Raw genomic sequence first — 114,324 nt, forward strand, 5'->3', positions numbered from 1 at the left:
TGTTTTGTTTTTATTGTAATATTTATTAAATATTGAATGAAGTTTTTGATATGCTACAATTATTGCCTTGGAATGAGATGACTATTGATGTCCATTTTCCGGTTTTGATAACAGCCATCACGGTGGTGATGTCGTGGTAGATTGGCTCCATCTTATCATGCCTCTCTATAATACAAAATGTATTTATTTAGATAGGTAACCAAAATAACTGAAATACTCTAAATGCACCAATTATCATAATTTATCGCATTCCGAAATTATAACCTAACTATTTTACAAACGACCGTGTATTACCGATTCACAATTCATCAATGCACGTATATCTTTGGCTGGATAAGGTAAGATTGATGAAAGGCAGAATTCAAGGTTATGTCTTTTATTTTATCGCCTTCGTCTTCGATGTTTGCTCTCTCTAAGACCTTGAAATTTGTTCAGAACGTCTCATGTCTGGGTGGTATGGTGTTCAGTGATGTTTGCTCTCTCTAAGACCTTGAAATTTGTTCAGAACGTCTCATGTCTGGGTGGTATGGTGTTCAGTGATGTTTGCTCTCTCTAAGACCTTGAAATTTGTTCAGAACGCCTCATGTCTGGATGGTATGGTTTGCAAACTAAATGAAGGCACAAAGCGAATTCATGTTTTCTAAATGAAGGACAAGTTTTCTCTTTCATACCAGTATGAAACTAAATCAGAAATTCCTATCAAAGCTCAGTTTTCGTTACATACCAATCACCCAAACATGCTCGGCTCTAGCACCATGAATAGATTGTCTATTCTAAATACTCAGTTTTTCGTTTCTTAAATAGGATTCAAAAATAAAATTAGCACATAAATACCACATAAATGTATAAATTTGATATATAGAGGTTCTACAACGAGTGGAAGTTGATTATCATCGTTATCTAACTCGAGTTAGTTAATTTTAAAATTTAGAAAAGACACGAGGCTTTGCCGAGTGACTTTTCCAAATTTGAAAATTAACCAACGAGAGTTTGATAACGATGATAATCAACTTCCACTCGTTGTAGAACCTCTTTCTACCATAACCTTTTAACGTAAAAATAGATATATTGTACAACATTGTTTCGCCCCCATTGACACTTTCGCGTAAGAATACATCGTAGGTTGTCTGTTTGGCTCATTTGGCTCATTAATATGCAAAAAGTGACAAAATCGCTATTTTTGAAGCAAAACACTTATTTATTCAGTAATCTTGTTTGGAAACATCTCTTAACATTAGTTCAATGAAACACGTTACAAAATTACACAAATTGTTAATCTTTTAAATAAAAATAATTTGGAACTAGATTTTATTGTGGATAAGAGTAGTGCTTCTTCGCGGGAAAATGTGAATGCAGACACGATTAAGATGGCGTGAAATTTCGAGAACTTCTAATCATTTTCATCAGAACTGTACATCACCATTGGCCGTTTTCGAGAGAAAGATTTATTATTGTGAATGTTGATTTTTATAGTGCCTCCATACACTGGACCACCGATGACAGAATGAAATGGCTGCCCTGTCACATTCGCCGTTGACCTCATGTGGCTGGTTGCATATAGGCCTATACCCGTTTCAGACGTCTCCAACCTAATATAAAAGGTTGGGAAACCAAAATTACAGCATTTACCAATTATTATAGCCTTTCACCCTCCACAGAGTATTACCGCATCGCCGATCTTGACCATCGACAAGAGTGACAGATCGTCACTGTCAGCCATGTTGATGATGGACAGCAGACTATGACAACAATCGCACGTGGCGAAAGTAGTTCGGGGTAACAGATCATGGTTGGGTCAAATGTCAATGCCTCGTCCAATAGATTTGGCTGTCACCAATAATACACGTGTGTATTATGCGTATGAATAAACAATGGATATGGCGTTTAATGAATAGTCTGGGCGTGAGATAACAAACGCAGGTTATGGTAGAAAAGGATTTATTTTATAACATATAGCTACGCATAACAGCTGGCGTGACATGACATGACGTCATTGACAGCCTATTCGCGCCATTTTCGGTCATTTAAAATTCCTTCATGAAGTACCCGTCACATTCCAAACGGCAATGTGTAAAAGTATCAGATAACCGATTTCCCCCCTTATAAAACCATTGTTTATTTGTTGTTTATTGTTTGTATACAAAGAAAGATTTTGGATATTTCATGATGTTGTAGTCCCGTGTTGTGTTTACATCATTGAATCGTGATATATACGTCTCTGATTGAATGACAGCGGTTCACACACCAAGTGAACAGAACTGATATTCCGTTCATACAAAAAAGAAGTTCCAACAGACCCGCCGCAAGGTGGCGTGTCGCTGTTGGCTCCTCCAATCATTATCATTATTGAAAGTTGCATTATGTTTGCCCATGTGTGAGTCGATCGATGACGATGATGAAGTGCGAGTGTGATTGAATTGAATGAATTGAGTGTATGACTTTGCGACTGTAAACTGTCACTGGTGATGTCCATACTCTTTGCATCATGATGGTTTGGTGTTTCTGCTGTTTAAGGTCATGAAGTCTGTTTGGAGTATCTCATATTTGTATACATTTGCTTGTTTCCTTTTAGACCAGACGATCTGTTCGGAGTACCTCATGTCTGGACTTTACGGTATAGATGACTCAGCTATTACCGCCTCGTCTGTATGGAGTACACCTGACCACAAACCCCAAAACGCCAGGCTACATTTTAATGGAAACTTAGGAGGAATTGCCTCGGCTTGGTGTGCGGGCAAGAATGATAATCAGCCGTACATACAGGTATGAAAAAGCTACTTAAGACAGTAACACACCTCGCTTAATGACAAATCTAAAATTAAAAGGTATATGTGTTAATCTTGAAATTTATCAGGTATACTTTATCACTTCACAACCCGGTATACACTAAAGTACTTTGTGTGAGACGAAACAAAACAGTGACGTGAAAAGAGATACATTTCTACATCTCAAAGTTGTTACAAAGATAAGAATGATTTTAAGTTAAGTTCTGGAAATCTTAACCAAGTCATGCAAGCATTAATTTGTTTCGATGAATTACCTACCAACCACGTACCTTCTGGTTCTGGGGGATATGTTTTTACAGAGCGCCGCCATAATGGCAGCACGTGGATGATACAAGGTACAAACGCTTTTATTTTATGTCGTGTGTATAGAAACAGGAGATCTTGTCATTATAACGACAAGAGATGTTCACAGAAAATCCACGTAGAAGTAATGTAAACGAACATTTTTGTATAGCACAAATTCATTTTTTGATGTTGAAATGTGTTAAGTATACGATGTTGGTTTTCCCTAGATTTCCCGGTATTGTTTCGCTATTAAGCGAAAGCAGTTTAAATTTAGTCTGTTGTATTTTCAGACGTGGTTTCCTTGACGGTAATTTCTATTTGCTCATGCTGGTACCAATAGTATCAGAAATTAACAATATTTGGCCAAATGCAGGCGACTTTTCTTAGAATGGTGAAATTTTCTCTGGTATTTCGTAATATTATTATTATATATATTATTGTATACCAGTCTTCATCCTTCAGAAAAAAACGTTACAGGCCCTGTGTGTTTCAAAGGGGACAGTACTTGATGCCGTGATAATACACTATAGGTGTGTGTTTCAGGTCCGATTTCCGAGAGACACAGTAGTTGATGCCGTGATGATACAGTATAAATGTGTGTTTCAGGTCCGATTTCTGAGAGAGACAGTAGTTGATGCCGTGATGATACAGTATAGGTGTGTGTTTCGGGTCCGATTCCCGAGAGAGACAATAGTTGATGCCGTGATGATATAGTATAGATGTGTGTTTCAGGTTCGATTCCCGAGATAGACAGTAGTTGATGCCGTGATGATACAGTATATGTCTGTGTTTCTGGTCCGATTCCCGAGAGAGATAGCAGTTGATGCCGTGATGATATAGTATAGATGTGTGTTTCAGGTCCGATTCCCGAGAGAGATAGCAGTTGATGCCGTGATGATACAGTATAGATGTGTGTTTCAGGTCTGATTCCCGAGAGAGATAGCAGTTGATGCCGTGATGATACAGTATAGATGTGTGTTTCGGGTCCGATTCCCGAGAGAGATAGCAGTTGATGCCGTGATGTTACAGTATAGATGTGTGTTTCAGGTCCGATTCCCGAGAGAGATAGCAGTTGATGCCGTGATGATACAGTATAGATGTGTGTTTCGGGTCCGATTACCGAGAGAGATAGCAGTTGATGCCGTGATGATACAGTATAGATGTGTGTTTCGGGTCTGATTCCCGAGAGAGACAGTAGTTGATGCCGTGATGTTACAGTATAGATGTGTGTTTCGGGTCCGATTACCGAGAGAGATAGCAGTTGATGCCGTGATGATATAGTATAGATGTGTGTTTCAGGTCCGATTCCCGAGAGAGATAGCAGTTGATGCCATGATGATACAGTATAGATGTGTGTTTCAGGTCCGATTCCCGAGAGAGACAATAGTTGATGCCGTAATGATACAGTATAGGTGTGTGTTTCAGGTCCGATTCCCGAGAGAGACAGCAGTTGAGGCCGTGATGATATAGTATAGATGTGTGTTTCAGGTCCGATTCCCGAGAGAGATAGCAGTTGATGCCGTGATGATACAGTATAGATGTGTGTTTCAGGTCCGATTCCCGAGAGAGACAATAGTTGATGCCGTGATGATACAGTATAGGTGTGTGTTTCAGGTCCGATTCCCGAGAGAGACAGCAGTTGAGGCCGTGATGATATAGTATACGGCGGGCGGCCATCTTGGATTTTGGATGTGAAAGTTTGATGTGTGTTTCGGGTCCGATTCCCGAGAGAGATAGCAGTTGATGCCGTGATGATATAGTATAGATGTGTGTTTCGGGTCCGATTCCCGAGAGAGATAGCAGTTGATGCCGTGATGTTACAGTATAGATGTGTGTTTCGGGTCCGATTCCCGAGAGAGACAGCAGTTGATGCCGTGATGTTACAGTATAGATGTTTGTTTCGGGTCCGATTCCCGAGAGAGATAGCAGTTGATGCCGTGATGTTACAGTATAGATGTGTGTTTCGGGTCCGATTCCCGAGAGAGACAGTAGTTGATGCCGTGATGTTACAGTATAGATGTGTGTTTCGGGTCCGATTCCCGAGAGAGATAGCAGTTGATGCCGTGATGATATAGCATAGATGTGTTTTTCGGGTCCGATTCCCGAGAGAGATAGCAGTTGATGCCGTGATGATATAGTATAGATGTGTGTTTCAGGTCCGATTCCCGAGAGAGATAGCAGTTGATGCCATGATGATACAGTATAGATGTGTGTTTCAGGTCCGATTCCCGAGAGAGATAGCAGTTGATGCCGTGATGTTACAGGGACGAGGAGACGTTTCATATCAATTTGTCAAGACATATTATCTCCTATACAGCATGGATGGCATCATGTGGGTCAACGTGACGTCACCAAACCAGTGTGTCGTGCTGGCACGGAATGGTCTCACCAGTGCGAACTGTTCTGAGAGACTTTTTTCTGTTTGTGGATTATTGTAGTGGAAGCAACTTTAAGCACCAATATGCCTTGTTACATGGATTGACCAAGATTTACGTGGTGGATGTTGTCGAGGAAGCAAACATTTTCCATATATTTTTTTGATGGTCTCTGTTTTAATTGACCATGTTCTGACTTTGTGTAAGTTAAGATGTTGTTGACTTGTTGGTATTTCTTGTTGTTGTTGAAAACAATATCAACTATTTACTTTTAGCAAGAGATGTTAAGTTCAGAACAGCATAATGTCATGATTTTATAAAAAAAAATGATAACCATTGCTTGTCACTAATATTGACGATTTCAACAGGGGAGACAACTTGTGTGTGTGTGTAAAGCACATTGGAGATGTGCCTGGTAAATTTAAAGTGAAAACATTGCCACCGTCCATATAGCAGTATATATGATAGAGCGTCTCCGGTTTTTTGGAACCGTTGAGGACCAGTTCCTTACGTAAACAAGATTGTTTTCTTTCGTTTTGATAAATATCATAGGGCGATGAGCATATGAAATGTACCGCTTAAAAGTGGATGTGATGGGAGTGTCTCTCTCAGAATTAAAATAAGCATAATCTTGCTTAAATATTTCGATACGAGCAAAATCTCACGGAGAATTCCAACACGATGCCCAATTCAGCAGTTCTTTCGACTTTGCAAGGGGCTCAAAAGTGTCTTTGAACTGGACAGTAACAAAAATATCGTTATATTAATTTTTAAGGAATCCTGATTTTGGCATGGTACTTTTTTCGGTCAAATCAAATTTATAAGCCAGTAATTTTACAGCTCACATTGAGAACATTTCTTATAATGGGTATATGGCATTGGAATTGTGGCACAAGACTTACTTATTGATATCTAGAAATTACGATATCTATTAAAGCATGGTTCTAGTGTACGGTGCACATTCACATCAAGATTTTCATATTTTAATTCATCTAAATTTTGTTCTCCCTCAGTCGCCTCCTAGACTTCAAAATTTAGGCCCGTAGCATCACAGACGAATCCTAAAAGGGCGAAACAGCTCTGTTGTGAAGTTCTTTGGCTCTACTGTATTTAGCCATGAAATGTGTGTGTCTTGTGGTCAGTCTTCTTCCCGAATTCTTGACAGACATATAACTACTCGTTGTTTGTTTTCTCAATCACGTTACTGTTGAGCGGTGAAAAGTTGTACTAGGCATGTGATTCAGTGTATGGTTCACGGATTTACACCGGGAAACTTCACATAATTCTATTCCATTCTATTCAATTTTATATCAACATAGAGCAGAGTATTCAAAACGTCAGGTTGACGGACATATCAATCCTTAAAATCGTTTGTTAAACATTTATAATTTATTCTCTATATTTTTTCTGAATAAAGTTTGAAATTCCAAAGGTCAACATCTCCAGCTAACTGCTTACGTCACAACTCATTACTGTTCGGTACTTACCGGTCGATATTCGATGATTTCCGCCATTAAGCAATAGACCTTCGGTCTCAGGCAACAGTTAAGTCCTCTGGTTTAACATTACACGTGATGACCTCAAACCCAGTCAACAAATGTATAATATTTTTACAAACATGTGTACATTGTTTACACTGAAAACTGGCAATATTAGTTCTGTTGGCAAATTTGCGTATGGCTTACAATGCATGACAAGATAAGGCAAAGTATGACATTATTTCTGACACCCCGCTGTTTAATGAAAAGACACAATCATATATGTGAATATTACAGTAACATGTATCAACTCTGTTACGTATATCATAATGTTAATCATCTTTTACTATTGTTGTTGTTTTGAGAATGGTTTGTAAAGAAAATGAAAACATGATCAACAATAAAATCATATATTTTGCAAGACTGTGTTATCTGACACACAAAGGAGTGAACGTGTTTTACCAAAGGAAGGTCGATAACAGACGCATTCGGAAGGTTATTTTGCCGGATTCCAAACCATCGCATTTATTTCCAGATGAGCATGTCTTTTGTAGACCGGATACAGGCAATTTTAAAGACACTTCAAAACTAAGAGATGAGTATATCACTTACAACGAGGCTTGAAAACAAATTACTTCTTTACCGTCGATTTTCTGAAATCATATGGGTGATGAGCGAACTACGATAAAATTGATATGAAATAACATGTACTGCCTAAAGGCAGCATGTGACACAAATTGGTCCTAAAACCAGCGTTTTATATCAATATTTATATCTAAATCTATCTTATTTAAATCTACATTTTTTCTTTCTTGTGTGCGTGTTATTTCTGTTTTCTTTCTTTTTAAGATTTAAAGTTTGATTTAAATTTACAATGTGTGTTTTTTATACTTCCAATGGAATTGCAAAGTGATCTTTTTACGTTAGTCCGATCGCTAAGCTTCGAACCCGCTCGGTTAACTTCAAAATGGATTACACCCCTTGAACTGTTCGTGATAAATTACGAAACCAACAACAATAAGACTCGAGAGAACAAATGTTTGTTAGATATAGTCTAACAAAGAGATTTGTAATATTTATAATGTCGTAACACAACATGTAAAAGATCTTGTCACTCGGTTCACATGGCCGTACACAACTATAGAAAACATAACTCAAAACTTTTATAAATGGTTAAAAAAAAGTTGCGTTTCTTACCGTGTAAATATAAAAACAAATTGTCTTCAGTTCATTTTGCTTGCCAACACTGCAGTCATTCAGTTTAAGCGAATTCCGAGAGGTAAAGATGAGACAACAAACTCGGGTATCGGACTTCATCTTTCACGGTTGTTTAAACTGTCAAGTAGAAATGAATCTATGTTATATACACAGGGAAATGGTTTTGTTATAAATAGAAATTCGCCGTTACTGAAGAAAACATATTCTCGTACTGAAAATTCCTTCAAAAAACCTATCTATCAAAAGAACTGCTCTATATTAATGAAGAGGCTTTCGAGGTTTCAAATGCCAAGAAAGCAAGTGTCACGTTTCATCATACCGCCTCAAACTTGTTTGCTTGCATGGTGTGGTGGAACAGTAGTAAAGAGATGTTTCAGTGTTTGTGCTGTTGAAGAGAAAATATTTTAAAATGTACATTGATTTTATCTAAGTGTAGCGTATGATTTAAAAACCCGTAATATGTTGGGCAAACTTTGAACAAATGTTTCTTTTTCTTATTTATTTTCTCTGGAAAAGGCATATATTTTCTTGATAAGTCAATCCGAAATTCGGTGAAATAGTAAAATGCATTATCCTTTCACAAGGATTGCATACTGCAGTGCTACGAAATCCTAATTATCAGAAAATGTCATTGTGTGTACCCTGGTAAAATTAAATCACATGACTTAGAATGAAATATGTTTAATTGCAATATGTTCACAATCAAACCAGTTAATTTTCGTGATGTTATGAAACCAATCAGGAAGTCCCGTTCTTGGCCACAAAACAGTTCCGGCAGGTGTGTAATTACGAGTTATGTCCCTTGGATCAATAACAGTGTACTGATATCTTAGATCCGGTTAATTGCAGTACTTCCTTGTTTGGTAAGATCGAATTATTAAAAATTATTCCAAGTAATTCACTGCTGTATTTCTTGGAAATAAAATGACTTTGTATAATCAGGGTTTTTATTATATATATATACATATGCATTATCATTAAAATTGGATGAAATCATGTATAGTCAGGCAGTTTACTGACTAAGGCAACAGACGGGAGAAGATTATGGTGAGGAGCGGCCAGGAGCATGAACACCATAAAAAGCACGGATACAACACTTAATGTGTCCAGGAGCACGGACGCCCCAATTAATGTGGCCAGGAGCACGGACGCCCCACTTAATATGTCAAGGAGCACGGACGCACAACTCAGTGTGTCCAATATCACGGACGCCCCACTTAATGTGTCCAGGAGCACGGACGCCCCAATTAATTTGGCAAGGAGCACGGACAACCCACTCAATGTGGCCAGGAAAACGGACGCCCCACTTAATGTGTCCAGTAGCACGGACGCCCCACTTAATGTGTCCAGGAGCACGGACGCCCCAATTAATTTGGCAAGGAGCACGGACAACCCACTCAATGTGGCCAGGAAAACGGACGCCCCACTTAATGTGTCCAGTAGCACGGACGCCCCACTTAATGTGGCCAGGAGCACGGACGCCCCACTTAATATGTCAAGGAGCACGGACGCACAACTCAATGTGTTCAGTAGCACGGACGCCCCACTTAATGTGTCCAGGAGCACGGACGCCCCACTTAATGTGGCCAGGAGCACGGACGCCCCACTTAATGTGGCTAGGAGCACGGACGCACAACTCAATGTGGCTAGGAACACGGACGCCCCACTCAATGTGGCCAGGAACACGGACGCCCCACTCAATGTGGCCAGGAGCACGGACGCCCCACTCAATGTGGCCAGGAGCACGGACAACCCACTCAATGTGGCCAGGAGCACGGACGCACAACTCAATGTGTCCAGTAGCACGGACGCCCCACTTAATGTGTCCAGGAGCACGGACGCCCCACTCAATGTGGCCAGTAGTACGGACGCCCCACTTTATGTGTCCAGGAGCACAGACAACCCACTTAATGTAGCTAGGAGCACGGACACCACACTTAATGTGGCCAGTAGGACGGACGCCCCAATAAATGTTTCCAGGAGCACGGACGCCCCACTCAATGTGGCCAGTAGTACGGACGCCCCACTTTATGTGTCCAGGAGCACAGACAACCCACTTAATGTAGCTAGGAGCACGGACACCACACTTAATGTGGCTAGGAGCACGGACGCACCAGCTGACATGGTTAGGAGTACGGACACACCAGCTGACATGGTTAGGAGCACGGACACACCAGCTGACATGGTTAGGAGCACGGACACACTAGCTGACATGGTTAGGAGCACGGACACAGCAGCTGACGTGGTTAAGAGCACAGACACGCCTGGGTATCAGCTGATGTGGTAAGGAGTACAGACACACTAGCGTGGTGTTTGTGTAACCAACTGTTAACTTGTTCCTACGTCCATTTAACCTCGTCACTCCTTCCACCACATCCGCGTTTCACTACAAACACGTCCCAGACATTCCCATAACTCGCAATCACTTACATTGCAATGGAATCGCATACGTCATCTATTTCACATGTTCTATATCCTCATCACCCGCCCTTCTTCGCATTATAACCATAACCATTTTACTTAAAACCCCAACCACAAGCTGTCGGCGAGCTGACTCCCTATAACCACCCAACTTACATCCCAACTCATCCTGTAACCAACACTCCATCTCATACCCAATCACTCACTCGGATCCACCACCTACCTTACACCACGTTCTACCAACACCATGCCCCCCTCCAATATCGTAAACCGTCTCCTTCCACTTAACACCTCGTCTAACAGTCCGACCTATAACTTCACACCCTATTCTAACCTCATTTCACACCCTGTCTCACCCAGGCTTCGCATCTCATCCCCTCCCTCCCCCCCCCCCCTACCTCACATCCCATCCCATCCCATCCCCTCTCCCTCCCCCCGACCTCACACCCCGCCCCATTCCCAACCTCGTATCCCATCCATCACCCACTTTACATCCCGTCCCATCCCTTCCCCAACCTCGCATACCATCCATTCCCCTCTTTATATCCCGTTACATTACCGACCTCAGCTACTATACCATCCCATAACCGACCTCACATCCCGTCCCATCATACCCCAGTTTATTTCTTGATACCATTTTCTTGTCTGACGAAAAGAGCCTAACCATCTTAATCGTGAACTCGTCATCCCCTGGTCCCCGAGCCTTCCAAACCAATCTCTCTGTCATCCCCTGGTCCCCGGGCCTTCCAAACCCATCTCTCTGTCATCCTCTGAGCCCCGCTCCTTCCAAACCCATCTCTCTGTTATCCCGTATGTCCCGGGCCTTCCAAACACATCTTTCTGTTATCCCGTATGTCCCGGGCCGTCCAAACCCATCTCTCTGTCATCCCGTATGTCCCAGGCCTTCCAAATCCATCTTTCTGTCATCTCCTGTGCACCGGGTCTTTTAAACCAATCTCTCTGTTATCCCGTATGTCCCGAGTCTTTTAAACCCATCTCTCTGTTATCACATATGTCCCGCGCCTTCCAAACCCATCTCTCTGTCATCCTCTGAGCCCCGATCCTTCCAAACCCATCTCTCTGTTATCACATATGTCCCGAGCCTTCCAAACACATCCCGTATGTCCCTGGTCATTTAAACCCATCTCTCTGTCATCCCGTATGTCCCAGGCCTTCCAATCCCATCTCGTTGTTATCCCGTTTGACCCTGGGCCTTTTAAACCCATCTCTGTTATCCCCTGAGCCCCGCGCCTCCCAAACCTGTCCCGCTCTCATTCTCTAGGCCTCACGCCTTCCAACCCGTCCCGCTACTTCAGCTTGCAAGACATCTCCCCGCTCTGTCATTACGTTCATTACAGGTCAGTCGCTTGGTCAATTTTAGATGACTAAAGCCAGATTAAAATAATCCCACCAACTTCTAAACAGTCCGGACCTGTTAAGCCAGTGGTCAGTTGTTACAGAGGATTAGAGATACGGTACAAGTTTTCCTTAGGGATTAGCTTCAGTGGCAAAACCGGGTGGATGAGAAATGTACTGTACCCGGTAAATAAAACCGTGGGATGTATGTAAACGAATTTTTACACACAGGTCACCCGTCGATACAAATCTAATGTTCACGAAATGATACAGTTCTTCATAATGTTATGTGACCACCTACCTATAACCGGCCAATGTCCTTTATAGACAGGTTTGACTAAATATATACCCCAGGGATAACCAAGGACTTTTCTTATCAGAAGGGAAAACGTCGGTGAAAAGAGGAAGATAGAAAGATAAAGAAAGGATGAGAAAGAGAATTAAAGAACAGCAACAATCCAGATCATTAGAGAAGACACATATAAGCTTTACATCAGTCTTTGTAAGTAAATAGGAAGCTATGGATAGAAGAGGTTATAGACACGGGGAGGGGGTTGTAAACAGGGGAGGTTATAGACAAGGGGAGGGGGTTGTAAACAGGGGAGGTTATAGACAAGGGAGGTTATATATAGGGGAGCTTATATACAGGGGAGGTTATATACAAGGAAGGGAGGTTGTCAACAGGGGAGGTTATAGACAAGGGAGGTTATATATAGGGGAGCTCATATACAAGGGAGGTTTTATACAGGGGAGGTTATATACAGGAGAGGTTATATACAGGTGAGGTTATATACAGGGGAGGTTATATACAAGGAAGGGGGGTTGTAAACAGGGGAGGTTATAGACAAGGGAGGTTATATATAGGGGAGCTTATATACAAGGGAGGTTTTATACAGGGGAGTTTATATACAGGAGAGGTTATATACAGGGGAGGTTATAGACACGGGGAGGGGGTTGTAAACAGGGGAGGTTATAGACAAGGGAGGTTATATGTAGGAGAGCTTATATACAAGGGAGGTTTTATACAGGGGAGGTTATATACAGGAGAGGTTATATACAGGTGAGGTTATATACAGGGGAGGTTATATACAAGGAAGGGGGGTTGTCAACAGGGGAGGTTATAGACAAGGGAGGTTATATATAGGAGAGCTTATATACAATGGAGGTTTTATACTGGGGAGGTTATATACAGGAGAGGTTATATACAGGTGAGGTTATATACAGGGGAGGTTATATACAAGGAAGGGGGTTGTCAACAGGGGAGGTTATAGACAAGGGAGGTTATATATAGGGGAGGTTTTATACATGGGAAATCATATACAGGAGAGGTTATATACAGGGGAGGTTATATACAAGGAAGGGGGTTGAAAACAGGGGAGGTTATAGACAAGGGAGGTTATATATAGGGGAGCTTATATACAAGGGAGGTTTTATACAGGGGAAGTTATATACAAGTGAGGTTATATACAGGGGAGGTTATATACAAGGAAGGGGGGTTGTCAACAGGGGAGGTTATAGACAATGGAGGTTATATACAGGAGAGGTTATATAAATGGAAGGGGGTTGTAAACAGGGGAGGATATAGACAAGGGATGTTATATATAGGGGAGGTTTTATACAGGGGAAGTTATATACAGGAGAGGTTATATACAGGTGAGGTTATATACAGGAGAGGTTATATACAAGGGAGGTTATATACAGGAGTAGTGGAATACAGGGGATGTTATATACAATAAAGGTTATATAAAGGAGTGTTTATATACAGGGGAGGTGATATACAAGGGAGGTTATATACAGGGGATGTTATATACATGGGTGGTTACATACAGGGGATATTACATACATAAGAGGTTACATACAGGAGAGGTTATATAACGGAGAGGTTATATACAGGTGAGGTTATAAACAGGTGAGGTTATATATATACAAGGGAGGTTATATACAAGGGAGGTTACATACAGGGGTGGTTATTATGATAATGGAGGTTATATACAGGTGAGGTAATATACATGGGAGATTATATACAGAAGAGGTTATATACAGGGGAAGTTATATACAAGAGAAGTTATATACAACGAGGTTATATACAAGGAAGGTTATATACAAGGAAGGTTGTATAGAGGTGAGGTTATATACAGGGGAGGTTTTATACAGTGGAGGTTATTACAATGGAGGTTATATACAGGAGAGGTTATATACAGGTGGGGTTATTTACAGAAGAGAGGTTATATACAGAGGAAGTTATAGACAGGGAAGGTTATATACAGGGGAGGTTTTATACAGGAGAGGTTATATACAGGACAGGGTATATACAGGACAGGGTATATACAGGGGAGGTTTTATACAGGAGAGGTTATATACAGGACAGGGTATATACAGGACAGGGTATATACAGGGGAGGTTTTATACAGGAGAGGTTATTGTTACAAGGAAGGTTATATACAGGTGAGATTATTTACAGAAGAGAGGTTATATACAGGGGAAGCTATAGACAGGGGAGGTTATATACAGGAGAGGTTATATACAGGTGAGGTTATATACAGGTGAGGTTATATACAAGGGAGGTTTTATACAGTAGAGGTTATATACAGGTGAGGTTATATACAGCGGAGGCTATATACAGGTGAGGTTTTATACAGGAGAGGTTATATACAAGGGAGGTTTTATACAGTAGAGGTTATATACAGGTGAGGTTATATACAAGGGAGGTTTTATACAGGTGAGGTTATATACAAGGGAGGTTTTATACAGTAGAGGTTATATACAGGTGAGGTTATATACAAGGGAGGTTTTATACAGGCGAGGTTATATACAGGGGATGTTATATACAGGGGATGTTATATACAGGGGAGGATATATACAGGAGAGGTTATATACAGGGGAGGTTATATACAGGTGAGGTTATATACAGGGGAGGTTATATACAGGGGATGTTATCTACAGGGGAGGATATATACAGGAGAGGTTATATACACGGGAGGTTATATACAGGTGAGGTTATATACAGCGGAGGTTATATACAGGGGAGGTTATATACAAGGGAGGTTATATACAGGGGATGTTATGTACAGGTGAGGTTATATACAGGAGAGGTTATATACAGGGGAGGTTATTACAGAGGAGGATATATACAGGAGAGGTTATATACAGGGGAAGTTATATACAGGGGAAGTTATATACAGGGGAGGATATATACAGGAGAGATTATATACAGGTGAGGTTATATACAGGGGAGGTTATATACAGGGGATGTTATCTACAGGGGAGGATATATACAGGAGAGGTTATATACAGGGGAGGTTATATACAGGGGAGGTTATATACAGGTGAGGTTATATACAGGGGAAGTTATATACAGGGGAGGTTATATACAAGGGAGGTTATATACAGGGGATGTTATGTACAGGTGAGGTTATATACAGGAGAGGTTATATACAGGGGAGGTTATTACAGAGGAGGATATATACAGGAGAGATTATATACAGGGGAAGTTATATACAGGGGAGGTTATATACAGGTGAGGTTATATACAGCGGAGGTTATATACAGGGGAGGTTATATACAGGTGAGGTTATATACAAGGGAGGTTATATACAGGGGATGTTATATACAGGGGAGGATATATACAGGAGAGGTTATATACAGGGGAGGATATATACAGGAGAGGTTATATACAGGAGAGGTTATATACAGGGGAAGTTATATACAGGGGAGGATATATACAGGGGAGGATATATACAGGAGAGATTATATACAGGGGAAGTTATATACAGGGGAAGTTATATACAGGGGAGGATATATACAGGGGAAGTTATATACAGGGGAAGTTATATACAGCGGAGGATATATACAGGGGAGGATATATACAGGGGAGGATATATACAGGAGAGATTATATACAGGAGAGGTTATATACAGCGGAGGCTATATACAGGGGAAGTTATATACATGAGATGTTATGTACAGGTGAGGTTATATACAAGGGATGTTATATACAGGGGAGGATATATACAGGGGAGGTTATATACAGGGGAGGTTATTACAGAGGAGGATATATACAGGGGAGGTTATATACAGGGGAGGTTATATACATGAGATGTTATGTACAGGTGAGGTTATATACAGGGGAGGATATATACAGGTGAGGTTATATACAAGGGAGGTTATATACAGGGGATGTTATATACAGGGGAAGTTGTATACAGGGGAGGATATATACAGGGGATGTTATATATATACAGGGGAGGTTATATACAGGGGAGGTTATATACAGGGGATGTTATATATATACAGGGGAGGTTATATACAGGGTAGGTTATATATAGGGGAGGTTATATACATGAGATGTTATGTACAGGTGAGGTTATGCACAGGGGAGATTATATACAGGGGAGGTTATACTCGGTGAGAACTATTTGGAGAATGGTCCTTCCAATACCAGTAATGATTCGTTTTGGTTTGACATCAGACAATAAAGACTAGAACACATGAAAAAGTGTTGATGACATCCAAGATGGCCCAGCTTCCTCCGCTTTATATCACTGTTGTCCAATGTCATAGTTACTGTTACTCAGACTTAAATCTTGGAGACACAGACTGGAAGGAATACACATCTTGTTGTGATGTTGTGATTCTTACATATGTCGGAATTCAATGGAGCGTATCTTCTGGTATTTTCAATAGCTTACTCTATCTCACAAGAGCGTGTGAGATTGGTTTTACGGCTCATTAAAGCGATGATGAGATCTTGAATGCAATTAATGATATGGGGTAATTAATATTCTTTCATTTGGCTTGTACAAATATTTTGGTTTTCATCCGAAATCGGAATGAAAGCCGGCTTTTTTTCCTGCATGAGTGAAATATACATCATTTCTTCGTCAAGTGGCTTTAATGTTTGGAGCGATATCTAAAGAAAAACACATCACTATTTCGATGTAGAGATGGGTTGATTGATCCTGGGACGACAATTCATCTCTTGGGTCTTTCATGTTAAATATTCCGAGTACGTTTCAGTACCCGTTCACAGGCTCTTTGACACAGGATATCGACACTGATTTAAACATATATATCATCCATGGACACGTACAAAAAGAACAAGACTTTTAATTGGACCCAAGCTCTTAACTATAAGCATCTACCCAGGCGTAAAGACGAATAGTCCACTATCTCGACTGGGTATCTCCTGAAACGGGTAGATCGTCTACTGAGGCCGAATTTTTCCCCGGGGCCGACTCACCTTTCCATCAAAGAGAGATATGGCACCTAACGGTATTTCTGTCCGTAATAGTGACGTTCCGTTTTGAATGAAACCTTTGTTTATCGTCCTTGGGGGAACGAGAACGACTGAAGTTTTTCCACTTGATACGAAGAAAATTGGGCAATTACTCGCATTCAGACCGTACAATAAGGTTTTAGGTATATTATCCGTTATTTAAATAGCGATGTGCTTTCAAACCTCTATATACCCCGGAATTTGAATGACATCCTTATTTGGTGGTGATAGACGAGGTGTGGAGAGTATATAACTGTACCCAAGATACCACAACTTCTTCCTTATACAAACTGGGTACAATTCTCGTGTCCCAACACGACTTCAAACTAAATGTACATAATTTTTTTTCAAATACATCCTAGCCATAAATTAAACATGGACAGTTATCGACATGTGTGCCTGCCAATAACATGTTTATATATACACACAACTGCCATCTACCCGTTCTACACGGGATCAATAACCAACTTTTTAACATCCTAATTTAAACTTCTTCAACACTGATGGTCGGGTACAGTGGGCTTTCCATGCTTTCAGTGCTGATGTTTGTTCGGTGTGCTAAGTAAACGACTGGCGAACAATACCCTGTGTATAATTACTTTGTCCGGCATCACGACGCTCCCTGGTCGATCCCAGTGAGATGGCGTATATTGCAATACCTTCAAGATATACATCAATGATACATCTATGTTATTCTAATTGTGTTGTGATTTTATCAAATATACTTTACTTCATTGATGACGAAATGAATGTACTCGTTCCAGGACACGTCACACAAGCTATTGTTTCAGGTGTCATGTCCAAATGTGCAGTAGATACAGGTGTGAAGTAGATATACAGGTAGACTTCAAAGAGTTTACCTGCAGAGCCAGGTAAAATTAGTCAGCTATTGTCAGTGGACATTGCCAGAGTGGAGTGAAAGCCGAATTCTACTCAGTCATTGAACAGGATGGGACAAGTTTTGGTTGGAGATCTGAGGCTGCGAGGCATGACGATACGGGGTTCCACACGGGGGCGCCAATTAAAATAAAGATAATAAGGTCATAATTAAGCTAGTTTCTGTGGCACCTGAGTTGTTCTCACGATAGAAGTTTACAAAAAATTAGTCTTAATATTGATTATGGTTGTCAACAACTGTATGTTATAAATTTCATCTCAAGTCGACAGGTTACTTAACCGGATCATTGATATGAATGTTGGCCAGAAAATTAATTGAGTGATAAACACAAAGGAATTTATCAATTAGAAGATTCTCCTCCCCCCCACCCAAAAAAAAAGTTAGTTTGCCAAGTTATTAATTGTTAAAATTTATCTTATAACCAAGGTTATTGGTCGGCAATTAAGAATAATATTTTACGACAAATTTGATATAATAATGAAACCACTTTATTGATATTTAATATTGCTTTTTCTCAATGCCGTCTGACATCTGTTTTTTTTCATAATTTTAGAAACTGCTTTAAAATTAGATAAGTTATTGCAAATAAGCAGTATAAAAAGTATATAAACGTTGTCGTAATTGGAAACCAAAGATGGCAAATTAATTCACCAAAGTCAGCGAATAATTAATATATTAATAAATAACAAAGCTTATTTCAATAGGTATCTAACTGATATGTTGGCAGTGCGTACATGTAAACTCAAATATTACTAAACAGCACCGTGCATTGTTAATTTTAATATTATTTTTAAGAAGCAAGTTTTTTTCCTAATTAGTAACTGAGGAGTATTGGAACATTCATACATTAAAGATACTCCATTATTATTTAATTTTTCAAATACTTTATGTTAATTTTTCGATTTACATAACAATTATCATCAACTTTAAATATCTTCCCCTTCCAATAAAAAAAGAAATAAAAAAATATAATTATCTTAAATTTTCCAATCAAATTTATTTATTAGTAACAGGATAAAAAGATGAATTTCATTTCTAGTTAACAGAACAAAATTATATTATGATCTACGTCACAATACATCTAGAAAATCCAATTACTGCAGAGATCTCCTATCTCCATTCTATGGCATCTTAATAGTCAACCATCTTAAAATATTGACTATTATTTGGGGTAGACAAACACAGACATTTCAGCGGTTTGTGTCTATCGTTATTAATAATCCTATACCCGGTAACAGGTAGATCGTTTGGTATTGGGCTACAGTGGGAGTAAGGACCATTTTATCGTCTGTTAACAGATCGATAAAGTCCTACCCGTTACACAATACATATACACAAACATAACATCTTCTTACATTTTTAGATTGTTTGTAACATTTTTTACCTGTAAACAACTAATCACAGGTAATCCCACTCTAACAGGTACGTACATGGTTACCTGTTCTAATGCGTTTCAGCCTCATTGGCTAATTATTCATAGCCTGTTCAACAGGTATTGTGTAAAGTGGATCCCTTCGTGTGCCCCGACAGTGAGGCAGCACGCATGCTCCAAGAATCATCTTGGTCATTTTCACATCCGAGCGGATGAACAGCAGTCCGTAGTATCGCATCATGTCCAGGAGAAAACAGGCCAACCCTAGGCCTCTGAAAGGTAAGTCCACTATTTATAATTAATTATTCAGCTAAACCGAAAGCTACTCGAAGACAGTTATGTCATGTCATCTCCCGTACATAACTTTTGTTGAAGTTTCTACCTGGTTGTATAGTATGTACTTATATGGACCAACGCCAGGTACATGTAAATTAACGATTCAGGTGTGTTTACCTGTCGGCTAAGATACCTGAACTATAGGGAAGCTGAAATGGATCTAAAGGAATGTTTGACGAATTAAGCTTTTGTTGTGTGAAGATTAATCACACCGTGACCTCAATCCCTGAATCTTGAATTTTTGGGATGAAGGGGGTTGAGACAGGTACGCGTCATGTTATATATATATATATATAGTATTGTGTACATGCGTGTCAAATTTAAATGAGACACGGGATGAAGATGAGAGTGGGTAATTTGAAATATGGAAGTTGTTTATTGTGTGTGATTGTGTTTGACACGGTGTCGTGTTTGGGTAGCTGGTTTACATGTTGCTGTGGGACGGATGCAGTGTATATACCAAGGTACCTGTCCTCTCGAGCACCGAACCTCTCCCACATGTCTCGCGGTATCGCTGTATCTTTTCTCCCGCTAAAGTTCCCAGTGCGTGACTTTGTGTGTCTGACTCACGTTATCCTCATCACCTGTGACGATATCGACAGGTACGCACTCCCACAAAGTACCACCTGTGTTTCGACAGGTACCAGGCGATCTCTCCTTACTTATTAAATTAGATGATTTATCTTGAATGTGTCTAGTTTTCATATATTTTTAACGTAATTTTGAAATTTGTGTATTATGTGTAGGTATTTTTGTTCTGTTACAAACAATAGATTGTTTGTTGATGTGATTGTTTGTGTGGGGTGGTCATACATGTTGATTGTGTAACCCCCCCTCCGGACAGTCCGCTACCTCCTAACAACCCTAGCTCCCGAGACTAGCACATGTTGTTATAGTGTCTTGGACTGACACAGGTAAATGGCGTGTCACCTTTAATTAGTTAAAGGGTGTGAAAAGCCGGTGATTAGAAGTAGGGTAGACTGGCCGATTAGGATTCATCGTGTCGAACCATGTCATTTATATACCTACCGTTATATACCTGTCGGACCTGTTCCCAGATACAACAGGTGTATCTTCATCCCTAATCTATACAGCCTCACCTGCCGACTATATTTAATATATTTGATACTAGATACATGCGTGGGCACACTTTAGCAGTACATGTGTAGAAAAGGAAGATGTTTGTTGACAATAGATGTCTGATGGTTTGCTTATTTTTCAAATGTTTATACCTGTCAGAGCCAGCTGAAGCTCATATTTACAATTTTTATAAAAAAATTTTTAAAAAGTTTGAATTGGAAGGGCCTTCAATTGTGAACCTGTAATTTCACTCCACCGACACCAGATGGTACACGCAATTATCAAATTACTAGTGTGTCGGTATAAATAACCTCCTTCATCCTCATCCTCACAGATACGTCCAGACTGTTCGGAGATACAGGTAAAGGCTACCTGACATCTCCGGTATGACACTAAATTAACCGTCCATCACGGCGGGCTATGAAATATTCACGACCTGACTAGATGATGCTGGGCTTGTATACAGGCCAGCTATATGGACTAGCCTTTGTCCTCGAGTTTCCCGCTGGAGCCGTTATCGCCAAATATACCTGTAGTGTGTCGTAAACCAGCCCCATCATACCTGTGTCATCATACACTTGCGATAAACCTCGCGCAGCATGCCGACACTCTCCTCTCGGATGATGCAGGTGTTCCGCCGCCGAGATAGGAGCTCGTGTTAGGATAGGGCCCAGAATTACCCCTAGATAATAAGTGGTTGCTAGGCGCTAGACCAGCATCACTACCCCGGATGTTTGATTAGGGTATTTGTACGGCCCTGGCCAGGTTTTATGGGGTTGACAGATGAAGTGTACAGTGCAAACACCAGGTTTGATTAGAATCAGGTTTTAGAGTACCTGGAAGGCCCAATAAACGCGACTGCACACCCTTCCTGGTGAATTACCAATTGAATACATCGACAGCGTTCAGTCTCGTGTTGTGGAACGTCAAGCAGAAGAATTCACCCAGTCGGTCGTCACGCCTGGCTGATCAGATGCGGCAAAATATAGTGATGAGGATGAAGACTAACCACATCTTCCCATAAGTTATTCAGAGAAACACAATATAAAGCATTGACTCCCGCACTGAAAAGGCTCCACACCTGTGCTATAACGTGCCTCAGTGCATCCTTTTAATATCCGCCATCAACCACCCATCGTCCATCTTTGTTCGAGGGATCACGTGACGTCAGCATCACCACTTCCAGTTGTTGTTAACAAGAGGGTGGATTTTTTAGGAGAGAGCAAGGGTGGGTGAAATCACCAACAAATTATTTTCTTTCAAATTATTGCATTTCGCGAGTCTTTTCACTTTTGCCCGAGTCTGCGACGAATCGCATTTCCATGCTAAAGCCTTACATGGGACGTGTTGTACGTCCCTGGTCATACCTGAAGTATTTTTTTGTAAAATAAGGGTTTCCTCAAAATTACCCAACCGATATATTTTTTTTATCGGAACGCCTTGGTCGAACCCTTTTAATTGATATTAGGCTTGGTGACTGGGCGTTATTGCATATCTGGCTTCGATTAACTTAACTTAAAATAAACAAATAGATATTGAGTTGGAACTCTCATATGTGACATTGTCAGCAAACCAAGGTCATTGATCAAAAGGCGATAAGATAGAGGCGATAAGGCGGTTCACGATTCTCCAGTGCAGCAAGCATCACATGGCACATTTCTCAGCCCCAGCCGAACTCTTCATTCGCTTTTGACTTCGTGGTGACCGAAATGTTGACCTTCTGTTTATCAGCATTTCAACATCTCGTCACTCCCTCTTTTGTCCTCGTCATCCTTATCGCTCTTCAAGGCAGTGGGTCACACGTCGCGTGATACCGTTGCGTGCATAAGATTGCATTACACAGACGCAAGGATAGACTGCAGCAGATGTTGTCTGCTTCCGGTGTTGGAATAGCACACCGGTCGTGCACGCTCTGTGGCGGGAAATGTCTGGTGCTGCAGTGGCTGGGATGTAGCTCGTGACAAAAAACAATAAAATCAACATCTCGACTGTGTTTTAATGGCCGAATGATTGCGGGTTAATAGAAATACCACCGTATCAATCAATTTTCTAAACAATTATGTAAATAAAGCCTTTGTTATCTGTAGAAGAATGATTAATTATTTATAACAAGTAAGAAAGGTAATTTTGATATTTGGTCCGTTTTGGAGGGAATAGAACATTCTTTTTATATAAAAACTGTACTGTCACGCAAATATAAAACTGTAATGGTACAAATCCATGTCCCTATTATATATATGTTTGTTAAAATATCTTTGATGTTCGTACAACATCATTTTTATAACTGTATATATTGTAGGTACTTGATAGTCAAACTGTTATAACCTGTTGGTCGTCTGTAACGAGCCTGCACCAGTGATAATCCAGGTCTGTTTATCCGCTAATATATCAAAATTGAACACAATTTGGCTGTGGTATACCTTGATTTTCAGATTAATTTCTTTAAATACATCTATTAAGATCCGGCGAACAAAAGTAGGGTATGAGGGATTAGATCTAGCGGTCTTGTCCACAATAGGAGCTGGTCAGTAAGCATCTTGACCTCCACCTTACAGGTCCAAGATGTTAATCCCCCGTTTTAAGGGATGGTAGAGAGGCTTGCTGTTTTGAACCTAATCAGTTAAAGCGATTACTAATATGTTTCTGATCTGTTACCGACAAAGTCCTTGCAACTTTGTCGATACTCGGATGACAGAAATAGGCGATGCTTTATTGCTTTATAATGACCAACAAAGGAGGGAAACCAACAATTAGGAAAAAACAAACATGAAAATTTAAATGAAACTACCAATTTTATTTTTCATTTTCACCAATTCTTTTAATAGTCACCATTTCCAGTTGCGTTTCTCCGTTAGTATTTGTGTAATGATGTTAATTACATACGATTTTGAAATAACACAATTTTTATTGTATTCTTTTGATGTATTATTGATTCATCCCGAGTAATATACTAAGTCAATCGTTTCACGACAACAATATGCTATAAATGGAGTTCTTTCACCACGGGATTAAACACACGGACATTGCTAAGCCGCCTTCATCCCTTATAAGGAAGCAGAAGTTGCCGGTGGACTTGTTCGTCCAGTTGTGACAGGTCCTTGGCCGGTGTTCTGGTCAGTGTAATGGGCAGTCTGATGCCTGAACAAACAAGTTAGCGGGCTTAATTCAGACATTTAATACCCCTCACTGTCCACTGCCAGTTAAGTGTTAAACAAAAATAGAAACGGTTCTGTGGTGAAAAAGCCATGTTATTGTTTCGAATTGAAGCCTTTTCTTTGTATCAAAGGATGATTATCAGGCGCAATCTATTCAGTATTTTCAATTAGCTCAATTCTGAAAAATATCTTAAATTTTCTGGAAAATGGTGTTCGTTTACCAAATATTCTATAACGCCCCAGTCCTTTGTAAAAAATGTTTTTTTTCTTCATATTTATCTGTATGAATTAATATAAAGTCAGGACGAGACATTCATGGTGTAGTTGTGAAAGAACAAAGGGTTGATGGAGCCACTGTTTCAGGACAAACCATCTGTACCAGGAGGTCTACAAAGAGTGGACAGGGTCCGAATGTCGCTTGGCCAGGTCCATTTTACATGTCGAGCCGACAGCAGCCATGACACTGCAAACATAACTAGGATATATTTCATTACATGGTAATGATTTAGTTTGAATTTAAAAAATGTTTCCATAGACAATATCCGCAAATGAAAATCATCAGAGTTTAATATTTATCGAGTCACATGACCCCTGTTTAACGATGTACATGTTATATGCGTTTAAGTAACGCGGATGTAACGTGACATCACGTTGTCAACCTACACGAATTTTCCATAAATACATACATAATTCGATTTAAAGTGTACCCTCTTTGTGTAGTTAAACTCACCGGGGTTGAAAATGCTAATTAACGTAATTACGGATGCTGCAACTCAGTAGCGTCAATTCTACACACTTTATAACGAGTGACACTTGTAAACGTTAGAAGTCATGGAAAATTAAGTCAAATTATTCTTCTGTCGAAAAAGCTGTGGGAAAAAACAAATACAAAAGGGTATTTAATAACATTAAAATTCGTGTACAATATATACAACACATTTCCAGTATCTGAAGTCCAAATGTTTTCATTTCACATTATTTACTATTTGTATGATGTCAGTTTTCTATCTCGACTTTTTATCCCGAGTAGCATTAGTATTAAAGCCTATAAGTGTCATCGATTTCTTATACCATAAGGTGCTGCACGCGGTCCCCAGATAAAGGTGCGTTCTACTTAAATAAATATTGGTAAACCCGCTGATGTCAAACCTTCTACCTCTCTCTGTTCGTAGTCTAAGTCGGTTTTCATCCAAGTGGGATGTTTGACTGTGTTTGTCAGTCGGTGAATTGGGACTTGTTTTCTGTTGTCCCGGGGAACAGCTCGCCCTGAGGGGGATGCCTTGCCTAGCTTTTAATTGTTGAGAGCTGCCAGAGTCAATATTACCCTTCAATAGTGTGTTCAATACTTAACACATAGCTGGGTAGGTGAAGATGGTTATTGCTCTTAGCAGTGTTTTCTCTAAAGCAAGTTTGGACAGCTTCCCCGCTCATCCATTATCATAACTTATATACGTTATTAGTGATACAAGTGATGGTGGCCCGTACCCCGGGGCTCGTGACACGTGATGTAGTATGACGTGCTATCTCGCATTCAAATGCAACTTTTAGATAGATATTAAGATATCTCGAGGAAATCAAATTTGTCTCATCCATCCAATTTAGATTCAGGTTATCGCCGACATTACGGAAAAAATTCACCAGCTTAACAAAAAGTAATAGTATGTTAATCCGATATATATATATTCACGGAGAATTTACCATATTTTTACTATATATATATATTTATTTGATGTTAACTCGAAACAACACAAACCTCTGGAATTCATAGAGGAATTCAATTTATTGTTTCTTAATTTATTCAATAAAAAACAATTTGAAAATTTCGCTTTAAGTATATACAAAAGCTTATGATACATGCTTCAGCTGGAGTTTGGAATGAAATCAGCTGTTGATAAATGGTCGACTGAGCATGTCGTGTGTGTAGGTAACACAAACTCCGTATTGCGCCTCTTTAATGCATTTTTACTTGTTTATTGGATTTTAATGATATTTCAAATATTGGAAATGGATTATGACGTAAAAAAAACTTGGATGAGTCATGTAGCTAAAATGTTTTCATCATTTAAATGTTGCGTGCAAATATTTAAGATTGATTTAAAATCGTAACTGAAATCTGGTGGAAAGATGGGCACCCGTTATTGCCAGCCCGAGGACTCAAAAGAACAGCTTTTCTGCTCCGCAGCAACAAATAATTAGCAACTGTGAATTTTATTAAATATCTTATCTCCTTTTTGTGTATGTATCCGTCTAGTACGGATTCGACAACACCAGGGTTTTAAATATACCAGTAAATCTCCCCAGCATCCAACCGTATCTAAATTTCAAAGATGCACAAGATTTGACGTGTGTATTGAAATACTTAAAACTATTTCAGGAAGCCTTCGTCTTTGTTCAAACTCCGTTTTTCGATTAACCATTAGCATTTTGTCGCCTCAAATCACTGCAACTTTTATAAATGAGAAATTTAAATGAATTCTGAATATATTTATCAACCCTGTATGCCAAGCGAGCATCAAAGCCAAGTGCATGTTGTATCTCGCTCGAGATGCTTGGAGATCCCGCGCTCTTCTGCCAACAGAGCACGGGCGCGTTCGAACTGTTGATGCGGGGATTTGTGACAAAGCAAGTTACTGTTTTTACTCGAGCAACGATTCTGGGTGAAAGAATTTTACCTGATCGCTTCACATTTGTTTCTAGGTGGCATTTTAGACATGCAAACACACAAATATCGATTTGAACACATTTACTGAATCAATCATGTTGTCTCCTCGACACGAATTGGAGAGCTGAGCATGGGTACGACGGCATGCCGGCTGACTGACTGGGGTGCACGGCTTTCTTGTGGGATGCTTCTGATTTTGTCAAATGTTTGGTACACGTAGATATTTGATGTTTATAAAACTATTTTGATAAAGACTTGCAATCATATGCTGTCAATAAATTGTTCATCAGATAAATTGTTGATATATTTTGAATGGATTTAAAACTATCGACAACAAAACCCGGCCTTTTAATTGATCAGTAAAAGCAAGATGAACACGTGATGGCGATTGAAAAGCAGACCTAAAGGAAGCTGTTGACTGATGTGATAAAAGTGGATAAGTCTCTTTATACATTTGAATAATTCTTCACAATGGTAGTTGCTGCACTTGTCAAGGGCGTTCTAACTTATCGAGTCTAGAGATTCTGTGCACAAACAAAGCAGAGATATAAGATGCCAGCTTCCTATTTGAAGCTCTGAATTAAGTATACTGGTGTATTCACCGTACCTGGTCGATGGACGCCACAATTGACTGTCCGACGCCAGTGTTGCTGAAACCTCGAGGTTCGTGTTGGCAGACATTCAAAGTGGCAGCGATAATGAGAGGGGAGGGGGCTGGAGTACACGACCTCGCCATTGATGGGTACCCGTATATATGCCAAACACGGCTTCTCACAAGATGTTTGTTGTCGTGGCGACAATAGCGGCTTGACAATTCTTGCACGAACCTCACAACCAAACAGACAAACACATGATACCCCACTCGCTTCCAGCAGCACATAACGCCATATTACCTACAACATGTATAGGCAATTACCTGTCACGTGTACTGGTAAACCCGGGGTGGCAAATCTGTGTGTCCTCGCTCATAGGACACGAAGAGCTTTAGTTACGTAATTGGTGATTCCTTCAATGGCATCAAGGTAAAATCACGGGAAACCGTTGCATGTCGTCCATCTGATAGGGTGCTTACTGAAAAAAACCCACTTAATAAAGACATAATTTGAGCAGAGAATGAAGGCATACATAAGTATGAGTGATGGGGATTGTAAGTGGTTTGTGGTTTGTACTCGGACATTCTCTTGTGCGATCAGACGAGGAATGGTCTGATGCCTGGTTAATACAAGTTTGCTCGAAGCCATTGTGTCATCTTGCAAGTTTCCGGATTAAGAAAAAAAATCATAACCCGTTGTCGTTATGATTAGTTATTTACAAATAATTGATTTACAGGGAATCATCTAAACATTGTTCACTTACTAGTCATTGATTCGCTGTCTCTACCGTACGTTATTTGTGGTAAAATGAAGTGCTCTATTAATGGCCCATCACAGTCACACGTTAAAAAGTATTCGGATTTCCCCGGACTGTTAACGAGCTGTAGTCGGCTATTCATTGGGTCACTTGAGGTCAGAGACCTAACATATCATACAGGACAATTACACAGTTCAAAATACAACACGTTAAAATCGGTATTTGCCGACTTACACTCCCTACGCAATTTCAATCTAAAACTTTTTACCCCAAAACGTTCAAATTATTAAAATATGTTTTAATTCACGTTAAAAATCCATTAATAATTTGAAAGGATTTTATTTTGTCTTGTCAAAATTTCCCTGCTCATTGCGCAAATAGTGGCGGGATGCGCGACAAAGTTCTGAAAAGGCCGTTACGTTTAGTTGGTTCAGTTTTCAACGAAGGTAAAGAAAACGGGAATAGTCATTTATCGTTGGCCATTCATAGCTTGGCTGGGGAGTCAATACTTTGAGAAATTGACATATTGATAAGGAAAGGGATGCTCTATTCATACTGACGTTTACAAAGCTCCTGGTGTGAAAGGAGGCTAAATTCTGTAGGTAAATTCATGGACGTTCTCAGTCGATAGCGGGCTGTTTGATCAAGACGCGGATGCTATACAAAAGGAGAGGGGACTGTGGAAGTTATGTAAATATTTCCTCGCTTATCGATGTTGAACCTTCGTGGATAAAAACCTGGACAGAATTCAAAACGTTTAACTCACGCAGGGAAATGTATTTGAAGCTGACTTTAACACAAGAAGTGCGATATCACGGCACATCGGGCTGTTTCAATTCTCATTTACGTTTTGATGCATTCGAACGGCTTCTTTTCTTCGTTTGCTAGGTTTCATTATGAAAAGAATTTGATCATTATTGGGGAAGTTTGTTTAAATAAAGCCTACCATATGTTTGTTTAACCAGTAAAAACTTGGGCCTGTTTTATCGCGGATGTGACTAAAAATAATTGAAAGATTTTCCATGATGCAGGTGTTTTTTGGGATTTGAAAACTTTCTAAATGGAATGTATTTGATGAGTAACTTGAAGTAAATATATTTTAAGTCATTGTAACGTGTCATGTGATTTTTTTTATACTTTTAGTCTGTATAATTGACCAGATAATTAGAATTTCTCAATCTTTCTGGTACTCTGGATGTCAATTACAAGATGTTCATACGAATAATTTCAGCACGGACAGTCATCAAAGCGTGGTGTTAACTCTTTTATACAAGAGAATGTTAACAACCGTCTTATTACTCATCTTCTTCAGAACTTATGTAAAACTACACGACTCTATTCGGTGATGATTGCCGACCAATTTTCCTCTGTTACAACCAAATGAAGCAATATTGTAGGAGACTAACGCATGCATTATCTTTGTGATTAGGGCTTCACAATTTACGTAGGCAGCCTTCATATTTAAATGTTTTCTATGGGGTTCAACCTTGGAAGTAGAATTGAGACGATCATTACAGCCCAAAAAAATGTTGAAATACTAATATAAAAGATGGCAGATTTCCAAACCATTCAAAAACTCAGTCATACATTTTGTCCGCGTCAACTTGTTCTTCGTGTATCTTTTAAGAAAGATTCGAGGCATCCTTGTGTGGCAGGGATCCGTGTAACAGTATCCGCGAAGTCATGTCTAAACCGGCAAAGCTAAACGCTATCTCAAGAATCTACCGTTATTGTATATCTCAGTAATGGAATGTATATTTGGACGTCCGTTGAGCGATTTTATTGATGAGGATGTGATCAGGTTTATACACAGCTTGTCTCGTTTATATTAAAAGGCAGACGTGCAATTTATACAGACAAACATTAAACATACCCGTGACTTTAATTGCATATGATTCTTACAAGTGATTCAGTTACCGAGAATACTAAGGATTCGCCATATCGGGTACCCTGGCACGCTGCCAAATTATCACGGGATGTCCGACATGATCAAGTCTTATATATCTATTTGGTCTTTCTTTGATTTGAAAGAAAAAAAATCACTAAGCGAAATCTACAATAATTATAGTACTTTCATCTCAATTGAGTCTCGTTTTGTATTATTTGCAAGACCTTAAAAGGAAGATTTCTTCTGTGTTACCATGACTACCAAAAACTTCACTCCCCCATCACCGGGGCTCCAATGGGTATGAAAATATGTATATATTTTTATATGAAATCAGTCTTCATTGGAGAGGTTGTGTGATGAATTTTATGATGGAACATATTTTTGTCAAACAGGATGATTAATGAAGACTTGAATTACATTGAGAGGCAACATAAGTTTCCCCCTTGAGGGCCTCAAGTATAACACGGTAGTACACGGTCAGGTATCCCATTATAGAAACTGATAAAGCCCCACAAATCGATTTTTACCATCAAAAGGAATTTGTTAAGTGGAATAAATGTAATGATATTGAAGAGGAGGAATCTTTTGTCAGACCACACTGACATACCCATACAGAAACACTTCTGTATAACTGTTTATTTCTTAATAAAAGGAAAGTTTGAAAGAGTTGGATGTTGGCCTGTACCATGTAGAGTATATTGTATGTTGCTGAGTGGAGAGGCAAGGGGGGGGGGGGGGGAGTGCTGTCTGTTTAAATAAGTTAAGAGTAGTAGATTTTGTCAGCATGAGATTTTGTGTGAACTGTCATCTTTAAATCATAGTCATAATTAATCTTTTTAAATTAGTTATAAAGGTCTAGTTTTAATTCCAAATACCTACTCCACTGCATATCTCAGGGACAGTTTTTATGAAATAAAAAAATCATTTGTAATAATTTCCGAAAATAAATATTTTGATTTCATAAAGTAAATTATCTGAAGAATAGAAATCAGCCAAGTGGAAGATGAACTTGAGAATTTAACCTGTTTATTTCCAAATTAAAAGCAACATTTTAAATAAAATATTAAGTAAAAAAGAATGAAAAATTAAAAAAAACCTTAAGATGATAACTTTCATCTGCAAAGTATTTAGGTTATATTGATACAATAATTTCAGATGTTTTTAAGTCCCATTTAGAAAACAGTTTAGGTTCCGACTGGTTTGTAGGGAATCTGTTGGGTCATGCCAGCCGTCATCATAGTAAAAGTACCTCCAAACACAAAAGATGTGTAACACAACCCAGACAATGGACTTTACCAGGCTGCAGAAAGCATTATAAGTACCAAGAGCCAATAATTTCTACTTCAGTCCATTGTTTTGTTTGGATTATTTTTCTAAGTAGCCTTTGGCTTATAACTTCCCTTTGAATTACCTGTACAGTGTTTGGTTTGAAACACTTTGGAACCTGTTACAAAGTTCACATCCAAGTATGTGGTTTAAACAATAGAGCAACGCCATCCATTGTTGTTATAATCATATCCCCAGGCTATTCAGACATTTAAACAATTTATCAACTTTCTCCTTTCTTGTTTTCTGTTTCGATGATTGAATAATTACTTCTATTTCTTTTAAAGACTTGTCAGAAAAAATCCTTGTGTTTGGGAATAATTACTTATGTTTCATTTGAGATGTTTTTGAAAAATGCCTTGTTAAATTTTAGTGGAGGTTAATGTCTGAAGCTATCCCTGTGTCCATTGTAATCAGTGGGGCAGGAATCTTTGTCCCGAGATGGCTAAAGGTATGGTTGTAGATCGAGAAGGGATACATTTATTGCATGCAGCTAAAAGATTAAAGGATAGCGTTTCACTTTTGTATATAATATGTGTGTAATCATGGGTATTATTCTTGCTTCAATTACAGTACAATTGTATAGACATGTAACTGCTTCCTTTTGAACCAGCTAAAAAAAGACTAGCTATAATTATTTTATGAATAAAACACAATTATCCAGACATTGTTTTAAAATAAAACATTAATTTTATAATTTTATTATTGTTATTACTTTCAGCTATTTTTGTACCTTCATGTCATTTATTTTTCCTTTCATGTATTCTGAGCAAAAATCTGAATATCTATGTTTCAATCTAGATATCTTGTTGTCCCCATCCTTGAAAACTGATATAGTACAGTTGATATTGCTGGGTACAGAAACCAGTATTTGGTGACAAGTTGAGTCATCAGTGCATTCTTTTCATATTCGTTTGGCTGGTGTGATAATATAAGAGAAAACAAAATTATCCTGAAAGGCATTCCTTCCTAATTACACACAGTACCTGTCACACAGGTAAAATTACCTGTCAGCCATTTGCATGAGATTCCAATCACCAGTATATACTCTCCAAACCACTGTTTATCCACCCGAACAAACTTACCCACTTCACAGTAGTCATAAACATTATGGATAAAACGATGAGCTTGATTTACATTCTTAACGATGCAGTTTTTTGAAAGGATGTTTTTGGTACAGATAATTAGATATATGTTCTTGTCATCTCTGCGCTTCTAAAGTTACCAAGATGATGAGACAGACATTTTGACAACGTAGTGTAAAATGCAATATTTAATGAATTCTAAGGATAAAAACCATTTATGTTAGATAAATGTGAAAATTTTAAAACAAGATTAGATTAAAGAAATGTTGACAAAATGGAATATAATTAAAGTGAATCACCAATCAGAGGAATTTTCTTTTGAAATTGAGGATGTTTGTATTAGCCTTAAAGGTTTGGCGTCCTATAAACAGACCTTATGTAGGATGTTGGTTGTAGCCTTAAAGGTTTGGCGTCCTATAAACAGACCTTATGTAGGATGTTGGTTGTAGCCTTAAAGGTTTGGCGTCCTATAAACAGACCTTATGTAGGATGTTGGTTGTAGCCTTAAAGGCTTGGCGTCCTATAAACAGACCTTATGTAGGATGTTTGTTGTAGCCTTAAAGGTTTGGCGTCCTATAAACAGACCTTATGTAGGATGTTGGTTGTAGCCTTAAAGGTTTGGCGTCCTATAAACAACCCTTATGTAGGATGTTGGTTGTAGCCTTAAAGGTTTGGTGTCCTATAAACAGACCTTATGTAGGATGTTTGTTGTAGCCTTAAAGGTTTGGCGTCCTATAAATAACCCTTATGTAGGATGTTGGTTGTAGCCTTAAAGGTTTGGTGTCCTATAAACAGACCTTATGTAGGATGTTTGGTATTGTTATCACATAAAAAGATGTGAAGTGGCAGTATATTCGTGTGACACAGGTGAAATGTCTGTAGTTTTAAGATGAAACACTTTCCTTGTCTAAAGGTTCAATACTTTCCAGATAGTAATCCCCAGTCCTGTATCGATCCCATGGTAAACACTGCCGCGTCATCTCACAGCAATTTATTGTGGGGCACATAGGATGCTTGAGAGGCCCTAGGAGGAACATGGTTACCCTTTCTTCCCTGTCAACAAGCTTGAGATTTATAAGAGTTCCTACGGATTTTCTCTACATCAATTTATTTTGTACCATAAATCTTCATGAATTAACAAATCACACTATAAAATATCCCTTTTGATGGTCTTCCCACTCGATAAATACTATACTTGTATGTAGATTTTATTTTTGTTTAAACCTTTAAGACTAAATTTTTCAAAAAAATTTTTCATTTTGCAGATCATCAAATATCATGCACTGTAAAACTTTAAATTTATAACCCCTTGTTACTGGCTTTTGACTTGCTACCAATATTCTGGGAAAAATCTTTTGAACCATACTTCAGTATATTGCCTTCTTAAACTGCCAAGAAGATTTCTTATAATGCCAAAAAGATTTCTTATACTGCCAGAACACATTAGTTGTTGCAAGTATATTACCCATTGTCTAGCAAACACTGTAAAGCACATTTGTTGTAGAAGTGTGTTTTGATGGAGGTAAATTTTGTCTAGCAAAAAGGGAACACTAACCTTGGTATATGATCATTGTTGGAAGGAGATCAATAATGTTTTTTTCTCTGTCTGTCCCCCCTCTGTACCACTAAACAACACCTGTGGCCTATAGCTGTGTCTCAATCCACAACATCCTGGAGAGAATGATATTTGAAAATTGGACGAGTGATGTTGTATTGTCAAACCAGCTCTCCTATCACTTCAGCCAACAATCTGTTATCGGGTACATTTTGATTTTCTGTTCCGAGGGATTTACAAGCAGCTCTGTACATATCAAAATGATCGAGTTCACACAGCGAGGATTAGGAACATTTTTCAATTTCAAACAGAATTTCTTTCTGATAAGGGAGCAAAATCTGAAAATCGTATCACATCTCATTACTCTGTATATACCAAATCAATATACATGGCTACCATTAATTCTGTCTCTAAGGACGTTATAATTGGGAAATCTTAGATTTGTAAAACAGGTCTTTTTAAATATTCTAGTATTTTTATGCTTTTGAAAGATAACAGATGGTCATTGGAAAGTTTCATTTTTAAAAACATTTTCCCCATATTTGGGAAGTTTTTAGTTACTGATACTTTTTGAAGTCTTATACAGGACAGAAACTTTAGTTTGATTCACAGAATTTTATTATTTATCTGCTTTTGTCAAATGTTAAGGGCATTTTGTAATTTATCAAAATTTCTGTTAGACTAGAGGAAGTCTTTATCACGAATGTGTTAAATCAGGGAAGCACATGAGTTGGTACAATACAGGAAACTGGAGAGTTACAGTAAAGAAAAGATCAATATAAAAGATAGAATTCTGAAGGTCAAAAACAAAAAGACCAGGAAAATTTTACCGTCAGCGTAGATTCTGTTTTGATACAGACTGTTAAATACGTATAAGCATCCTTCAGATGACAGAATGTGATAGCAAAGTTGGCATTTGGCTTTGTATAGAAGTGAATTGTACTTGCAATTTCTGGGTGGGCATAAGGAGGAAGGGAGGGGGTGATATAGAGGATGAAGTGGATTTTGACAGAGTAGAAGCGTGGCTGAGACACAGTCACCATGTCTACCCGACCATTATCTCACCCGTGCCAGTCAATGCCTCTCAATGCCACAGTCTTTTCATCGTTCCTCGACATGAAGCAACCTGATATTTTCTATACACGGCTTACTTGACCTTCAACAATTTTCAGTCGTTATTTTTGATGATGGTGTGGCTGATTTTGGTTTCTAGTTTGCTACAATGATGCTGATAGTTTTGCACTGAAAAACCCTGGACACTGTGCTTTAGGACTTTCCAAACATTTTTTTTTTAAAAACACATCACTGTCATTATAATGGTAAAATTAATAACTAAAATATTAAACAAACTGTAAACATTTGTTTAGATTTGACTGCTTTATAGAGTAAAATATATCATTTTCTAGTATTTCAACACTGAAACTTAGGACCAGTTTCAGAGGGGGAAGCTTTAATACATACCATGAATTAAAACCTTACTCGGGAACTAGATTGGTGTCAGGTTACAATAGGCTATATCAGATCGTTAATATTGGATGTTTAATTCCCGAAGCCGGAGGCACGTATCATTGTATTGATGTTATATTGAATGCTTCTCAAAAAACTTGTTGGTGTATGTGGATTTAAAATTTGATTGTACGTTGTCTTTTGACGGCATCGGGGTAATTTTTTATCAAGAATCTGGGATAAGAGCCAAACAGGGCGACGCACATCACCGTTAGATAATTGTTTTGTCCTCAAGCAGAGGGTGTCATTGTCTAACTGTCCTTTGTCGGCTGTATTTACGAAGCGATGTATTCCATTACCAATCTCTGTACTAAACCTATCACTCTGTTCCTTGTTTCAAATTCCCTCAGGTTCTATAAAGGTCGTTAACACAATCTGATAAAATTATTAATTATATCATTCATTATGTTGATCAATTAGTCAGGTTAATCACATATCACTGTTTGAAACACAGGCTTCATGAGACATTTGTACTAAAGCTCTTCAGACTCAGGAGGTATATAAAGTCTTAAGTCATCCACTGGTCCTATTGTCATATAGTAATTGAATTCTGACACCCTCTTTACCTCCAAATATGGCAGATAGGTGCTAAATTGACCCTGATGGAACCTGGATGGGAGTTTTGCTGGCTGTTAGAGCTTGCCTTTGAAATGTGTACAATAGGTCTAGTTATCCTGTCCAAATATTGAGTCAGCCCAAGTCAGAACAAGACCATGTATAATATGATGGCAGCTTTGTAGACCTTTTGTCAGGAACTGTTGCAATAAAAGATAAAAAGAGCTTGAACTGTGTCAATAAGTACGGGGACAAAGACACTGCTAATCGGGATGGGAATGTTACAGAAACAACACATTCAGGTGCCGCCATGCCTGTGGGTAGGACCTGGGGCACAGCTTTTGTCACGGTCAGCATCTCGCATTGTAAGGGGCTACAGGTATTTCTCAGGTGGATGTAGGTGTTATGACACAGGCAGATTTAGATAATCGATACAGCTGTCCAGGTTCTCAGGGCATTCGGTGATAAACATTTCGGCCATAGTTCCTAAATCCAGGTGGTCCTTGCGATGTCCTTGCTGCCTGTCGCCATTGACAACCATATATATATACCTTATCTTTCTACCAACTTACCTATCTTCTGTGGTGAATTCTATTTAATAATCCAGAAGCCCCCCTCCCCTTGTACGTGGGATGAATTTGATTCTATAGCTACCACAGGATGACTAACCAAGACTGGAGGCTTAAGATGTGTTTTTATTAGGGATAGACTAGGAAAATATTGAATGAAAAGACAAATAAATAGCAGACTTAACACTTTCTGCCCGAGGACATACTTATAAGCTTTTAAGGGTGTTTGTTGGAGAGTTTAGCTGAAGCACTTAAAGAGTGGGAAGCATTTTTTTACCCAGAATCCCACTTACTGGAAACATCTTTAGAACAACACTGATCACCATCCTCTCTCTAATTAAACTCTTGTATCAGTTAAGTATCAGAATTGTTCAAAAAAAAAGGAAGTTGGAAATCTGTGTCTTTTTGTTGATCAAGAACTGAAAATGGAGAGGTATGTTACAATTTTAAAAAAAGAAATAAAATTGATGCATTTTATCATGTGGAAATTTTCACAATATCAAATGCAGACTTTTTCTGTTCAAAAGTTCATTTGAAGATTTGATTACAGGTAACTGTATGCAGGAGGACCAATTTTGTCTGGATTCTGATGATTCCTTAGAGGTTGTAAAGTTAAAATCCTTCAGTCAGCCACTTGCTGAGATCACAATGTTTGTTTTAAGGCTTTATACTACAATATACTCTGACATTTCCATCATACAGAGTTTCAAGGTGACATTGAAATCATTGTTGATCAATGGCTCAGATGTTTAGTATTTACTCTGCTGATTTAAAGGGGACAAATAAAAGCAAAGTTGTTTATTTATTGATGACAAATAATGAAAGTATTTCATGAATTAATTGCTTTTAAAACAAAGTGATAAAATTCATTATTAATGTACAACTACAAATGCATTCAGAAGGGAAATCTGACACGAACAAAGACACGAACATACAACCTTAAGTCATTTTTTGTAATTGTTATTTTGTTTATTTTTTTTCTCAGAAAATCTTTATACAAAACTTTTCATTATTTTCATGAAGAAATTTGTTTTTATTTATCAATTTTCACCTTTTTTTATTTACATTTATATAAAAGCCTTGCTTTATGAGGTTGAGGTGTCTATATAGAGACATTCCTGGCGATAGAATTTCCAGTTTTGTTATCCAAATCATTCATAGTGGTGTTAATTGTTGATAATGGTCACTTAATTTCTTTACTACAAATAAAATGAAAGCCTGCTGATGTCCAGTTTCTACAATGACCAGGATGAATGGCTAGTGTTACAGGTAATTGTATGATGTAGCTTTGATGTGTGTTGCTAGGGGCAAATCCTATATAATCTTGATGATAACTAAATGGCTTTTCATGTCTCAACATAATGGTCAAGGTACCCACTTAGTGAGTGACCACTTGATGAGATTGACTGTCCCCAGGGGGCCTGGTCAACAGCTGACCATTACCTGTATCAAGAGAGATGCAATCGGTTGTATTTTCAAACCTCTACAACAGAAACGGCTTACTTTGTATCAATACCTATATTTCAAAGTATGAAGTAGAATTTTGGACTATTCTTTATTTATGATGTGTAATTTAAGAACGTGATTTTTCTGCTTCATTTACTTAAAGGAGTTTGGTTTAGATTGAAAAAAAACTGAAAAATCAATTACCTAAACTACCAAAATTAAAAAAAGAATTTCAAATTGAAGATTTTACAGTGAAGTCTAAATGATATATTTGGGATCATAAAGAATGTTGACACACTCATCTTATGTTTAAAGAAAATCTTGTCACAAACTGATAAAAACATCAGGGTTAAATCTTGTGTACAATATGATGATAAGATCATGAGGAAGGAGCTTGGTGAATTGTAATCAGTCTGTATAGTCATTCTCCTTTTGTGTGTGAGGATAGTTTCTGAGCTTGTCCACCATTTACCACCCAAAGCCTTATGACCCTTGACATGTTCAATGAGGCATGGTTGGATCTCCGCCTCCCAGCCAACACAAAACAAAGACCGTCAGTCTTTTTGGGAGGCAGATCAAGGATGCGTGCAACTGCTCCCTTCGTCCGACAAGGGTTGATACAGTAACAGGCGTCCTTTGTTTCCAAGCAAAATAGATGTTTGGGAACTGTGAGTTTTTCTCTGATTTCAAAGCTAGTCTTTTAATGAGAATAAAGTCTTTTCATCTTTTTCTTGGATGTGTTGGTTGTTGTCCCTATTGATGGCGAGAACAGAGTAGATGGTTATCGTGAAGGTCATCATATTATGTACTGACAAACACTACAATATAAATAAGGAGGGGGGGGGTGCTTTAGTCTTACACATCATCTGAGGAAGTTTTAAAAGTCCAACACAAAACTAAACACCAGTTCATTGTTTATTCCTTGTTAGTTTTTAGACATTTTGGCCACATCAATTTTAAAACGGCCCTTTATTGGTTCGAAGCAAAAAGATAAGATAATTAGTAATACAAATTCTGTCGACTGTAAGGTAGATTTGAATATTTTAAACTCGAGGTAAATGGGTTGATTAAATCAATATTCTTGCCAGGAGTACAATGCATGCTGTGCACCTGTATCTACCTGTATAATGGTGCTCATTTACAGGCAGGTTTAAGGATGTATTCAGGACAGCTAATGGCTGCTTCCATATTGTACTACACTGTCTTCATTACAAATATACATTTAAAAATGGGGCTGAGTATTTTGCAAATGGCTGTCAACATCTTTTGATACCAATGTATAGGCGTTAGATTCAGAATGACATGTCTTGGGACATTTTATTTTAATGACTAAATCCATTGTGTACTTAGTTCAATCTTTTATCAGTTATGGACCGAAACACTCGACAACCTTGAGGAGTATTGGTTAAATGACTGGAGAAATATCATTCAATGACTTGGACTGTATCCATTTTGTATACTCTAAGCTGATGTAAGAAAGTGATGATAATTACACAAGGATATCGGAAATCCTTGACAATTGTTTATCTCAGGCATTTTCTACATGATGATAAATCTACTTCGAATCCTTCCTTTCGGTGAAGATGGAAAGTTTGTCTAATGAAACACACCAGTAAATTTGTGTTTTGTCAAATCTTCAATTTTTTTTAAGTTTCTAAATTTTTGAATCGAGAAATATTAATCCGACTTGTTAATTAGTTTACCAGTTAGAGTTGTTTGGTTTCTACTTTATTAGAAATATTGAGAATATAAAGATTCTGTCAAATAACCCATATACATATTGATTGTGATTTATGTGCTGAAGGGTCATAAATCTCGTTAACGTGGAACACAGGAGTGCTGATTACCAGATAAAACTGATGCAGGTAGAAATTTCACAGGTAAATCAGACGATAAATTGATTTGATTGGATTTGTTATGGATAACCAACCTGAACAAATTCCCAAAGGTGGACCTGCGCGATGATAATACGTTTAAACAGAAAACCACGACACATAATAGATTATTATCACCGCGGATAATAGCATCTCAATATGCATTTAACACGGCTAATCAATGGGAGCCAATTAAACAACTGAGCTATCAGAAACAATACAAGTGGATGTGGTTCAATTTTCTGGACGTTGTTCAATGCTGACGATTCGGTTTGGACAGGAGAACAATGCTTTGGTCCTTATCATCGTGCTTAATCTGTGTGATAGCTGCTAGCTACACCACTGTGAATATAAACCCGAATGTTCTGAGATGAGGCTCAATACAACATTCTATATAAAAACGATTGAAACGGTAGGTTTATTGTTGGCAATGATTGGGTGCGATTGGGCAGGATGATAAGGGATTTCAGGTATAGAGGCATCCACGTCTCTCGGGTGGGAATCTCCCGTTCGGCCCCCACACAGATCCGACAGATAATGTTGCTTAGCACTGAACCCACATCAATAAATCAATACTTTAGATCAAACCTCTGGTTTGTACCTGCAGTTGATGTGGAGCGGGCTTATGGTGCCCTTTACCTGGATTACCTGGGTACAGGTGTGTCGTAGCCCCACAGTCAGCATACCTGTAACTCGACAGAGTAGCTGATTCAGGGCCATTTGAAAATCTGCCAAAAATGATGAAAACATTTAGACTGAAAATAGATAGCTGATGGTACTATGTTACAGATGAACCCCTCATATTCTGACAGGAAACGTAACACCAATTTACAAACACAACAAAAAAATTAAAGTTAATATTATTGTGAAAATAATTTTACAAACCTGAAAACACATATTTGGAGAGATCATAAGAAAAGCACTTCAATGCTATGGTACTTCTAATCTGTTTGTAGAATGTGAGTTGAAATTTTTATAAAATATTGATTAAGGGATTGAAAAAAATGAAGATTTTTTGATGTATGTTGTATATTTAAAGAGGTAAACTGGTGTTGAAGATATAATGTTTGAAGTTGGAAAATATTTGTCAAATGTATGTTTTAAAATTGATAGTGCTAAAATTTTGATGAACAAAAATGAAGAAAACGTATGAAATTTTCAATTATTCAAAAACTATCTTTAGAACTGTTAGTATAATTTTTCATAGCATTAATTTGAATAGTGGATGAATTTATAAAAATGGGATGTTACAATACTGAATTAAGGATCCATATTAAGACGACAGGATATTGATACTTAAAGCTACTCATAAAAATGTTACCGAGACAGCTTTGCTTCACGCAATCATAATTCCCTGTTCAAAAGGTCATATTGGTAATATACATGTCCAGTGCATGTCTGTCTGACCCAAGACTGACCACTGCATCGACAGTGGTCAGTGACTGTCACATCAATCAGATCCTGTCCATTTGGTGCTAGACTCTGATTCTTGTAATAACTACCTTAGCTTGTGCCCATCAATCATATTTAGTGTTTCTTTCCACAGTGGAAACTATTGAGTTATCTCCCCTGATTCAGAAGTCTTTCCTGTTTAGTTTCTTTTCATTTAAGCAAATTAACATCAGTCCGACTCTTCAGAAATATAAAAGTAAACATATCACAAATAATATTCTCTGAAATCTATTTTAGTATGAAACAAATTACTGAAAGTCTGGCTCTATTTTAATAGAAAATTGATATTAACAATTTAAAACAGTAACTTTAAAGTGTTTAGTGCAAATTCTTATATTTTAAATTTGTATTAATTTTTTAATACTTTTGGACTTTGTATCTTAGAAATGATTTGTGGAGCAGTACAGTCATGTAGCTGGTGTAATTTGCATGAATTAATTGTCACAAGCCACTGCTAATGATACACATGATGAGTAGATGAATTTCCTGTCATAAATTACAACAAGATTCTTGATGCAAATGAAACTTGGTGCTGCATATGAGATGACTGGGTCTAAAGTCTTGATAATGCAGGTACCGTACAGGTGAGAATCTTTCAGGTGTACTCGGCAGATACATCTTTGTTTTTTGTATCTCTTTTATGATGTATGTGTCCACTATATCGTCTTCATTAGCATATACAGCCATGAAAACGATGTTAGCTCATCAATCATCAGCTGCAGTGCGAGTGATGAATCATGCCATCCATGTCGCAGCTAAAAAGGCTGTCATCAGCATCTCGGGAACAACATATAGGGTCAAAGGTCAACTATAGTCTGCTCCGGAAAATGATGGGTTGAGGAGGAAGTCTGTGGTTCTGATAGAAAAATGGCCTGTGTTTTCCGACAGGACAGTTTCTCCAGCCGTAAATACGTCACGTTTTATGCAGGTGTGAAAGATGGCGTTCCTTCACATCACAGTTTTCTTACCGTGTAAAAAGTTCCCAGACTCCATCTTGTATGACCAGTTGACTTGAGGGAAAAAATGCTGATGTTTTTAATAAACTAATAGCATGAAGTTCTATACTTTTTAATTTTGCTTTAAAGATTACAAACATTGATACCAGGTCACTTTGTAACACCATGTGTATGCTTTGTGAAGAATATATGTGGAATTTTTGATTGTTTCTATAACCTGTTGGCATCTTTAATAAATGTTGACTTTAAAACATGTATGGTAAATGATGAAATTTGAGGAAGTTTTCAAGAATTAGGCTAAGTGGGGAAAATAAAAAGAGGTGGAGGAGTCGAACGTCCTGTGAGTGGTAGAGGAATCCTAGGCAGATCCGAAGGATTCTATCAGAGCTCCATAGAAGAATTAGACTATTGCAACAAGAATACATTTCTCTGAATGATTAAATTCAAGGGAATTAACTCCCTTGAATAAGGCATCATATACCCTTAATAAATCACCGACGATCACATTTGAATAAATTGAGAAATATTAAAATCAAATTTTTAGATAAAATTGTATTTAAGCTATTCCTAATCATCTTTTTAGTAAAATCATTCGATGAATCAGTTTCAGAAACTGTCATTATTTAAACTAGAATTATGTACTAGTTGTCTGCTCCCTGTGATGATACTTTGTAGGATTTATCAAACAACGCCTGTGAAGAACTCCATTTTATCATTGTTTAAACATTTTCTCTCTCGCCCTGCAGCTTCAAAATACATCTGTTATACTGCATTTTTTTATGACACAATGTACTTTGTATTGAGACGAGAACTACAATCACAGCAAATTCTCCAACACTGTTGTTGCTCATTGGCCTGTAAACCATCCTCATCGGATGGAGTGGGTTCACTGATTAACTTTTGAGATGCAGAGGAGATTGTCGTGTTCAAGTGTAGGGTATGTTTCCGAGGTTGTAACCATATATCAAACTGCCCATCCATAATGGAGAAATTGTTATGTATTTCAACACGGGGAGAATTTACCTTCAGTAAAATGAATCACCCTGCATTGTTCTTTATGAAATTTAACACCAAACTTTTTTCTTCGAATGTTGGCGGATAACTGCATGAAAGGAAAAATTGACAAGAGGACATGTGTTGATACCTGAATCAGTCTCTTTATTTGGTTATATTTCTTTACACAAATCAGGAGAATAGCTGTTGACACATTGGATGGGCTGAACAGTACCCAGTGCTTGGTGTACGGTTCAGCATAGTGATATGGTCCTGGTCTACTCCACGCCATTGTAGGGGGTAGAAATTGAAGTATTTTCAAGTGGTTTTCAATGCGATGACATAGGATGCCGATCACGGTTTAGATAAGCATACTCCATTTTGACAGTTGTAAAAGATTGGCCTTGAGAAGGAGTCACCAAAGAGACAAGATACTGGTTATTGTCAAACACCCATACAATTAAAGATGGAAATGATAAAGGGAAGTAATTTTTTAAAAAAAGTTTTATTAGGGATAACTTAATTCATAATTGATGTCATAGAACGGTATCTGACAGTATAACTGAAAATTTAATTTATGGGTTGTCCCAACAATGGCTGCCTCTCTTTGATTGTACCAGTCGTACCACGTGTAGGAGCTGTATACATAACACAATACCACAAAGGAATCCTCGGCAAACTCTTCTGAATGATGTATTTAAACAATATAAATGTTGGGGTTTTTTTTTTTTGAAAAATATATAGATGTTGATTTTGACCTTGTTATGAGAGGCTGTGAAAGGCAGACTTAGTCGGTGAGTGGTTCCAGTTGATAGGTTATATTATAATGTACCATCCCATCTCGCAGGTGTCTGACGATGCGGATGCTACATGACTAGGCTATAAATAGACTTATTCGTACCACTCACCGCTGTCCCATACCTGTGTACAGGTAGAGGATTCTATTCGCTCGTTAAAGATGAATTAGGAAAATACCTGTGTAGGTTACGTGTTACTGATGAAGATGTAAATACCTAACAGTGAAAAACTGATGTTCACTTGTGGCTTCTGGGGAAAGTTACAGAAGGTGGAAGGAAATATGAAGGAGTGGAATAAAGGGAAAGAAAAATTAATTATATATTTCAATAAATTTTCATAAACTACAGGATTTTTTAAGGAATAAAGAAAGATAAAAATATAGAGATTACAATAAGGGAAAGATGGGGGTGTAGAGGAGGGGTTTAGATTTAAGGGAAAGGAATCCATGAAAAGGAAAAACCAAAGCTCAAGTTTTGAAATGTCTGGAAATGAGGAAGAAAAGAGTGGGTTAGTCTTCATGGATATGAGAATAAGAAGGAGAGGAGGAGGAAGGAAGGGGGTGGAGAAATTTTGCTAAAACTGAAAAAGAAAATAGAAATTTTGATTATTTCTTAAAGCTGTGAATTAGTTAAATGAAAATTAAAAAAATTAGGATTTGAATGAGATGGGAGAGGAGTTAGGGGGTTGGGGAAGATTTTAGGAAATGGTTACAGGCCTATTAGACAAGAACAAAGCCCACACCTGTATTGATTCCACACTAGAATATTCAGGTGAATATTTCACACCTGTATCAGTTAATTCCAGTACAGGAAGGTTCTATGTTCCTGCTACACTGAAGATTACATGGCTATCTCAGCTAATCATCTGCCATCTTTCTCATCATCCCTGTGTCACTAACGGTCAAGTCACACGGTACAGATTTTCACCACGATAGTGTCCTGGGGTTATCAACCAAGCTCCTCGGTGGCTCATTGTTCAATTGTTCCTGTTCTGCCTGTATTCTGTCTTGTCATGCAATGTGCCCCTCAATCAGGTTCGCCATCTCTCATGAGCATCACTCAATTTTTCCGCCTCTTTTCATTAGGAAATAAGTCGCGGTCATTGATATCCATGTGATCTTAATTTACCATGTTTTTTTAAAACATTACTGAAGTCATGGTGGAAGAATTTATCATTTAGGGTTTTTTTTTTTGAAAGACGAGATGATTCATCACCAAGGTAACAAACAATATCTCAGTAAAGATGATTCATTAATACCTTGTATATAGTAAACATGTGCAAAAAAACTATAAATAAACAATTTGTAATAAAAGTTATGACAGTTTTTTATGTAATACTGATTCAGATTTCGGAGTTTTACTTCATTTGGGTAAAATATGTCACAAGATTTAAGTTACGTATGTATCAAGTACATTCACTAGACATGGTAGAATCATGATTGGATGTGATTACAAATGGTACAGATGTCTAATTCACTGGCTAAATCTAAATACATTTTAGAAATTAGATTGAATTTCACATTATTTAAAAATTCCAATTTTTTTTTTAATATAAAATCAGTTTGTTTTGATTTTAACTGATTTTTAAACACAGTGTAAGTGAATTTTTGTTGACTTTTTGAAATCTTCTATATACTAATCTTTTGGAAAAATAAATATAAAAAGAATATGACTAATTATGATAAATAAAATTATAATGTTAAAAAAGTTAAGGTTTGAATTTATATCAGTTTGTTATACTGAATGTGTTGTTGAGATCAGGTTACAGAAAATAACGGGTTTTATCACCTTTCACCTGTTGACAATACTTACCTGTGTCAGGTTTAACGAGTTCAATTTGTACAACACCTATAGGTATACCTGGCTGCCATGCCTCTGGCATATGACACACTGACTAGTCATAAGCTTGTGTTAGATAGAAGGAGATGCCAGCATTGTTACAGCCATTTTTACTGTCTTTCTTCAATTACTTGAAAATGCAGAGGGCTGGTTAGAGGACAAATGATAAATGCAAGGAACAAAGGATGAATGCCAGGAGAATTGCTGACAGCCTCTGAGAGATGACCCAGAAAAACGATTTCATCTATCATAAAGCCGTAAAAGCTAATCGCTGCTTTTGGTCATAGGACTGATCTTATGATACCAGGTAGACTGGGGCTATACCTATCAGGAAACAGGTGTATCGCTTTCTCATTCACGAGACAAAACAAAAATTATCAGCACCAGCAATTTGTAGAATTCTGACACCCAAATAATTCTTACTCTAGAAATTATGAAAAATACTGCATTTTGATGGTTTACTGGCAAAGATGAGGAAAATAAATTTCAAGTAATAGTTTCGTAATTAACTAAATCTAATTATTGATAACTACCGGTATGTACTTGCTTGTAAAAACTGCTGATACAGATTTCAAAGATTGGAACTCTCAGTAAAGACATGTCACTTTATTCACGATAATGGTAGATATGCTACAATGCTGATTGTACCATTAATATCATTTACACTTAAGGTGGTATGCTACCTTCCTCATCATCTAGGTGTCTTAGGTTAAGGGTTTGTGCTACATACCTTACATGGTTTACAAAAATATGTTGAATTGTTAGACATGAGGATATATTACCAACTTGATATAATAAATGTGGTTTTTGTCCATGAAAAAAAAACAAATTTTGGATGGCAGATACCCTTTTTTAATTTGACTGGGGGATTTTAGATAAAATTTTGGTGACAGCAGTCTGAAAGGGGTCGACCCTGGTGGTCAGATGTGGGACTGTCAAAGTTGCAAGGGCTTGACTCCAGTGTTAAAATTTGGGCCAGTGGTCAGGTGTGGGACTTTCACAGTCTGGAAGGACTGGACCCCAGTGGTCAGATGTGGGACTGCCAAAGTTTTGAAGGGCTGGACCCCAGTGTTCAGATATGGGACAGACCAGCCCGGAAGGACTGAACTCCAGTGGTCAGATATGGGACGGACCACAGTGGTCAGATGTTGGACGGACCCCAGTGGTCAGATGTGGGACGGACCCCAGTGGTCAGGTGTTGGATGGACCCCAGTGGTCAGATTATGGACGGACCATAGTGGTCAGATGTTGGACAGACCCCAGTGGTCAGATGTTGGACGGAACCCAGTGGTCAGATGTTGGACGGAACCCAGTGGTCAGATGTTGGACGGAACCAAGTGGTCAGATGTTGGACAGACCCCAGTGGTCAGATGTTGGACGGAACCCAGTGGTCAGATGTTGGACGGAACCAAGTGGTCAGATGTGGGACCGACCCCAGTAGTCAGACTCTCCCTGAGATTTCTGTGTATTGGTTACATACTAATACATTATGACAAGTATAGACATATACAGGCACTTCAAGTATTACCATCACAAATATTTAGTATTCACAGACAGAAAAAATGTAAACTAACTACTTCATCTTCTTGCTGATAATATTTGGCAATCATGGTGACGACTGCATGCCTGCCACTGACACGTGCTGTAACAGGTTGCTGTGGCGATGCCTTCACCATGCCCGGACCACATACCTCTGTACCCAGTTTGCCTGTATTAACGGTATAAACCCCTCGTAGTCGTGGGCACGTTTCTCGCTATGAATACTTCAGCAGCGATATATATATATACTATCAGTTAACTTTTAAATTTATAATACTCTCCAAGTTTTAAAAATATTTTCTCCTCATCAAACATTGAAACATGGTTATATGCCTGTACATACTTTTCTCAATGAAATGAAAATGGACTTTAGTTAGCATAACAGCCGGAGAGAGTTAAGTGTGTGGAATACTTCACTGCTAAATATTTGTCTTGTCCTTATGTGTAATGACTAGGGTGGAGAGTATCTGCTTCTGTGGTAGATTAGGAGAAACCTTTAATCATCAGATCTATACAGACAGTTCTAACAAAACTACACACATATACAGTAGAACTGATCAAAGACAAGATCCCTTCTAACTCTGATCAAATTGTGCAAGGTTCCCTCTAACCCTGATTGAATGTTAAAGCTATATACATACATCAGTAAAAAGCTTTAATTATTAAAAAGTTCTTTATATGATATCCTAGTATTGAAATAATTTAAATATACATTTCTGTCAAAGAGATATGGTGCACTCGAGAGATAATTGATAAACCCAGGTCCAATGCAATACCTCCATTATAGATAATAGATGTTTCTGTATTTTTATTCAATGTTTTGAGGTTTGTTCTTCTGTCTAGACTTCAAAAAAGTGTTTGGTTACAATCTAGCCACCTTCCTTCTAATTCCTATTTTTATCCATATTTAGATTAAAAAAAAAGATTGAACATCTTAACTTTTTTATTACCTTTCTCAGCAAGTGTAAAATAAAATTTATTACTAAATGGTCGATTTGTTTTCGTATTTTACAGCTTTGGATGATAATGTTGAGGCAGAACGTGATGAGAGCTTGTCCAATATTTCCTACAAAATGGTGGCTATTACAGACCACATACAGCTCAACGGGGAAATGCCACAGGACTCGGTAAATATATATCTCACTACACTACGATCCTTTTACTTATTTATATGAGTGGCTATGCGATATTGAAATTATTTTTTTACGAGTTTCAATAAACGATACATGACATGAGCCTCTAGGTTAGTCTCTGATCAAATTATTTGGCGAGTTATAAAAATCAATTCCATATGACTTTGTCAACACAATTGTAAGATTCTATTTATGACTAATAACTTATATTTATTGGAAAAAGAAAATCAGAGAAAAGTTTCATAGAATTTCTCTTGATGCACAGATTTTGACAAAGAGCTGGGTACGCTTTTGAAAACAATATTTGTTTTTGATGTCGTAATTGTGTGTGAAACCATGTATATAATATTGCTGTATTTTGTGACCAAATGGATTATAAAGGAATGCGATGATAGAATTCATATTTAAGAATTATGTAAACATAAAACCAACAATGCACATTGAAAAAAAACTATTTTAGAATATCTTTGAAACTTTGAAAGAACTTGAAATATGCATCTCTGAAACCACAGCACATATGTGAGAATACAAAACCAAAACTACTTTAGTCACGAAAATTATGTTTAATTTTTTTTGTTATGATACCAAATCATACAAGGTTTTGTTTCCAACCCATCTATTCATTTGATCATTAAATGTTTCTGTGATGCTGTCATATGCCGGATGGTCTCTCGAACTCTGCCAGATTTTCAGAACAATGAGACATTTAAAATCCATTGTGTGGTATTTGGACGGGATTCTTCGTATTGTTAAAATGCAGTGACCCTTCTTAAGATTGCTGAGACAAGCTAAGAGCTTGTGTACATGTAACTGTCTCGTCCATCACAAGATCAACCTGAGTTTGAAGTTTAATTAAATCCCAGCATACTTACTCGTTTACTGGTATATTGACAGACAGAGATAAATTATACATGTTTGTAGCCACAATCATTTCAGAATCATTGCCAAAGATTGGCTTCCACGATAACCAGCGGGTGCACAGAAACAAAACCATCCGCTAGCTATCCTGTACGTTTTAGGCAATATTTGATCGCTGACCGACCCATCATTTAATACGCGAGTGATAAGCACCATTCTTCTTAACATGCAGGGTGCAAATGCTTCGAATTTATGACATGGTGCATGACATAGATTCTGGAGATATGCATTTCAACAAGATTTGTCTGTACATGATAGGGTACATATATTTTATCATCATTTATTTAGAGATCTTTGAACATTTTGTTTATCTTGATTAAGTGTTTATTTATTTGATTATCAAACTGAAGAGTTTGTTTAGAAATTGTCCCATGCAGCCAAAATGACTTCCATGCTTCTTCTCGAGACCTAAATTCCATCTTCAGAATTCCATTTTAAGATCTTGTGGCATAATAACTGTCGTGACACTTGTACTATCATCGTGTGACCACTGTTAAAGAGAATCCCTGAATGTATGATGGGCCCATTATATATAATGATGGTGGGTTAGTCGTTCCTAAGTAAATAATTCTAAACAAATTGAAGCCCAGATGATTTTCAGTAACGGTAGTTTTTTACATCCACTTGTATTATACCTTGCACAAAAACATCACCGATGCATTGAACAAGCTGATACCTGACAGAGTAATTACAAAACTCAAGGTCCGCCACTCTTAGCCGAGTAATTTGCCTAGGATAAATACAAAACTCTGTACAGACCTTGGTATTATATTCAGCTGTCCTTTACAGAGAGTGGACTATCGGTTTGAATGGCTTTTTTTATACTGGAAATAATAACCCAGAAATGTCTGTTGTACTTACTGGTATATACAAGACCAGACAGATGAGATGGAGGTCTCCACACTGATCACTTACCACCTTTTGTTAACAATCTGTTAGGACAAGAAAATAGGATAATTTGTTGATGAAGTCATTTAGTCAGATATGCTGTCTGTTTTTCATCACTATGGATACTGTAATCTGCCATCTACTTGATGACAAAAATTTTGATTATTGTCTCAGGTGTGTAAACATTCAAGATAATTAGAAATTAACAATTTGTTTAATTAAGTGTCAGCGAATGTCACAACCTTTTACTTACCTTAATTTAAAATGTTGAAATTAGGACTATAAAAGAAATACGTAGAATTTTACTAATACTATAGCTACTGCTTCTGCATGCGATTCTGATGATCTGAAATTTAAAATTGCTGGTTTATTTGTATTAGGAGACGGGTTTATGTCAAGTCTTCATTAACTTTTAACTTATACTAAATTTCTTAATCTAGAATACAACCTGCAAGTCAAAAGTGGATTAAAATTAGAGAATAAAAATATTTTGTCAAAAATATGGAAATTCAAAACTATAGTTACATAAGTGAAAGGATTAAAGGTACATTTCTGAATCATGATAGGTAAGAGGTTTTCTTTGGAACTCTTTTAGAACAAAGGTAATATTTCACTAAGGAACATGTAGTCTTAAGTGTTAATATTTTTTACAAGTTATGATTCATTTACTATTACCTAAATGTGTACTTGAAGTTAAATAACCCCAAAGTTTGACAAATCACCCAACACCACCAAACTTTTAACATTATAACAGTGCAGGATTTGTGACATAAGAAACAAATTATGAGAACATAAAAATCTGTGTGATATACTGTGAATTCTTAATATGTAAATTACAATATGCAAATTTTGTGTTGAAGTTGCTGAGGTGCTGCATCACATTTGCTCACCTGTGTAATATTTTGCATATATATCATGTTTACCGTTACTTGTCCAATACCTGTGGTTTACCTGAGTTTTACCTGTGAGTGTAGATTCTGAAGACGAGCTTTCTCCCTAGGAGAGCCTGAAGCTGTCATTATGTGCATATTTGTATAGATAAAATAAGACAGTGTGTGTAGGTTTGTAGCCAAGGGCTACTCTTTATCCTGCATGTTAACAGTGGTCGGAAGAATATTGTCTGTCACTGGCAGATTCATCTTGCGTTAGTAATGTTATGCATATGATGACAATAGACAAACTATGAAACAGACTATAATTCTCTGTCTCAATCATACAGCAATGATTACAGCACTCCATCATAACTGTTTCAGGACCCCGATGACTTTGATGAATATGGTCCCTTAGTTGTCGATACCTCGAGGCAGCCATTGGATGACGATGATGAGAAAGATAACATACACCAGCCAAGCTCAGTAAGTGGTCTCCATCTCTCAGAAATACAGGCTCCTGGTCTAGGACCTCACCTGGACGCCTCCTCAGTCGTCGAGACTGTAACGGGTCAGGAAGACGCACCCTCTAGTCAGCCTATAACAGATCTCCATCGTCAGTCAATAGGAAACCATCTTCCCCTTGTCAACGACGATTCAAATCTTTCAGCATCTAGAACTCCGTCCGTCACCTCTTCGGATCAACTTAGCCCGGGAGGTTTTAGTTCTAGTATTTCCTCCTCGAAGACACATCGACGCGGTATCAGAGTAAGTCAGTTTTTCATACGTTGTAATATACTAGCTCTTAACTATCGAGACCATGAAATTAGGAAACATTACGTTTCCGTCCTGTTATAGGTATGATTTGGTCTCCCCATATGTTGAACTACTAAACGATTTGTGTGATTTTCCCTTAAAATTGTTTCCATATGGCACTTATATTCCAAAAACAAAACCACTTTAGTATACTCTGCGTGATTTGATGTGAAAAGAAGATCTTTCCTTTCCTCGTAATTCTTATTTCTGTGGTAACCAACTTCCGTTCTGATCTTTATTTTAATATATAACTTGATGGTTCATATCGATCTTAGTCTGTAAATTGACAAGTGTATTTTGTCAATAAATTACTTAATTATTTTGATCTGTCCATTCTTCATATATGCTGTTGAACAAGTCTGAAATTGACTATAATATACTAATAAATTGATGCATGTATTGTATATATCAATTTTCAAAGGAAAAGAATTGAGAAAAAAAATATATATAAGAAATATTAATAACTTTCTGTTAATTAAGAAACATTTATATTTATTATGTCTACTTATCTATAGATGTAAACAAAAACTTCAATACTATTATATTTGATAACAGTTTCAGAATTTTCTGAGGATAATTTTATCACCATCAAGTTGAAAAAACTTAGCTTCTCTCTTCTCATCTTGAACACTGCTGTATATACGTATGTATATATAATACTTAATTGTTTCTTTAATAGGTAATTAGTTTTTCAAAATTAATGTGACATGAATGATAACTATTGAAAAAATATGCCAATTTATGAAGAAAGAAAAAAAAAAGAAGGCAGAATATCTTGTGCTTTTCCATTTCATGTGTACTTCAATAATTTGATATAAAATTTCTAAGTGAAAACAGAAGCAGAAACATGTAAGATTTATATATATACGTATATGCAGCAGTGACTCATTAAATGCATCTACTGACTGTCAATCAAGGTGTCGAAGGGCGAGAGACAGACCGTAGATGTTGTGTGTTTCTTTTTGAGTGGCTGTACATAGTCTTACCATTACTAGTAGTACAAAGTGGCTAAAATTAATTTCAGAACCACTGTTTAAGTAGCGAGAAGGATTTAACCCTGAAGGAAGATGATCAAACTGAAAACAAGGTACTGTTTAACAAATTGTTATTGTCCATCTCAGAGAAATGGGTAATAGCTTTTTCTTCTAGCAGGTATATACTGACACCCTTTTGTAATCATTCCATCGAACCCTGGGGCAAATGATGAACACACGCTGAGCATGAATGGCTATCATTAACGCTTACATCCATACCTATAGTACAGGTAACGGAAAGGTGGAGACTAACAAATTGCACTGCTTAACACCTTCTCACCACATACATTAACTTTCATATTCCATCTTATGTCACATACTGCTTGTGTAACTGTTTTATCCCAAAATGTAAATAAATGCAAATTGATCAATCCTTTATCTATTTACCCTTTTCTTTATTTACAGAAAATAGTTTTAATAACTTGAAAAAAAATAAAGAAAAGGGAAAACAATCAGAATAATATCTTAGTTTATTTAACATAATTTTTTGCTAATTTATTAATTAGCCTTGAAATGTTGTAAGAGTTACCCCCCTTCCCCTACTCAGTCTGCCTGAGGCTGAATCATTTGAGATGCAGACATCACACAGCATGTTGATTGTAGACTAGTGGAATTTGTCACCTGATTATGGTGTAAGTAGATTAGAAATTTGTCTCTGGTGTAGATAGATAGACATTTTAAGGTATTTATTTGTATAATTCTTGTAGTGTTGATAGAGAGTTTGATTCCATGAATGATGCATGCCTCAGATCATTGTAGTGTCACAGCATGATGACAGGAAAGGGGACATGTTTAATTTCCTATTACACTAGCTTCAGCTGCTGGTTACTGACAGGGCACTTATAATGTATACACAACAGGCCAGTTGATAAGTACAATCATGTTCAATGGACTGTGTATGTGAATAATATTCCAGCCTAGCTGAAGTAAGCCCACATGATTTTGTTTTACTGTAAGCCTCTAGGTAATTATGTGGTGGTGCATGCTGTTGACCTGTGTTCAGTAAAAGAGTCCTGTTTCTTTCTCAATTCTCTGTAAATGTATATATATATCTGTAACATTATTGATTTTTCACAGCATTTTTACTACATTAAAAACTAATTAAAATTATAATTTATGCACAAAATATGTATATTAATGTTTTTTGGTCTTATCACAGTTTAACATTGATATTATCATTTGTTTATGAAATGTTCTGAAATTTGTTTTTGTTTTGTCTGGATTTTTTTTGTTTTTTTGTAATAAATTAGAACAGATAATTGATTAAGTTGAGATGATTTGTAAATTGGTTTGAGATGTAGATTGTGTTGATATATAAATTTCACTGTGTAGAGATAAACCTTATCTTATGTCTGTATATCACAAACTCAGTCGAACAATCAGCATTCATCTATCTTTCACCTACTCATATCTTGTGTTGTGGATTACATTGTTTATATGTACAACATTGCCGCATGAACCACAACTTGAGGTAAATAATGCCATGATTTTTCATGTAAACCCCACTCCCCTAACCACGTCCTTAAATATTAAATTATTATGGCTTATCAAAATACGATATTTCCAACAGCTCAGATATAAAAAAAGGAGGATTTTTAATCTCAAACATTAAATAAGATGCCTTTCTGTTAGTACTCAAAGTGCATAATAAAAATAAATCACATGAGTAATTTGGACATGACATAGTTTGTTGAGTAAATAAATAACATGGTTCTTTATTTGATAAAAGTCATATAACATCATCAGAACAATGAATGAGGACGTGGATTTTACAACAGGAAGTCTATTTATCACAGAAGCAAAAGTCAGCATGACCATCAGGTAGTCATGATTCTGGTATGTTGTGGAGAAAAAAAAGTGTCAAAAAAAAAAAAAAAATCTTGACTCTTTAGACAAATTGTAGGATAGTTATATACATGATGATGATAATGAAGAGAAATGCTGAAAACACATTGCCAGGTAATGGCTATTATGCTTGAGTTCATTGGCTGACAAGATGATGAATCAGATTTTATTGCCAGAGAGTCAGTTGGGAAAGCTATTGCTGTCGTAAGGTGGCAAAAGAGCTCCAAGCCAGAGAGCTGTGATGGGAGAATATTGACAGCTCTTAATACCTGTATAGGACGCTGGTGCCTCAGGTCATTCTTGGACGTGGTTCAGTGAACCTCGTCCTACCATGAACACAGGCGACCCTCAAGTAATACTTAGGCTTCATCAGGCCCTGTCATTCAGTGTCTCTACATCTCACCATATAGGTACACAGACTGTGTGTATCTTACCTGGTCATGTTTTATCTCGTTTGGACAGGTGATCTGAGCAGGATGTTTTCTAGTGCACATTGATGTGTACTGAGAGAAGTGCCTTTCCTTGTAGTAGTGTCCATCTCCTCTGGTTAGTTATGTGTTGAACACTTGTTTCATGGGATGATAGATCAGACCTGTAGCTATTTATGAGTCTGACCTGTTCACATCGTTTTACAATGTATTCTGAGATCTACCTCCGTGTGACCGATGGAAGATGAAAAGTCTTCTTGCAGCCATTAATGTTTTGTGGAGACAGGTTTACGAGTTAGTTACATTGGTTGTGTCTCTTTCAGATTCTACCTGTAGCCAGCGAGACTGGAGAGAGCCGATACGTCTGTCCTATCTGTAACCAGACGCTGTCCTCATCCCACGAATTAACTGTCCACATCCGAACCCACAACACTCACACGGGTTCAGCCTCACAGGCCAACTCATGCACAATCTGTGGAAAAAGTCTTAGTTCCCAGAGCTCACTAGACAGACACATGTTGGTGCATTCCGGTAAGTCACAGCTACTTTCCTGAAATTCCTGGGCAATAATGTAATGTCCTAGATTTTGTTGTAATTAATAGTTACAAACTTAAAGTCAATTATTTTGTTTTGGTCTTGTAATCATTAAAGATCAACTTCTATTTTAAATGAAATTAAAAAAACAGTTTACCTTTAAAAAAGTAAATGAAGAAGTTGTTTTTTGTTTGTTTTAAATTGAAGTAATTATTTATTACCAAAAATGAAATTGAAACATATATTGTTTAAAATTTGCACATACTGTATTTCCAGGTGAGTTAACATTGTAGATTTTACACTGATTGATGTGAAATGTACATTCTAGCATGACAAAAGTTCAATGATGTTTGTGTCTACAGCAGTTTTATTTATTTTAGGAAACGTCGTTTTGAAAACAGCTTTGGGTTAAAAACCATTCACCAGTTAAATAAATAGTCACTAATACCAGAGAACTTTTTGGGAAAACAAATAAAATTGTGTACATTGTCACTGTTTATAGTATTTACCTACATTGATTGGTTACAAATTTTGAGAATTTTAAACTTCCACTCTGTGAAAGTTTTCCTGGTTGAAATAAATTTTGACAACTAACCTTTTATCAAAGATAATGTTGTCATTTTCATCCTGTTCTGGAAATTGGTTTTAAATGTTTACTTGGACAAAGTCATTTCATTATGTAATATAATTAGATTATGCTCCCCAAGTCCACTCAGGTAAATTTTCACCTGTTCCCACAGGTGTAATTTGTTTTGAACACCTCTCTGTGAGGCCCAGGACTTGAGCAATTTGTAGGTGGTTACATCATATTATGCCTGTGACTGCTGCTGGGGGGTTAACAGGTTCTTGTCATAATGTATACTGTCGAATACTGGCGGTTATGATGAAACACATCTGAAACATTCCCAAGGGCAACTGTCAGATTTTATCGGGTGCTATATATATAAGAATTCAATAAAACTGTAGTGTTTCTACAATGAGACCCATGGTAGTGTAGATGTCAGGGCTGTAGTGTTTTTACAATGAGACCCATGGTAGTGTAGATGTCAGGGCTGTAGTGTTTTTACAATGAGACCCATGGTAGTGTAGATGTCAGGGCTGTAGTGTTTTTACAATGATTATTCTAGATGATTTGATGGATCAAACATTTCAGGAATGTCTTGATATAATTTAAGTAATTATATTCTCAGGTAATAACTGGAAAGGCTCAGGTAATATCTGGAAAGGATAAGAATTCTTGTTTGTGAAAAGGAAGCTGCTACATTTGTTTACTTAAGTCTTTCTTTATCTAAGAATGAATTTCATTTTTTTCAAATATTTCACAGTTTTAAGGCGAATTAATTGAACTTTTTTCAGGTGAACGACCTTTTAGGTGCAAATATTGTAACATGTCATTTACAACGAATGGAAACATGCATCGACACATGCGTATCCATACCAAAGAAACTGAAATGAACGCTGGTGGTGTCAAAGTTCAGAGAAAACGTGCACAGTCTTGGAAGCCCAAACTGAATAGTTTCATCCAGATAGAACCAACCTCATCATCTAAACATGTTGGCGGTTTAACAGGGTCACCACGGTTACTCGGAAATGATCTCATCCAGGGGTCACCTCAGCTCGCAAAAGAACTCACATCCGACTCTAACACAAGGTTTCAGTATTCTAAAACCTCCACCCCAAAGACACCTGTCACTCCTGGTGCCAAAAGGTCGTTTAATTTCATCAATGTCTCACCAGGAGATTGGTCAGTGCCATCGCTCAAACGAAACAAAATGATGGAAGAGGGAGTGAAAACAGAAAAAGAAACGGCTAAATCAATTCATCAAGCTCTTCTAACAAATGTTTCACCTTCTGAAGAAAAACCTGAGGATATGGAGGTAAGTTTTAAAGCATTATCTGTCTTAGATAATTTTAGCTATGAAGTGCTACAGAAAAGACAATTTTAATCAATTGTAATGAAAAATAATTGCTGGCTTTACAATCTTTTTGAGAGTCAATAGAGAAAGTCCAAGCAATGATTATGTTTGGTTGAATGACCTCAGTGCTTTTCAGCTGAATACCTATCAGGGCCGATATTCAAAATAAAATAAAGATTTTAAAATTCGTAACTTTGTACCAAGAGATGGCCTGTGAACCAGAAATCCTATTGTCACCAATGTCATTCTTTTGAGTAGACATTTGTTGCTAACTTTTGTGTTGACCTTTATTTGACCTTGTGCTGACCCATGTCTGTTTTTTGTAGGTATTTAATGGCGATGATAAGGATGTTGAACAGCTCCACTGTCCAGTTTGTAACAAGGCTTTCATCTGTAAGTACGGTTTGGAGAACCATATCCGTGAGAACCACCCAAACTTCTCTCTCAAGTGCAACCTGTGTCACATCACTTTCCACACACTCCGCAGCCTCAGTCTGCACAAGACCCTGGTACATGCGAAGGCACAGCAGACAGATAAGGAAGATGACGAGAGCAAGGAGGACGTGAAAGTGGCCACCACAGCTGTCATAGGATTTTATGATCTCAGCTTTGTTGACTTCTCCATCAAAAAGTTTTCTTTGATCGCAAAGTCATGGTGCGAGCAGAATGCCAGGAAGTCCAGCAGTGTGTATCACCATTTTGTCTGTAAGGAATGTTCTAAAGCATTTCCTTGTAAAGGTGCTTTAAAACTGCATCTCAACACCCACAGTCGTGCCAAGACATCGCAATGTCCACTTTGTGAGTGTGACTATATGACAACTAAAGAACTCCACATGCATATGATCAAGCATATGTCTGATAAAGCATTTGCTGACGCTCAGAAACCAGTGCAATCCAATCGTCGTAAACCAGTAAAGGACTTGAAAGCCGAGGAAGTTGGCAAACACGATTTCTTGGCTTCTTTTGGACTCACTGCTAATGTGGAGTCTTTAGATGGTACAGAGAAGGAGCAAAGACTGACTGCATCCAGTGACAAATTCAAAGTTCTCGAACGAAAAGAAAATAATGAATATTTTGCAAAACTTGGACAAATATTCTCGCCAACTGTCTCACCAATTCATCCCTCCAAGAAAGCCGAGTCTGCTGACAATGACAACGACTTTGCAAACATTTCCAAGATTTTGCAGACGTCTGCCACAGGAGGTCTTCTTGCTGGCCTTCCAGCACATGTTGCTGGTCTGGAACAGCTTGGTCTACTCAATTCTTCTCAACTAGCAGCTTTTATGCCGTCACTTTTAAATTCCTACAATCATCCGTCTTTCCCCCCAACAATGGCCGCCATGATGAATGCCAGTCACATGATGAATCTAGCCAATCAAGGGGCCGCTAGTCCACTTTCCACACCGCCACCTCCCAGTGAAGGTAATAGCAGTGCTGGTAGTGCAGCTTCACCTGGCAACGATTCGAAGATCACTTTCCCCTGCAAATACTGTGACTTGGTCTTCCCGAATTACAGAGCACTCAAAAGTAAGAACACTTACTTCTGCATAGAAAATGAGAGTCAATATGTTGTCAGTCAGAAAAATTAATTAGAAATATATTTTTTAGAATTTTTTGGAAGGTTTTCATGTTAATTGTGAAGATTATTTACTAATCATTGAGAAAGATAGATTGCCAAGATTCTAGAGATGCTTGTTGGCAAATCATTTTTTGAAGGCATAATTTTTTCTTGATGACAAAGTATTATATACATATATATAAACTGTATCACTCCTCAGAAAAATCCCTCTTGAAATAACCTTGACCTGTAACCTTTCAAAACTGCATCATACTCTGTTCACGACATGTCTTCTTCTTTCCTACGTCACGCCGCGTAGTAAGTATGGATCACTGACGCTGGCCGCACTATCAATCTCGCCCATTTTACTGTAATTATTCAACAACGCATCATGTCTATCGTTTACTGACTCACTGTCGATGGTTGTTTGTGCATGCTGTACCTTCTGTTGATGTCCTTTTACAATGTTACCGTTTCATCATGTATTATTTGAAAGCTATTGACCTTTTTATTTTTTCCATTTTTCTACAAAGTCTTTTTTCTTTGTTTTTTTGGTGTTGTGAAAGCCGTTTCTGACTTTTTCCCATAAAAGATGAAAGTTTGATATTTCATTTGCATCGGTGTCCGATCTTGTACTTATTTGGTGGTTCCGATGAATTTTTATGTATTTTTTTTCTTTTGTTTTGCAAGAAAAGAAAAAAAATTCTTTTGCTTAATATATCATATGTAATCCAGAAAATGTGTCTACCTCTTATTTCTTGATATTGTACCCATGTTTTCGGACTGTCATGCACAAGTAGGGCTGAACATGCATGTCGATGAACCGAGACAAAACCAATTATAACCAAATTTCAATTAGATAGCTTGTTAAAGAATGTGAACACAAAATTTCTCTGCATGGTGCTTGGAAGTATTAAAAATGAAGAAATGATGTGAAGTAAAACAAAAATGATGTGATGTTTTTTAGAGCATTTTGAAAAAAGCATGTCACGTAATTTTGGAAAATATTGAACATGCATGTGCAGCTTACTTCATTGATCTGCATGACTGATCATCGGTGTCTTTTACATCATGTACATCAGGTTTCCACTTGTGTTCACAGGTTCAGCAACTCACAATTGATATTTTCATTTAAAACTTTTTCACATGTTGAATTGGTATAAAAATGTTTCCTCTTGTTTAATCATACTATTTATATTCAGCAATAAGCCCATGTCTTGTGATAAGCCCGTCCACTTCTATCAAAGTTTGAGTAAAATTACATGGTATAGAAACATTATATGATTTTCCTGTAATAAGTCCACTTTCCCCACTGTAAGTAAGATTTTATGTGTTGAGTGCGTAATTTTAAGTTTTATTAATGAATATTAACATTCTAAATAGTACTTATTTCACAACACCGGAAATTTCAGAAAATAATTAGTAACCTGAAGAATTTTGATATTTCTATACCAAGATGATTTGTTGTAATCTAAAAAAAAATGTTTTTCTTGTGTAGGTCACACTCGTACCCATCTAGGCCTTTCTCCGTACAAATGTAATCTGTGTAGCTACTCCAGTGCTGACAAGAGCACCCTTATTCGCCACCTTCGCACACACAATGGCGAGCGTCCTTTCCAGTGCCGTGTTTGTGACTTTGCTTTCACCACTAAGGCTAACTGTGAACGCCATGTCAGGTAAGTTCATAAACCCGTCATTTTGTGCAGCAATAAATTTTATAAAAGTTGAGTAACTCTCAAGGCACTGATATCTTCAAGATATATTGGTGTATAGAAATTGAGGTTTTACTTTAAAATGACAATCGAGAGACAGTAAAGAGATTTATTTGATTTTGAAATTTTCTTTGACAGGAAGAAGCACGGTAAAATAGTGAAGGAAGACATAGAGATGGCAATTGGCTACAACAAATATGTTTCTGAGCGTTCTGCTATGGACTCTTTCCATTCCCCAGACACCGTCTGTAAGTACTGTGGTGTTGACTTCAAGTTCTTCCGTGCACTGAAACACCACCTAAGATCTCACAGCAGCTGTCGTCAGAAGCCATTCCAGTGTACTCGCTGTGATGTCGGCTTCTCCACAAAAGCCAATTGTATCCGCCACATCCAGAAACAACACACTGAAATCTCACAGAACCACATCGAACAGTACATCCTGATTCATGAGCCTCTCCCCGGAGAAGGAAGTGACCGTTCAGATGGCGCTCTTTCTGATGACAACACAAGTCAAGAATCACCATCTAACCCACCAGCCGCTCACTCTAACTCTCGACTGATCATGACCCCCAACAGCAGCCGTGCACAGTCTCCCATGGTTATAAAGTCAGAACCAATCGACCATGAAATAGAGGATATTCCACTTGATTTCAGCGTCAAATCCTCGTCTGCTAACTCGACTCCTAGTATCATACCACGAGGAACTCCAAACAAGAAGGTATCCAAGTCAGAGGAACTGCCCATGGACCTGTCAATCAAGAGAAAGATTGACAGCCCAGTGCCAATGGTAAGTGTTATATAAAGGTTGTGAATGGCTGGAATATGTAGCGAAAAAATAAATAATAGGTATTAGGTTTGTTTGATTTATTGATATTGTGAAAAATTACATGGAAATTTATAATTGAATTTTTTGGCAATTTTTCTCGTCAGATATCGCCCAATAACAAACAGAAGGTTACTTATGATAATACCCTTCACCAGTGCCAGTTTTGTCCAATGGGTTTCTCCAGCCAGCGTGTCCTTGACCGCCACATCTGGCAACTCCACCCACAGATCGCTGAAGTTATGGGTAAACACTACTTCACTCCAATCCTTTCATCACCGGCTGACAAGTCTGTGACCTCGGGAAATCTTCGCCTCCCTCTGAAGCTTCCTATTGGAGATACAACTGCAGACTCAAGATCGCAGACCCCAAAGTCGACAAACTCAGAACCCAGAAAGTCAAATATCTTGGATCGAATCAAACGTGAAGCTTGTTCTCCATCTGGAAGTTCCCAAGGTTTGTTTGATTTTCTAATTCAAATATCATACTCAGAAAATATCATTTTAAAATATGCTGGGGAAATATGTTGATTAAACCGGTTTTGGATTCATATGGATGGAGCAAGATAGTGACTTTTGTGCTTTTATTTGTGATAAGCCCAGGGTACTAACACATATTGTTTAACTTTCATTGGGATAGTGGCTTATTACAGGAAAACAAAATAGCTTTTGTTGCAGTCCTGCTAAACAGAATCAATATGGGTGGGTTTATTACAAGACATGGGCTTATTGCACAGGCAAAGGTATAACAGTTTTTCTAAAACTAACATTTGCATTAAAAGCTACTGATAAATAAGTATCTGTCTCAACCTCATCCTTTAATTTTCAAAATCTGATGAAATAGTTCAAATGTTGTCAATACGAGATTTGATGTGTTTACATTTCATTGTTTACTTGCTACGTTAGTTGCCGCCATGTAAGTATATTGTCATATTGCATACCTGCCAATTCCTAGATCACAATGCATTTCCACCATGTTTGTTTCTGTACTGGAATATACAGATAGTGTGCATTATTTCTCATTTCATTATGTATTTGTAATTAAAACATTCAGTTTATTTCCTTTTAATTCTGTTTGTGTGTATAGTATTGTTGTAGTTTTGTGTAGATTTTTATGTTTTTCAGATTTTTGTGAAAATTTTTTAGTTGTCTGGATGTTTTGAATGTAGCTTTTTAATTTGAATAATTTCACAACAAAATTGTCCTGACGTTATCAGAGATGCATCCAGATTCAGTTTTATTTGTAAACGGATGTTTAGTTTGAAGGAGACTCTGGTCAGAGTGAATTTTAATTATATAATTCTAAATAAAAATATGGTTAGTTGACAGTTTGAGAATTTATTACAGCGTTGAAGTCTTCTCTTTGTTGTTTTGTGTTTTCGGGCTATTTACTGCTTATATCAATGTAAGTTGATGAGCCAATCAGAACCAAGCTTTCCTAGCTTTTCATACCTTAAAGATTTCAAGAACAGACTTGTTGTTAAGAATGTAAGAACGTTTTTTTGGGAATGACATTCTTTTTTCTGTCTGGTACTTCAAACATGAAGATCATCTGCTGTAAATAATTTGATATTAAAATGCCTGTGATTCTGAAAGTTTAAACAATCTCCATTTTAACCATTGTTTAGGTACCGACACCAACTGTGACCTGGCCTCCGTGAAAAAGATCATTGACACCACTAATGCCAACCATTTCCAGCTGTACCTACAAGAGAATATTGGAGATTCTGACTCCCAGGATCGCAGCGAAGCTGCTGATGGAGAGTACGAGGATCTCGACATGCCGGAAATTTCCGACACCGATAGAGATGAATCTGCCCTGGTCATTGCTGAAGATCCCCCAGTATTGAGCCCACGCTCAAAAGCTGACACCAACTCAGACACGAGGAGCAACAACGGGGATGATGATATGCCTGATCTTAATAAACTGCTGAGTAGTGAACTACGACAACAGGTAATTATAGAAACAAAGTTAACATAATGTTGTCTCCTTCTTTGGTTCTCAGTACAATCCTTGTAAATTCTGATTCTGTGATATATATGATACAACAGATATATTTTCACTCTAGTGTTGGTGAAAAATTGGAATAAGTGTTTCATATACCAGAAAGCTTTCTGAAAATGGTGGTATTTACATCATGGTTGTACTTAAGGGTGTATGTGATGTACATATAAATAGATATATTTGACATGCCTGTACAAAATGATAACTTCTTAATTCATTGTGAAATATTATGTAAAGTTTGTTTGAAATCCTTTAGTTGATAATGACGGGTATATGTAGTTCCCAACGTATAATGTTTCTCTTGTATAGATCCAGGCTGCACAACAAGCCGAACGAGAATACATTCCTAACCATCAGGTGGAGAAAATAAAGGGAGATAACATCAAGAAGAAGCGCAACTCCTACGCTGATTCTCCCCATAAACTACAGTGTCCATACTGCACACGAACCTTCCCCTGGGTTAGCTCCCTTACAAGACATCTCCTTACCCACACAGGTAAGAGTTCTTTATTCTTCTTTCTATACAAATGTAAAATATTACCTTTCTTTTTTTTCAGATTTTAAAAAGTCAACAGAATTATTTCGTACATTCTTTATCTGTTTACCAGAGGAATTATTAAGATAAATATTTCATACATCAACAGGTCAGAAACCATTCAAATGCCCAAAGTGTCCAGTGACGTTTTCAACAAAATCAAATAGAGAGCGCCATCTTATCCGTAAGCACGGCGTGAACATGATGGATCCGATGTCGCGTCAAACCATGGACAGGCCATACAAGTGTCATCTGTGTGTTTTTAGCTCATTTTCCACGCAAGGTAAAACATTAATTAATATGTGACTTCAACAATTTATAAAGCATGTGTATTCCCATATTTGGAGAAAGGAAGGAAAATATTTGATATCTTACGGTGTTATCAAAATCTATTTAAAAAGTGCATCAATCTTTCAAAGCAGGAAAAAAAAATATATAAAACCTCTGTCAGTGATTTAAGAAATAAATAAAGCCATACTGATAGACACCATTATAGATAGAGTACGAGAAATCAATCTTATTACTGATAGAACAAGTACGAGAAATCAATCTTATTACCGATAGAACAAGTACGAGAAATCAATCTTATTACCGATAGAACAAGTACGAGAAATCAATCTTATTACCGATAGAACAAGTACGAGAAATCAATCTTATTACCGATAGAACAAGTACGAGAAATCAATCTATGAATCTATTGATTTCAGGAAACTTGCTGAAGCACTACAAGGAACGCCACAACGGCTGCAGTTTGCCGGATTCTCTGGTTGACCTGGACAAGGCGGTCACGACAGGACTGGCCACAACCCTGAGTGGTGAGGAAAGGTCACTCGCTAGAGATAAAGCCCTGGGTATCACCAGAGATGATGTCCTTGAGAACAGCTCTTATGCAGCTGAAGAGCAGCTCAACCAATCGATGGTGAGATAGTATTTATTGAGTAACCTTACACTCTGGATTTACTAGAATTCTGGGGGGTTTTTTGTTTGTTTTAATATTTATCACAGTTCCTGCTAGCATTATAGGTCAAGTTCATCATGTATTCTTGGTCTTTGATTGTATCTATTTCCTTGGTCAATATGATCTTGTCTTTGGTTTATAAAATCTAGCTATCAACCTCGGTCAAAGGCTATGACTGTATAAGGCATAAATAAAGATTTATTTGATAAATGTAGAATTAATCAACGTGACATTTAACATAGTCCAAGGACAAAACATTTTATCTTTTTATGTGACTCAAATTCCCAGGCAATTTGTCTTCTGAGTAAACTTCTCAATTTCTGATTTATCAAATGAAAATGTTGATATTGCAGGAGAATGAGCGCCCAGATGATAGATTTATGTCGATGAACATGGACACAACTTGTAAATCTGACAACGAGGAAGATGATGACTTGGATAATGCTGTTATGCCTACTATGGAGGATATTAACAACTCCATCAACAGCAGTCTTAACAACTCCTCAAAACACGCTGGCTCGGCTGAGCGACAGATCAACCCAGAACGTGATAATTACAATGTTGACAAGATCACCGACTGCTGGAACTGTGGCGAGAAATTTGTATCTCGAAAGTTGTTGGTACGACATCTGAAGGAACACAACATCGATCTGCCTTTCAAGTGCTATTTGTGTGATGCTTCATATGATGTCCGTTTGGATTGCCTTGTACACCAAGAGAAATTCCATGCCACTGACTGGGTGATCCTGAAGGACAAAAACAAGGTCGATGACATCGACTCGTTTTCCCGTCACATGGACAAGGTAGTGGAAAACAACTGTAACAAAGTCGACCAAGGTGTCATCCTGGAGATACCGGGCCAGAGCGCCGATGACCCCAAGATGGAGGTCGTGTCAGCTGACTATATGCAGCGAAAAGTCTACTGCTCTCTTTGTCCGAAACGCTTTTGGTCCCTACAGGATCTTAGGCGCCACATGCGGTCCCATACAGGTACAACATTAAACTTTGTTTACCTTGGTCATCAGATGTCACGGTATGATAATACAAACCTGACAATTTTCATGTTTATTTGTATCAAGGCATAAATAAGTCAAGGTTACTGATATATTGCAAAGTAGCTTGTATGGACTTCGGTTGGTAGTTAAACTATATTTTGGGCAGAAATCTGAGAAAAAAATCATTTTGGTAATTCATTATAATTGATCTGATTGTGTGCTTTGATAGACATTCCCCATCCCCATTTATAGTGATATATTGATGTTTGTTTTGAAGGAGAGCGACCATTCGAGTGCGACATCTGTCAGAAACGATTTACACTGAAGCACAGTATGATGAGGCACCGTAAGAAACACATGGAGTCTGGTTCTCTCAGCCCGAGTGATGACGAGGACACCAACCCTTCTGCTGATGATTTGTGTAAGTTCAGACTCCAGCTGATTTCCGATGGTTCTTCTGACCTCAGATGACCCCAGAAGTTCTCCTTACAGTCTCTAATTTGATTACACTATAGATGTCAGTGTAAATGATTGTGTATGAAATTCTGAGAATCCAGGGGGGGAACTTGCATGGTTAGGCAGGTGTCTTTCATGTCAAAATCTGGTACATGTATTAAATCCATTTGCCTCAGTGAAAGGGGCATGTGGTGTCAATTTCTCCTTCCCAACTACCCATGTAGTTGTACATAACGTCAGTTAAATGTCTCAAAGACCACTGCTGAATGTTCCAGCTTATGTCTTTTCAAAAGAGGTTCAAGGCTATATTTACTGATTTTAGATATTTTTGGATGGAGGGATGGTACTGCTTCAAAAAAGTAAACTTATCACTGCTAAATGTAAATTTTCTTAAATGTTCACATAATTTTATTGAATTTAGAAATTCAAAGAAATGTTTCGAATTTTTTCAGCTTCTCTAAAGATCAAGGGACCACGTTTGCTGCCAAAGCCAAGTCCAAACATGGTTGTCAAACAAACGTCAATTCCCATCCAGCTATCGCAGCCTCGTCCCATCAGGCCGATAGCCAACATGGCTGCCATTCCCATCATTGCTGCGATGCCGACCATGGCTGCCATGCCGACTATTCATCTTAGTAACAGTTACAACCCTGTCAGTGTCAATGGCGACCAGGCCACGGTGAGTTGTCCAGCTCTTGTAGTGTTTGAAAAGGTAGTTAAATGAGGTCTTCTACCAATGGTACTTGGGGTTATGGTGTTGAGACTCTATATCAGGTCACAATCTGATGACTTTAAACTCTTGCCTGTCAGTGTGATTTAAACATTGTTAGAAAATATTTTCATATATAAAAAGTTCCAAATATGTGTGTCAGGTCACAGAGACATTGTCTTGTGTAGACTACACAACAGCTTTTTCATATTTTCATGATTTCTCTGAGCAAATTTAATCAGTTATAAACAAATCGGATTATTTTCACTTAACAAACACTCTCTGAAGGATTTGAATAATATGTGTCTCATTAAAACTATTGTGCCTTCTGTTTCCAGGAACAAAAAGACAAGGTCAATGTCAGCAGCAAGGGGACAACTTTGACCACATCTGTCACCTTGGGATCAACTCTGGGGTCACTCGGAGAGGGCAAGGACAACGACATGTTACACAGTCTGTTAGGGGTGGAGATGGGATCTATTGATAGCATGCTGGACTCAGCAGACAGTGCTGCCAGGCTCCTTGGAGTTAATTAGACAAGCATGCAGGACTCTTTGATACTTTGGATAGTGCCACAAGGCTATGTGGATCTGATAAAATTACCAAACTAGACTCTGCAGACAGTACTGGGAGGGTTGCAGGAGCACCTCAAAGTGATTCAAAGATGATATTTTCCATCTGCTTGAATATACTAATATCAAAACAAGACATGGTCAAGACCACTTTGCAAGGACCCTTTGTGTGGAGTCAGAACTCAGATTCACTGACATCCGAGTCAACATGAAAATCAAAATTAACCAGAAAAGGTTGTGAAAGGAACTGGTAGAAAACAGCCAGAGATGCAAAACTGCTCGATATCATAATTGTAGGAACTGTTGGGACTGCTGAAGTGGTGTCAAAATTACTAGACATTCTGTAGAAATCACTGATCTTTTGAATGGATAAATTTCACCCCATTTTGTGTGATGTGTTCAGTTTAGATGGCAAAACAACAAGAAAAAGTTCTAGGTCATATATAGTGGTCAATAAAATGGACAAGAGAGTGAGGTTTTAGTAATGGTCAAAAAATGATCCAAGAAAAGTGGATATCTAGTTTTGAAAAAATAAATGCTTGCTTCTAAAGTTTTTTTTAGAAAATTGTCTGTTTGTTTGCTCATGTTAAAATGATTTTGGTGGGTGTGTGTTATGTAGACTTGAACTCTGTGATATTTCATCGTTTGAAGTTGGTGAATTAAATGATTGGAATTTAGAACCTACTTGTATTGGACATGGATGTTGTGTGGTACACATGTGTGTGACCCTGGTACACATGTATTATGTGGGATGTAGAATGATGTTTTAACACCTGTGATGGTTTATAGAACAGCATTATGCAAAATATGTAAATGTGTTCATGTGCTTCGTTAATCTTTGACAACGCTGATGAATATTAATGCAATTTTTGTACATAATTTATTATTGAAAGTTTTGTACAGATTTAAATATTATAGAGATTTTTTGTACAGATTTAAATATTATAGAGTTTTTGTACACACAGAAATATTTTCATTTAAATATGGCCAATCCTGATTTGTACATATACCTGACAAATGTTGAATGATCCAGGTAGGCTGTAAAAATGGTTTATATATAATGTTATATATGAAAGAGGTCTAGGGACCAAGTTCTGGGAGATATGTGGCCATAACTACTTAAAGGAGAGATATATTAACACTTTGTACTTTTTAAATGTTTTATTTATTCATGATGAAATGCGTTTGTTTTTGTGTGCCACCATGACTGAGCAATATTCCTCGCGTGTTCAATGTAAGGGAGATAATTCATATCAAATTTAATCATATCATATTCATTTCTATACACAATGCAGTTGTTTGGAGTTAAGATTTGTTCTGTGAACACAGATTGTAACTCCAAGGCATTTACTTCCCTCAATCATTATCATTATTTTCTGTTGGATCTTTTGGGGTTTTCTTGTTTGTTTGGTTTTTTATTTTTTTCTGTCGCTTTTCAAGTATTTATGAAACTAACCTAGTCTTTACGTCAAGATCTGTACAATTTACATTATTTATAAATCTTAGTAGGATCATGATGTGCAACATTCACATGTAGTCCATTTTAGTCACATTCTATATTGTTTTTATTCTTGTACAGCTTAAGGTGTATATTATAATGATAAATGATTTAAAATGGTGATGCTTTGATGAAATTTCATTAATTTTGTATCATTTTAATACGATAGAATTTCCCCGGCCAAAAGGGCTCTCGTTGTTTACTAACATTCCGAGCTATCAGTTTGCTCAAATAATCCTGTACCTAGATTTTTTCAGACATTTTTGTTTTAAATTATTTTTTCATATACTCATACAAGGATATATATATATCTAGATAAATAATTTATAAGTAGACCATGGATTAGTTTTGAAGTAACTTTAATTTATGTTTAACCAATCAAATTTGTTGTGAGTGAGAGACAAGATAAGTTGTGTGGACAGACAAATAAACAAGGATTAAGAATGTTTCAAAATTTATATTTGACTTGTTCTCACAAGAGAATCAATATCTTGTAACTTTTTTCCTTATGTCATGAAGATGAAATGTGATATAAAACAGAAAGTGATATAAAACAAAACATTTAAAGAAATAAAAATTTTGGACACAACAGACATAAAGTTCTTTTAATAATTGAGAGCACCAAATCGTTTGTATGTGAAAACTTGTTCTTTAGGTAGAGAAAAAGAATTTGGATTTAGTCAATAGTAATTTACAAAACATGACATTAACAGAAATATGGCAATTCACCAACATGACATTAAGAGGAAACAATGTAATTTCACATCATAACTTAGCAATGTGCTATTTCTGATCTGTTGAGATCATTCAATCTCTGAACATTGCCTAGTTTTCTTGTTGACAAGGTTACAAAATGCTTTTCAAAAGGCAAAATAGAGATTTTACTAAATTGATTGAATTTTTGTAAATGTGCTCAACAACAATTTCTCTTGTCGTAAGGACAGGACTTCAAGGAATATGCTGTCTCAGATGTTTGCAAGCTTTAGTGTAGTATACAAAGATTGATCATGTCTCAAGTCATCAGCTCAAGTTGATAAGCAATCGGCTTATTTATTCAAAGAAAAATCACAAGGCTTTTATCAATTAACTAATCAAACAGAAGGTTGATTAAATATGCATTAAAACTCCTTGAGATAGATTTTTATTTTAATGTTTACAACTGACATTCCTGAAGTTATAGATCTTTGATTTTCTGTTAAAATGATTAGAAAACATTCCACATTTTCTTCAAGATAGAGACTGAAACTATATTTTTAAAACAAATTTGCTATTTTTCAGATTTCCTATTGTGTACATGCTGATTGTAAATTATTTATTTGTTTTATATGGTGTGTTTTCCACAAGTGATGGCTTATTTCTTCTCATGTTGAAATAAACATCTCAAAAAACTAACAACTTCGTGTTTTCGTTTCTTTGTCTTTTCACCGACCGATAACGATAAACCATGTGACACTGACATGTAGCAGGGCTCTTCAGAAATCTGCTGACATGACACCAGTCTTTTAACACAAAATGAACTTGGTGTGTACCTGTTCGATAGATGTCTGCTGTACTGGCCATATTTAAAATTTATTAGAATTTTCCTCTACCGACCGGATATCTATACATCTGTCCCATACCAAAGAGAAATGCATTATGGTATCAAAATTGATACAAAGATGGAAATGAAACAATTTCTTATCCAAATGACACTAAAAACGCTATCAAAACCAGCAGGAAACTAGAGGAATGTCAAGGGCCAATACTCTTCCAAAACTTGCGAAAAATATTCTACAGTTTTAATAGGGCACACAAAATTTTAAAGAGATCAGTCAGAAACTGAGAATTGAAATCTCTGGACAAGCTTAAAAATCTGGCAAAAGCTAAGGGCAATAACTCCTACAAATAGATTTGTTGAAAACTGGGAAAATTCCAGAAGTATTTATATTTTAACACAGACAGACACCACACCACAATACAGCAGGTTAAATTGACAGACACCACACCACAATACAGCAGGTTAAATTGAAAGACACCACACCACAATACAGCAGGTTAAATTGAAAGACACCACACCACAATACAGCAGGTTAAATTGACAGACACCACACCACAATACAGCAGGTTAAATTGACAGACACCACACCACAATACAGCAGGTTAAATTGACAGACACCACACCACAATACAGCAGGTTAAATTGACAGACACCACACCACAATACAGCAGGTTAAATTGACAGACACCACACCACAATACAGCAGGTTAAATTGACAGACACCACACCACAATACAGCAGGTTAAATTGACAGACACCACACCACAATACAGCAGGTTAAATTGACAGACACCACACCACAATACAGCAGGTTAAATTGACAGACACCACACCACAATACAGCAGGTTAAATTGACAAGATGTATAAAAAGAGATAAAAGAGAACTGCTCAGAGTGCTTACAGTAAGCTGATCCAACCCCAGACTTAAAGCAAGATATTTATGATGGCGTCTTGCAAAAGATATGAGTGACTGTTTTTTTGTAACATCAATTCACTTAAATGTATCAGTTTATTTCAAAGTTTAATGTGACCTAGAGACACTTGTTTGTACTGGAACTGAACTGTAGTATGACAGAAACAAGTGACTTAGTTTGTCCAATAGGTTATGTTCAAAAGTCTGCAGAGATTGGACATTTGTCTAAATCTGAGTGAAAAACAACACTTAAAGATCAAATCCATGTATAACTTAATTTATTGTATAAACTTTATATTGTTTTATTTATCTGATAATCATTTTATCAGATATACCAGGTATGTACTGGTTTTCTTTAGAACAGGTCACTCAATAAATATCATCTCTGTGCACATTACATACTTGTAATAGACACAACAAATCATTAGGTGAACTGTCAGACTTTTCACCTCTTCACCTATAAAATAAATCCTCTATCAATAATTTGGATAAAAACAGACAAAATGCTAAGAACACATTGATTAATTTTCTGCCACTTGAAAAACACAATTAGTGAGAAAATAATGAGTACATAAATAGAATCTAAAATTACTACAGGGAACAAATCAGAATTTGACTTTGTATCAACTGTTAAGAAAACAGCAAATTAAAACATGTAGTGAAAATTACTTTTGATTCAATATGTGAAGTGAAGAATACAATTCATTGTCTGAATAGGATAATACATTTTGAAATGGATCTTTGGGTCACCTACAAATGGTTCTCATCGCTGACACAATCTGTGGTCTGTTTGGTGTAGCTATAAATGGTTCTCATCGCTGACACAATCTCTGTTTGTGCCTGTGTTCACTTTCCATCACAGAGTACCTCTCTAATCTGTGTGACACACTGAAGGACATCTCTGATCAAGAAGGCTGTCACTTGTCTAATCCAGCACACATAAAATCCAATCATGGGTGACATCTTTCTACCCACAGAGTTCAAATAACATGAACTATTAATGCCCATGTATATATATTTTGCTTGACGTTTATAGGTCAAAGGTTGTCACGTGTACACATCACTGTTGAATGTTCTGTAACAGAACACAACATTAGCATTATTAAGTTGACAATGAAGATTGACTAAAAATCCCTTATCCAATGCTGTTATAATAAGGTTTGGTATCACATGACTAATTGTCACATGACTTGCTGTCACATGACTAGAGTCAAACTATTAATGCAGATCTATTTACCTCTTGACATTGATGTTAATGAAAATGAAGAAAGACAACTCCAGTTAAACAAGCAGTGTACAGGGCTTGACAGTGATCTGACTTAACTACAAGAGATCCCAGAGGGATCTTGGCAGAAATAGCGATGATAATCATTACCTGCCAAATCCAAAATGGCCACTTGGAAGCCATTTTGTTTCTTTTGATAAGTCCCAAAATGAAATGGGCACAAGGAAAGACTAAATTGAACATACATATGAAATTTGAAAGATTTCCATAAACTACTTCTTAAGAAATAGTGATAACAAACTTTTTAAAGTCAAAATCCGAGACAGCCACTTGTGGGCCACTTTGTTTTTTCTGATCAGTACCAAAACCAAACTGGAACAACTAGGGATCAAGGGAAACATACACATGAAATCTGAGAAAGATCTATGTTGTAGAAACAGTGATAACAAACTTTCAAAATTAAAATCTAAAGGCTATTTTTCCTATCAGACCCAAAATCTAATGGGCACAACTAGAGACCACAGGGAATACATATGAAATTTAAGAGAGATCCATCCAGTTCTTTTCAAGAAATAGTGATAACAAAGTTTCAAAGTCAAAATCCAAGATGGCAGCGTTTCTGCCATTTTATTATTCTGATCAGACCCAAAATCAAATGGGCACAAGGGGAACCTACATTGAAAATTTGAGAAAGATCCATCCAGTACTTCTCAAGAATCAGCAATAACAAACTAGAAAAGTCCAAATCCAAGACAGCTACCTTTCAGCCATTTTGTTTTTCTGATCAGTTCCAAAATTAATTGGGCACAACAAGGGACCAAGGGGAATCTACATATAAAATTCATGAAAGATCCATCAAGTGCTTCTCAAGAAAAAGTGATAACAAACTTCGTTGCAAAAAATTAAAGATGGCGACCTATCGGCCATTCTGTTTTTCTGTTCAGTCCCAAAATGAAACGGATTTATTAAATACTTCTCAAGAAATAGCGATATCAAAAATTGTTTACAAATGCACAGACGGACGGATGGATCAGGGACACAAGGCAATTTGAATTGCGATAACAAAGAAATAACAATAACAAACAGATAAGGCTTGAGAGTGATCTGACTTAACTATAAAAGTACAAGAGTTTACTGCAGTAGTAATAATAGGAACATTTACAACACCATCCAAACTAATTTTATGTTAGGTTATTGTTAATAAGTTTGCATTATATTGCTCAACTAAATCAGTACTAAGTACTTTAAATCAGAGCGTGTCGTGCTCCCTCCACCAACTGCTCATGAAGGTAGACCAAATATGGTTTCAATAGGATTACAAAGAAAACATCAAAAGATGTTATTTGTTTGTTGGGGGTGACAGAAGATAAATATCAAAATTTTGAGATGTCCAAAGATGCTTGTGGCAAAAGATGATTAAAATGTTAAAAAATGTAAAAAAAAGTTTAAGCACAGCGCACCTGATGACCATCAGAACACACCCTAACTCGTCAGTTCTGGTGATCTAAAAAAGCCAGAACAACAGTGTTAGTCTACTCACCTATTCTTTTCCTGTGTTTCCTTAACAACTTTCTTAATTTTTTCCAAATCAGGCATGCGGCCAAAGTACGCCATGATCCGTATGTAGAGAACTCCTGCCCACATCTTCATCTTCTCCAGCTGTATGTTGTAATCATAAATAAAACGCTCCCACCAGGCTCGTACCCGCCCAGACAGTGACATGTGGAACTCTCCTGTTTTCTGACAGCCTGTTATAGCACTGTAACACACATGATACCAAACATTAGCACAATAAGATGGTGACTTTATGAGATAATACATTTTCCATAATTCTAGTCCTGGATGATTACTCCAATCAATTCATCAGAACTGCCTTGACCATGTTACAGAATGAGGTGATTCACTTTCACTGATTTTGACCAAGCTGACTGACAAAGCACTGACTGACATTGTTTGATTTCAACAGGGGCCAACTCCACCAAGTATATCATTGTCCAAATTCCACTGACTATTTCCGACCTTGGTTTTATGTGATTGATTTTATTCAATGACCTTTATCCAAGTTGACAGACATGGTGCTGATGTTAAATATTTTTAGCTAAGTTTAACAAACTTGACTAATGTTGAATTAAGTACATTGATTAATATTGAATGATGCTGACTGACATTAAACAACCTTGAACAATGTTGAATGAATGACCTTGATCTAAGGTACAAACCTCCTAGCCATGATTCCATATCTGTCTACCACATGTCCGTGTTCTCTACAGATAGCTCGAATAGTATTCATATTCCTGAAACACAAGACAATCACTAAACAACACAAAAAATATCAATACATTCCATAATGATAAACAATAATAAACATGTAATAATTATCGATATCAACTTTTCCTCTTTTTTTCATCCTTTTTTTTAACCTTTTTTGTTAATCTGTTATATAAAAATATGCAAATTAATTTGAACTTTTAAATTGTATAACTAGATGTACAACAGTTACAAATTCTATCTTTTAACAGAATTTCCCAAAATATCTCCCAGACTTAACAAATCTGCTGGCAAACATGACTTTGTAACTTGACCTCTGACATTGAAACTTAGCCTTGAACTTTGTAACTTAGTCTCAAACTTTGTAACTTGACCTCTGACTGCAATTTGTGTTCACTACTTGTATTAGCAGGACATGCTAGAAATATTGGTTTTACATAAAAACAGTACAGTGAAGTTTCCATGAAAATAAGGAAAATTGTATCCCAGAGAAAAAATTGAATTCCTAAATGACTTAATTCTGTGACCTTGACATTTAAATCAGTGTCATGATAATGGTCTCTCACACACACACAGTAGCAGTTGAAAATGACAACAATTTTTTACATTCCAAAAACAGAGCTTTTGACCTTTATTGTGACCTTGACCTTCAGCTTCCTACACATTCACAAATACTCCACAGAACATCTGGTGATTTGCTAGATAATTTTCTTCACGCTAGTAAAGTTAATTGAATAGAAGTTCTTATAACACAACGAGTAGAAGATTTGAAGGACTTAAATCTTTTATTGGTGATGTTAAAAGAACTTAATTCTATCTAGTGATACAATGTTTTCCCACATGTAACTTTCACTTTTCATCATTTTATTTCATTTTGTACTAACAACCAAATTGAAACATCATATGGAGCAGCATTTCCCCGGAGAATTTAATCAAGAATACAAGACGGTAGTGTACAGGCAGAGTATATAGCAGGAAAGTAGGAAGTGTTTTCTGACAGACCCTAACAGGTCACGCCCCCTGGCAACCAACCTGACAAGCAGCAGCATTGTCCGTGGCATATCTTTCAGGACAGCCATTATTTTGTCAAAGTGCTTTTGTGCCATGATTCTCATATGTTCTAGATCTTTATCAGTCATTCGGTTGGGGAGATGGAAACTGCGACGTAACACTGGCCTTTGTAGGAGAATTTCTCCAAATATCACATGATCTGATGAAATACAAGTCAACAGAGAATATCACATGATCTGATGAAATACAACAACATCTCATCAAGGACGAGACTCTCAAGTGTGATTCTGCTGTGTTGTCAACACAATCTATAACAAATCCTGTAAGCCAAGCAATTAGCTTTAAAATGAAAAGAAAATGAAACAGAAAAAAAAGGGAGACAAATTGAAACATTTACATCTCAAAGAAGGAATAAAAGCTGACATATGGTGATAAAACTTTCAGCAAAACTTGACACTAACTACCATGGTTATCATAGTGTTTAAAGACCTGTGTCTATACTGGTAACACCACTAACTACCATGGTTATCATAGTGTTTAAAGACCTGTGTCTATACTGGTAACACCACTAACTACCATGGTTATCAGTGTTTAAAGACCTGTGTCTATACTGGTAACACCACTAACTACCATGGTTATCAGTGTTTAAAGACCTGTGTCTATACTGGTAACACCACTAACTACCATGGTTATCAGTGTTTAAAGACCTGTGTCTATACTGGTAACACCACTAACTACCATGGTTATCATAGTGTTTAAAGACCTGTGTCTATACTGGTAACACCACTAACTACCATGGTTATCAGTGTTTAAAGACCTGTGTCTATACTGGTAACACCACTAACTACCATGGTTATCAGTGTTTAAAGACCTGTGTCTATACTGGTAACACCACTAACTACCATGGTTATCATAGTGTTTAAAGACCTGTGTCTATACTGGTAACACCACTAACTACCATGGTTATCAGTGTTTAAAGACCTGTGTCTATACTGGTAACACCACTAACTACCATGGTTATCAGTGTTTAAAGACCTGTGTCTATACTGGTAACACCACTAACTACCATGGTTATCAGTGTTTAAAGACCTGTGTCTATACTGGTAACACCACTAACTACCATGGTTATCAGTGTTTAAAGACCTGTGTCTATACTGGTAACACCACTAACTACCATGGTTATCATAGTGTTTAAAGACCTGTGTCTATACTGGTAACACCACTAACTACCATGGTTATCAGTGTTTAAAGACCTGTGTCTATACTGGTAACACCACTAACTACCATGGTTATCAGTGTTTAAAGACCTGTGTCTATACTGGTAACACCACTAACTACCATGGTTATCAGTGTTTAAAGACCTGTGTCTATACTGGTAACATCACTAACTACCATGGTTATAGTGTTTAAAGACCTCTGTCTATACTGGTAACACCACTAACTACCGTGATTATCATAGTGTTTAAAGACCTGTGTCTATACTGGTAACACCACCAACTACCATGGTTATCAGTGTTTAAAGACCTGTGTCTATACTGGTAACACCACTAACTACCATGGTTATCAGTGTTTAAAGACCTGTGTCTATACTGGTAACACCACTAACTACCATGGTTATCAGTGTTTAAAGACCTGTGTCTATACTGGTAACACCACTAACTACCATGGTTATCATAGTGTTTAAAGACCTGTGTCTATACTGGTAACACCACTAACTACCATGGTTATCAGTGTTTAAAGACCTGTGTCTATACTGGTAACACCACTAACTACCATGGTTATCAGTGTTTAAAGACCTGTGTCTATACTGGTAACACCACTAACTACCATGGTTATCATAGTGTTTAAAGACCTGTGTCTATACTGGTAACACCACTAACTACCATGGTTATCAGTGTTTAAAGACCTGTGTCTATACTGGTAACACCACTAACTACCATGGTTATCATAGTGTTTAAAGACCTGTGTCTATACTGGTAACACCACTAACTACCATGGTTATCAGTGTTTAAAGACCTGTGTCTATACTGGTAACACCACTAACTACCATGGTTATCATAGTGTTTAAAGACCTGTGTCTATACTGGTAACACCACTAACTACCATGGTTATCAGTGTTTAAAGACCTGTGTCTATACTGGTAACACCACTAACTACCATGGTTATCATAGTGTTTAAAGACCTGTGTCTATACTGGTAACACCACTAACTACCATGGTTATCAGTGTTTAAAGACCTGTGTCTATACTGGTAACACCACTAACTACCATGGTTATCATAGTGTTTAAAGACCTGTGTCTATACTGGTAACACCACTAACTACCATGGTTATCATAGTGTTTAAAGACCTGTGTCTATACTGGTAACACCATACAATACTTATAGTAAGAAATGGACCAGAATTCATCCTTTAAACTCCCACTCCTTCTGAGTTCTTTTTAAATCAATGGTTTTATTTTTGTTATCAATCACTGACTGATTAAAACTTGTAGAATCAGTGATTTTCGTGGGGCTCAAATCTTGTGAAAAAACTTATGTTTCATTCTGTTTAGATCTTTGAAATTTCAGAAAGATCCAACTTTTTAAACACTGACCAACCTTATTTTCTCAGCTAGTAGACAGGTTTAAAAAAAAAAAAAACAATGACGATTAATTACTTTGCCAACAGGCAGTTTGTTTTTTTTTAACTGATGACCATTAATTCCTCTGCCAATAGATAGGTTTTTTTCATAAAACTGATCACTGTTAAGTTATATGACACCAACTTCCATCAAATATTTTATCTTAAATAGGGACCGAATTAGATCATTAATATGTATCAGCACAGAGTGAGAATTTGAGAAAATTAGGAGAAATCAGCATATAAGCAACAACAAGAGATTTTTGCTCGAGAACAAAACTTCATATACAATGCTACTGCTTGGTTTGTCAGAGACCAGGATCTTACTAAAAGTAACAACCTTAGATATGTTGTTAAAGCATTACTCAAAACAAAATTCAGTAATTCCATATAAGCTTGAGGCTCAGTAGTACCCTTGACTACATCTGTAGGACTACCAACAATACTGTCTCAAGGTCTTGTAATAAGCCCTCACCCTGATTTTTGAGTCAGAGGTAACATATTGATAACCTTGGCTTACTGTAATAAGCCCTTGGCCTGACTTTGAATTAGAGTTAGTATGTTGGTACTCTGGGCTTACTGTAATAAGCCCAGTCCCTGACTTTGAGTTAGAGGTAGTATGTTGGTAATCTGGGCTTACTGTAATAATAAGCCCAGTCCCTGACTTTGAGTTAGAGGTAGTATGTTGGTACTCTGGGCTTACTGTAATAAGCCCTCAGCCTGACTTTGAGTTTGAGGTAGTATGCTGGTACTCTGGGCTAACTGTAATAAGCCCACTGCCTGACTTTGAGTTAGAGGTAGTATGTTGGTACTCTGGGCTTACTGTAATAAGCCCACTGCCTGACTTTGAGTTAGAGGTAGTATATTGGTACTCTGGGCTTACTGTAATAAGCCCACTGCCTGACTTTGAGTTAGAGGTAGTATGTTGGTACTCTGGGCTTACTGTAATAAGCCCACTGCCTGACTTTGAGTTAGAGGTAGTATGTTGGTACTCTGGGCTTACTGTAATAAGCCCACTGCCTGACTTTGAGTTAGAGGTAGTATGCTGGTACTCTAGGCTTACTGTAATAAGCCCACTGCCTGACTTTGAGTTAGAGGTAGTATGCTGGTACTCTAGGCTTACTGTAATAAGCCCAGTCCATGACTTTGAGTTAGAGGTAGTATGCTGGTACTCTAGGCTTACTGTAATAAGCCCACTGCCTGACTTTGAGTTAGAGGTAGTATGCTGGTACTCTAGGCTTACTGTAATAAGCCCACTGCCTGACTTTGAGTTAGAGGTAGTATGCTGGTACTCTGGGCTTACTGTAATAAGCCCACTGCCTGACTTTGAGTTAGAGGTAGTATGCTGGTACTCTGGGCTTACTGTAATAAGCCCACTGCCTGACTTTGAGTTAGAGGTAGTATGCTGGTACTCTAGGCTTACTGTAATAAGCCCAGTCCATGACTTTGAGTTAGAGGTAGTAACTTATACTGAGACTTATAATTCTAATCTGGTTTATACTCTTTCCAATAAAACATAAATAAATAATGCTCCAGAATGTGATTTTCCCATAAAACAATAGTACACTTTACCCACTCCCCTGGGGGAAATGCAAGACCCTCAGGTCATGAAATTTACAATTCTAGTAAAGCATCAAAAGGCCTTTCTATCCATAAAGAGTACTTGATCCTATCATATCTAGGATTGAGAAGAAGTTTCAATCAATTTGCTACTATTTCCCAGTTGTCCCTAGTTGGCAGACACACTGGTATTTAATTTCTAACATATCTATGAGTTGGAGTTCTTGTTTATATGCATTACAGATATATTTATTATCATCCACTTTGAAATGTTCACTTGGTATTTTATTTCATACTATTTTCATTGACTGCAAATATAGCATTAAATCCCCCACCAATATTTCCAACTACACAATGATTTGTTTTTCCATAAACATCAGAAAAACAATTTGTCAGTTGTTTCTGCTTAAATGAGCGAAGTTTTTCATAATCAGAATGAATTCTACATAATCTCATATTACTCGAGAAAGGTACCTGAAAATGAAATACAAGCACATAGGCATGTCTTTGAAGGTTTCTCGAAATCTTTCCCACATCTTTTCATAGTCCTCCTTCCACTCGACCTGGATGTCCTTCGGCAGCTTGTAAAACTCTCGTTTTGATGTTATATGATGACGAAAGAAAGAATGATTCCTGAACTTAATAGGACCCTGTTTTACCATCATAGAAAAAATCCGGTAATCTGGAAAACAACGCTCAGAACTGATAAAGTCTCACAGCCTGACATCTCACTTCAATAAAAAGTTCTGGAAGTTCATCATCAGGCTTTGTCAAAAGCTGAACTTCAAAAATAAATACATGAGTAGATTTACACAATATTTTAAATGAAAGACAGTGCAATATAAACAGGTTGTAAAATATAAAATAAGACATGCCTTTAATTCAGAAAGACAGCACTTCAATTTCTTTTGATGAGATTTACATGCACTGATTCCATAAACAATTAAAAAAATACATGGTGGAAAAAAAACTTGAAACAATGCTTAAATTTTTGGAGTATAGAGGTGATAATTCAATTTCAGCATGAGAAAATGATTCTCTAAAGACCTCTGAAAATCACCTACGTCGAATCACTTGTGACTATACACATAATCATCCATTAGCCACAGACATCAATTTTAACTCTTTATCTGAAAAGAAATTAATTTTTGGCTGACCTGTCTATCATCAATCTTGTGTAAAATTATTTCTTGATAATAAAACAGTATGAATGGTGTTGACAATACAAAGATTTCTAAATATTACTTAAGGGTGTATTCTACCTTACACATTATGCAATGTATGCTTCTATCCACAGTTATCTCCCTTTAAAATGGGTTATGTTATTCCTCGCTACTTTCATAATTTCCTTTTTTTTTCAACTTTTCTGTTGTGTAATCAATTGTTAAGAAAAATGTACATAAGTTCTGAATCTTTCTTAAGTCTAGATAATTTTTGAATTTCCATCAGAATGTTATTTAACTCCAGTGTATCTTTGGAAAGTCCAATTATCTAATTTATTTCAAATAAACATTTGAATTTTTTTCTGATTTACATTTATCTTAGTGTGAAACTGTTTTGTGTCGGCAAGTTACATCAGGACAGCATATGTCCTTAATTACTGAATTCATTTTTACAGTTAATTAATTTCAATAAATGATATTTGAGTTAGTTCCCTTTAAAAATGATTATTTCACCATCTGATATAAGAAAGCTGAACACACATACCTTCAACCCCGAGTTCAAGTGAATATTTCTTCATGTTTTCTTCGTTCTGCATAACAATAGCCTTGAACAGGTTACACAGGGATTGTCTATGGGAAGGAGTTAGGATATCATATAGGCCATGGTCCAGAAGGACAAGTTCTGCTTTTTGGTCTTTACCCTTCCGTACAAACACTGTAACACCAATTAGACAAATATATTCTGTGGTTCCAACTTTAATGGTTTCACAAAAAATAATTGTGATTTTCACAAAAGTCATATCATGCAATTCTCTATCAAAAATAGTCATAGAATAAAATCACTGAATACAACATCAATATCACATCAATATCACATCAATATCACATCAATACAACATCAATATCACATCAACATCACATCAATATCACATCAATATCACATCAACATCACATCAATATCACATCAATACAACATCAATATCACATCAATATCACATCAATATCACAACATCAATATCACATCAATACAACATCAATATCACATCAATACAACATCAATATCACATCAATATCACATCAATATCACATCAATATCACATCAATATAACATCAATATCACATCAATATCACATCAATATAACATCAATACAACATCAATATCACATCAATACAACATTAATATCACATCAATACAACATCAATACAACATCAATATCAGATCAATATCACATCAATATCACATCAATATCACATCACATCAATATCACATCAATATCACATCAATATCACATCAATACAACATCAATATCACATCAATATCACATCAATACAACATCAACATCACATCAATATCACATCAATATCACATCAATACAACATCAATATCACATCAATATCACATCAATATCACATCAATACAACATCAATATCACATCAATACAACATCAATATCACATCAATATCACATCAATACAACATCAATATCACATCAATATCACATCAATACAACATCAATATCACATCAATACAACATCAATATCACATCAATATCACATCAATACAACATCAATATCACATCAATACAACATCAATATCACATCAATATCACATCAATATCACATCAATACAACATCAATATCACATCAATATCACATCAATATCACATCAATATCACATCAATACAACATCAATATCACATCAATATCACATCAATATCACATCAATACAACATCAATATCACATCAATATCACATCAATATCACATCAATATCACATCAATACAACATCAATATCACATCAATATCACATCAATATCACATCACATCAATATCACATCAATATCACATCAACATTACATCAACATCACATCAATATCACATCAATATCACATCAATACAACATCAACATCACATCAATATCACATCAATATCACATCAATACAACATCAATATCACATCAATATCACGTCAACATCACATCAATACAACATCAATATCACATCAATACAACATCAATATTACATCAATATCACATCAATACAACATCAATATCACGTCAACATCACATCAATACAACATCAATATCACATCAATACAACATCAATATCACATCAATACAACATCAATATCACATCAACATCACATCAATATCACATCAACATCACATCAATACAACATCAATATCACATCAATACAACATCAATATCACATCAATATCACATCAATATCACATCAACATCACATCAATACAACATCAATATCACATCAATATCACATCAATACAACATCAACATCACATCAATATCACATCAATATCACATCAATACAACATCAATATCACATCAATATCACATCAATATCACATCAATACAACATCAATATCACATCAATACAACATCAATATCACATCAATATCACATCAATATCACATCAATATCACATCAATACAACAACAATATCACATCAATATCACATCAATACAACATCAATATCACATCAATACAACATCAATATCACATCAATATCACACCAATATCACATCAATATCACATCAACATCACATCAATACAACATCAATATCACATCAATACAACATCAATATCACATCAATATCACATCAATATCACATCAATATCACATCAACATCACATCAATACAACATCAATATCACATCAATATCACATCAATATCACATCAACATCACATCAATACAACATCAATATCACATCAATACAACATCAATATCACATCAATATCACATCAATATCACATCAACATCACATCAATACAACATCAATATCACATCAAATCAATATCACATCAATACTACATCAAAATCACATCAATATCACATCAATATCACATCAACATCACATCAATACAACATCAATATAACAGCAATATCACATATTTGACGTGAAATATTGAGAAATATCTCCTATGAAAAGAGAGAGCACAAATTATCTTATAAAACTGACAAATCATAGATCCTGTTACAAAAAACACAAAACCAGAAACCTGAAAGTTTACTAGTAAGACAACATTCTATCCATGTTAAGCTTGTTAATGATTTAGCCAGTGTATGTCAGAAACACAACATTCTATCCATGTTAAGCTTGTTAATGATTTAGCCAGTGTATGTCAGAAACACAACATTCTATCCATGTTAAGCTTGTTAATGATTTAGCCAGTGTATGTCAGAAACACAACATTCTATCCATGTTAAGCTTGTTAATGATTTAGCCAGTGTATGTCAGAAACACAACATTCTATCCATGTTAAGCTTGTTAATGATTTAGCCAGTGTATGTCAGAAACACAACATTCTATCCATGTTAAGCTTGTTAATGATTTAGCCAGTGTATGTCAGAAACACAACATTCTATCCATGTTAAGCTTGTTAATGATTTAGCCAGTGAATGTCAGAAACACAACATTCTATCCATGTTAAGCTTGTTAATGATTTAGCCAGTGTATGTCAGAAACACAACATTCTATCCATGTTAAGCTTGTTAATGATTTAGCCAGTGTATGTCAGAAACACAACATTCTATCCATGTTAAGCTTGTTAATGATTTAGCCAGTGTATGTCAGAAACACAACATTCTATCCATGTTAAGCTTGTTAATGATTTAGCCAGTGTATGTCAGAAACACAACATTCTATCCATGTTAAGCTTGTTAATGATTTAGCCAGTGTATGTCAGAAACACAACATTCTATCCATGTTAAGCTTGTTAATGATTTAGCCAGTGTATGTCAGAAACACAACATTCTATCCATGTTAAGCTTGTTAATGATTTAGCCAGTGTATGTCAGAAACACAACATTCTATCCATGTTAAGCTTGTTAATGATTTAGCCAGTGTATGTCAGAAACACAACATTCTATCCATGTTAAGCTTGTTAATGATTTAGCCAGTGTATGTCAGAAACACAACATTCTATCCATGTTAAGCTTGTTAATGATTTAGCCACTGTATGTCAGATGTATGGTAAATTTGATACATTAGTGTATGTCAGTAAAGTTCTGAGTAAATTTTGTATCATTATCAGCAGGCTGGTATGCATCATAGTATAATTTCCTGAGTTTAACAATACATGTGGTGAGATGTTACAGTTTCCTAAGTGTAACACTACAAGTGAGGAGGGTGTAACATCATTCCAAAGGTGTAACTACAGGTGAAGAGACCATACAGTACCTGTGTGTAACACTACAGGTGGAGAGACCTTACAGTTTCCTGTGTGTAACACTACAGGTGAAGAGACCATACAGTACCTGTGTGTAACACTACAGGTGAAGAGACCATACAGTACCTGTGTGTAACACTACAGGTGGAGAGACCTTACAGTTTCCTGTGTGTAACACTACAGGTGAAGAGACCATACAGTACCTGTGTGTAACACTACAGGTGGAGAGACCAGACAGTTTCCTGTGTGTAACACTACAGGTGAAGAGACCAGACAGTTTCCTGTGTGTAACACTACAGGTGGAGAGACCATACAGTTTCCTGAGTGTAACACTACAGGTGAAGAGACCATACAGTTTCCTGTGTGTAACACTACAGGTGGAGAGACCTTACAGTTTCCTGTGTGTAACACTACAGGTGAAGAGACCAGACAGTTTCCTGTGTGTAACACTACAGGTGAAGCGACCATACAGTTTCCTGTGTGTAACACTACAGTTAAAGAGACCATACAGTTTCCTGTGTGTAACACTACAGGTGGAGAGACCTTGCAGTTTCCTGTATGTAACACTACAGGTGGAGAGACCTTACAGTTTCCTGTGTGTAACACTACAGGTGAAGAGACCATACAGTTTCCTGTGTGTAACACTACAGGTGAAGCGACCATACAGTTTCCTGTGTGTAACACTACAGGTGGAGAGACCTTGCAGTTTCCTGTATGTAACACTACAGGTGGAGAGACCTTACAGTTTCCTGTGTGTAACACTACAGGTGAAGAGACCATACAGTTTCCTGTGTGTAACACTACAGGTGAAGCGACCATACAGTTTCCTGTGTGTAACACTACAGGTGAAGAGACCATACAGTTTCCTGTGTGTAACACTACAGGTGAAGAGACCATACAGTTTCCTGTGTGTAACACTACAGGTGGAGAGACCTTACAGTTTCCTGTGTGTAACACTACAGGTGGAGAGACCAGACAGTTTCCTGTGTGTAACACTACAGGTGAAGAGACCAGACAGTTTCCTGTGTGTAACACTACAAGTGAGGAGGGTGTAACATCATTCCAAGGGTGTAACTACAGGAGAAGAGACCATACAGTACCTATGTGTAACACTACAGGTGGAGAGACCTTACAGTTTCCTGTGTGTAACACTACAGGTGAAGAGACCAGGCAGTTTCCTGTGTGTAACACTACAGGTGAAGAGACCATACAGTTTCCTGTGTGTAACACTACAGGTGAAGCGACCATACAGTTTCCTGTGTGTAACACTACAGGTGAAGAGACCAGACAGTTTCCTGTGTGTAACACTACAGGTGAAGAGACCATACAGTTTCCTGTGTGTAACACTACAGGTGAAGTGACCATACAGTTTCCTGTGTGTAACACTACAGGTGAAGAGACCATACAGTTTCCTGTGTGTAACACTACAGGTGGAGAGACCTTACAGTTTCCTGTGTGTAACACTACAGGTGAAGAGACCATACAGTTTCCTGTGTGTAACACTACAGGTGAAGAGACCTTACAGTTTCCTGTGTGTAACACTACAGGTGAAGAGACCAGACAGTTTCCTGTGTGTAACACTACAGGTGGAGAGACCAGACAGTTTCCTGTGTGTAACACTACAGGTGAAGAGACCATACAGTTTCCTGTGTGTAACACTACAGATGAAGAGACCAGACTGTTTCCTGTGTGTAACACTACAAGTGAGGAGGGTGTAACATCATTCCAAGGGTGTAACTACAGGTGAAGAGACCATACAGTACCTATGTGTAACACTACAGGTGGAGAGACCTTACAGTTTCCTGTGTGTAACACTACAGGTGAAGAGACCAGACAGTTTCCTGTGTGTAACACTACAGGTGGAGAGACCTTACAGTTTCCTGTGTGTAACACTACAGGTGAAGAGACCATACAGTTTCCTGTGTGTAACACTACAGGTGGAGAGACCATACAGTTTCCTGTGTGTAACACTACAGGTGGAGAGACCTTACAGTTTCCTGTGTGTAACACTACAGGTGAAGAGACCATACAGTTTCCTGTGTGTAACACTACAGGTGGAGAGACCATACAGTTTCCTGTGTGTAACACTACAGGTGGAGAGACCTTACAGTTTCCTGTATGTAACACTACAGGTGGAGAGACCATACAGTTTCCTGTAACACTACAGGTGGAGAGACCTTACAGTTTCCTGTGTGTAACACTACAGGTGGAGAGACCTTACAGTTTCCTGTATGTAACACTACAGGTGGAGAGACCATACAGTTTCCTGTATGTAACACTACAGGTGGAGAGACCATACAGTTTCCTGTGTGTAACACTACAGGTGAAGAAGGTGTATCATCAATGTTTTCCAGGGGGTACAAGAATCTTACCGTTTCCAGGGTGAGGATCAGCATGAACAAATCCAGTGAGAAATATCTGCTCTGAGAAGCATTTTACCAGTTTCTGATCCACCTGGCCAACATAACAAGGAGGAGATAATTGTTCTTTATTAGTACATCCATTTATTACAGGAGTATTTCTATATCACAATCAGTGGGTAATGTACAAAGGACAATCTAGTGGTACAAAGGACAATCTAGTGGTACAACTTCCTACATATATATAAATTTAGAATAAGATATAACATAGCCAATTAATGGAATCAACAGAATTATCGGCAGTTTCATACTTGCAGCAATCATCAATGTTGTTTGGTGATGAAATTGTAAAGTACAGTAGGTGATTTACGAAAAAAGGCAGAAATCTAATGATAACAAAGTATCACAAACACTAGAAATCCTTCATGGTTCCACCTTCACTTATGTGTAATAAAGAAGATGATGAAGTACATAAATTCCCAGAATACTGAAGCAACAAGAGTGCTGGCAATGATTTTCTAAAAATAGTTACAGTGACCTTGACCTTGAAATATGAATTCCTTGGTGATATTATGGTCCTATATTAATAGTGAAGTCAGTCCAAAATCCTTCAGGAATAATGCCCATTAAGTCACTTTCAAACTTGCTCTTAAGGAATGAAGCCTCCACGGCTTTCACAAGGATGTGGTAACATTGGCTTTCAACCTAAAACCATTAAGTTTGTCGTGACCTTTAATAAATGTGTGGAGTTTGATCAAAATTTCTTAAGGAATGAAGTTGCTCGAGTGGTGGCAAGGATGTTTGCGAAGTTTTGTAAATAATTATTAAAATGACTTTACTTACGTCTTTCAGAGAGAGACCCATATCTTTGATCGCACCAGAGTTGCTGACCTTACAGCCTTCAATGTATTCTGTAGTTAGTACTCTCTGAGAATAGATAACATGTTTTATATAAAGATTACATATTGTAAAATCACATCTTTTTGTGGAGCTATATTTTCATGGATTTTCAAAAAAGACTTTTTCATGGACACTTGATTTTGTGAATTAATACACCCCAATAGGTTTACATATTTTTCTTCTTACACTTTGTGGGCACATAAATTCATGGATAAAAAATCCCTACAAAGTCAATGAAAATAAATACCACGACAATTTTCAAATACATACAAATCCTCAACAAAAACTCTGTGTTGACTTCCATAAATTTCACTTAACAATAAAAGTAATGAAAGAAATTGTAGGGATTGGTCCACAAGGACCCTGCTCACCGTCTGTACAAACTTAGTCAGTACAAGTAGGAAATGATAATAAATAATGGGTGTAGGGATTGGTCCACAAGGACCCTGCCCACCGTCTGTACAAACTTAGTCAGTACAAGTAGGAAATGATAATAAATAATGGGTGTAGGGATTGGTCCACAAGGACCCTGCCCACCGTCTGTACAAACTTAGTCAGTACAAGTAGGAAATGATAATAAATAATAGGTGTAGGGATTGGTCCACAAGGACCCTGCCCACCGTCTGTACAAACTTAGTCAGTACAAGTAGGAAATGATAATAAATAATAGGTGATCCAACACTCCTAATGTAGAACTTTGCGGTAGTATCTTCGGTCGGATCCTAGGGATTCGATAGAGTTCCTTACTAATAAAACATAATCAAAATCAAAAAGGAAACTCAACAACACGAAGACTTTAGTGAAATTGCCGACATGTTTCGACCGCTATGCGGCCGTCATCAGGACAAATTTTTAGTTTTAGCAGTGTGGCCACTGATTTACAAGATGAACTTCCGAGTTCCCTACAAAACCGAGAAATCTCTATACATAGAGTATACGGAATCTTTCAGTCATTTTATATTTGAACAATGTATTGTTGCTACGTCATCTAACTATGACGTCATAAATGTCTGTCTTAACCGCATTTCTTTACCTTAGCTGTCTAGATCAAATAAAATTTGTCCTGATGACGGCCGCATAGCGGTCGAAACATGTCGGCAATTTCACTAACGTCTTCGTGTTGTTGAGTTTCCTTTTTTATTTTGATTTAGTAGGAAATGATAACAAAATTTTAATCAGGTGTGAAAGACAAACATCTGACAAGAGTACCGCAAAGCGGAACAAAACACGCCCGTGAATATCCAAAACAAAGAGGATAATTCCAGAATTACAGTCCTCCACCTGGTGTACTTTGATGGAAGTCAAAGGTCGAATAGAAGAAACAAATTGGTATTCATGTGAGATAAACCATTTACATAGAAAAGCTGATATACAGTATAAGTATACAGGTTAATATACAGTAAGTTTCAGAAAGATTTCTTAAAAACAAGAGGCCCATGGGCCTTAACGGCCATCTGACAAAAAGCAAGCCAAACTCTTAACAACAGTGAGTCTGCCATTACAACAGTGGGCTTTATTCATTTGAATAAATTTGGTAGCCCTTCCTCCCAGCATCCTACAGGCCCAATATCAGCACTCTGAGCCTTTTGGTTACTGAGAAGAAGTCGTTTACAGATTTTAACATATTTGAACCCTGTGGGTCAAGGTCATTCACTTGAGCACATTTGGTAACACTTCCTCCCAGCATCCTACAGGCCCAATATCAGCACTCTAATCATTTTGGTTATTGAGAAGTCATTTGCATATTTTAATATATTTGACCCCTGTGACCTTGAAAGTGGGTCAAGGTCATTCATTTGAACAAACTTTGTAGGGCTCCAAGCCAGCATGCTATGGCCAAGTATTAGCCCCCTAGGCCTTCTAGTATTTGAGAAGAAGTGTTTTGAATGAAAAGTTTACGGATGACGCGCGGCGGACAACGACGGACGAAGCACGATGGCTATAGGTCTTCTCGAACCTTCGGGTCAGATGACCTAATAAAAGAGATCACTAGACTAGATTTATATAGCTAAATCAAAAACTCTTCGAAATAAACTCAAATCAAACTGGCTTTCGGGAGTAAAAAAGAATATACCTAAATGTTAACAAAATGGTAATACAAACTGCAAAGTCCAGTAAAACATGGGCAAAACTGAAACAAAGGCAAGGTCTACATTGTACATGGAGACTCAATGAAAAACTAAAAGGAGAAGAAGAACAGGTGTTCTTGAAGAGTAAGAATAATCTGCTTCATTGGTTACATCCGCTGTGTAGACCTACGTCAATTTGACAGTAAAGTCATCAAATATGGACCAGCATTGTAAAGAGCCTTCTGGTGTATTGTTTGTGGCTGAAGATGTACAAATTGGTTTGGCATGATGCACACCACATGAAAACATAACTTCATGTCATGATGATCAAGTTTCATAAAGATTGGTTGAAAAAAGTAGGAGGAATTTATGAAATGATCCTAAGACGTTTCTGTTTTACAAAGCCTTTGGCAAGGTAAAATGAAAAATTTGACGCGAATTTCATAAATCTCACATCAAATGGAAACAAATCTAAGATCCTTTTCATCACATGATCACATATTCACTCAAATTTATCGTAAAAATATTGAGTGATTGAATACTTTTGGAATGGTTCTGTATATATCATCTAATTAACCCCCATTCAGAAAAATAAAATCATGTTATAAAGATTAAACCTACAAAAATTCATAAACATCGGTTAGAGGAAATATTCAGACAAGATTTTTGTATTTCATATCATGGTGATTAAGCATACAAACTTTCATAAAAATCGGCTGAAAAATGTAGGAGATCTCCGGACAAGATTTCTATAGTGAAATAAACAAAGGGGCATAACTCTTATTCAAATTGTCTAATCAAAACCCTGTTCATGAAAACACAATCTCATATCATGGTGATTAAGCCTACCAAGTTTCATAAAGATCGGCTGAAAAATGTAGGAGGAGATCTCCGGACAAGTAAAAGTTTACGACGGACATCACACACCAGACGGACGGACATCACCATACCATATTACGTCCGTCTTTCGATGGGCGTATAAAAAGTTGTTCACTCAGCATGAACAGTTGAGATGAAATATTGAGTTATGTGTACTGAGTTATGTGTACTGAGACATACCGGCACAAATACATCAAGGTATATAGATTGTAACACAGACAGATATCTGGACAGACAGGTACATAAGCTGTAACACAGACAGATATCTGGACAGACAGGTACATAGACTGTAACACAGACAGACAGATATCTGGACAGACAGGTACATAGACTGTAACACAGACAGACAAATATCTGGACAGACAGGTACATAGACTGTAACACAGACAGATATCTGGACAGACAGGTACATAGACTGTAACACAGACAGACAGATATCTGGACAGACAGGTACATAGACTGTAACACAGACAGATATCTGGACAGACAGGTACATAGACTGTAACACAGACAGACAGATATCTGGACAGACAGGTACATAGACTGTAACACAGACAGATATCTGGACAGACAGGTACATAGACTGTAACACAGACAGACAGATATCTGGACGGACAGGTACATAGACTGTAACACAGACAGACAGATATCTGGACAGACAGGTACATAGACTGTAACACAGACAGACAGATATCTTACTTTGGTAGTCATGTTCCAGTATATCGTAGGTACATAAACATAGTTCAGGTGTTGGAGATCCTTTAAGCATCGCTCTCCATTTTTACCTTCATTGACAAAGTCCAACTCCAACTCCAGAGTTCCTTTTAAATCCTGGAATAAAGTAAATATGTCAGGTAAACTTAAACTTTCACCAGGCTATCTTACAACAAAATGGTAAAAATTAGGAGCCACAGAAAATCTGATTATACTATATCTAACTTCAAACAAATAAAGAGATTGTTTTAGTTTCCAAATATTGGCCTTTGACCTGAATCATAGGAAACATGTGAGTAAATTCCCATTGTTTCAAATAAGAATATGTACCTGTTGCTGCATTGTTACATACTGGGTTCTCTCTGGAGAATGTGAAATTTTGATGGCACTGACGACACATACCCTTCAGCCTGACTACCCCTGTACTTTTTCTAGTGTAATTATATAAAACATTCCCTTGTTTAAAATCAATTCTGAGTTTGAATTATAATTTTTGTTAACTTATCACTGATACTGACTTAATGAAGCAGAAATGACCGAGATCATTTCCCTGTGAGATAATCCAGGGCGGAATATTCCATCACTAAAACATGGAACCTGAATCTGACATGAAAAATAAAGAAGAATTACCTATCTAATATGGTAAAAACTTATTAAAAACTATATAAACTAAATGTCAAGTTTCCTACCTGAAGCGCCCATGCGAACCCAAACTTGGGATGTAGCCAGCCAATCAACTCCAGTATAATCTCACAGGTTTTGATATCACCATAGAAACGGTCCTGGAGGTCAATATACTGGACCTGTACAGACAGGAAGGAGAAAATCTCATATAATTAAACATTTACCAATCACATAGTCTGCCGCCCATTTTTATAATGCCACATGCTAGTTCTCAACATCCTGCATTGTAATGACGTTGGACACAATTTCAAAATTTGACATTACTGCATGACAGACTTATATTTTCATGATGGGCAAAATAGATGTTGCAAAAATCATTTTAAATACAGTCCTTAAATGACAAAAAATGGGGATTGTCTCAAGGGGATTGTCTCAATGGGATCAAAGTGGATGTTTGTGTATTTGGAGGGAATCTGTTTTTAAAATTATTGGATGACAGTATCAGGGGAGAAGATCACGGAAGACGGATGCACTACACAATTGTAAAATATTGCTCAATCAAAACTTATTTCCATAAACAATGTTTCATTTTGAAACTATAATTTTCGAAGCCACATTTGAAAGAATTCATCAATACCTGGTTGCATGAAAACATGACCGTCATAAATTCATCACAATAAATAGATGTGTCAGTTATTTACAGAGAAACAACATGATTTTGTTCCTACCTTGACAGCCACTTTCTCTCCTTTCTTTGTCACAGCTCTGTGAACTTGAGCAAGACTAGCAGCAGCAATGGGTTCTTCCTCAAACTCGGCAAACATCTCTTGTGGAGTCATGCCGAAGTCTTCCTTGAACAGTTGTTCTACCTGATCAAACAACACAAACTTTCCATATCACATATTTTATTTCACATAATATTAGCCTCGGATATTCAAACTTCTGGTAGATCTCAGCAGTGTCTTTAGGGTCTTCAGTTTACTTCAATATTTCATGATTTTCTCATAAATGTATTCATATTGAAAAACAGACAATTTTATGAAATTACAGTTCCACATCAAATGTGAAATTATAAGCGAAATAAAGCTTTTCTTTCAAGTAGGTCAAAGGTCAAAATGTAGGTCAGAGTAACCTACTTTTGATAAATGACACATCCCCAGGTGAAGACATACCCAAAGTATGAAGTTCCAGTAAAGAGTAATGTAGGAGAGATTGAGTCTGAACAATATGGAAGGACAGATGGCACAAAAGAAACCTATAGCACCCCCTCCTTCCCTTTTTTCCTGAATTCTACATTAACAGATTAATGTCCTTGTGAGAAAATGCTAACTGCTTTATTTTTAGAAGAAATAAACTAAATATTCTATAATTCATTAGATCAAAGGAATAGGAATCAATTTTTGTCAAAACCAATTAATACAACAGGACTGTTTGTTTGTGCATAAGGAATGTATTATCATAAACAATATGGTGTCCCACATGAAGTCATAAAAAAAAGAGGATTAAGACAGGAAGTCAGTATAACCAACGAAAGATTTCAAACAGTGAAATAATTACAGCAGGAATGAGGAAACAATCGATGGTCAACATTAAAAAGTTGATAAGTAAGTGTGCATTATGAAGAAGGCTCTAAAATGGAAAATGTGATGTGGAATGACAAATTTTTTTAGATACTGAATGTTATGCTGCTTTTAAATAGAAAATTACAATCATTAACAAATGCATGCTTGCAGTCTTTACCACTGCTGTTAATGCAAATTATTTATATTGTCACAAACAAAGAGGACTGTCTTGTTTTGAATATTACAGTTAGGCAAACAGCCTGAAGTCGCCATGTCATAGTAAGGTAGCATACATCTTTAAGTCGCCATGTCACAGTAAGGTAGCATACATCTTGAAGTCTTCATGTCAAAGTTCCGTAGCATACACCTTTAAGTCTTCATGTCACAGTAAGGTAGCATACACCTTTAAGTCTTCATGTCACAGTAAGGAAGCATACATCTTTAAGTCTTCATGTCACAGTAAGGTAGCATACATCTTTAAGTCTCCATGTCACAGTAAGGTAGCATACACCTTTAAGTCTTTATGTCACAGTAAAGTAAGATACATCTTTATGTCGCCTTGTCACAGTTCGGTAGAATAAATACAAGCATCCTGAAATCTACATGACATATTTACAAGTTAAAGTATTGTTTTCAGAAATTTAGCTTGACCAACACAAATGTTAGTTTCCAGTATATCACTGATGTATTACCTCATGGGGCTGCCTGCTGAGGGCTTTGTCCTGGAGTACAACCAGTGATTCAATGTATTCTCGGGGCAGGATGTGGTTCATAGATACCATGCCCTGTCCTAATTTAACATATAAACCACCGTTCTGAAGACACCCTACCAGCATCCTCTCTGCAGCCCGCTTATGGCAGGGTCGGATGGCATGATCATACTCTTCCGACATCTCGTCTAGATTCCAAAGGCTCCATTTATAGTCAGCAGATATAAGAAGTCCTATCTTTAATGACCTGTGGGGACAAAATATATAGCATTACAGGCAACATCAGACAAATTTTATTTCCGTCTTGGTCATGACTGATAGTGACAAAGACAAATACGAATCGTGGATCGTGAGATCACTTCAGACTACCAAATATCTGGATAGATGTCTGCAAATAAATCCTAATTACTTATTCCAATTATTTTTATGTCTTTTTAATTTTATATCTAACGATCAAAGAATCAGATCCATGTTTTTCCATGAGAATTATTCCAAACATTGAATTTTTTTTTACATTAAAAAGGTGGCAATAATTAATGCTGTAACTTATATGAAATTTCACTATGATTTTTTAAATCTTTATAGAATAACTATATATGGTGATTTGAAAATTTTGAAAAGGGCACTTATCATGTATCATGGACTTAAAAGATATGTTCTTGCAAAAAGCCAAAAAATAGAATGCATTTATGGCAAAAAATATTTTCTTTCCTTTAAATGGTGTAGTAGTAAATGTAATATCAAAACTGTCATTTTTTACTCTTTTTTTCCCCTTTAAATTACTACATGTTAATATATTCAGAATGCATATTATATGTTAAAAACTATTCTCACCGTAAAAATCTGACACAGCCACCTAGTAACACACGAATTTTACGTCTGTTCTGTTCTGTGAGAGAGATGTAGTAAGCACCAAATCCAAGCGATCCTAGACCTAAACTTGCTATAAAATACTTGGTTTTACGATATTTCACTATGGTCTTTGTCTTTGTAGTCACTTCATTTATCGTGCACAAGTTGATCTTGGTTTGTGTGAAATTTCTAACCACTTGACCACATTTAGAGCATTTGAAGGCAATGGTCGGTCGTAGTGAGGAAGCCGTTTTAACTCTATGTAAGGTTGAAGCTGCAATCTGTTCTGTTAGACTGGATGCAAATCTTAATGAATGCATCCTGTCTCAATTTTCAACTTCTGCTTCACTTAAGTTTAGATGAGGAAATAGCATTCCCTGTAACACATGGAAACATGTAATTAATACATAGTTGATACACAGAGTTTGATATTTTCGTCCATCTGTATGATTTTAATTTCAAGTGCAAGCATTCAGGTATTCTTAAAAATCCTATTTTTAAGACAGGTTCAGATTTAAGATCTTCAAAAGCTGCCTTTCCAGATCACTATTTGCAAAGTTGGTTTCATGACTAGATAAAAATTTTGGGAATTTTTTAAACTTAAGCTCCTTCTGGTCTATAAGTACATGCTTAGTCAACGACACATGCTGATTTCAAAAAATATTTTTCCATCTCAAATATAGTTTCAGCTAATTCAGAACAAACTTCTTAAAATAATTCTCCCATTTAGAAGCATGTCACACAATTATAACTGAACCTGGATGGATCTCTGAGGTAATGGCCTATACAGAACCACTACTGAGAGATCTGTGGAAGTCTCTTTCAGCCTTGGAATCTTTATGGTGTTGAGGTGATGGACACAGTGATATTACTGATAGATCTGTGGAAGTCTCTTTCAGTCTTGGAATCTTTATGGTGTTGAGGTGATGGACACAGTAATATTACTGATAGATCTGTGGTGTGAAATAAAAGAAACTTACATCTGATATTTGATGATCTGTATTTATTGATAAAAAATATATTCACAGTAGAGTAAAGCATTGATACTTGAAATTCACCTGCAGCTAACTATCAGTTGCACAGACCAGAAAGGCTCCAGCTAGCAAAACCATTAACAGTCTAAAATTCAAGAGAATTCCACTTTTGGAGTTAACTCAAAAGGCAGCTATGAAATCTTTCCCTCAGTCGTTCACTTTTATTTCTTTCGCATAACATTTTTTATCTAAATTTAAAAGTTACTGTTTTTGCTGGATAGTTGAAAACTGAAAAGTTTTGAAGTCAACCTTCAAGTTATAAATATCATGTAATTTTGTGCAGCTGTTTCATCATTGCATACTGTCACTGAGCACGGCCACAAGATCTTATTCAATAGTAGACAATACTGACAATTAAAGAATCTTAAACGATCAACACCTACAGGCTGCATGTAAAACATATCATGTGTTTTAAGGAGATGTAGGATTGTCAGGGAAGTCTCGTTAGAAAAACTGCCGGCTGGCCGAGACTTAAAAAACTGTTAATGGACCAGTACAGTTAGAAACTAGACAAAAAGCTTGGCGTTACACAACTTACCCAATAGGTAGCAATGAATCAAATTGAAAAGACGATTCACTTCTGAGCAACCATGATCGTTGAAAAAGACTGATGCACTGAAATCAGGCCATTTTTCCTGTTTTTAATGCAAGTTGTCGTCCGCTGCCCGACAATTGCGGTCGCCTATCTTCTGCTATCGGGTTATCTATTCAGTTAAGTAACAACACACTGACCTTCTCCAAGTCGCATTGAAGAGTTCCTCGGGGGGACTAAAATCTAGAGTTATCTCTCTTCGCTCGTCGTAAATTTTCTTATCCTCTTGAGATACTTAAGACTGCTGCTGTTGATGATTATGATGATGATGGTGAAGACGATGATGATGGTGATGATGATGATCATCATAGCTCGAGAATATAATGTATGCAAAAATGAATGAAGATGTACTTGTGAATGAATGATCTAAAAATCACAAATGGATACCTGTCCGAGTGTAAATGTGTTTTATGTCATGTTTTATACGTTAGAATGATTGTTTTAAAGTATATCGGCGAAATTTTGAATGCCCTGTTCCGTGTAACTTTGATAAGGGGGATACAGAGAGCGACAGTGAGTGTAAACCATGGAGTATCGAGGATGTTTCCGGGGATACAGAGAGCGACAGTGAGTGTAAACCATGGAGTATCGAGGATGGTTCCCGGGATACAGAGATCGACAGTGAGTGTAAACCTTGGTATCGAGGATGGTTTCAGGGGTACAGAGACGGATAGTGATCGTAACCCATGGAGTATCGAGGATGGTTCCAGGTGTACAGAGAGCGACAGTGAGTGTAAACCATGGAGTATCGAGGATGGTTCCAGGGGTACAGAGATCGACAGTGAGTGTAAACCATGGAGTATCGAGGATGGTTACCGGGATACAGAGATCGACAGTGAGGGGTACAGAGACGGATAGTGATCGTAACCCCTGGAATATCGAGGATGGTTCCAGGGATACAGAGATCGACAGTGAGTGTAAACCATGGAGTATCGAAGATGGTTCCAGGGATACATAGATCGTTAGTGAGTGTAAACCATGGATTATCGAGGATGATTCCAGGGATACAGAGATCGACAGTGAGTGTAAACCATGGATTATCGAGGATGGTTACCGGGATACAGAGATCGACAGTGAGTGTAGCCCCTGAAGTATCGAGGATGGTTTCGGGGTACAGAGAGGGATATAGTGATCGTAACCCCTGGAATATCGAGGATGGTTCCAGGTGTACAGAGATCGACAATGAGTGTAAACCATGGAGTATCGAGGATGGTTCCAGGGATACAGAGATCGACAGTGAGGGGTACAGAGACGGATAGTGATCGTAACCCCTGGAATATCGAGGATGGTTCCAGGGATACAGAGATCGACAGTGAGTGTAAACCATGGAGTATCGAAGATGGTTCCAGGGATACATAGATCGTTAGTGAGTGTAAACCATGGATTATCGAGGATGGTTCCCGGGATACAGAGATCGACAGTGAGGGGTACAGAGACGGATAGTGATCGTAACCCCTGGAATATCGAGGATGGTTCCAGGGATACAGAGATCGACAGTGAGTGTAAACCATGGAGTATCGAAGATGGTTCCAGGGATACATAGATCGTTAGTGAGTGTAAACCATGGTGTTACCCCTCTATGTTGTACTATCCTTATGTTATACAAAAGACCAGCAACAACCGTTCTCAAGTACAAATGTTGAGTATTAACACAAGTTACAACAATGATAACATGTATGGCCTGAGTATCGAGCTTAACAAGTTACTCCTTCCACGGCCACACCAGGACTGACTCTATTTGCTGTGATCTTACAGTTTATCCTAAAGCAATTATAATCTAATTCTGATAGGGAAAGTGTCTTCTACTGATCTACAATTAAACCGTGACCAGTTAATGTCTCCATGGTGGAGAGCATGTCCAGCCAATGTTTCACGGCATGATTCTGACACTAAGGTGACCGCAATTAAACTATCTGTCTGATAAGCCAGCCGGTCACATTAAGATTTAACACAAATTATGTTCTACACTTGAGTGACAAATTTCACTATTAACATCCCCCTGCCTAAGAAAACTTTTACGGTCTAAAAGTTCAGAGATAGCAAACTGCTCATGATACTCAGGCTGAGATAATATTTAGTATGTACACAAACACTGGTAAGTTTACTTGAACAACAGTTAATTCTAAATTCTACAATATACTGTTAACTTCCTTGGATAAGGTACTTCTGTTAGACTGTCACTGTTTGTTCTTAAGGTATACACATAACAAAAACCTGAAAACACATGTCCGTGTTCACAACTGATGATACATCCAGAGTCAGTGTTCCCCCTTTTTTCTTCTTCTTCTTCTTTGTTCGAGACAGTGGCCCAACAATATCCATAGATATTTTGTAAAATGGCTCACTGATGATCGGTGGTTGTCCTAATGGAGCTTTCTCATCACCACGTCTTCTGGCGGTCTTTTGACATACGTTACAAGTACTACAATACTCTCGTATGTCCTTAAAAATCCCTGGCCAACAGAACGCATTAACGACACGCTCTTTGGTCTTTTCTATCCCTAAATGTCCCGCAAGTGGTCTATCATGTCCCAATTTAATGATATTGAGACGTAGTGCCTCTGGTAGTACTACCTGGACTCCATGTTGGGCTCCATCACTAGACTCCCATTTCCTACGGAGAATCCCATTTTCCCAGTACAGGGCATTCCTATCTTCCTGCACAGATTCCTCTGAACTTGCAGCTTTTCTCCGAATGTTGGCTAAAGTTGGATCTTCCTGCTGAAGCTTACTAAGCACTTCAGCATTTACAGCAGAAAGTTCAAGCGGTTCCTCTGTTGTGATGTTAACTGTATCATCCCCATTGCTGTGAGATACAGTCTCACTGATGTTGTCAATGTCCTCACCAACGCCATCGCCATGGTCCAGGTCCACATCGTTCGCCTGTCCAACATCACTTCCCTTACTGGCATCCACTTGGTCCGTGTCGGGGTCCATTCCAACTTTTACATGGCATTCCTTTGCCTTGTCCTCAGCTAGCCTTTCTTCAGCAATGTTATTACGATGTTGTGCACGCGTAACAACATTCACAGCCTTTGATTGTCTCTCTATGATGTCTACCCCAACAGGGCTTCAGCGACAAGGTCAGGCACTAATCCGACCTGAGCATGTCCCTTATAATATGGCGTGTCCATATCAACGATAGCCAGTTTGGCTGAAAACGGCTGTCCAGTCGCTGTATACAGCGTCTCCCGCTGACCCTCCAATACACAACTTGGGTCCACCAGGTCTTCCCTAATCAAGGTCATCGCTGACCCAGTGTCTTTCACGAAACTAATATCACGGCCATTGACCTCTCCTGGGACATGGATAAGTCCTCCCGTGTATTGTCGCACTAAAAATCCTGCAAGATTTTTACCTTCTCTGTTTTTTGGACATTTCCTCGCGAAGTGCCCGTACTTGTTACAATTGTAACACTGGGGCATTAAAACAAAATAAATCAATATTCAAAAATTAAATAATTTAAGGATAAGAATGAAATTGACACAGCTTCTTCATCATGTGACCATATTAACAGACAATTATTGATGCACTATACAGCTTAATTAAATTGTTAATATTGAAAGTTCAGATTACATTTCATAATCCATTTAACCATTCTTTTCTTAACACCTACCTTTCATTATTTGCAGCTCAGGACACATAAGACCCAAATTCTGTCTGATTGACCTGCAAGCTCTTTTTTATCACTTGCAATAAAGGGGTCAGTGATACATACACACAATATCAAGCTTAGCAGTACACATACTTGTATGTTTACACAACAACCTGATAAGGTTAACCTTGTGTCCACAATAGTGTATACGGAATGCGTTCTAATAATTGACCTTACTACCATTCTCACGATACAGAAACCTTTAGTCCACCAGCATATACCGGATACATTCTAATAATTAATTTTGCTCCCATTCTTAAACAAGAGGCCCAGGAGGCCTGTATTGCTCACCTGGATATTTAAATCAATAATGCAAAACTTTACATTTCATTAGAAGGAACATATTTCCCTTGATTAGCCACATCCCACAGACACAGCTTCAGCTAGGAATCAGTTGCTAATCTCTTGATATCCAGCAATGCTAATAAGTTATGGGATGGTATTCTCATTAGATTCACAGATATAATCAGTCCTGGGGTGTGACCAGACCCTGGGAAAAATTATCAGTTATGATTGTGTTAATCTCCTGATGCTCAGTAATGCTATATTTATTCAGTGGGGGATCACAACTGTTTCAAAAAACCAAAGATCCAAATAAATTGTTGATGGTGCAAAGCAATTATATGAAAATGAACTAAACTATTTGAGGTTTAGATTTTCCCTGCTGAGACCAATTTCCAACAATATCCCACAATTACTGAAGAACATAATAGATATTAAAGAAATTCATATATTTACCTCATTGAGCCCCATATTTCTAGCCCCAGGGAGCCCAGACCCACCACTTATACAAAACTGATTTTCCTTCACCCAAGCATGCTTCAGACAATATTTGGACAACCTCATGCAATTCAAAAAGAGCAAGATAAATTTTAAAGAAATTGATAGATTTTTTCTATTGGGCCCTGCCCCTCAGGCCACAGGGAGGCTCAGACCCATCATTTACAAAAAAATTGGTTCCCTTTTCCTCAAGGATGCTTCAGACAAAATTTGATTAAATCTCTGCAGTCGTTCATGAATTATTGCAGGTGAGCTAAAAACCTAGTCACCCTCTTGTCTATGATAGTGTATACCAAATACATTTCAGTAATTCATACTTCCATTTTCTCAACACAGGGTCAGCCTTGTGTCTATGATAGCGTAAATTCAAATTCACATTTTTACAACACAGAGTCAGCCTTATGTCTACGATTAAATTTGAATAATTCACCTTACTCCTATTCTCAACACACAGTTGTATATTTCAGAAAATGATACAGTGCAACTTCCCGAAACCAATCCTTCTCAAAACAAATCACCTCTTGAAACGGAATGATGTTCTCTTTATTATGGTAACAAGAGGCCCAAGGGCTTTAACAGTCACCTTAGTCACAATGCTTCTGGTAAAATGCCATAGATATAATTTTGTTAACTATAACTATATTGTACACATAATGCAAATGTAAATAGTGTATATATTTACTGCTGTCCCATACTAAGGCTTCTAACCAAGTTTGAATTTGATTTATCCTTTATAAAATCTTCCATCCAGGAACAGTGGAACATTTTTGATATTACAGTCAATTTGACCCATTTTTGGCATCACCCAATAGCCTCTGGGGGTCAGCCCATTGTGCATGTGTCATCTTAAACTAATAATTCTTTTCTGGTTTGAACTATTTCCAATGGAAATAAATAAAAAATGTTCAAAAATGTAATATTAACTACAGTAAACTTTACCCCCTCCTTAGGGGGAAATGTGAGACCTTGGGGTCATGAATTTTACAATTCTGGTAAAGCATTTGAAGGCCTTTCTATCAATGAAGAGTGCTTAATTCTATCATGCCTGGGATTTGAGAAAATTTTTTAAGTTTCAATCAATTGGACCCATTTTAGTCCCGCCCCTCAGGCCCCTAGAGGTTTGGGACCATATAATTTACAGTTTACATAATTTACACATGACACACAACGCTTGACAAATAGGGATCTCAGGTGACCTAATAAAAACATTCTTTAAATCTTCCCAATACCAATCCTTCTTAATTCTGAATACCATACCAATTTTGTGTCCAAAATGATTGAAATATACTTAAAATCACTATTGAAAAAACAGCTTTACCTAAACAGTCAAGCCCAAGTTCCAACCAGAAGACCATGAAACCAACACCTGTAGTGACAGTTGTAAACTTTGCCAGTGGCGCCTGTCATGGGTAGACTTTGTGCACATACTAAAATTGACTGTTGACCAATTTACGGAAACATACGAGTATACACATGAGACAGTATCGACAGAACAGGGCAGCGGTAAGGTAAGAGTGACACATGACGCTGCATGTGTCACAGGCGATATCGGTACATTACCCGCATACGCACGTTCACCAGTGGGGCAATTGAAAGGTAAGAGCCAGTATTGGGCTACCAACGGTACCAGTGAGGTTGTACTATCTATCATTGAGAGAGGTTAGAAAATTTCATTTCGGGAAATTCCGCGAAATGTGGTTTTGCCTAATAACAAAACCGCTAGAGATGACCCCAGTTTTGTTGAGGCAGAAATAACAAAGCTGCTACTCCTGGGATGTGTATCGGAGGTTCCGTTACTGCCCGCAATCATAAATCCGCTCACTGTAGCTTTCAATCAATCAGGTAAGACCCGCCTAGTTTTGGATTGCAGGCATATAAATCCATTTTTGCATAAATTCAAGTTTAAATACGACGACGCTAGGGTAGCACAGGAAGTTTTTCAATCAGGAGATTTTTTGTTCATTTTTGACCTTAAGTCAGCTTACCACCACATCGAAATTTTTTGAAGAGCACAGGCAATTTCTCGGTTTTGAGTTTGAAGTGGCAGGCAAAACACGCAGGTTTGTTTTCAATGTGTTAACGTTTGGTCTCTCTACTGCCAGTTACGTGTTTACCAAGGTTCTTAGGGAAGTTGTCAATTCTGTCCATACGTCAGGTCACAAATTGGTCATGTATCTGGACAACGGTATTGGAGGCCACGAGACAGAGGGCGGGGCTAACGAGTCCGGTAGGTATGTCAGACAGGCGCTGATAGATTATGGTTTTCTCATAGCCGAGGAGAAGTCTAACTGGGTAGCTTCCCAGCATGTCATGTGGTTGGGTTACACGTGGTCAATGGGAGAAGGCGTGGTCAGGGTCACGTTGGGCCATGTCAAGCGGTTTTTGTATTGGCTGTCCAATACGATGACACACGTCAAACAGAAAGATCTTCATTTGTTCTCGGCCAGGTACATAGTGGGCATTGTGGGTCAGGTCATATCAATGCAAAGCGTAGAGGGTCATCTGGCTAAACTACGTACACAGGAGTTGTACAGGTGTGTATTGGCTATAGCGGGTTGGAATGCGCGTGTATTGCTCACGGCGGAAGCTTTAGACGAGATTGACTTTTAGTTGTCAAACCTAAAGGCAATGAATGATAAGGGTTCCCAGTTAAAGGCACACATAGTTTGTGATGCTATAGTTTGTACCGATGCATCAGGTGAAGGATACGGAGGTTTGGTTCAATATGTGGATACACTAGACAGGTGCGAGCGTGTTAGGGTCACGCAAGGTGAAAGTGGGTACACACATATACACGGCACTAAGGAAAGCAAAAGGGGTACATGCAAATGTTACCCAGGTGTATTCCCTCAGGGGGACTTAGTAAGGGTAAATGATACAGCCGTTTTCAAACACCCCGAGGTGAGTTGTAACGTCCGATCAGGGCTATCTGTAGCTCATAATTATGACGAAACAAAACGGGGTCAACCTTCAGAAGGCCATGGTCAGTGTATCAGCACCTGGAGTGCTAGGGGGTCTCAAAGACACGGACATTGCTACAGTAGCAATACTGGTCCCGCAAAGGGTGATCCAGTAAGAAAGGAGATCCGTCAGCAGGACAGTGAGGTAAGGGTTTTAGATCGGTATCTCCCTACAGTAAAGGACCTTTACCACATGGATAAACAAGTAGCGTTGGGAGCACGGAATAAACAGGAAAAAAGGTATAGTTAAAGTCAGAGAGAGTTGGAAGCTGTCAAGAGAGTGTTGTTGGCCAAGATCGATATGATCAAAGGTAAGCAGGTGAAACTGTTAACCGATAACAAAAATGTATGCTCCATAGAGAGAACCAGTAGCAGGAAAACTGACCTACAGAAGGTCGCGCATGACTATAACAGCAAATGTGTGTGATTTAATTCCAAGTGGTGGTGCGTGGGTACAGAGGCAGTCGACGCTTTCACCGTTAGATGGCAGGGGGTCAACAACTGGTTAGTACCACCCCCTAGACTCGTTTGTAGGGTGGTGGAGAAAATGAGGGACGAAGGAGCTTATGGGACCTTAATTGTTCCTCAATGGAGGGGCGCAGTGTACTGGCATTTACTGTGCCCTAAGGATGAGGCCTTTGATTCTTTCATAGTAGATTTTTGTATTTTGCCTAGTAGAAAAGTCACATTGAGGGGGAGGGGAAACAACAGATGTTTTGGAGCCAGTAATTTTGGCATTCGACATGTTGGCTCTCAGGTTAGATTTCTTTTAGGCACTAAAAACAAGTTATATATGTTCATACCACACTGAGCATTGTTCTCTTGTGTTTATCATTAGGACTGAGGAAGTCAATCAATGATGTCGTCAAAGCTTCTGGGGTAACAGAGGGATCGACTCTACACGGCATGACTGAGGGAATGGCCGACAGACTCTTACTGAGCAAGAGTGTTAACACAAGTACTAAGTACTGCGGAGCATTTGCCAAATGGGAACATTTCATTTCCGGACATGCTTTTTCATCAATCCCAGTCAATCCCATGCATGAGGCATTATATATAAATTCTTTATTGGAAAACGGAGGGACTTACACAGTGGTGTCATCCGCAGTATATGCTATCAAATGGGTACACAATTTAAACGGGCACATCAACCCAACAACAAAGCTCGTTTGTACAGAACTGGAATTTTCCAAATGGGAGGCTAAAACACCAGTTCGCAAAAAGGAACTGGTCACCACTGACATTCTGATCAATTTGTGCAAAATGTTTTGTAGTGAGAGATCTTTCCATGATTTTATTACGTTTTTTCCGGGTTTTTACGTTTCGACGAGCTTAGTAGTTTGCATTGTTCACACATCAAGTTTTTCGAGGGGCATTTAACGCTCAATATAAGGAAAAGTAAAACAGACCAGTACTGTCTGGGTAGTCAAGTGAATATTAATAAAGGTTCAACTATCGCTTGTCTGTACACCATGTTGTCAAGGTATGTAGAGTTATTGAAAATTGATTTAAGTTCGGACCATTTTTTGTTTAAGCAAGTATATCGTTCCGGGCAGGTATGTGGGCATATCAAAAAGGATAAGCCACTTAGTTACACAGGGGTCAGGCAGGCGATCATGAAAAGGTTGAAAATGGTTTCAAGTGAGGGGAATTTTGGTTTACACTCGCTCAGAGCGCGGGGCGCCACTGCGGCCGCCAACAACAGGGTGAACGATCAATGTTTCATGAGGTATGGCCGCTGGAAATGTCAATCCAGCAAGGATGGTTACGTTGCTGATTCTTTAGAGTCTTGTTTACTGGTTACGCAGAAGTTAGGTTTGTAATTAGAACAGTTATATCGACAAGTAATTCCAATGCGATTAAGTTCTTCTTCTTGCCCTTTTATTGTTAATTCTCTAATTCCAGACGAGCTAGTACGGCAAATGGATATTTGCGTGATTAAGTTTTCATTTCTGAACGAAGTGGGGAGAAGACTTAAATATTCCCGCGTTTCTGAAGTATAGCGGGAGTTATTTGTCTTCTCTGGCACGTAGTGCACGTGCGCATCACTAGGTAAGAGTGGGTACTGTAACAAAGCTGGTTAATTTTCACTAGTGTTAGTGAAGGCTGTTACATTAGTAAAACGTGCAAGTATTATTGTCCTCATCTTATAGAAAAACATAATGTCTGAAACAACTGGTCTGTGTTATATTTGATAGTTATATAATTGTGTAGTTCTAGTGTATCTTGAACTGTTAGATATTGTACTTAATATTTTGCATTGTTACTTTTGTATGCTATGCAAGCGTAGGATTTTGTAACATGATTAAACAGCTTACGGTGCTGTGGTTACGTTGGTTGTCATGGACGCCGCCATCTTGCTTATATAGACGATCTTCCAGACGCTAGTCTAAGTCATTACGTAAGTTTACATGTTTACTTGTTAGAATTAATATGAAAAGAACAAATGTACAGATGCAGTAGAATATAGTAAGTCTGATTGCATTATGATTTTATGTACTTACAGTTTAATTCAGCTGTAAAAGGTATAGGTAGTCGCACCAGTCAAACTTGCCCCACTGTCAACTATCGGTGAAGGCTGCTTGACGGTTGAGTGCGTACAGTACGGATATCGTATTAGTTGGAACCAAACCCGGAATGTTACTATTTCAATTCGGTTCCCGATCGGTTAGAGATTGTTATAATGGTAATGTTTACTAAATTTATGTTAAATTAGATAGATATCCAGCTTATAAAGGAACTAGTTCTTTGTTGGCATTGCATTGGCAACTCGCGGAATTGCACGTGACGTCACGAAAGTGAGTAGTCTAAATTGGCAACTTCCTGGTGCCAATTTGGCATCATTTGGCTGCCAGATTGGCATCTCGGGTGCCAAATTGGCATCCCTGAGGGTTATAAATAGGGGTCGCGCGTAGGACTAGTCAGTAGCCTCCTGACTGGCACCGGGTTCTGCACCCTGATTTATAGCTTGACGGGAACATTCATTTGGCGTCAACGTTCTCACCTCTTATAACAGGTACTAAGGGTTTATTCTAGTGGATTAAGTTCGGCCAGGTGTTATCACCGGCATTATTTCTATTTGATATTGTGATTTCCTACCAATATCTGGCGTTAGACTTGAAGTGTATAGTTATTATGTAGAGTAAGAAGTTTAAGCCGTTTTTAGTGATATATACAATATTTAGTAGGCCTAAAGCCAAGTGTTATCACTTGCACTGAGACGGAAGTTAAAGGGACAGTTGCATTTCTCAAATATATGTAAAGAGGCTTGCCCAATTTCCATAGGCATTGGGTCATTGTTTACTTCTTTATTTGTCTATTTGCTGTTATTTATGATAATCGTTACATTAATTGTTAAGGTAGTGCTCCGAATTCCATAGTTGTCCTTTGTTTATTGTTACTGGATCAATTAGTACTTGTATGAATGAAAGTAAGAGAGGTAGTTTGTGAGCTGATTGAATTTGTATTGTACCCGTGAATATTTAATAGAACATTTATACTTGGAAATAGCGCCTTTGTCATTCATTTCTGGTTTTCCCAGTAAGACTGAACTTACTTGACATGGGTTTTGACGATTGACGCCCGGATTGAGCTTATATTATCAATTTTATATAGTCTGTGACTACCATTCGCCATACAAGCGAAGTGAACCCAAAAGAGAGGCACGGAAGAAACGTTACAGTACATGGGGAATAGTCATTCTCTAGCTTACCGTCTACCAGTGCGGTTCAGTTAAATTTTTCTAGCCTTGCTATTTTGAGCTCGCATTTCCGGTGAGGGAGTCTTGGTATGTTTAAAGGGAGCATGTTAGGCCGATATTGTGTAAGGCATCTTTCGAGCGATTGCTTTTTATTTATTTTTTCGACACCGGTCCTTGTGTCAACCCGGAGAATGTACTGTAGTTGGAGTTAATCAATTCCAGCCCTGTTGGACACAGGTTTCCGGGGGATATCCCCGGTTTTTCCTGGGCGCGCGATACATTCTATGATGGGGTGTGTGTATGAAGCATCTGGGATGCTCACGTGGGTGAGGAACATGCGAGTTAGGGATGTTTGCATCACGTCCGCCGGAGTGAGGTAGATGTATATAGAAGTATACACAATCATATAGTAGAATTAAATGCCTACTGCATTAATTCAAGACGGGCTAGTACGGCAAATGGATATTTGTGTGTTTGAGTTTTCATTTCGAAACGAAGTGGGGAGAAGACATGATACTACGTTCCACCTGGTGATATATCTACCTGTATGTCAGAATATAGAGACCTGCATAATATCATTGCCATTTATATCTAAGCTAATCACCTCTGATGACAAAGTATTCTTAACACAACAAAAAATGAAAGTGACAAATTTTGATAAAGTGTCTCTTTAATGTCAGTTTGGAATTAAATATTGTTTCAACTTTTCTGCCTTAATGGAATAAGCATATTTGAAAAAGTTCAAATATTGATTTTCCTTTTCTCTTTTTAACTATTTTCACACATTTATTTCATTGCTTCACCAGTCTGTTCACTACAGTATATGCCATATGATGAAAGTTGTTTATACATGAAGTTAATGTGGACAGAAATGGTGACTATATTTTGCTTTTTGTTAGCTCTGACAAAGGATTTCAATGCGGTTAATTATATCTGCATGCCCGTCAACATTTATTCGTGAAATGGTAAAATCCTCATAGTCATGAGTGCTGACCTCTGATTCAACACATACAGAATACATGAAAAGTGTCTTAAAACATAAACTGTATTTTGTCGTCCTGTCCCGAGCCAAAATGTAGCTTATATTTAAGAAACTGACCATATATTCTATTTAACCTGCAACATTGATTGAATATCAGATCATCAAAACAACGTTGTTGTTCAGTCATTATTCACTTGGCGTCGTAAACTGTCTACAGCAGTTTATGGGTGAATTGACACGTGATGCTAATAGCTGCATCTAGTAATTAAAGGTAGAAACAAAAACGCGTGTTGACAGTTCGCGGACTAAGAAATCAGTTAGTCAGTTTTTCTCTGGGAATCATAACATTAACATCACTGTTTTCATGAAATAATAAATTGTTATTCTCTTACCTAATACGATGTTAAAGATATGCATTGCGAAATCCACCCTGGCTGAAGTGCATAAACGGGGGCACAGCAATCGGAAACCATTAGGGACTTTCCTTCGTTCTCCGGATTTTACCTTAGGAATGAAGGAAAGGCCCGAGTGGCTCTGAGGTAGGAAACCTTGTCAGTGTTATCGTAAATAGTCAATACACATGTGAGTTTGTTGATCACGTGTGTCACTGTTTACTGTATGTCTGTTGATAGTGTCCACGTGAGCCAAGTGATGTCACTTTAAATCTTGATGTTAGTAGCCTGATACAGAGTCAATAAATCGTCTCCAAATGTTGGTTATGTAATAAGACACTGGCATTGTGAAATACTTTTTATCCCTGTACCGCCTAGCACTACACAGGGGCAGGAAATATATGTCCTTCCAGTAGTCATTTCAGTGCACAACGAGCAAAATTTATTCTCATGAAATACTGATCATTGCTAAAACAAATATTATCCTTTTATTTTGAATTTTGTTCATAATATTGTTGAAATTCTCCACATGGAAAGTATCACAAAATAAAATGTAGTCTTGAGGTTATTTGTTTAGCACTGATCTTTTGATTACACCAAGCAAACCAAGCTGCAACAATATCGGCATGAACAAGAGAGGGGGACGACTATATAAATTTTGTTGCATTGTAGTCCTCTGTCCTTCCATCATCTTGTTCGGTTTCTATATCCCACACTAATCACTGGAACTTCATGCTCAGGGTATGGGTTTGTCTCGGGGAGGCAGTGTCATGTATCAAATGAAAGTCACTCTGACCTACAGTTTTTAACATTTGACCTATATCAAAGAAAAAGTTTGTCCAGTTTCTAACTCCTGCATAATTAAGTCACTGGAACCTCATGATAGAAGTGTGTGATCACGAAGGTGAGGTGGTGCATCATGTATTAAAGTAGGTCACTCTGACCTACATTTTGACTTTTGACCTACATGAAAGAAAAAGTTAGCTCTGAGTTCTTTTGCCTTTACACTTCTAGCAAATATAACTTCTTACTTGGAGCATGTGTTCAATTGTACTGCATTCTTGGCTTATAATTTCACATTCGTTTGGGAACCTAATTCTCCAAACTGTCTTGTTTGTGTTTGTTTTGCACCTGCTACCCTGGTGACAACCAGAGTGGTCCAGACTGTTTTCATTGTGGCTGGATCTCCTTCAGAATGTCGGACACTAGTGGACATAAGTGGTAACAGTCTCCATCATATCCTGTCAGAGAGGAGACCCCTTCTTGTAAACTGGACCAGTTGATGTTGATTTCAATCATTTTTTCAAAGCCTTTATGGCATGCCATAAGTCATTTTGATCAACACTGCCTGACGTTTCTCCTACATGTTTGTTGATGGATAAATTTCTGTCATGTTAGTAAACCATCTGTCCTTATATCCTTTTCCATAATATTTTCATCAAAATATGTTTGTATCAAATTTTTCATGTCCTTGAGACACTGGGTTGTCTCGTGTCATTACATGTAGTTTGGTACCCTATTACCCTCTATACAAAGTCTTTTTATGCCAGACATGGAATGCATTGGTCATTTAACCGAAATATACCTTAATCAAAAGCATTGTTTATATTTTAACCATAATTTCTTCGGAAACTCTATTCTTGTATCTACAGAAATATTTCATTCTTTTGTCTTTTGTTATGTATCCTAGACCCGTTCCTTATGTAAGTCATTAGTATTGATTTTTGCAACATTCCACAGTATTCAGTACCATGAAACATTTTACATGCTAGATATTGTCCAGTAAATATGGAGAAGATGCATGGCAATGGAATGGTGTTTGTCTTTGGTGCAGGAAAGATGCATATGCTGCATGGCTCTTCAGAGTTACATTTATATCTTCAGATTTCCTTCACAAATTTCTGAATGGTCTCAAGCAACACAAAGTCTTCTCAAAGAAGATTCTGCCATCAGAAATTAATTTTCTGATTAACACCCAGCTTTTCAGCCTATTTAAAAGTACACAAGTTTGGCATTTCACCTACTCTCCTTTGGTCTTCATCTTTGAAGAGGTTGTCTAATCTATTCATTGTGTTATGATGCTATTGATTAAAATAGATGTAAGAATCTAACATTAATGTTTCTAAGGTGTACTTGGACACAAAGGCAATAGGGCCTATACAACTCCTCTGAAACTGATTTACATGTATTTGAACTAAAGGAGAAGTGTTTCAAATATTTATATTTTTCCCTTATTAGGCCCTGCCGCTGTGCTCCAATACAGAATTGGTTTTTCTTTATCAAAGGATGATTCAAACCAAATTTGGAAAAATAATCTTCATTAATTAGAAAAAGAATTTTAAAACTATTCCTCTATTTTCCCTTTTGGGCTTCATCCCTCATTGTCTTTCATCATATAGGTAAGATAGATATTGAAAAAGATACTTGTAATTGGGTGACAAAGGAAAGGCAGTATGACTTTTTGTTTAAAGATTAAGACACACTTTGGTGACTAAAACACACACTCTAACACTTTACACAAAGATTTTTATTATAATGTATCTGTATAAATCCATATAAAGCTTGTCTTCCTCTCGATCTTTACCTGAGATTTACCTGTGTTCAACACAATACATTTCTACACATGTGATGAATGATAGTTTGAAAACATTGAAATGTTGTTGCTTAACATGATAAATCTGTAAAATTTCAATAACCTGAAGTGTTTTACTAATGTTGACAATTCAGCACAACAGGAAGGCTATTAACTGACTTTTTTGTGGAATAAAGAGACTCAAGTAATTTAAATGGAGAGAGACGCACCTTGCACTGGTAATACATATTATATATACAGAGCATCAAGACTATTGTGTGTTGTTTAGAGGATAAATTCCATAATTTCATTATTTTTCCAAATTCGTAAGGTATTATTAGGTTTTTAAAAGGCACGCCCAGCTACATGTTTTTTTGTGAAAAGGTCACTAGCAAGTCCACTTTCAACTGGTATAAAAACAAGAATGATAAATGATTGGTGAAGCATATTATAGTCTAAGGAAACACAACATACTTCTCAAATTGTAATGTATAATAAATCATTGTGATATCATGAAATGAAATAAAGTAGTTCCATACTTAAGTTTCGTACAAGACAATTCAAATGAATTATAAGAATTCTCAATTTCAAGAAAATTTCAATTCATGTTAGATAAAACTTATGAGGTAGATTTCATACTGTCATTTCTTAAATAAAAGGATTAGTGATATTTTTTAGTCTTCCCCATCAGTTTGCTACGGAATTTATAAAATATGATTGTAATTTTGAAAAATACTTTGATATATTGAATGGTAAAACAAGAATTTCACTTTGTATTTAGAAAAATCAACCATAAATTTACAGTGAAAACTGAGAGGTGGAATAATGTACGATACCAAAATAAACTTCTCTTCATTGTGATAAAAATGACATAG

The 114,324-nt window shown here is 37.3% G+C and overlaps 2 protein-coding genes across 4 annotated transcripts; one reads left to right on the forward strand and one right to left on the reverse strand.

Moving 5' to 3' along the window:
* The first annotated feature begins 19,702 nt into the window (after positions 1-19,702).
* On the forward strand, positions 19,703-68,594 carry LOC132545986 (ras-responsive element-binding protein 1-like). The gene is made up of 18 exons (XM_060209673.1): positions 19,703-19,742; positions 48,441-48,553; positions 51,619-52,002; positions 53,075-53,137; positions 55,681-55,888; positions 57,248-57,768; positions 58,134-59,334; positions 60,864-61,041; positions 61,216-61,864; positions 62,008-62,356; positions 63,528-63,853; positions 64,214-64,400; positions 64,549-64,722; positions 65,147-65,358; positions 65,751-66,387; positions 66,670-66,813; positions 67,301-67,527; positions 67,896-68,594. The coding sequence occupies exons 1-18, from the start codon at positions 19,703-19,705 to the stop codon at positions 68,091-68,093; spliced, it is 5,811 nt and encodes a 1,936-aa protein (XP_060065656.1). The 3' UTR covers positions 68,094-68,594.
* A 3,747-nt stretch (positions 68,595-72,341) lies between these two features.
* On the reverse strand, positions 72,342-98,508 carry LOC132545984 (uncharacterized aarF domain-containing protein kinase 5-like). Of its 3 annotated transcripts, none has more exons than XM_060209672.1 (14): positions 98,355-98,508; positions 97,540-97,735; positions 96,765-97,159; positions 95,913-96,177; positions 94,387-94,527; positions 93,724-93,837; positions 93,020-93,151; positions 89,316-89,399; positions 88,485-88,566; positions 82,470-82,640; positions 76,604-76,781; positions 75,523-75,597; positions 74,844-75,062; positions 72,342-73,153 (listed from the first exon to the last, which is right to left on the reverse strand). In XM_060209672.1, exons 3-14 carry the CDS (start codon positions 97,100-97,102, stop codon positions 73,126-73,128), a joined length of 1,827 nt encoding a protein of 608 aa, XP_060065655.1. In that variant the 5' UTR covers positions 97,103-97,159; positions 97,540-97,735; positions 98,355-98,508; the 3' UTR covers positions 72,342-73,125. The 3 variants fall into 3 exon arrangements, with proteins under 3 accessions (XP_060065655.1, XP_060065653.1, XP_060065654.1); XM_060209670.1 differs by lacking the exon at positions 76,604-76,781 and adding an exon at positions 81,237-81,444; XM_060209671.1 differs by lacking the exons at positions 76,604-76,781; positions 97,540-97,735 and adding an exon at positions 81,237-81,444.
* Positions 98,509-114,324: the final 15,816 nt, after the last annotated feature.

This window comes from Ylistrum balloti, unplaced genomic scaffold, assembly GCF_031769215.1.
Source record: "Ylistrum balloti isolate Yb309-2 unplaced genomic scaffold, AGI_CSIRO_Ybal_v1 Utg369870, whole genome shotgun sequence".
NCBI lineage: Eukaryota > Metazoa > Mollusca > Bivalvia > Pectinida > Pectinidae > Ylistrum > Ylistrum balloti.

Excerpts from the sequence above, each read along its gene's own strand:
- LOC132545986 (XM_060209673.1), top strand. The coding sequence starts at position 19,703 with ATGTCCAGGAGAAAACAGGCCAACCCTAGGCCTCTGAAAG. Across the intron at positions 55,889-57,247 it reads ACACATGTTGGTGCATTCCG|GTGAACGACCTTTTAGGTGC; the intron begins GTAAGTCACAGC and ends AACTTTTTTCAG. Across the intron at positions 61,865-62,007 it reads TTGACAGCCCAGTGCCAATG|ATATCGCCCAATAACAAACA; the intron begins GTAAGTGTTATA and ends TTTTCTCGTCAG.
- LOC132545984 (XM_060209671.1), bottom strand. The coding sequence starts at position 97,102 with ATGCATTCATTAAGATTTGCATCCAGTCTAACAGAACAGATTGCAGCT. Across the intron at positions 88,567-89,315 it reads TGGGTCTCTCTCTGAAAGAC|GTGGATCAGAAACTGGTAAA; the intron begins GTAAGTAAAGTC and ends TATGTTGGCCAG. Across the intron at positions 81,445-82,469 it reads ACTTGAACTCGGGGTTGAAG|ATTACCGGATTTTTTCTATG; the intron begins GTATGTGTGTTC and ends GTTGTTTTCCAG.